Here is a 118,188-nt window from a genome sequence, read left to right on the forward strand (position 1 = left end):
ACACAGAATTCAAAGATGGGTCTAATGATGTTGCTCATTATTTATTATCACCAATAATTATGATTATTTTTGCGATGACAAGTAGAAAAAAACATGTTTGCGTACAGTTTGGTCACCCTACTCAATGCGACGTCTTGTCGCTTTCCATACAGCGCACATAGGGGTAAATTCACAATCTACGCGGCCAAAATTATTTTTGTATTTTCAGGTGTAATAAAACATGTTACGAAGTCAAAACAACTGTTTTTGTTACAAAAAATATATTTTTAGGGTTCCGTAGCCAAATGGCAAAAAACGGAACCCTTATAGATTCGTCATGTCCGTCTGTCTGTCCGATTCTGTCACAGCCGCTTTTTTCCGAAACTATAAGAACTATACTGTTCAAACTTAGTAAGTGGATGTATTCTATGAACCGCATTAAGATGTTACTGTAAACTGAATAGTTTGCGCGAGAGACACTTCTAAAGTGAAAAAATGTGTCCCCCCCCCCCTGTAACTTCTAAAATAACAGAATGAAAAATCTAAAAAAAAAAAATGATATACATTACCATGCAAACTTCCACCGAAAATTGGTTTCAACGAGATCTAGTGAGTAGTTTTTTTTTTAATACATCATAAAATTAAAAAAAAATTTTTTTTATCAAACCCATACGTGTGGGGTATCTATAGATAGGTCTTCAAAAATGATATTTATGTTTCTAATATCATTTTTTTCTAAACTGAATAGTTTGCGCGAGAGACACTTCCAAAGTGGTAAAATGTGTGTCCGAAGTGGTAAAATGTTGAACGAGATTTAGTTAGGAGATTTTTTTTTAATACGTCTTAAATGGTACGGAACCCTTCATGCGCGAGTCTGACTCGCACTTGGCCGCTTTTTAAGTAGTTCTTTATAATAATTGAGCACTTCTATACAAATTTTACATTGATACAAAATGGGAATTAGCTATTTGTATAGGTACATATATAAAACAAAACAATAAGGTTTATCATTATTTATTATTTTAAATAAACATTTTATATGGTCAATTAAACACTCGCAATGTTTTCTTCTTCACTTCCTGAAGACCACTCTGGGTTTGGATCAGCAGACAACAGCATTCCTAATGTCTCTGGCAGGAAAGTACTGTGCCCCCTTTTTTTAATTTTTCGCCTACAGCTCATCAAAGGGTCCGAACTCAAGAGAAGCCGGTTGAAGATGTCTCTGTTACAGCTTTCTCTTGAGAACTCCCTTGCGAAGTCTAAACGATAAGACCGGAAGTGCTTGTTGCGCGCTTCTGCGGCTTCTTCTGTCAGCTGCCCAATTGGTAATAACGCATTTTTTATAATTACTGCGCCATGCACAAGAATTTTATGCATCGAGGGGGACATGGGATGCCGCCCGTATAAACTAACATATAATTCAGCAGTTGCTTTTGCGTTATGATCGTATTTTTCTGGGTCGATTTTGTGGCCACTTGAGATAGTCTCTAAAATGACTTTTAATCGGTATATAAGCTCGTAACTTATTCCTGTGATATCTGATGCCACTTTAGGGTCCTCAAAAAATCTTCGACTTGTGTTGCCATCATTTGTGTTGCCGAAATTCGCCTTTGGCATATCTACTAGCAAACCAGTTTCAGTTTTGCAGCCAAGTGTGATTGTTTTTTATAAATCTGTCTTCTTTATACTGTGCTTTACACCATCTATTTTTCATTTCTGACTTAAAATAGGCAAAATTTCTTTTAAATATCTCAATTTGGTCATTGGTGTAGCCTTCACCAGACAAAAGTCGATCTTTCAAGGAACACAGTTTTTCATCCAAAGTAGGTAAATTTTCATTTTTCAAGAGATCAAACATATGTGTCCTAGTCACGATTCTAATTCCTGACGTGTTTGGTGAACCTAAAACAAATAAACATTTCATTTAAACTCAATAGAAGAAAAAGTGGATTTTCATGCAATATGACTAAATTATTTTCAAAGTATGAAAATTATGCATTGGCGGAAATATGCGGAACCAAATCTTTGGTTTTCTAACAAGACAAACAATAAACTACATATTTAAAAAAAAAACATAGCCTGAGCTACCCCTAAAGTATAACTATTTCACTAACGAAGTTTTTTTTCTTGCGAAAAACTACGTACAAAAACGGCCCTGCTAGATGCTGGCCTTAAAATGACCTTAAAAAAAAAAAAAAGTATTTTCTATATAATCCATAAATTACAAACCTGTTGATTCAGAATCCATGATTTTTTTCACTATTGATCAGTCAACACAATAAAATCACACCTTCAAAGTTTTACTGTTTGGAGAGCGCCGAGAACAAGTAATGTACGCGAAGTAACACGATCAAATTCCGACTGATAAGAAACTGACCAGAACGCGCAAACGGGGGTGGGGGGGGTTTGTTATCTACCCGTCAAAGGGTCATCTACATCAGGTAGCCCTAATCACAATGGTATTTGTTGTTTTGATAAATGGACTTTTGGCCTCGTAGATCGTGAAGTTACCCCTATGTGCATCGACACGATCCAAGTGCCAATATGTTATACACGACTTTATGGCCCATATATTAGGGTAGTGTATACATATTTTTGGTACTTTGTCCGTATCGATATTTTCAGACGTGACCGTACTTTGAAAGCATAATCATAGAGAATTAAGTAAGGTTAATGTGCTCACTCCATACCAAAGATAATTAGAATAGAGGTGGATTGTCAAAGAAAACTTAGTAGCCACAGTAAATTTACTGCCATCTTTCGACACACGATTAAAACTTTTAGAACGCCATTTGACTTTGATCCTTATCCTTTCACCGATTTGTGTTTGATTTGATAAATATCAAAAAGTGGCGCCATAATAGATCAGAGGCCAAAGTTATGGCGGCATCGTTTCGAGCGATGGCACCACAACCTTTAAGTTATGCCCGTTAAGATGGCGCCACTTTTTGATATTTAACACATATCAGTGAAAGGATAAGGATCAAAGTCAAATGGCGCTCTAAAAGTTATAATCAAGTGTCGAAAGATGGCAGTAAATTTACCGTGTTACAAAATTTTCTTTGACAACTATTACAGTACACGCGTGCGGAATGAGCAATTTCTATTCAAATGTCAAAACATTAAACTGTAAAACGTTGTACGATACACGTGCAAATAGGTAATTCGCAACTCGTGTCGATTTGAAACGCTCCCTACGGTCGCGTTTCAATTTATCACCGCTCGTTGCGAATTTCCTATTTTTTTTTTTTTTTATGGAGGATAGGCAGGCGTTTGACCACGATCACACCTGATGGTAAGTGATGATGCGGTCTACGGTGGAGCACGCTTACCTATGAGATATTTTCTGCACTTCGTAAATAACTATTGTCATTTAGTAAGAAAACTGATGTATGGAGTGAGCACACTAACCACTCACATGCTTCTGGTTACTGTAGTTACCAGCTGTCACCCTTATTTTATTATAATTTATAATAATACAAGTCACTGAAAAATATCAAGCCCTTTTCCACGGCTATAACATAATAGATGCATGTTCAATGAGAGTCACTAAATACGGTAATCATTGGTCCTTAAAATGGTCATTTATCTTAGTCGATTTGGAGCTCTTTTGACCCTTTGTGTGTCGACCATACACATATATTAAAGACGGGCCTTCCGGGCACTAAGAGTGGTGTCACTCATGAATTCGAGTCAATCGCGCAGTCTAACGCAACTAGTTGCGACTAATCGCGCGCGTGATGTTAACTCGTCAACCAATCGCGTTGTGGCGTTAAACTGCACGATTGGCTCGAATTCGTGTGCGTGACACCGGCTGTACTGGCCCCATTCTTATTGCCGGTGAGGCCCGTCCGACCGAGATACGACCTGAATTTCTAAAATTACTAACACCGTTGCAGGTTAGGGTTGTGCCTTGTTTGATTTTTATATACCAGTGGATGCCACGTGTATGTTTTATATAAATCTCATATGAGAAAAGGGCTTAAACAATTCGTCTTAAATGGAAATTCCCATTCTTTTAACGTCATACCTTCAACAATTTTCATTATTTAGACCTGTAGCTTTACACAATTTCATATTTCGTTTACCTTTCTTAAAACTAATTGATTAAAATATTTTCGTCAATTCTAATTGTAGAGCGGTAACAGAATAAAATATTAAACATTAACCAACTTTTTTTAGCTACTAAGTAAATAAAGTGTAAAACAAACAGTAAATAAATTAACTATAGCAGGATACACATATCTCCGAGCCTTCAGATCTGAAACAAAAACAAAATGTGTTTAGATGAAAGGGAATGGTTGCTTCTCCATACAAACATAATCCCCATTTTCCTCTATGTATATGGGCATTTTTCATTACATTCTCAAAAAAGTATCAAATACTATAAAACTAAATACAATAAAAAAAACCTAAATCTAAAAATAAATAATTCTAATCTACTAAAATATTTTTTACATACTGTATTTTAACCATAGCTATCTATCTCTACGTTCGACTTTTTTCGACTTTTTGATTATTGTAAAAATTAGGATTAAAGGGTCAGCAACGCGCATGTAATATCTCTGGTGTTGCAGGCATCCATAGGCAGCGGTGACTGCTTACCATCAGGCGGGCCGTATTCTTGTTTGCCACCGACGTGGTATAAAAAAATAAATAAAAATAGGAGCGATAAAAATATTTCATAGAAATGTTTAAATGCTCCTAACTTTTACAATACTTAGTTGGGTCATAAGTTCTGTCACAAAGGTTTTGAATGATAAAATGTAACACAAAGCTTGTAATAAAAAAAAGTTTGCCATGAATTGAAAGCTTGTTTTATACTGAATATAACGTAACACCCACCACGTATGATTAGTTTAAAATTTAGAGCGCGTCTTAATTTACTACTTGTTTACTTTGGGATTGACGTTAGACGCAAATACGCAGCATTGTGAAAAATTATACTTTACCAAAGGGGGTAAAAATCAGTGTCACATTAATAAAATAGGTACAATCGTTTATTTGTATGAACCTACTTTATTAGAACGTTATTTTATCACCTGCAATTAGTTTTCCGACAAGTCTGTACTTCAGCTAATACCCTTCAAACTTAGGCTATTTTTCAGTGTTACGCAAAGTTTTGACTGCCATTCTACGAGTAGGTTTGGTAAAACACGTACAGTTGCAGGTTGGCAAAACCAATACACATGAATTATATATTTTAAGAAAGATAAAAGACCCAGTTTTAATTCTATGTAAGATTCGACCATGTAAACAAGAAATAGTAGATTGTTAACCAAGGGTGGAAAGTGAACCATAAGTATCACCCGAGATATTTTCGGGTGATATTCAACAGTTCGAGGGCGAGATGGTTACTTTTACCCGAGTTAAACACTCTACTTTTCATTTCGACTATGAGGAAACTCAAACACAAAAAATGTAGGTTTATTATATATATATATTTCTTTAGAACAAATTATTAACAGATACATACTTACACGATAGGTAAACGACATAACAACAATGAAATTAAATTAGTTAAAGTTTACAGAGAAATTTGAACAATTCGAAAAAGACAAGTTAATAGGACATTATATATGAGCGTCGTTTAAGAATCTCTCAACCTCTTCAACAGTGAAAATCTTTAATTTCGTGCTTTTAAAGTTTACCGATCGTCTTTTTAAAAATGCTAACAAGTTCGTAAAATTATTCACATCAACTTGATGCTTGTTATGAATAGTTGATTTAAGCATTGTATACGTGCTCCTAAGTGTAGATGGTTTTAATGTCTTCGATATTTCTGCGAAATATTCTTTACTTTCTTAGCGCTTCTCCAGTTTATAAAGTGATCGTATGCCTTCATGTATCTCTCCTTAGAACATTCCGGTAACAAACTATCGATCGCCGTTTTCGCCCCTCCTTTAATCGATTCGGGAGTTGAATTAATTTCTTCGTCGCTGCAATCGCACGATAAATCCATTTTTATTCAGAACTGAACAATTTTCTTGTTTTATCCGTTATTCCCGCCTTTTCTATGATTTTGTTGCCAATTAAAAAGTTTCAGTGTAATGGGCTCTATAGACAACAAACAAAACACACGCAGCAAATCGCAAACGATTTTTGATACAACCTATAAATGGGTACGAATTCAGTCTATAAAACCCATTATTCAATCATTTCATTCATTCAATTGCTAGATTGTCTATGGTTTCAGACATTTTAATACCTATTTTTAAGAGACAGAAAGAGATAGCAATAGGTGTCTGTACCACCATGAATGAGTGGAATAGTAGACTGATTTGAATCGCTTTTTTTAAGAGACAGAAAGGGATAGCAATAGGTGTATGTACCGCCTTAAATTAATGGAGGTACAGACACTGGGTCTATTTTATATAGCATAAGCTTGCTCAGCATAACTTTAAAAAAAATTACTTTCCACCCTATTTATTATTATATTTTCCACCCGGCTATCTGCTCATGAAAATCACACTTTCCGAACAGGAGAGATGAAAAATAAATAACTAGTGATCAAAATCACCTCCAACAGGTCGCGTATTTTTTGCATGTTTTTTTATAACATTTTTCTGAAAATACATATGACAAGATTGACAAGTGATCGCAATTAAAAATAACATACAATTAATAAGATACTTATAAAATAATAAGACAACTAAAACTAAACCTAACTAAAAAATTAAAAAATCCCTAAAAACTAAGCCTAGGCCCCTCGGCAAGGTGCCCACTACGCAGACAGCGTTCCCGCGCTGTATTGCGATAGCAATCCTCTGCGCGAGAAAGCTGCCGGCGCGTGATTCCCCTGTTGCCTCCCTCAACCACTTCCCAAGCTCCTTAAGGAGCCCACGCGCTCCCCTACCCCACGGCCCGAGTATCTCGACGCCAAATGCTACGAACTCGTAGTCGGCGCCGAGACAGCTGTATTTGTAGGCCTTAAACCGCTCTCCGGCGTCCGCCGCTGCTCCGGCATTTTTGCTGGTCGCTTGAATGTAGGATGCTGCCAACGTATCTGCGCAGGTAGCATCCCACACCAGCGCGCGGCTTATTCTCCAGGGGATCAACGACATCCCGTCCGGGCGCTTGCCATCATCCCGCAAGATCTGGATCTCCAGAGCTGCGAGGACATTGGCACTGACGAGAGCCCTTCTAAGGATGTCGTTGAGGGAGGCGTGGCGAGACAGACGGCCGGCGCCCGAGAGGCAGGAAAGGCCGTGGTGGCCAAGCCGGTCCACTTGGGCCCCACATGAAGCACACGCGTGGTCTGCGCATATCCCGATTCCAAGGCGGAGACCGACGGCTATACGGATAAGCAACATTAAGATAAGGAAACAAAGTGTATCTCCGCTCAGTGCAATGATATCGTTTTTTTGTCATTTATAAATTGCTGATAATAACCTGAACCTGAGTATAGTTATTATGAACAATTGAACAATTGTTATGCTTTTAAGATAATTCATTTTTGTATAAAATCTACTACGGAATGGAGTATCGAGACAATCCTTACAGGTTTAACGATACTTAGTAAATAAGCTTAGTTTTTTTTGTAATTACCTGAATAAAAAAAAAGAATACGTAGGGTAACTCGATCAATTAAAGTACCCGTTTTTTCTGAATATTAGATTGAACAGAATTGTGCAAAACTGAAAATTAAAAAAAAAATAATTAAAAAAAAAACGGAAAATTAAGTTTAATTATAATTACAGCATTAAATAAGCTTTCAACCCATATATATGAATATTAAGGGATCTTAACCTATAGCTTTTTTATCAGTCAAAACCTTTTTGACAGAACTTATGACCCAAGTAAGTAATACAAAATTCGTAAAATCCAATGTAAAGGCATAGCTAAGAAGATATGTGTCTCTTGTTACACGAAATAAAAGATTTTTATTTTATTTATTTTATTTATAGCTTTGGTTGATATAGATACAAATATTTTCAATAGTGTTAACATCCAGAGAGGAAAATAAAATGAGGACTGCGGTTGTATGAAAAAGTGTGTATGGTGGTGTATTTTTTTAGATGATACAAGATTGTGGTCATTGGTATGATCAACTTTTACTAAATCCAGGGGCACAAACCCACTTTCCGAGTGGGGTTGTGCCCCTGGATTGATCAAAATCGTATGTGTTAGTGTTATGGAAAAACTATAGAATAAAATCAAAATTTAATAATCAAAATATAAAAGTTACTTTAGATTCTTACCCCCCTTATTCATAAACATCTACTAAAGTTAACAAGCCGCTAATAATCATGTGTCTCTTTCCGACATATTGGTATGATGGAAAGGGACAAACGATAATTAGCAGCTTGTTAACTTTAGTAGACGTTTATGAATAAGGGGGTTAAGTAATAAATATTAAATAGGGGAGATTAGGTCGACCATTCTTATTTTTTTTTACATAGGGGAGGGACGGGGTGAAAAACTGGCAAAAATTGTCTTACGTAATAAATGAATAGCGCCTAAACAGAATTTAATTTAATTTATTTATTTAAGAAACAAACAGTCTTTTATAGTTATATATAGCACAGGAACTTTTCTTAAAACTAGACTTACAGTTTCCTTAATGAAAATATTTTAACATCATGCTTATTAAATTAAGTAGTTTCTACATAGTAAAACAGAGCTATTTGTGCGCGCAAAAACAAAAAACAAACAAAAGAAAAGAAAAATTATGAGAATAAAAACATAAGAGCATTATAACAACCTTATAGTATTGTTTACAACCTGAAATCTCAAGGATTTATTATCTATTAATAAAGAAATTATAAAAAGCAGTAACATCTAATACTGAGATTATTTCTTTAAAGCGCCAATCTAAACATTTGGGTTATTAATTATTACACTGCATAGATAGTGTTTTAAATCTATTAAGTTTCTCACAGAAAATATCAAGGCTTAGAAATTTTTCGTTGTACAACCTGCACGCCCTTCTAACAAAACTATTTCTTGCGTAAGCAGTCCGACTACGGGGGATGTAAAAGAGGGGTTTTTTCCTGCAAGCACGTTCACAACATCGAGGGACTCTGAAGGAAAGTGAATGTAGTAAAAACGGAGCATCAATAATATTATTAATAATCTTATAAAGGGTTAAGATATCGGTACGTTCGCGGCGATAACTAAGGGATGTTATATTATGTACTCTCATTGCGGTGGCGTAATCTGAGTATTTATTTCTAATTCTGTATTCTATTGTCTTAGCAAACTTTTTTTGAACTCTTTCTATCCTATCACTATGTATTTTATACAGTGGGCTCCACACAGCACTTGCAAATTCCAAACGACTACGAACATAACTGTTAAATAATACCTTATAAGTTAAAAGTCTCTTAAATGGTTTACCTACGCGTAGTATAAATCCTAACTTCTTAAATGCTTTACCTAACATGTCATCAATGTGAGGTATAAAAGTGAGTTTAGAGTCCATTATGACACCGAGATCTCGAATCTGGTGAACACGACCTAATTTTTTATCGCAAAGTTATAAAGTTATAGTTAGAATAACTTGAGTATGTGATATATTTTCAAAGAGACATTGCCACACTTTGTCATTACAGATTATCTTATCTTTTATTAATACTAGGCTTACCCTGAGATGCCTGGGAAACAGAAGTATGGTCGCATTGGTTTAAGGTCTGTTAAGTCTACTTGGCGCCGTTCTGTAGAGCAAGAGTTGGGTGTATTGGGGATGGGGTGAGAGGAGGTTACCCAAGCTGCCCAGGACCGGAGTTAGTGGAAGAAAATGGTTCGAGCCCTACACCCCAGCAGGGGTAACAGGGTGAAAAGAAGAAGAGGCTTACCCTGTAAGACAGCAGTGGTTGCAGTAGCGGTGTTGACAGCGCTCGCAGGGATGCTGGCAGGCTCCGCAGAGTGCTTTCTCGCAATACGAGCATTGGTCCTCTGACACAGTCCCGCATGGACACTTCTGGGTGACAGGCTCTGTCTAGATAAAAAGAAAATATAAACAATATAACCACATTCAAACATGGGATTCATGGAGTAAACAACTACTCGAGTGGCAACCATGGGGAGAGGAACATCCTCAAAGTAGACCCCAGATGCGTAGGGACAGCAATATCAAAAAGACTGCAGGGAAGAAGTAGCACCATATCACACAGAACTGTGACAAGTGGCATAAAATGAAGGAGACCTACACCTGAAGCGTAGATACATTCTAAAGAGAGAGAGATGCAAAAAGCTGCGGCCGTGGACTGCTAAGTTCAGACTGGATAAATGTATGTAACTTAGCGATACCCCACTGCGACTTTAAATCTCAAAAATTGTGACTAAAGGTAAAGCTTACATTGCATGGCGTAGTGTAGTACCTGTACTCATGCACCACCACAAATCTATAAAGATATTTTTTTACTTTATTGGGGTAGTTCTATTTTTATTCGTTGTTTTAATAGCTATTTCAACTTTTAAATTTTACTAAAAACCATTTTATCCCAATTTATTTACCATAAAGTATATGGTACATATAGCACCTATATGTATAGGATGTTGTTGCTATTATACCCACCACAGCACCACTCTGTTGCAGATGACCATCTTTCCCAAGGAACAACTGCTTAAAACCATCCTTTCTGATTTCATTCACTGTTGTTATCTCACTAACACTCTTTGTAGGCATCTTTGCGCCTCGGAACAACAGTTCAAGGGTTTTCTCTGGAAAAAGAGAATATGAATGATACAAAACTACCCACACACAACATAGCGGTAACGCTAAAACCGTTATAAAGATTAATACAACAATAGGACTTGCTAATGGCAATATACTTAACAACTTTCTCTAAGTAAGTCCATCGAAATACCGATATCACTTCGATACGACCGACTATTTTATATAGGTAATTTTCGTAACCTACCATACACTTTCTGAAGTCGGTCTTCGTTGTTGTTGAATTGTTTCATTCCGACGTGGACTTTACTTTGCTGCACGAAGTCTTCAGTAAAGGGGTTAGACCGCTTCGTCATTTTACAACTACACGATTTGCTTATTCGCGAAAAAATATTTATAAGATTCCTTAGGCCGACATGGAAAGCAATAACCAAAGAACATAATAATCACTAGGCAATAACAAGAGTGCATGCCGTGCATGGAGATATAAAAGTAGAGGACGCTTTAAACTTTTTTTGTCATACTAAATTGAACCTTATTACTGACCAAGAAAGGTGTTCGTACCAGACTAAAGAAAACAGTCCACATGAGATAGCAAAAGTGGGGCGCAGTGTCTTACTCCACATGTTGTCAATGTTAAAAAGATAATAGTGTATACTTATATTTATAGTTATAATAAAATAAAACATTGATAATTAAAGGAAAATAGAAGTTTATAATAATTTACTAATTTTTGGGCTTTTTTACCAGAACCTTTAGTGTGAATTTACTACCATTGGAAATTTGACTGGGAACGACACATCACTAGTTCCTTTTCGTTCTCTTTCCGCACAGATGGCCTACCGTAAACACCGAACTCCGCAAATTGCCGGCATCTTTCTCTTTTTCATTCCTATATAGTTAGAGTTAAGAGTAACAGAGAAAGATGCTCGCATTTTGCGAACTCCGGCGATAACGTCGACTCTAACAAGCTCCATAATACTATCGTAAAAAAAGTCCATATTCTAGTGACAAGCACCCTAGTTAAAAACTATAATAAACGGGCGTGGCGGACCGCGGCCTGTCCAGGCGGACAATAAGATCTCCAGCAATAATTTTGACTAATGTATTACTAAGTTCACAATTTGAAAACTAAATACAAAATTATAACAAATCGGCTCTGAATGGCGTGCGCAGGCTTTAGAGGTGACTCGCCGGCTGTTTCAATATCTTCGTCAATCGGCCGCGCTCGTCTAGCTGCGTCCCGCACTCCACATCTCTCACAGCCCTCAGTAACTCGAGTAAGCATATCTGTCTCTTTCTCTCTCTCTCTCTCTCTCACTCACTCACTCGTATCTGTGTTCTTGACAGACGTTACGGCGGACCACCTTTCTCGCTATCGATAATGTTGGGGGTCCGGTAGGCCTATCAGTAACAGCTTTTAGAACAACGAAATGAAGTATGGTTTTTTGATGCTTTTTACAGAAGACAAAAAAACTATATCCATCCCTTTTCAGGGGCCATAATACTAGCACAGCGAAAATACAGTATGATTCTTTCTGACTATGCACGAATAAGAAAAGATCCTGGCCAAACTATATATTCCATGTTATCCTAATATCCCACATACATATGTATTTTGGTCAATGTACACTATCCGGTTTATTTTCCAGGCTCGTATCCATGGACAAATACCATAGATCATCAATACATATGTTCAATTGGTTATCGACGCCGGTCACTTCGTTCACTCATTAGTGAACGAATGAAGAGAAACGAAAATTGGCGGGAATAGGAAAATCAGACACATTGTTTTCGCGTACGTCACGTCTGAGAAACTAAGTTTGTAATTTGCAATTAACTATAATTTGATATAAAAATGTTCTATTTGGAGAATTCATTGAAAAAAGGGGGCAAATTTCATTTAATTTGGGTGGCGGATTGCTGGCCTGCTCGATTTGCTTCTATATCCCACCGCAAAATTTGGTCTCAAGATACAAGAAAACTTTGGTAAGTTGGTTTTCGATTTGGATCCTTTTAAAATTACCAAAGTAAAGATTAATTAATGATTGTATTTTTTATTGTTTTTATATGAATAACATGTAAATGTAAAGATTCTTCATTAAAATATTTTATTTCAGCGATGAGTTATTACAAGTTATACAGAATGAGTCTGGGCGCCCCTCACACCGATTTTCGCTGCGTCTCAGCTCTCAACTCACGCGGGGTCTAGTCCGGCTGTATCAGAAGAAAGTGAACAGCATGCTAGGTAAGAAAAAGTACTAAAATTAAAAATGAGTCCAAATTATAGTTGTTTCCAAAGGTACCAGGACGGGAGCTTACTTCCACAACCTCCCTGCATTGCATAAAAATAGGTAGGCATACAAAAATTATCAATCCTTTTAGTTTATGGTACTTATTATCCTAACTAGCATGTCAATACTCCACCAAAGTTCAAAGTTTTTTCTCACATTGTCCCGGCATTTTTGCCACGACTCATGGAAGCCAGGGGTCCGTTTGACAACTGATCCCCATCCTATGACATCCAATTCTACAAAAGAAACTGCTATCTGACCTTCCAACCCAGAGGGTAAACCCGGGACCTCCGGATGCAAGTTGCACACTCTTACAGCTAGGCCACCGGGGTTAATACTCCACCAAAGTTGTTTTTTTATTTATTTATTTAGGGCATTGGCAACACGGCCATCAGCTCAAACATAAATACATCAGTACTAACATATCCTTAACTACTTAAAAATACACAAACAACTTAAAAACTATTAAAGACAAAACAAAAACAGTCAGTCACAGAAGAGGTCGAAAATATTTTTAGAAAGTTAAGTATTAACAAAATCAAAGTAACCTTAATAATTCAAGATGTCTTAATAGTTTCTTTAAGGATGCTGGAAATTCCTTGGCTTTTAATATATTGCTAGAAGTACACAAACAACAACCTGTAAACTAAAATTGGTAAGTAACTGAATCTTGGCCAGCCATTTCCCTTTGATGTTTCTAGAACTGATTAAACAAACTTTCCACCACTTTAGCATGTTATCTTTAAGAGGTTTGAATATATCCGAACATGGAAATTTACAAATAAAATTCAGAATTCACTGTATGTTTAGCAAGAAAGTCAAGTACACCTGAATGACCAGGAACCCAACAAAACTGTACATTGATCCTACATTTAAATAGTTCATCAAATAGCTATCACAACTCATTCATTAAATAATTGACATTTGCTATAATTTGATGAAAGAGCTTGAAGAGCACTCATAGAATCAAATAAAATAAAAAATGTATGAGAATCAATACTTAATATACGGGTTATTCCCACTAGTTACCACCATATTGTTACCAGTGGTAACTACTGGGAATTTTTTTCCCACCTTTTACCAGTATTTACTAACAAAATGTTAAGAGTTCAATACTAACAAACACAGTAGAAATAGTATAGTATAAATATAGAGTGCTTTAATAAATAATTATGTCTCAATAATTATCAGTCTTAATTGTAAATTGAATTGATTGTGACGTTATCTATGAAACCTTGATCTTTTGTCGAGGGCGGTTACGCCGTACTGCGTAGCGCAGCGTTGTATTTATATAGGGGCATCGTTGATAATGGCGTAAGCGCCATCGACAATAGATCCCTTTGAATAAATAACGTCACAATTATATGAACAAAAAAACAAATCAGTCAAAGACCGACTATTTTGATGACTTTTAAGGCAGTTTATTAAAACAGTAATTGACTTATAATTAAACTAATTAACTTATAATTAATTCGACTTTTAATTAATTATTGATTAAAGCACTATATTTATACTGCTTTATTAGTATTGAACTCTAACAAAACTTTGGTTACTTTCCCACCTTTTACTAGTGGTAACTACTAGGGGAAAAAAAACAGTAGTTACCAGTGGTAACAACTTGGTGGTAACTAGTGGGAACCCTGTAACCCGGTAGGTAACTTAAAAGATTTGGAAGGTTCCAACCAGGTTTCATTTAATATAATGAAAGAATTATTATATATTGATAAAAAAATTATATCAATGATGTTGCAAGAAATTAAGTGTTTTAATTGGTCTGTTTTAATGATGATGCTATGTGAATTCGAATGAAATATATTAATGTTATCAACGTTGGTATCATTATCAATTATTGAGTAGATAGGTTATTAATTAGAGTTTCTTATATTAGTTGTTTAGACTTAATTAATTCAATTACTGTTTTGGTAAAAACATTTAATACCTCATCAGAATTAATTAAGTCTGTAAACAGAGCTCTGATTGAGGCCCCCGGAGGGGCTTTTTGGGATCTAGCTGTGATCTGGTATGGGCACCTGGAGTAACCGGAGTCTTGGCTGATACTGCTGCATATGTAATCTTTCCATGTATCCTATCCTTGACCTGTTGATGGTTAGACCAGACATTACTTACGGCCATGTGAGGGCTGCTGCAGTTCACACATTTTGGTCCTTACAGTCCTTTACCGGACCAAAAATTGTACACACCTGGGGGCTTCAACACGAACCATGTCTATGACTGAACTTTTAACATACCTACATAACATAGCTGCATATTGTGACCGAGGACCTGAAAGACATTGATTTAAACCAACAAGATTTTCGTTCATAGTTTTAAAACGAATACGGGACTTAATCGCTTAAACTTACGTTCAAAAAAATGAGGGACAGGGAATTTCGTCTTCGTGGAATCCAGTGATTAGCAAATGTAAGAGTGAAAAACCTTTCCAACACATACCATCGGATGTCGTGAGTAGGCAAAGTGACAACCCTAGCGTACAAGTGAATATAATCAAGATCAAGTGCGGGTAGTTCGCAAAACCCGCGCAGCAAGATGTTGATACAATTGCCAGTCTGCCTGTGACCACGAGCGTAACGTCACGTTCGAAACGTCAGGCCATATAATAAACGTAAGTTTACGCGATTAAGTCCCGTATTCGTTTTAAAACTATGACCTGAAAGACGATCTTGATATCGAGTGGGAGCGCAGGGCATTATCGGTCCAAGGCGGGATGCTGGCGCACAGGTTCGCACGCTGTGGTGCCCAAGCGAAGCTGACTTTATTCAAATCTCACTGCCAAAGTTTTTACATGTGTGGCCTGTGGGCCAGTTTCAGGCTGAAGACTTGTAATACCCTGCGTATCCAATATAATAACATTTTCAGGATGCTGTTTGGGCTCCCTCAATTGTGCAGCGCCTCGTGTGAAAACGGTGACGGTACGGAATCGCAGTGACGTGCTTCACGCGAATCTTTTTTGTTTACAAAACAGTTGCGTCTTTTACGTCACCGGTGTGGTGTCTGCCATAAGATCTCCGTGTAATATTTTTTGCGATTTTTTACGCAGATCAATTTAAATTATTTTAAGCAGCGGTGTGGGGAGCATGCGTCAAAAACGGTACGCATACGACGCTTCACTGCGATTCCGTATCGTGACCGTTTTTTAAGCTGCGGTCTGGTCGCACCTTTACTCGGTTAGTTAAGAATACTCAATGGATAAGGAATAAAAAAAGGGCTATAGTAAAGACTACAAAAATAATTTAAAAGATTCCGCCTGATGCCGAGGAAGTTCCCGCCCTTTTCACGTTTAATTGCCCAAAGTTGTTGTACAGTCAGCATTAATAGTAGCAGATGAAACAACGCGCCAAAAGTATCTGATATTCCGGATTACTTTTCCAAATATAGATAAATCTCTAAAATTTACATTGAAAAAATTTTCTTTTACCGTCTTAATTGTTCTAAATATATACTTAACTACCATATTTTGTTAGGCTGTTTCAGAATGGAAGATACTTTTGAAACGTTGTTTGATCCGCTACTTTTGATGCTGACTGTACATACGATAAGTAGTTTTAAATACCAAATATGTATACCAATATAATCTATGTCACTTTTATTTCTTTTTCAGCTGAGACATGCTCGCTTAATGCCAGAGTTATGAAAGACTGTAACAAAAAGTAAGTATTTTTTTCATGTTGAGAAAGTTCTGCTAACCGGACGGCATGCAGTAGTCAAGTGATTTAAAGCATCTAGTGAAGCAACTTGAATACAGTTACCAAGTTATTTTAGACGTTAATCAACAGCTTCTGATCCAATACTGAAACCATTTCCTCTTCAAAACTGCTGTTCTTCATATATTATGACACATTGTTTAATGGATTAGAGAGTTCACTACTATATTTTCGATTTTTAAATTCAGTTTGTTTCTAAATCTTTATGTATAATATGTAGTAGATCATGTACATGTATAAGATTGATGTATGTATGTGATAAAAATATTATTAAAAAAAAAACATCGTAACATTAATAACAAACAGCATAATAACATCGGCATGTGTTAACCAGATACCGCATCCAAGATGCAGCACAAAAGACGCGGAGAAATACGGTGCCGATGTTGGAGGCTGTCCCGGAGGAAGAGGAAAGAGTCGAAGAAATGTTGCAGGTAAAAAAATAACGTTTATTCACTTACCATGTTCGGTGGCAGACGAGGCTCCTATATAAATGTAAGCTATTTTAGATTTAAGCTAGTTATAGTTGATACCTATGACCTATGAATTCAATCCTTTGATACCTATGGAAGTGTCCTACGTGGGTGATCTCCGAATGCCGTCGCGCCGCGCCGCGTCGCATTCGCGAGTCATCGCTCACGTAAGCCGCTACGTAACTGTTTTAAGTCTAGTGTATCCATTATGTATATTTTTACTTAAACTTATATTATTATCTACTTAACCTTTTACCGTATGAACAGACGTATATGGCAGTTATTTTAACAATTTCGTGCTTCGAATTTGTCAGGTAAACGAGATGGCGCTGTACAGTTCCAAACATTTTGCGGTAACTGATTGTCAAAAGTTGACGTTTGAAGATTCAGTGATTGCAAAACATATGGCGCAGTACAGCGCCATCCGTTTTTTCTTAGACTCTATCCAGGGCTCGGAACTGGTTTTCTTATAACCCCCAAATAGCCCATGTTTTTAATTATTTTCTGTTTACATTGGACTACATCATGTATTTAGGTGGCAACTTCGTACCATTCCCACAATAGAGAGAATAATATTCCGTTATAAAAATAAACATATTTATTGACAATAACAATATACATAATGGATATATACAAATGATTACTATAACTAGCTTATATCTAAAATAGGCCCTTGAGGCATTGTACCAAGGATGCTCGCGGCATTTCCTCGTTGTATCGCAATACTGATACGTTGTGCGAGGAAGCCGCCAGCTCCTCGGTCACCAGTTACGTCAACCAGACGTTTCGCGATTTCTCCAAAAAACTTCCGTTATTAGAATATCCCATTAAAAATGAAATAATAAACCAAGGAACAGAATAAAATAATACTGTTATTTTTCGTATGAAGAAAAAACCGGTTCTGAGCCTTGATTTTATCCACTATTCGTAAGGACATGTTTGGAGTACAATAAATAGACAGGTAGAGTTAGACCAAGTTAAATTGGCAGCCAAGGGCGTAGACAGGGGAGCAGCTACCTCCCCCCCTGGAGTTCAAATTTTACATACAATGTATGCCCCTTTTCCTCTCCCGTAGGCCTTTGGAGATATCAACTTGTCCCCTTCTAGTTCATTGGCTGGCTATGCCCTTGTTGGCAGCGAGATAGCCCATACTGTGCAAAGTTATTAAAACGTCATAATTTTATAGAAAATTGACGTTTAAAATAACACTTGGACACTCTGGGCTAAAATTGCTTGCCAACTTAGCTTGGTCTAACTTTTCTTATTTTCTTCATATGGTACAGTCCTATGCCAAATATTGGATTTTTGTATAAAATTTTCTGTTTATAAATTTTATTATTTTCAGCAAAGTGCTAATGTGGTGGCCAACATTGACTCCATCACACTGAGAGAAGTCGACATTCCCGATTTTCGACCTCCAGCGAATGTAAGTACATCTGATGCAGACCTACTATATAGCCTATATATCTGGTGTATTGTAATCCATTTGTCGAGGTGAACCATTATCTTCCCAGTGCGGTTTCGGCGAGGAGGACCCCAACCAGACGTGGGAGTTCCTCGACCTCATGCTGGAGCAGATGTTGGGCGCGTCAGGCCCGCACAGCGCGCTCGATGCCAGCGACCCCACCGCCTCCACCAACGAGCCCACCGCCTCCACCAGCAACCACTCGAGGCTCCAGCTGGACATCGCACTGGAGAGTATGTCCGACCAGGAGACCATTTTATTCAAAAAAGGTATGTCATTTCAAAATTTGATCCAAAAAACGGCTTAAGTCTAAATAGTCTACGAACCCGGAACTCGGACCCGGGTATGTCCTTAAACTACGTCCAAAAGAGAGGTATGGGCAATGTGAATGTCATCTCGCCTTGTGTGGTAGGGCACAGCACAGCAGATGTCATTCCAGATCTAGAGCAGAGCCCAACTGGGGAAGTACCTCCACCTTACAGAAAACCGCAGCCAAATAACACTTGACCCTACTCATAGTGTTGTGTTCCTGCCGGTGAGTAAGGTTGCCAGAGCTCAACGAGGGGGGTGGGGTTAGGGTCGGCAACGCGCATGTAACGCCTCTGGAGTTGCAGGTGTACATAGGCTACGGAGACTGCTTACCATCCGGCAGGCCGTATGCTTGTTTGCGACCGACGTAGTATAAAAAAAAAAGTCTACAGAAAGTCCAGTGGTGTGTGGTATACACCGTGACGACCGGTCGCCATATTCTTATACTGCCTTTTATTAGTCCAGCTGACAGGGAAAGTCCATCCCCACAGAAAAAAAATAGTTATTTCTGTGTTATACCCAACTAGATGAAAAGGTTATTTTCGTTTGCTACATAGGCCACACTGAATGTTTTGCACTACTGGCCACTAATACGGACTTTTTTTCAAAGCGATCGTTATTTGTTTTTAAAGGATTCTCAAAATAAACCACTTGCATTAAACACTAACCCCCTTATTCATAAACGTGTAGTAAAGTAACGATGCCGCTAATCATCGTTTGTCCTTTTCCATCATACCAATACGTCGGAAAGGGACAAACGATTATTAGCAGCTTCGGGTCAGCATTGTACCGTTAATAAAAAAACAGGAAATGCTGAGTGGCACACTACCATTTGTCTTCAGTCATTGAGTAAGTCGGCGAGAGACGACCAAGAAGCCTGCTGCATCATGATAAGATGTGTCCCCGTCCCCCTATAAAAAGACCAAAGCATTTTTGAATACCGGAAACGTGAAGAATGTTACTCATCCGGCATATAGTCCAGACCTTGTACCCTGTGACTTATAAATAAATATTATAGGACTTTATTACACAAATTGACTAAGTCCCACAGTAAGCTCAATGAGGCTTGTGTTGAGGGTACTTAGACAACGATATATATAATATATAAATATTTATAAATACTTAAATACATAGAAAACTCAGGTACAAATATCCATGCTCATCACACAAATACATGCCCTTACCATGATTTTAACCCGGGACCATCAGCTTCGTAGGCAAGGTCACTACCCACTAGGCCAAACCGGTCGTCGTTATATTTCCCAAAATTAAGGATTTGACATTTAAGACCCCCGAAGAGGCAGTTACTGCGTTTATTCACCATGTCGAAAACATGCAGTCAAGTGATTGGGCCTTATGCTTCCAAAAATGGTTCGAACTCATGGATATGTGCATAAAATGTAAGAGAAAATTTTAAGAGCAGTAAATGTATTATTATTGTTATAAATGGTTTTATTTTAAAGTTGCGCAAAACTTTTAGTGTGGCCCTCGTACCAGCTAGTTGTTACGACTGGCAGGGGTCACAGCTGAGCAAATCTTTTTTTTATACTACGTCGGTAGCAAACAAGCATACGGCCTGATGGTAAGCAGTCTCCGTAGCCTATGTACGCCCGCAACTCCAGAGGAGTTACATGCGCGTTGCCGACCCTAAACCCGCCCCCCCTCGTTGAGCTCTAATCTAACCCCGGCAGTAACCAGTTGTTTAATGTAATGAGATATATAGGTAATGTTATTTCACTGGCTCTTTTTCTGTTCACAGCCACAGTGCAGGATCTATTGCCCGAGGAACTTGAAAAAGGTATGCTATTTAAGTTGGAGCTAATGTACCTATTTGCGAATCATTTCCTTCCCCTACACCTTACCAGTTCCCAGCACACCCTAAAATTCAATGATATCGTCTGAGGGAAAAGTTCTTAAATTGTTATTTTTTGCCGCTGGAGTACCTAAATTTTTTTATATTTTGAGCGATTCAACCATATCACTTCAGTGTACACATTTACTAAAATAACTAAAATCCTTTAAATTGTTATCAAGGCTGGGAACCGGTTTATTCTGGGTTTACTCCGAACTTTCATAAGAACACGAACGCTATTAAAACTTTATTGTAACCTTAATAAACCGGTTTATTCGTCGAGCGACGAGACGGCCGGCCGGCCTGGTGGTGTGCCGCGTAAATAAAGACACCGACATGGGAAGAAACCGGTTTTAATTGTTCTAAACCGGTTAATCTGACAAGACCAACCTGTTTAAAAATAACGGTATTACGAACGAAATCGAAATTAAAAGATAACCCCAGGTACATACCCGGTTTCAGAGCCTTGATTGTTATTTAGTAGGGTACTTCTATTACGCAACCAACTGTGCGAAAATCTTGCACGAAAGTTATTTGGAAAATTGTACTTCTTACGTATAATATCCCTTCCATTATTTATGAAATTTTTATTTTCCTTGTTTTTAATGTTTCCTGCCCACACAGACATCCATATTCCTGAAATCCCGCCTCCGGACCTGCCCGTTCCTATTGGAAAAAAGTTAGTTTCGTTTATTTCTTTATACTTATAGCGAAATGAACACACAGTAGGTACTTAGATATTGTGACTACGAGGAGTACAAGGAAAACTTGAGTTTAAGCAGATATTACAAAACACGTGTACATTTTTTTTCACAAACAAGCCATTAACTAGCAAGTTGCTTGAGCATCACTTTCTATAGGAGTTAGAAGATTTAGTAACTTTTTAGTACTTTGGAGGACAATTTCTCCCAACAGGTTGAGTTTGGGCAGCTAAAAAAAAATACGTGTCCGTTATTTTGGACTACTCTATAACATATATAAATATAAATCAAATCGGAACCGGACAGTTGGGTACCTTTCCTTGTAAGTAAGTCGCTTGAGATTTTGCTGGCCAGCGTACCTTAACCAGTAAACAACTTCTTCGTTCATTTTTGTCGCTTCTGGTACGTAAGTAATACAGAAAAATTTGAGTACTTACAGTAGTGTCTAGTACATGTCTAGTGAGTGCGTATTACTACTTGTTTTATTAACCGACTTCAAGATTTCAAAAGGAGGAGGTTCTCAATTGGGTTGTAATTTTTTTTCAATGTTTGTTACTTCATAACTCCGTCGTTTCTGAACCGATTTTAAAAATTAATTTTACAGTACATATGGTGCTACTTCACCACACTAGTGCGAAAATTAGCATATTACGTTACTATGTCGAACATTTAAAGGGCCATATGTACTGTAAAACGTTGTACGATACATGTGCGAATGGGTAATTTGCAACTCGTGTCGATTTAAAACACTCCCTTCGGTCGTGTTTGAATTTCCTATTTTTCGCACTTGTATCGTAATGTACTATTTCACTACATATGGTGCTACTTTTCGGCACTAGTGCGTAAATTAGCACATTATGTAACTATGTCGAATAGCACATTATGTAACTTCGGTCGTGTTTTAATTTATCGCCACTTGTTACGAATTTCCTATTTTTCGCAATTGTATCGTAACTATTTTGATTGAATTTATATACGTACAGATTGGTCCCGTTTTTGTCAAAACTCAGTTCTGATGATGGGATCCATGAGGAAGTGAGGGAACTCTTCAAATGTGAAAGGCATACATATAGTGATTTTTGTATTTTGATCGACAAGTCAAGCATTTACATTTGAAAAAGTGACATTTGATGAAGTGGAACTGCTGATGCTGATCAGAATGATGGAAATACGGTACAACAATGTAACAACAGCAGTGTAACTTTGTACTGTATTTCCGTCTCATCTCATCACATACATCGTAACAGTATTTTACAGTACATATGGTGCAACTTTACCGCACTAGTGTGCAAATAAGCATATTACGTGACTGTGTCAAACATTTAAAGGGCCATATGTACTGTAAAACGTTGTACGATACATGTGCGAATAGGTAATTCGCAACTCGTGTCGATTTCGTGCGGGATAGTTCCCGCTTGGCGATTTGTCGTCTTCGTTATGTTTTTTAGGCAAATTAGGTTTTTATGACAATTTTTTTAATTTCATTGAAAAAATCCAAAATCAACTATAATTTTTCTTTCACCGGTCTCTTCCATCGAAGTCGTTTTTTTTTCTTAAAAAATATTATAATGTTCAGGTGTAACATTTGTTGTTGATATAAATCCTGTTATACCACTAGGCCCTCGACGCCGGAGCCGGCACCGCCAGCGGAGCTCTGCGCGGCCGCGCCGCTAGAGCCGGAGATCGTCACATTAGAGGTATTTATTTTTTATACCCCTCTACCGTTATCTGTCATTTAAACATTCATGGACACTAATATAAGAACATACATAATAGGTATGAAGAAAAGTCTATATTGTCTATTCCTCATAACATCACTTGTGCTTTAAAATCGCTAAAACTACTGCCATTAATGGATACCAAGTTCCCAACCTAACAAAATCAAAATTAATAGTTTCAAACTAAGTGTATTGCTGTCAACTTACAAAATATTCATTAGGTTGTATAGTAGAAACAATTGCTTCATAAGCCAGATCCGCGCATGTGATACCCTTAGTACTTATAGCAAAATCCACAGAATACGAAGAACGCTTAGCGTTGCTTGTTGGTCTTCATAGGCTACTGTGGTCAAAATCGAGAAAAAACTGTCGAAAATTGAATTTATCAAGAAACAGGTACCAGGGCCCCATGAGTTACGCTAAGGTGTCGCTGACCAGCCGGTCGGGCGCGTAAGAAGGGATGCTCGCGTATCTTAGCTGTATACTCTTAGTTTGTTTGCCTATATGCTTCTCCTAATTTAAAGTATTATTTTTGTTGTCTCGTAGAAAATAGTACATTTCGATGCTAGTGCGGAAAGTTACTAAGTTAAGTTACTCCACGAGTACCGAGATAGAAAAAACGCCTCTGCTTTGACAGGCATTTCGGCAGCTATTCCGTTCCGTTCAGATAACTATAAAGAACGGTTTTTCAATATTCAATATTAAAAAATAAACGTGTTATAATGATGAAGAGGTAAGTAATAAAATAATACAATAATAGGTATGCTTATAATATTTATTATTTTTAAATTAATAGTAGGTTTTTAAGTTTATTACGACTTTTAAAGGAAACTAACATTAACACTCACTACAACCTGGTTACAGCCTGCCTGCACTCGGTATTTAGGTTTTGTTTTTAAATGTACCTAGGCCTTGGAAGAAGGGGAGCTTCAATGTAAGCGCCGCAGGAAGAACACGTTGATCATAGACAAGGAAACTCGGCTCTCCAGTGACTTCCTTCGCGCGAGAATCGGGAACACCCATCTCGATTTACGCTGTGAGGTGAGTGATTCATATAAATTAAATAAACAAATATAATTACAATGTTTTGTACTATATACGTCACACAGCTGAGCAGAGACTTCATCTCATCCATGTTCATATGCTAGGTATCCTATTACTAATGATGCCATGATAATGCTCCATTAACAATAGTTAAGATGGCAGACCCTCTATTGTTTCATACACCTATAGATATTCTAGATGCGTGCGCCCGTGAGGGATAGAACATGCACAATGTGACAAAATTAATTAAAAAACACATTTTAAAATTACTGACAACAGATCAAAAACAACCTACGTAATTTGGTCGGGTTATTTGTTCCCCACCATAAACCATACAAAAATGTACGGTAGGGAATTAAAAAAAATTGACTGTGACAAGGACAAACAGTAATAGCGTTTTCTCTGCTACTCCTACTGAAAGATACATAAGACTATCCCGTTCGGTCATTTCCGACCGTACCGTATAAATTATAAAACAGACGTAATCCTAACGTTAAGTGGGCGCTGTGATTAGTTTTGGTTGCCGTTAGGAATTTTCCGAAGACGTCGCTGACCTGCGCGTCCCGGCCGAGCTGCTGCTGACCCGCCCCGCACACGCCGGCGCTCGCTTCCCGTGCGTCGCGGCGCGCCCGGTCCGCTTCCTCTTCTCGCGGAACCTGGGCCGGGCCGCTGCCGCGCACGTCGACCAGGGAACAATGGAGGTAAGAACCGTTCGGAATATTTGTGGTTCCCTATGTACTCGTTACAAATGTTACATTTTACAAAAATTTCCTTGAATGTAATCTTTGATTAAAATTTTGGTTTATTTTAGGTTAATAGGTACCTTTTGTGGGAAAATATAGCTGTTTTGCGACATGTCTCCTTATGACTAGAGGCCTCTTGTTTTCATGTAAAATTTGTACAGTCGGTCCCCTAACTAGGCGGCCGACCGCGCTGCCTGGCCAAAGCCCGGCGGCCGGCGTGACGCCGTGCACCCCCGCGCCAACCTCCTTTATCTTATTTCCAAAGAGATTATGAGTTATCAGTGAGGGAGTTAAGGAAATAATGTAGAAATTAACATGATTTAAATTTTTGTAAATACACAAAAGTCGTCAATAATAGATGTCGAAAGTCGCAATTAGCGTCTATTAGTCTATGCTCTATCTCTTGCACTTCTTGCTATTTTTGTCGCTCCGGTGATTACACTTTTCGAGAACGTTCTGCAGTTAATTTTTTCTTAAAGGCTGCGGTGGTAGCTGCTATTCGAATAGTCTCGGACAAGCGATTGTAGACGCATGGTCCCAAAATATGGGTCAATTTCGCTGATTTGGCCGACTCGCCAAAACTCACCGTGTGATCCGACTACCAGCCTATTTTATGTTTGTTAGGTACTGCGAAGTCTGTACTTGTCGTTAATACCTTTACATTTGAACCTGGCAATATTTTCTCGCGTGAACACCGCTATCTGTTGTATAAACAGACATGGGAGGGGAAGGACCATTATATCCCGAAAGAGGTCAGGTGCGTGGGTATCCGCTGCTTTACCGGCCATGGCGAGGACAGCTCTTTTTTGCTTGGCGAACACGCGTTTCCAGTCTGCTGCGAGGCCCCACAGTTCCACGCCGTAAGTGAGAAGCGAGTGTACTGTGGCAAAGAAGCACTCTCGCACCGCGGGTCTTCCGGCGGTGTGCGTAAGCCTCCGCAACGCGTGCCACGGCGACCGAGCAGTAATCTATTGCCGTGGCCCTTTTTTAGGGTTCCGTAGTCAACTAGGAACCCTTATAGTTTCGCCATGTCCGTCTGTCTGTCTGTCTGTCTGTCCGAGGCTTTGCTCCGTGGTCGTTAGTGCTAGAAAGTTGAAATTTGGCATGCATATATAAATCAATAAAGGCGACAAAGTCGTACAATAAAATCTAAAAATTTAATAATTTTTAGGGTACCTCCCCTACACGTAAAGTGGGGGTGAAATTTTTTTTTCGCTTCAACCCTAGAGTGTGAGGTATCGTTGGAAAGGTCTTTCAAAACTAATACCGGTTTTTAAGAAACATTTTTTGATAAAGTTAATATATTTGGAGATAATCGCTCCGAAAAAAAAAGTGTCCCCCCCCCCTCTAACTTTTGAACCATAGGTCCAAAAAATATGAAAAAAATCGTGGAAGTAGAGCTTAAGAAAGACATTAAATGAAAACTATAGCGGACATGATCAGTTTAGCTGTTTTTGAGTTATCGCAAAAAGTTTTCCCTTCATAGTAAAAAGGCTTACTTTAATTAGGTACTGATTATGCAAATTTGCCTATTTGTTCAACTTGGGTGAAAGGTACCGTTTCATCCCTCGGTTAACAATTTACTATACATTAAGCTCCAGTTTAGCTTATTGTGACGGAAGAGTAACTACGGAACCCTACACTGAGCGTGGCCCGACATGCTCTTGGCCGGTTTTTATGTTCATTACTCATGCCCGTTGAATAAAGGAAGTTTCATATTCTTTGGGCCGTAATGTTACCTTTGACCCGCTAAGCAGGTCCTCTTGTTCGTAAGCGCTTTTCGTTAATAGCAGATAAACCATGTAATCCTCAGCGAGTAGCTGGCGCTGGGAGTGAAGGCATAAAGTGCCGTTTTAGTCAATTATATCATTGTGAACCTTGTCACTATAACAAAAAAATAAAAGATGTAATAAAACGAATAAACAAGTAAATTGTGGATGACTTCATAACCATATTATTGGTAACTGCAACAAGGTATCAACTGATGTGAATAATGATGGCTTCTTTTCTTTTTCTTCACAGGCAAAAAGAATGAGATGCGTTCCAGTGGACCCACAAATCGGTAAGCGGTTCATAGCTACTTTGAAATGGTACATACTTACGACCTATCTGGCCTAGTGGGTACCCAGAATATTGTTCAATATAATAGCAGTGTATGAGTATGGACCCGGGTATGTCCTTAAACTACGTCCACAACAGAGGTATGGGCATTGTGAATGTCATCTCGCTCTGTGTGGTAGGGCACAGCACAGCGGATGTCATTCCAGATCTAGAGCAGAGCCCAACTGGGGAAGTACCTCCACCTTACAGAAAATCGCAGCCAAATAACACTAGACCCTACTCATAGTGTTGTGTTCCTGCCGGTGAGTAAGGTTGCCCGAGCTCAACGAGGGTGGGAGGGGGTTAGGGTCGGCAACGCGCATGTAACTCCTCTGGAGTTGCAGGCGTACATAGGCTACGGATACTGCTTACCATCAGGCAGGCCGCATGCTTGTTTGCCACCGACGTAGTATTAAAAAAAAATGAGTGTATTAATATGTAGTAGAAAAACTTGAGTAATTAATTTCCAAAAATAAGTTATTAGAGCAAGATCCCAGAGCTGCCAGACCTTACTTATTTTCTCATGAATAAAATGTATGGGATAATATAGTGTTAGTATGTACTTTTCATGTCTGCATACTTGCTATATTGGCCCGACGGCCATTTGTCCGGTACAAGGTACTAAAGTTAAGTAAAAATATTACTAACTTTTCTTAAATTCTCATTTTTATGTATGTTTTAGAAAATATTGTTAAAAATTTATACTCAATATTGCCAGACCATTTCCGCCGCAGGTAAGCATCTGGTAATAGTTATCGCAACAATATTTTTGTGAACACAGAATACTTCACTGAAAAGAATTAAACGTCCTTTAAATTGATACCAATATTAATTTACACTAAGGCTCTCAGCACACGGAGCGTAAGCGTAGGCGTCGCCATAGAGAAATAAGAAATACATAGAGTGCTCACTCTATACATCAGTTTTGGTACCAAAACGCTTATTATTTTCGTAGTCGACATCTAGCATCGAGTAGCGGAACTCTCAGTACTGCTACTCGACAATAGATATCGCGGCAAACAAAAAGTCTGATGCTCAACGATTTACCGCTAATATTATTATAACCAGAGTAACCGGAACTCAACTTTTCAACTCCTACGCTTACTCTGGTTATAATCTTCTTCTTTCTTCTTTTCATCCTGTTACCCCCTGCTGGGGTGTAGGGCTCGAACTATTTTCTTCCACTGACTCCGGTCCTGGGCAGCTTGGGTAACCTCCTCCCACCCCATCCCCAATACACCCAACTCTTGGTTATAATATTAGCTGAAAATGGTTGAGCATCAGACTTTTTTGTTTGCCGCGATATCTATTGTCGAGTAGCAGTACTGAGAGTTCCGCTACTTGACGCTAGATGTAGACTACGAAAAGAATAGTATTTTTGGTAACAAAACCGTTGTATGGAGTGAGCACTCTTGTCTCTTGGACGTCTTAATTCTCTTTGGCGTCGCGTAAGCGTATCGTAAAAACGTTACAAGTACGAGCAGCGTACAGTTTGCCAAGCCAAGATGACAATCTCTAGCTACGAAAACGAAAAGCCTTGTGTCTCTCTATCACTCTTCCACTTTAGCTGCGTTTCAATCGCTATGGAGTGTAAGCGAAGTGCATGTTGGCTACGCGGCCTGGGCACCAAACGTCGCGTAAGCGTAATCGTGTTATAAGTGAAATCCTATTAGTTAAAATCATTGCGTCACTGGCGTCATGTCTTCGGCGGATGTATCGACGAGCTTACTTTCTCGTCAGATGAAGATTTTTTATTGTTTGATTATGTCTTAAAATTTGTTTTTTACGCCTATATTACGCTACGCCTGTCGTAATGACGAGAGAAATCTCATACGCTACGACGACGCTTCGTGTGCGGACTTATTTGAACTTGTTCTTGCTCGTAACGCTCTCGTCCTACGCGCGTATTACGATACGCTTACGCGTCTCTTACGCTTACGCGCCGTGTGCTGAGGGCCTAAGATCTATCTGACTTAAGTGCGATTTGTGAACTAGGCGTGATGTAACGGCATCACTTTTCAGCATGACAGGTTTCTTTCGGGTTTCTTGAAACCTAGGAACACCACTACAAGGATCAGACCTCAAACTGTGGTCTAATAACTATGCATACGACATAGTTCTAGACATTCAGGTCTAAAAATAAATGCCTTGTCATAGGTAAAATACTTAAGTAAGTCACCTGTTGTATGTAGTTGTGGCGTGTTCGAATAGACAATACATGTTTAAAAGACACACACAAACAAAACAAATGTCTATTCGAACACGTCACAACTACATACAACAGGTGACTTAATTAAGTTTTTTACCTATACAGCCCTGAGTCCAAGATTTTGAATTACGAACGAGAATTATAAAATTTTCGAAGTTAAGACACCTTAGACTGAGTCGCATTCCTCTTACAGTCGGAAAAGAGAACATCCCGCCACGTGAAGAAAAACAGCTGATTGTACCAAACATTCAGATGCAACGCCCATCCGATCCGGAAAAAGTCCTTATTTCAATGCTACAAAAGGCGACACTGGCCGGCATGCCTCCGGCCGCATCCGCGGCGCAGGAGGAGCCGCCACGCAAGAGACGCCGGCTGGACCGCGACGGCTCGGAAGCCGCGCCGCCCAATCTGGACCGTGCTAGCTTGGAGGTCGCGCCGCCCAATCTGGACCTTGCTAGCTTCGAGGCCGCGCCGCCCAATCTGGACCGTGCTAGCTCGGCGGCCGCGCCGCCCACTCAGGACCGTGCTAGCTCAGAGGCCCTGCCGCCCAATCTGGATCGTGCTAGCTCGGAAGCCGCGCCGCCCACTCTGGACCGTGCTAGCTTGGAGGCCGCGCCGCCCACTCTGGACCGTGCTAGCTCGGAGGCCGCGCCGCCCACTCTGGACCGTGCTAGCTCGGCGGCCGCGCCGCCCAATCTGGACCGTGCTAGCTCGAAGGCCGCGCCGCCCACTCTGGACCGTGCTAGCTTAGACGACGCGCCGCCCACTCTGGACCGTGCTAGCTCGGAGGCCGCACCGCCCACTCTGGACCGTGCTAGCTCGGAGGCCGCGCCGCCCACTCTGGACCGTGCTAGCTTGGAGGCCGCGCCGTCCACTCTGGACCGTGCTAGCTCGGAGGCCGCGCTGCCCACTCTGGACCGTGCTAGCTTGGAGGCCGCGCCGCCCACTCTGGACCGTGCTAGCTCGGAAGCCGCTCCGCCCACTCTGGACCGTGCTAGCTCGGAAGCCGCGCCGCCCACTCTGGACCGTGCTAGCTCGGAGGCCGCGCCGCCCACTCTGGACCGTGCTAGCTTGGAGGCCGCGCCGTCCACTCTGGACCGTGCTAGCTCGGAGGCCGCGCTGCCCACTCTGGACCGTGCTAGCTTGGAGGCCGCGCCGCCCACTCTGGACCGTGCTAGCTCGGAGGCCGCGTCGCCCACTCTGGACTGTGCTAGCTCGGAGGCCGCGCCGCCCACTCTGGACCGTGCTAGCTTGGAGGCCGCGCCGCCCACTCTGGACCGTGCTAGCTTGGAGGCCGCGCCGCCCACTCTGGACCGTGCTAGCTCGGGAGCCGCTCCGCCCTCTCTGGACCGTGCTAGCTCGGAGGCCGCGCCGCCCACTCTGGACCGTACCGGCTCGAAGGCCGCGCCGCCCAGTCTGGGCCGCGCCGACGAGCCGCTCGTCCGTCCCGACCAGGCCATCGACTCGAACAAGATTCGGTAAGTACCTAAAGTAACAACATTGACTCGCCTGTTCAATGACACTGTGCGAGCAGTACAGCAATATAATTATGCGATGGAGATAGGAACAGACGAGTCAATTTACGAAATTCTTTGTGCTTAACGTCCTTACTTGTCCCTACATCATTATGATAGGACACGCCTGCTGCATGTTCAGCAGAACAGGTGGAAGAAAATAGCCGCGTAAGCTAAAGACGCCGGTTCGATTCCGGACTCGGCCACTACTTTTTATGACCTCTATTTCAGTCAGAATAAGTATGTTTTACAGATTAAATGGTACAACTTTAATGATTTTCCGCAGTGACCAATGGGGCCCGGAGGGCACATTGATGATGATTATGAAGTTAGTAAAGGCAAAGATAAAGCCTCTCAATGTGAACGCGCTAATGACATTGGGGCCTCAAGTGCCGGGCAAAAAACGAATGACCGCAGCTCGGTGCTTCGCCTCTTTACTGGGTAAGTACATTTTTGAAGCATACCTAATACACTTTTTTTATACAACCTAAGGTTAAAACGCAATAAACAATTCCCCTATATGTTTTCTAGTTTTTAGGGTTCCTCTGTTCCGTACCTCAAAAGGAAAAACGGACCCTTATAGGGTCACTTGTGTCGTGCGTCTGTCTGTCACAGCTAGGGCTTGCCATCCGGATATCCGGATAACTGTTTTACCGGATATTTTTTGACGTCCAATTTAATATCCGGATAATTATTAAGTTGTTGTCCGGAAAAAACGATTATTCGAATACCATTTATGACAAAAATCTCATTACATAAAAAAAAACTATTTCAAAAAGGCTGAAAACTGTAATAAAAACGCTATAATAAAAGTTGTTGCGGCACTCAATATAATTTTAACACAATGATTAATACTAGCATAACTAACCTAACCTGTGGGTTACCAACTGTATGTTTGCACATGATCATAATGGCATTTTACAACGGTATATTTTACGTGCGTCGCATCGTCACGGCTATATAATCGAAAGTTATACTTATATGCCATTCTAAAATCTACATATAAAAAAATCTAAACTAAATAAAACAATTTCATAAAAAACAAATTGCCGAAGGTTGGTTGTCGCTGTTCAAACATCGGCGAAAAGGTAGAACGCCTGAAACAACTAAACACTTGCTGTTACGTAGCTTTTTACACGTAACATTTGATCATTACACTTTCTATAGTTCTAGACTAGTTCATGTGAGTTTTATTAAATAAAAAGTAAATATTCGAATTATTAGTTTTATCCGGATAGTAAAATAACAAGTATTCGAATTATCCGGATACAAAAATGAGCGGATAATTGCAAGCCCTAGTCACAGCCTATTTGCTCTGAAACCACTGGACCAATAAAATTAAAATTTGGAACACATACAATGGCGTTACACAAATGCATACGTAGTATAAAGGGATGCGGTCTAACTAAACACTCAAGGTAGATTTCTGATAAATTATATTTTTTCTTCAGTCACTAATAACACAAATATCGACTACCAATAATGACTGCCAGTTTCGGAATGAATCTCCTGCAGGGCCTTCCTTCAGCAGGGCGATAGTTCCGAATTCTAATACATAATCGTTGCCAGTTATCTACCAAGAGTCTGTGAAGGTATCCAACCTTCACAGTAGTTAGCATGGGTGGCACCCGGTGCGGAAATTGCGGGTGTCACCCCAAAATTCAATCAAAATTGTAAAATATATAAAAAAATATAGTAATTTATGTTTAATATTCCATAGCTCAGAATTTACTCCATCATTTTCATTTTAGATTGCACGAACTGTCAATTTAGTCCTTACACCCTGGCGGGTGTTGTCCCTGCGTGCGTTCTATTCTATGACACGGGCAAGGGCAGCATCCGCTCAGTGTAACCCTTACATTTCGTAAGTGTCAAAAGAGCATCTACGTGTTGGCTTCGGCCCCACGCACGCCTCCCAAATGTCATATACAAATAATTTATGATAAAACTATTTTATTTGTCATTATTTTATTTTACTCAATGATGTATAAAAAGTTAATAATAAATAAATATAGTAAAATATTAAAAATCCACCTGCAATACAGAAAAACCTACGAGGCCCCAACATATTATTGTTACATTCAAGGTGCCCACGATGACACGACGGACAATAAAAATGAGGCCAGTACAGTCTAACGCCGCAACGCGATGGATTATTCCCACTAGTTACCACCAAGTTTTTTTCCTACCTTTTACCAGTGGTAACTACTGGGGAAAAAAATCACACAGTTACCACTAAAATTTGGTTAGCGTTCAATACTAATAATAAAAAACCGGCCAAGAGCATGTCGGGCCACGCTCAGTGTAGGGTTCCGTAGTTACTCTTCCGTCACAATAAGCTAAACTGGAGCTTAAAGTATAGTAAATTGTTAACCAAGGGATGAAACGGTACCTTTCACCCGAGTTAAACAAATAGGCAAATTTGCATAATCAGTACCCATTTAAAGTAAGTCTTTTTACTATGAAGGGAAAACTTTATGCGATAACTCAAAAACAGCTAAACTGATCATGTCCAATATAGTTTTCATTTAATATCTTTCTTAAGCTCTACTTCCACGATTTTTTTCATATTTTTTGGACCTATGGTTCAAAAGTTAGAGGGTGGGGGACACATTTTTTTTCTTTCGGAGCGATTATCTCCGAATATATTCACTTTATCAAAAAATGTTTCTTGAAAACCCCTATTAGTTTTGAAAGACCTTTCCAACGATATCCCACACTCTAGGGTTTAAGCGAAAAAAAAATTTCACCCCCACTTTACGTGTAGGGGAGGTACTCTAAAAAAAATTATTATTTTTTATTTTATTGTACGACTTTATTGGCTTTATCGATTTATATATCCATGCCGAATTTCAGCTTTCTAGCACTAACGACCACGGAGCAAAGCCTCGGACAGACAGACAGACAGACAGACGGACATGGCGAAACTATAAGGGTTCCTAGTTGACTACGGAACCCTAAAAAAGCGGCCAAGTGCGAGTCGGACTCGCCCATGAAGGGTTCCGTACAATTTATGACGTATTAAAAAAACTACTTACTAGATCTCGTTCAAACCAATTTTCGATGGAAGTTTGCATGGTAATGTACATCATATTATTTTTTTTAGTTTTATCATTCTCTTATTTTAGAAGTGAAAGTGTCTCTGTGAAAATGCTTTTTTTTAACTTTCAGTTCTAGTTAGTATGGGGAACCCCCAAAATTTATTGTTTCTTTTTCTATTTTTGTGTAAAAATCTTAATGCGGTTCATAGAATACATATACTTACCAAGTCTGAACAGTATAGCTCTTATAGTTTCGGAAAAAAGTGGCTGTGACATAAACGGACAGACAGAAGGACATGACGAATCAATAAGGGTTCCGTTTTTTGCCATTTGGCAACGGAACCCTAAAAACAGTCTAAATATAGAGTGCTTTAATCAATAATTAATTAAGTCGAATGAATTATAAGTTAATTAGTTATTAGTTGAATTATAACTTATTACTGATTCAGTAAACTGCTTTCAAAATGATTAAAAATAGTCGATCTTTGACTGATTTGTTTGTTCGTTCGTATAATTGTGACGTTATTTATTGAAACGGACCTTATTGTCGATGGTGCTTACGCCATTATCAGCGATGCTCCTATATAAATACAACGCTGCGCTACGCAGTGCGGCGTAAGCGCCCTCGACAAAAAGATTCAGGTTTCATAGATAACGTCACAATTAATTCAATTTACAATTAATAAAATAAATTTGAATCAAACGTTAATTTCTCTTTAACTTTTAATTTTATGCAATTGCATCGGTTTTAAAATTTTTGATCACCTTTAAAGCAGTTAATTGAAACACTAAACGACTTATAACTATTTATTAAAGCACTCTTTATTTATACTTTACTATTTCTATTGTTTTTATTAGTATTGAACTCTAACAAAATGTTGGTGGTAACTATACTGGGAAAAAAATTCCCACTTTTTACAATAGTTATTAAATCCCAGTAGTTACCACCAAACCGAGTTGGTGGTAACTAGTGGGATTTTATATTCCCAGTAGTAAAAGGTGGGGAAAAAATTCCCAGTAGTTACCACTGGTAACAACTTGGTGGTAATTACTGGGAATAACCCAACGCGATTGGTTGATGAGTTCGCATCACGCGCGCGATTGGTCGCAACTCGCAACTAGTTCCGTTAGACTGCACGATTGGCTCGAATTCATGAGTGACACAACTGAACTAGCACCATTTTTAGTGCCCGTCCTTAGACATAGGTCAATGATTTTTTACCTTTACCCAACCTTTGTTTACCTAAATTGAATTCAAAGTTACCGCTAATGAGATTATATATTTGGTTTCAGAGCTAAAGCAACAGGGCTTCGTGCAGTTAGTAAAGGATCCTAACACATCAAAGCTCCAAGACATAATTCTACGGTAATAAATATTAACGTAGAATTATGCCCTAAATTTAAGAGGAATTCCTAGTTGTGCTTTTTCCATACAAACGCTCTCGACTGTTTCCTCCCTGGATTTTTAACCTAGAGCAATGGTTTTTTTCAAATAAGATCAATATCATCAATATCTGTGCCGCTATGTTTTGCTTATTTGGATTATTTTATTTTGAAGAAACTTACAGCGCCCCGAAAATCGCATAAACGGCTCAATTGAATTGGCTGTAAAAAAAGGCACAGTATACAAATATGACAACAAATATCCAAAATATCAAAACATAGCGGCATAGATTATTTATTCCTCTTGCAATTTTTAAAATTTCATAATGATTGGTTGCGTTTTGGAGGAGGAAACAGTCGAAAGAAATCTACTTAACAGATTTGGTGTATACAAAATTGAATCTCAATTCAATTGTAAACGGTAGGATGTTATACGTAAATGTGTAGTGCTCCATAAACATGTGGTTGAGATTACATGATTTGAAAAGATTCAACAATCTACAACTTATTGTTGAATTTTTCCAAAATATTTAAATTATAGTCGCCGCATTTAAGTAATTTCTTACTAGAAGGTGATATTTTGAGTAGGACAGATTCCACTATGCTTTCAAATATTTCAAAATTACTTAAAGGCGGCCTATACAAACAGACAACAATAAATTGCTCCAATTCTACTGCACTTAGTTCTATAGTCCGTTCAACAGACATGGATACAATGGTTCAACCTGTAAATCTTTTCCTCTAATACATTGAATGTGTTGATGCACCATGATTTGATGTACTTTATATGTTTGCAGTATTTTTCATTAGATTTACTAGAAGCTAAACACAAGCTAACTCACAAATTTGTAAGTGTCAATAGGGAGCGTGCATGAACTATAGGAGGCAGCACAGGAGCCGTCAGATTTTTGGCGCGAGGCGTAAATGTGATGTTTTTTGTTCCGATGTAGCCCACAAGATGGCAGAACCTACTATGCACAAGTAAACACTTGACGTGTAAATGTGCCTGTTTATGGTTCCGATTCAGACCACAAGATGGCAGACCCTCCAACGCGCACGGTCCCTAACACTATATGTAAAAAGATGTATTTAACTTACACCTAGTGTTATTTTCTGCCTCTGATATTTGCTCACAATAGAGGAATGTGAACATAATAATTTCATTCACTATAAGTGTCTCTAATTGTTCAAAGAATATTTTTAAATTATTTTTATTCACATTACCCCTATTCTCCATAAGAATAAGCAGTGTTGTCTTTGAATTAATAGTACTATCATTTAAAATTCGTTTTGAGAGATTTTCAAGGCTACTATGAGGCAGACAATTGTTGATTGTATTAAGTCCCTTTGAGTAATAGTTTAAAAATGTGCTCATATTGCTTCCAATTTCATCACAGTACATAATAACATCAGGTTCAGGTGTGCTTTGTTGTGTGGTGTGGAAGGAGCTATTATCATTTTGTTGTGATGGAGTCAAACTGTCACACAGGTTCTAACCAACTGAGAGTCGGGCCGAACCAGATTCTTCGAATAATATCGGGCCCGAAGCGCAGAATAAATAATAGTACTACCCAAAGAATAAAGATAAATATAGTTTATTTTTCAAGTAGGCATATTACAATGCGCTTATGAACATATTGTATATAAAGCTACGCCGTGTGTACGTGTGGGTTTATAGCATGTTTTTAGGAACCGTAAAACTACCCAACTATAGTCCAATACTGCAACTATGGTCCACAAGTTCAAAAGGAAATTAAGTATCTATACCAATGTTCCTTGTGGTTTACTCCTAGTTTTACCTTCCATTTATAAACATACTTTGCCTTAGAACTACAAAAATATAGTAAAATACACACCTGAACGAGAAAAATTGAGTTTATTTGTGGACCATAGTTGGGAGCTTTGGACTATAGTTGGGTGGTTTTACGGAATGTGGACTTGTCGATTTTAATCATGTTATATATCGAAGTAGCGAAACGGAATAGCCATTAATTGAAGCTTCGATATCGTCACTAAAAATGCTATATGAATACTTTATGATATACGTAATAAAATAACGGAGGCTACGGTAACAGCTGGCTTATACCGCTTGAGTTTAAAATTGATTAGCGAGTCAAGTTTAGGGTCTGTGGCCGAGACACGAGACCAGCCGCGAGCCGAAACACAATCAATCAATCAATTTTTCGTGTTATGGCTCCATCAAGGTGTTGATGATTCTGCCAATGTCGAGGTTGGATTAAGACACGGCAAAGAGCATATAATCACTACGTAGCCACTACTAGCCAAAGAGCATATAATCACTACGTTTGTAACAAAAACGAAATTAAAAAGAAGGATAAACATGACGTCCTTTGCACTGATTGGCTGATTGTTTGACACATAGACAGATAAGAAAAGGAATACAGTAATCAAAAAAACCCGATTGTTTAATTTTAATAAATATAAGTAGTAATAGAATAGACACATTACAACAAAATATTATTTAAATTTAAGTGTATTTAATGAAATAAATTTTTTTTTATCTTTCACTATTTAACTCTTTCCAGTTTGGTAAATTATTTTACCAAAACATTCTTTGAACCTCCCTCCCTATTTCAGTTTACATTTGTCAAAGGCTTTAATATAGGAAAAACAAAATATCTATAACATTTCCATAGCAGCAGATTTCATCTACTTTAAAATTCCTTCCACGTCTTCGTATGGGTTTGGCAATCATGTCATGTCGTAACGTACATGGCTACACTGCCAACGGGGCACCTTCGCTCCGATCGATGGCTCTCTGTCAACAATGTACTTTCCTCTGAAATATTTATGAAATAACCCAACAAATGTACTAATTACTTCTAAAACGCAAGAAATAAGCCTTGAATACGTATTTATGTCGCATCGTTTCAAAGTTTACAGTGAAAGGTGACAAGTGAAAGTGCGGTGCATGTCAGAGAGTGACTGGTATTGTTGTAGCTAGCATATGCGTGCGGATTCCTCGCGAATGTTACGTAATTAAAGGGCCATGTCGTGGGCCAAGAAGCCGGGAGGACCGCCCGGGGACCAGGCGGCCTTCAACCCTCAGGTAAGTCCTGTATCCCTAGGTATACGTGTTCGTAGTTTCCACTGCAAACAGTTTTGTTATGGCCGCGTTTAATACGTTTTTTCACATGTTATAATCTATATTTACGTGTTTATGCTTCTTTTGGGTATATTACGTGCTTATAATAATTTTATACTCGTTTATAGCGAGTTTTTCGCATATCACTAACCCATATTTTTTGTGATACTAACCTGTTGTATCATTTGATGACGACGCAATATTGCTAAGCAGTATGGGTTAGAGTAGCTTTTACATCATTAATTCGTGCTGTATTTGTATACCCCATACCTCTGAACTATTTTTTACATATATTTTATTATCTTGTTCTTCATTCATTCATTTTCTGTCATTGCTTCTGAATTGTACATATATATTGTAATTTAGGCTGTGCTCTTTTTTATCAGCTCCATTACTGTAAACATAGGGAAACATGTATTAAGTTGGCCACCTACAAGGGTGTCATCAGCCAATGGATTATGGGAGGGCAAGTTGATATGACCAGAAGACCCAGTGGAGGGGAGGAGGGGCATACATTGTGTGTAATACATGATGTGAGGGAGTAACAACACTATTGGACACCTAAGTAACATAATTTTTGCTGCAGTATGTAAAACAAAATGGTTTACTTCAGGGCATTGTACTCTAACCACAGTATGTACGAGGAATGTGACCAACTTTAGGACTGGTTACCCTAATCCTAAAGTCAATCTAAAGCAATGAAATATTTGTGTTTTTAATTGTAGTTTTAGGCAAATGCTCCTAAATTTTTTGTATAAGTTAGTTTAGTGTCAAAGAACATAACCACTAGAGATGCGGAAAACGCTTCACTGACTTGAAAAGATTGATTCATATCTTGAGGTGATATATATCACTCCTTTCGCTCAGTGGATCTGTAGACTATATTATTCACAAGTGAGTAGATGAGAGAGATGTCAATCAATAATACAGACAGCCATAAGTGCCACCAAGATGGCAAATCACGCAATACGATCCTGCCATGTTCTCCCGAACTGCTCTGAGACATATTCACATTGTCTCAATCGCTGATCATGCTTGGTTGGCTCATACGAACCATGAGTGGGAAAGAGCGAACACACAACACTGAGATAGATGAGTTACTGAGCTAGTTCAATCATCAGTGAGTTGAATCAAAAGATATAGTTCATCTAAAGCACTCAAGTCTGCACATGTCTAATAACCACCTCTCAATTTCTTTAAGTATGCTAGGCAATTTAATTTTAGTTTGACACTATTAAATTTTTAAGAAGAAATACAGACCAAACATTGGATTCCTGGCATGTTCAGATCATAAAAAGCAGGTTTTCTAGTCAAATGCCTCTAAATATTATTTGCAGAGCGAATCTATTCATTCTTTCTGCTATGCTTTCTGCTTTAAAAAGAAATTAAAAATTAAAACCACTTACTTTGTTGTGTCATCATCACAGTGAACTCACAACGGTCTTAAATGTCATCACCCAGTAGGTAATTTTATTGCCGCAGCGAAGGTGTTAATTGACCCTTAGTGGACCTTATTTTATAATAACCGTATTTACAATAAGCTTATGATTGAATTATCCCATCAAAAACATGTTCATGTAAAATGTTGCCAAGACGAAATCATAAGGCTTGCACTGTCAAAAAGTTATCAGATCCATCTCATTTTTGGTTTACCTTCTCTCCTCCTTCCATCTCTAGGATACCATTCCGCTACCTCTCTATCCCACTTATTTTTACCTTCTCTTGCAATATGTCCAGCCCATTTCCATTTTAACGTTTTTATAGTCACTGATATATTCCCACCCCTCCTTCCTAAGATAATTACGAGCTTGGAGTTTGATAACTAAACGAGATGGCGCTGTACAGCTCCATACATTATGCGATGCGGTAACTTTGGCTGTCAAATTTTGATGTTTAATAATTCAGTGAACAAAATACATATGGTCAGTACAGCGCCATCTGTTTTGGTTGTCAAACTAGCGGGCAAATTTTATCCTTGACCTTACCTGTCTATCACAATCTTCTCTTTGGTACGTATTTATCTTTTAATATAATGAAAAAAAAAAACCATTGAAATTCAGTATTTTTGTACATAAGTGATATGCATCTTGTATTATAGTGTATGTAAAAGTTGTTTGTTATAAAAACTGATTTTTCACTGAAACTTATGTTATTTGTTACAGCAATTCAATAACCAACAAAACATGTATCCAGGCTATGCAGGGGTGCCACCACAACAGTGGCCTCAACAACAACAACCAATACCACAACAACAGCAACAATACAAACAATACCCCTTCCAACCGGAGTTCCCCAATGCCAACCAGATGTATCAGCAACCATACAACCAAAACTACCCGGGCTACCAACCCCAACCCGGCTACCAATACTATCCAAACCAACCCAATCAGCCTTCGCAGGGCCACACAGACGCCTGGGAAGACAACTGGGACTGGGGCTGGGACGAATCAGCCAAACAGGCCCAACTTGCTGCCCAAAACCAACCCCAAGCGTTCAACAACGCAAATGTCATAGAAGAAAGCTTTGCTTCAACCGACACTTGGAACTGGACCATGGAAGACAAAAAAGAGGAGAAGCCTGCTGAGACTCAAGAACTTAAATCTGAACCACCGAAAGAGGATGTCAAGCTAAGTGATAAGGAGGCAGTTAAGGAAAGACTGCCAAACTTAGCACTTGGGAAAAGATTGAACTCTGACTTAACACCTCAGTGGTCTATCGAGTCCCAAATGTCTCAGGAATCCAGCGATCCACTCCACTCCGAAAGCACGTATCGGAGCGAAAATCAATCTAGGAATTCTACGAAAAGTAGCCCAGGGCATAACGATACAACTAATTTTAATTTCCAAGGCCAAGAAGAGTTAATGCCCCCGATCGATTGGCCTACGCCGACTGTTGAAGAGATCGAGAGAAGGGACCGAAAACCTGACGAGCTCGCTTCTTCGCTGCAAGAAATGAGCATCGCTAACGATGAGACACAGGAGCGACATGAGGCGCCTTCGCCGTCAAGGTCCCCTGCCGGTATACCTCCTCCCGTCTCAAACTTGCCACTACCTCCTACTAACTTCCCGGCTTCAAGCCAGAACCCCTTTAAGAACACAGGCTCATTCTCTCATAAAAGCACTCCTAGTAAATCCACCACGCCTAATCAACCTTTCCCAGGGATGACGGCCTTGAATTCGCCGGCAGCAGTCAACAAAGTCCAGCACAGAGCTCCAGTAGGATTTGGAGCGAACCTGGAAACGACTCCGGACAATTCAGAACGCCCAGACCAGCCTCAGGTAGCTTTCAGACCACTGCAAGTAAATCCACAGGTACCAGATAATTTGGAAGTCGCGCCACAGAACGATAGGAACGAGTATTTGCAGACGGCGCATCTGTCTACGGGTGATTATGAGAATACTGACTTCAGTAGGGGCTTGCCGCCTCCACCAGGATTAAGAAGGATGGTTGTAGGCCAACAGGAGTCTAATTCCGACGAGCCCCCACCAGGTTTAGCTCGCATGGTGCCGGGACAACAAACTGAAGCAGATAACTCCTACAACCAGCCGGATAACTACATGGATAGACACATAGATGGGCAGCCTACAGACGAGAACCCTCGCCCTTACCGCCAAGCCGATGGCCAACAGACCCCTGACTATTCCCAGCCACAAAGATCAGGACGACCTATCATAGGCAGGATGGTTCCCGGCGAACCAAGCAACGACGAATACCCTCAATATCAAGCCGGTTACAACGAGCACAGAGTCGTAACGGGCGTGGACCATGATTACCCAAACGCCGGACCTTCTGATATACGAGAGCAGAACGTGGACGGTTCAGACTATACGGAACCGCCTAGGAATCCTTTCAACGTCCGGGGAAGCTCTAACGATGTATCCTCCGATTATAATGGACCTCCTGAAGAGCAACAACGGGAAGTCATGATGGAAGGCGAGAATCTCCAGGACCTAAGCGTCGCTACATCTTCTGATTTAAATTATACCAGAGAACACTTCGATGGCGCTGATACCAACGCAACAGATCCAGGAATGGATAGAAAGACGGACTTGTCCGAGAATGACCATCCTGTGTCAAGCTCGCGACGTCAATCTCTCAACAGGACGTCAGGAGAGGATTCAGAGAGGGATAGAATCAAATCAAGCCCAAGGAGGGACAGAAAACACAAGCCCTCGAGAGATAAGGATAGAGATGATGGGAGATACTCAAGAGACAGGAAGTATGACAGAGATGCAAGGTCCGGGAGGAGAGAGCGAGATGATAAGGATAGGAGGGAGAGGAGAGATGGGAGAGAAAGGGAGGCGAGTCCTGACGGTAGGAAACATCGCCGCGGAACGAGGAGTCGTCGGTATGAGACGGAAGATACCGATTACTATAGCGACAGGGAAAGAGAACGCAGGTAAGAAAAATAGATTAATTTACTCTACAGTATGCTTGTTTTGTATCATTGTATCATTTTTATAAAGTTTGGACTTTCAAATTTTGCAGACCGTCATCGACCACTTCTTTACACTCAATTGAGTTGAAATTTGGCACACTTAAGTAAAACCAATAACTATGCAATATTATCGTAACATATCGTGCTGATCTGATGATGGAGACTGGAAGTGACCTTGATACAACGCACGTCGTTGAGACTTACGTGAATGAAGAGAAGATGGATGTTTGAAGAAAAATACAGTACGCGATAAAAGCTGAGATTTTTAATCCTTTGACCACCAACGCGTTAAATGACGCGCGCGGTTACATCCCAATATCAACCTTCGTGCATTGCGATAAGGTTCACGATGACGTGCCGTAGGGTTAACAAAAATCTTACTTATTTAATTAAGATTATGTCATATAAATTTAATAAAATGTTTATAGACGTTACCGCGAAGGCTCGCACTCGTCCAAGCCACCCCGCCCGGACGACTACCGTCGTTACGACGACCGACATCGCTACAACACGATCGAGCGCGACCGTCGCTACGACGACGACGAGCGACGACGCTACGGACGATACAGGGACATTGATCCCAATCGCAAATACGGCAGCTTGAGACGGGACGAGGATAGAAGAGGTGAGTTACTGACAGACTACACAGCGTTTCAAAGAGGTCACCACACAAGGTGCAATTTTTCTTGTAAAATGCTATTAGGACAGCCAGAGGCGGGTCCACACAGAGCGAGCATACGCGCTTTTCCTCGCCCGAGCGCGACCTTGGCCGAGCCGCTCGGTGTCGGTTTTTCGTCATGCTCAAAGACGCCTCAGACGTTTGCCGCGCGCCAGTGTAAAGACAATGATCATATAATAAAATTCTAATCGAAATATATGATTATCGTCAAGAGGGCGCTGTTATTCTCATGTATGTGGTGACAGTTCATTTTAGTATGAAACATTTAGTTCTAATGAAATTCCGTAATATGGCGCGTGATCATATATTACTGGTCAAGCTTTACACGTGTTTGATTATGGTGCGCGTGGTTATGCGTGGGTACAACTTTGGAAAAAAAAAATAACAAGCGTTTCAAATTGTTGTGTCCTTCTTTTCTTCCTCACTTTCTTTCGAATTGCTTCAAATAGCAAAATAAAAGAAACGCAAGCCACTGCAGTTATTTCGTGCGGCGCCATTTTGAACAGCTGACTGAGTGACGCCATCTTGCCGAGTCTAGTAGTAGTCTAGTATGTATGTTTGCGTGGGTCAAATCTTTGAAGCTGAATTTGACCTACTTCCCGGTTTCCGATTGACCTGAAATTTTGAATACATATGATTGACATTTACCAGACTTGTCATGTTAATTATTTACTTGTACATCATATAATCCGTTATAGCGGTCTACAGGTTTTTCATCATCGTTCAGAGACAATGTCCATGTGTACATATTATTATATTATTTTTCACATAACCTTAAAGGCCTGTGCACACTGGATCCGTGTGCGTAGACGTGCACTTGCGCGTTGTAATATACTGATCCTTATGAGAGATGGCACAATACTTGCGTGACGTGTGCGTGCATGCCTGAATGGCTCTAACATTTCTACGCACACGAAGTCGGTACAGAGCACACAGCCTTTAAACGCAAAATTGTATAAAGATGACAGATATAAATAAAGATGTGAGATAGACTACCCGTCTTTTTCTATGTTAATTAAAGAGGGACGGGTAGTCTATCTCGCCGCGAGATCTGTCGCTGTCGCGCCAATCATGTGCTAGTCCGGCTGTACGGTCAAGGACTTTAACTTCAGTGCCATTTCGTACCCTGCTACAGAAAACGAAATTATGTATACGGAAAATATTCTCTGACTGTACGTCCAAGAATAACTTAGGCGTATAAATGCTGATGTTTTGTTATTGTGCCTCTGAAATCATTCATACCTTTATTATTTTTAAATTAAAATTAAAACGTATATATAATACATACAAAGCAGAACAAGTTTTGGTTTTAGACAGAAACTAATAGACCATGACTAGTGGTTCTGTGTGCTATAGTCCTCGCGAGCTTAACCTGAAACTGAAGAAATATATGCTCCGCCATTTTGAAATATTCCCAAAAACTGAATCGACAAAACAATTATATTTAATCATAGAACCTGCTCACAAAACTTCATGAGAATCGGTTGAGAATTCATACGAAAGCATTTTTACCCAAGCTGTAAGGAAGGCCTTCGCTAACGCTCGGACTACTATGATAAATTTAAAATCAATCTGTATCACAAAAGTGATCCCTAAAAAGAACTTATATCATTTAAAATGGTTATCTCACGCCTGACACGTCCATATCTCTCAGATTGCGTGTAAACACGATAAGAATATCGGCCGATTATCTTAAATCAATACATATCCAATTTATGTACGCTAGTTAAGTCATAGAATTTATTTCCGTACCATTTGGTACCTTGTCACAGTGGCAATCAATATGTAAGTCGATAGTGACCTCATACTAGAGTCTATGTTGAAAGAGTCGTGGAATGTATGGGGCCCAATAAATTCCACGACTCTTCTCTTTCCGAACAGACTATAGGCATGATGAGAGTAATTGAAAATAAGTTAAATTTTAATCATAGAATTCGAAAAATGCTTATATTTTTTTATTAAGTAAGTGATTATTATTTATTTTATTAAAATTAAACTAAAAAATACGGACGCCCGCCATGATATGTTAAACACCAATCAGAGCGCATGACGTCACACTTGTGTAAACAAATACCCATAGCGGCCATTACCCAAATAAAGTGATTCTTTGCGCTTTTATTTTACGTCGTTCGGTTACGATACAAGTTGGTTTATATCAAATAAATATTAATCATAAGTCGCTTCTAATGGAAGCTCACAAACTCGCTCATCTGACCCAGCCTCAATTTCCAGCCTCGCTCGCTCCGCAAGATCCGCTGGCAGTGGAAGGCAAATGCTGGAACTCTTTTTTAGTGGAAGTGCACAGCTAATTTCCTCCGGTCCGCTCAGTTCGCTAGCTCCGTTTCCGCTCATTACCCTTTTTTAGTGGAAAGCCCGTATTGTCTGTAGAAAAATCTGTACCTACATAATAAATGTTTCTAAACATTATACAGGGTGACCTTAGCCATTGGACAAACCCTGAAATCCCACGTAGGGTTACTTCTCAGGAATGCTCTGACGTTCATATTTTTTTAATTAGGACAAAAGATAAAAAAATAAAATTTTCGAACAAAAGTTATTTGCAATTATCGACAACAAAAAGAAACAGACTGTGTTAATCTTTGGCAGTGTCTTTGACAATTTGTTCGAAATATTTGATAATGATGACATTTTTCAAAAGTCAGAAGCTTATTAGTGTCATAAATAAAAAAGATAATCAAAAAGGTCGAAGAAGGTTCCATACGATTCTTTGAGGATATTACCTTAGGTTTTAGGTTAGCTACTAACACATACAGGCTGCTCCAAAGTAAAATATGGTAATATGTTAATTTCTTCGAAACCGCCACACCGGTTGTTATGATACTTTGTACACTGGTTCTAAATACCCTAATGCATATGTACATTTCGGCTTTGTACAATGGCTAGGGATACACTGTATGTAGAACAGTTTTTCATAACGTGTCATCATGCCTATTGTCAGTGTGACAAGGTACAAAATAGTACTGAAATTAAAATCCTTGACCGCTCTAAAGCAACACTCTCGTGCCAAATGATTGTCTCTATGAGAGTTCCTTCAAGTCTCTATTGGTTGAGCTTAATTTGGAAAATAATTGAAGAAATATGTTTTCACCGTATTTTTACGATTCAAATGTTATATTTCTAACTTGACAAAAATATGTCTTGAAAATCTAATTTGCTTAACCAACACAGCGAAGAGGACAAATCGCCAAACGTGTACTATGCGTCGTTGAAGAGTTCCATTCTGATCATCATCAGTAGTTCCACTTCATCAAATGTCACTTTTTTAAATGTAAATGCTTGATTTGTTACAGAAAATACAAAAATCATTATATTTATGCCTTTCACATTTGAAGGGTTCCCTCGATTCCTCATGAATCCCATCATCAGAACTAAGTTTTGACAAAAACGGGACCAATCTGTATATATATAAATTCAAACAAAAAAACAATTTTCATAATCGGTTCAGAAATGACTCAAATGACGGAGTTATGGAGTAACAAACATTAAAAAAAAAACATACAACCAAATTGATAACCTTCCTCTTTTGAAATCTTGAAGTCGGTTAAAAATGAAATGCATGTCTTATATTGATTTATTTTCAGCTGTATATCGTTAGCCTACATACCTGTAGCAATATAATTTTAGTATAAAATAGTTAGTGGTATGGTCGAGGGATCTGTACCCCTAGTGTAAATTTATTCGATGGCGTAACGTGACGTGCCCGTTTGCGTTAAGTCACATTTTTTATGGGATTTAGAAACAGCGCGCCAAATGGGACGTTTTGGAAACTCGAAATCCCATACAAAATGAGACATAACGCAAACTCGTACGTCACGTTTCGCTATCGAATACATTTACACTAGGGGTACTGATGAGCAATATTTTAAACGGAAGTATTTTTTCAGAATAATTGAGATAAGGAAAAAGGTAAAAATAAAAACCCGCACGACGGCCACAATCTTCCGTCTTAAGTGTCGTGTGGCGCTCCATATCTTTTGTTTCCTTCTAATTTATATTTTGATGATGAAGACGATGATTTCTGAATCATCAATAAAATATTTTTAAATATACACATTATTAATTCTTTATTTAGTCAGAGGTACTACTATTAATAAAAAAAACCGGACTAGTGCGAGTCGGACTCGCCCACCGAGGGTTACGTACTTTTTAGTATTTGTTATACCGGCAACAGAAATATCATCTGTGAAAATTTCAACTGTCTAGCTATCACGGTTCATGAGATACAGCCTGGTGACAGACGGACGGACGGACGGAAAGCGGAGTCTTAGTAATAGGGTCCCGTTTTACCCTTTGGGTACGCAACCCTAACTAGCTTAAATCTAAAATAGGACCTTGAAGTATTGTACCAAGGATCCTGGCGGCATTTCCTCGTTGTATCACAATACTGATACGTTGTGCGAGGAAGCCGCCAGCTCTTCGGTCGCCAGTTACGTCAAGGAGACTTCAGTTTCTGCAAAAACTTGTACGCGCTGGGACTCAATGAACCTAAAGTTTCATCTAATATATTAATATATTTAGTATATTTATTTATTTTGCAGTCGTGACATTTTCGGGTGACGTCAAAGACCCCGATTTAAAAGGTATTTGTGAAGATGCATGCGTGTGATCGCATTAACACGTCAAATCTCTATACATTTCAGAACATTACGTCCTAAATGTTCAGCACATGACGAATTTTATTCTATAAATATGGCTATTTCCTATAGAAAAATCAATCTGTTTGTCATAGACGTCATATAACATTAAGTACGATTCCTACCGAACAGGCGGATTCGGGCCGCGTCGGTGCGCATTTCAAATTTGTACGACCGCAAGCCGGTCGGCTGCTCGCGGACGCGGACGGCTCCGGACGAATTCCATCGCCATACATAATATAATAACAATGCGCTTCGATGCGGCCTGACTCCGCCCGTTCGGTGAGAAACGTAGGCGCCATCAGATATATCGGAGCGGACGAGGTGCTCAATAATATGTGAACACACACTTGTGCCTTGACAATAGAGGCGTGTTCAGATATTTGTGAGCACCTTGGCCGCTCCAATATATCTGATGTCGACTGTACTTTATTGCCGAGGAGGGGAATGGGGGCATTGGCTTTAGTATTAATTTTAAATGGATGGCCTTGATTGTGACGTCACAGCATTCTCATAATAACTTCATACATACTTTTTGACGTATCATAAATAGAATCCGATTAGACTGGGCGGTATTACTGTAGACTTAATGCAATCGGGATATGGACCGTGATTACATTTTGTATTGTTTTCGTGCTCCCGATATTACCCGTGAACAAGATGCATGTAACTGCGTCGAAATATCGGGAGCTCGAAAACAATATAAAAGGTAATCGCGGTCCATATCCCGGTCGATTTAAGTCTAGTGAAACTAAACGGGAATCATTCAAAACTGGTATATTACCCTATTGTCCATATCAGTTTAATTTAATACTTACAGCTGTATCTTGAGAAACAAAAGTTATATCTGATTCTGCCGTCGTCGTATACATGTATATGTATACACTACCCTTATACATTCACTATCGTATGGTGACAAGCAAAACTCGCTAATTAACACCACAAGTTCACAGCCATAGTGAACCATATTTGTGGTGAAATAAGGGTGTTTTTTTATTTTTGGATTTTGTTATTTCGGGGTTGGACCCATTGTAACAGTTGCCCAGTGTGACCTATATATGCAACCCGTATATTATTGCAGGTGACCCTGTATATTATCACGCGAGCGTGATATTTGTATGATACACGCTATTTTAATGCCTTTCAATATGTTGCAGTATTAAAACTAGTATTAATATTAGAATTAGGTTTTTTTGGAATTATGTCAATCATTTCCTTGCACATCGAGTTGTACAGTCAGCATGAAAAGTAGCGGATCAAACAAGGTTTCAAAAGTATCTACCATTCTGAAACAGCTTAACAAAATGTGATGTTTCTATATGTAGAACAATGAAGACGATAAAAAATATACTTTTGAATGTAAATTTTAGAGATTTATCTATATTTGGAAAAGTTATCCAGAATATCAGATGCTTTTGGCGCGTTGTTTTATCCGCTACTATTGATGCTGACTGTACATATCATAAGCAAATGCATAATTAACAAAGATCATGTGTATACAATTATTAATATCGACAACATTAAAAATCTTTCGTGGGTGCTCTCACTACAAGCTCCTAATTTACATTCAACATTGATTTGTATGAAAGCGGCGATTGAGAAATTCATTTAACCTTATGAACGCTTTATGTCATAAACACACATATCCAGACAGAAGTTTTTGTGGCAAAATAAAGTAATTGACAAAATCATATATCGACATGTCTATTATCGATGTTACCTTAACGTTATAGATATTTTTAACATTGTATGTAGCTACCGCGAAATACACAACACGTTCGATATCTTCTTTGATACACCCATTAGTAGTTTTCTGATATTTTGACACTGTATTCTACAATTTAAGTTTTTATTTTTAAATACTTAATATATGTAATAAAGAAATTATAGTCGGATTTGTAATTGATTTGCATTCTTGAAATTTCCCGGTAAATAAATAAATTACAGCAAGTAGGATTTACATCTTGTAATTATTAATCTATGGCCGACTTATCGATGTTTCATTTTCTTAAGGACTTGTTTTTGCCACAAAAACTTCTATGTCTGCACATATCATTCAAACGCCAAGCTCCCGGGCGCAAGCGAGCTAATTTAAACCTTACTGGGAAGGTTACTTTGACAGCGTCCGCCATAACACCTATAGCTGTCCTTGGCGCTGTGGGCACGACTAGTAACGACAAATAGGTGTTTTTGGCGATCAAAAGGTTAAAAAGTGAGAAATATTTTACTTCCACCAAAAGGAGATGATGCGGGTTTTACTTTTTTTTGAATTGGTATCAAATTTATGAGTGTGAATCGGCCTCCCTGCTTAGTTAATAGTGACCCTGCCTACGAAGCGAGAGGTCCCAGGTTCGAGTCCTGGTAAGGGCATTTAGTTATCTGTGTATATCTATTATATATATCGTGGTCTAGTACCCACAACACAAGCCTTATTGAGCTTACTGTGGGACTAAGTCGATTTATTTATTTATAACTTTAAACCAAATGTTACATATGTTACCCCAGTAAAAAAAGGGTCCGAAATTTTTCTACCATACTCTGTAAAGTTTTGTTCAGGTTCTAATATCTCTATCTCTTTCAGGCGACCCGTACTCGTCTCCCTCGCGCGCCGAGTCCCGCGACGCTGGTCCTACCGACGACGAGTTGAACGATACGCTCGCGTCGACTGATTCCCGCCGTCGGTCTGACAGGGACAGACATAGGCGTCGGCACCGTACTGATGCGTACTACGATGGTAAGGATACAGCTGCACCATGCGCCATAAATATGTAAACAGCGTTGTTTTATGAACTGAGAAGTGCTGGTGGCCTAGCGGTAAGAGCGTGCGTCTTGCAATCCAGAGCTCGCGGGTTCAAACCCGGCTCGTACGGTCACGTCTGAAAATATCGAGACGGACAACGTGCCAAAAATATGTATACACTACCCTAATATATGGGCCATAAGGTTGTGTATACATATTTTTGGCACTTCGATCGTATCGATGTTTTCAGACGTGACTAGGTACGAATGAGTTTTTAGGAACGTATGAAATATCATTTGATATTTACCAGTCGCTTGAGTCGCTTTTCGGTGAAGGAAAACATCATGAGGAAACCGGACTAATCCCAACCAGGTCTAAGTTTACCCTCTGGGTTGGAAGGTTGCTGTCAGTTGCTGTCGTAAAAACTAGTGCCTACGACAAATCTTGGGATTAGTTGTCAAGTGGACCCCAGGCTCCCACGAGCCGTGGCCAAATGCCGGGACAACGCGAGGAAGAGGTTGTTTTATGAACTGGAATAGATGTCATATACTAAAAAAGTGTTAAGAGTGACTGAGTCCACGGTGGTAAAGGCCGGAATCGAACGCGGCTAACATCCTGACCACTAGACCACCCGGCTATGGCGGTATAGTAATTCTCTAGCAAAGACAATTTGAAATAGAGGTGTATTGTCAAAGAAAACTTTGTAGCCACAGTTTTACTGTCATCTTTCGACACATTTAAACTTTAAGCCATTTGACTTTGATTCTAAATGACGATGCACCATACCTTTGGCCTTTGATTTATTAGATGGCGCCACTTTGTGATATTTTACAATTTGAACATATATTCAGTGAAAAAATAAGGATCAAAGACAACGGAGACCTTTCCTAAAGCTTCGGTCAATGACGATATGGCAATTAACGTTGTTTTCTATTATTATTATTACATTAGGCAATCCCAAAAAGATTTAAAATGTCCTAAGTATTCAAATAATCCAATTTATTATATATTTTTTGATAAATTTGAGAATTTGAGTTATTTACTTTTAAAATGTTCTATTTTTATTACTATGAGTAGTATAAAAATTCTTCGTATGAACATCACAGTTATGACCCCGACATAGCCTTGATATAGGCCAAGGCTATGTCGGGGCTATGTCTTACATTACAATCCCCGTCGTCAAAATTACCTTCTCTTTTAGCCATCGGTACACATACGGGCCTAAACGAAATGCTCAATTTCACACCTATAACAGTGAGAATATGGTGTCATCAATAATTTTAATTCTCTTTTCAGGCTACAACAGCGTATACTCAGACCCGTACGCACTACAACGCCAACAATACCAGTACTACGAGCACTTACGCCTCACTAACCCCACCCGCTACATGGAGATATACAAGCAAATCATGGCCGGGCAACCGCCGCCACCCCCACCACCTGAATATCTCGCCGCGGCCAGCAAAATTACTGCCATGCAAGGTTAGTGTAACTGTAAGGTGTATACTCGCTAGTAACCCCACTCGCTACATGGAGATATACAAGCAAATCATGGCCGGGCAACCGCCGCCACCCCGACCATCTGAATATCTCGCTGCGGCCAGCAAAATTACTGCCATGCAAGGTTAGTGTAACTGTAAGGTGTATACTCGCTAGTAACCCCACTCGCTACATGGAGATATACAAGCAAATCATGGCCGGGCAACCGCCGCCACCCCCACCACCTGAATATCTCGCCGCGGCCAGCAAAATTACTGCCATGCAAGGTTAGTGTAACTGTAAGGTGTATACTCGCTAGTAACCCCACTCGCTACATGGAGATATACAAGCAAATCATGGCCGGGCAACCGCCGCCACCCCGACCATCTGAATATCTCGCTGCGGCCAGCAAAATTACTGACATGCAAGGTTAGTGTAACTGTAAGGTGTACACTCGCTAGTAACCCCTCTAGCTACTTGGAAACCCCACTCGCTACATGGAGATATACAAGCAAATCAAGGTTAGTGTAACTGTAAGATACATACTCGCCAATAACCCCACTTGCTACTTGGAAATCCCGCCCGCTACATGGAGATGTACAGTAAGCTGCAGAGGCAAGTTACCCCTCCTGCTCAGAAGTTTGTTTGCCGGGGAGGGGCCGGGGGTTCTTTGCAACTTACTGTACAACCAAATCATGGGCAGCCACTGCCACTTCCACCACCTGAATATCTCGCCGTGGCCAGCAAAATTACTGCCATGCAAGGTTAGTGTAACTGTGAGATACATACTCGCTAAAAATCCCACTAACTACTTGGAAACCCCGCCCGCTACATGGAGATGTACAGTAAACTGCCGAGACGGGGTAACCTGCATAGCAGTTTGTTTGCAGGGGGGTCTTTGCAGCTTTCTGTAAAATTGCTGCCATGCAAGGTAAGATCACAGGCCACCTCAACTACTAGACAGATCACAACACAAGACAATCGTGGTCACCACAAATAAACATTCCCCTACAAGTTCTGTATGGGAGCGCATCCGCTTATATCAGTCGCGCCTACAATTACGACAAGTGCTCGAGTAAATTAAAAATATCTACAATAGTTTAGCTTTGGGGGTGTACCTGGGCTATTATAGTATAAATCGTAACATTTTACAAATAAAATTGCACCTATGTGTGGTGACCGCGAGCTCTTTGTCAACGCTTCATAATGTGGTGTCTGTGTAGTCTGTGACTGTAACCTACTGTTTTCAGGCTACGGTCCTCTCGGCTACGACAACAGAGGCGCAGAGGGCGGCAGCGTACACTCCGGCCGCTCGAGCGCCAACGGGCTGAAGGGAACTGACACGTAAGTTGTATACGCTTAGAGTGGTGTTTGGCTTGACACTTCACGCGCTTCGGGGACATTGTTAAGCGCTTAGTATTTTTGAGCGTTTTTAACGCGTGGGGTATAGTTGTCGGCGGCCGATAATGAAATTTCTAGGCATATTGTGAGTTGTGAAAATCATTGCCTCGATCCCTGAGGCGACGGAGACTCGCTACGCGGGGCTCCTATTTCTGGACGGTTTGCCCTTCGCGCATCTGAAGAAACCTAAGGATCCTATCCTACCTATCTCTTGGTTTGATGCGACTACCGTCAAAACATTACACAGGAACTTTACGATCGGCCGCCGACATAGTCATTAGTTTTTAAACAGAGCTCGCCCGGAGAATCCATCCAGTATTGTTTTTTTTCTTGTTAGCCTTTTCGACGCTGTGTCAAACAAAAGCTGTCACTCGGCCGCCACGTCACCAAAGTGTCAAAACTGAAATTGAACTTTATGTATATGCACGTAGGTCTATGTTGCTCTGTGGTCTGTGACGGACTAATCCGTCATTGACGTTGGTCCTGCGATCCGGATATATCCGTCGTTGGCTTCAAAAAGGTTAAAAGGATAAAACAATGTCAAAGTCAAAGTCAAAATATTCTTTATTCAAATAGGCCTAGCAACAAGCACTTTTAAATCGTCAAATTTTACAAATATCATCTTAATCTAAATATCAGAGCAATTTATTGATGCAGTTTTTATTGTTCTAAAAAAAACATTGAACTATTATAGATATGGTAAACTTAATAATAAGAATTTCACAAAAAGATCGTCAAACATCAAAATTGTATAAAAATACTAGTCTAGAACCTTTCTAGAATAAAATCTAAATGTCAAAAAATACGGTATATATATACATTGAATTATCAATTTCATCATTAATAACATAACAATAAATAATTCATTCTTTACAATCACACTTAATCCCACGGTGTTTCATCATTCATGTAGTCTTGTGTGCTATAATAGGCTTTAGAGATAAGCTTACGTTTTACATAATTTTTAAATTTACTAACAGACAATTCAGTTATAATATTAGGAAGTTTATTGTATAATCTTACACAATTACCCATGAATGATTTCTTAATTTTATAGAGCCTAGTGAAGGGCACTGCGAGCTTATGCTTATTTCTAGTATTAATATTATGTATTTCACAGTTTTTCTTAAAACTAGCAATGTTTTTATGTACATACAGAATATTCTCATAAATATATTGACAGTGCACTGTCATTATGTTAATGTCCTTAAACTTATCTCTAAGTGTGTCTCTATGGTACATTTTATATATTGCACGAATAGCCCTCTTCTGCAGAACAAAATGTGTGTGTTATTGTAAAAGTCTCACTCGCATAATTGCTTCTCCTGCTGACTATCGTTTCACTTTTAAATACAGTAGGCGCTCGGTAAAGAAATACTAAGACGTGTAGAGAAATTGAAAATGCTTCATCCATATATGACAAGTAAACTAAATAGTTATGAAATAACTATAGTTTATTTCTAACGGGAAATGTAGGGTGACATTTGATTTTTTTTTATTCCATGCCATTGAAGTTTCAGACCAATCCTTTTTTAATGAAAATAACTTGAATCAAAAAGAACAAAAAAAAAACATATCTTCGTAGCTTAAAATATCTCAATATAATAGACACAAATCACCAAAATGCATATTATTATTGTATAAAAATAAAAAGATAAATTTTAATATCGTCGAGTTTCATTATGTAAAACGGAACTCAATTGCAATAGAGTTTGACTCTACTTATCGACCGATTCGATTCCGCTCGTGTTTCAGTGGCGTCCAATTGTGAAAGTATGTTAACTTAAAAATATAAATCATCACCAATGAAAGTAGTGTACTGTTTTTTCCACTGTTCTAGAAATTTTAGTATTCCTTAATTCCTGTCTACGTTAACCTTTTTGACGCCAATGACGGATATATCCGCACCGTAGGTCCAGCGCCGAAGACGGATTAATCCGTCACAGACCACAGAGCAACAAAGACCTACGTGCATATCCATAAAGTTCAATTTCAGTTTTGACACTTCGGTGTCGTGGCGTCCGAGAGTTTGACACGGCGTCCGTTAATACAGTACAGATTTTGTCGTTTTGTGATTTTGAATTTTGATTGTGTTTGCAATAATCTCATCGACAGGTGACAACCAAAACTATACTTCGTTTTCGATTACGCCAAACTGACGTATTGAAAAACACTTTTGAAAAATAAGTCAAAATATGCAACAATATTATTTGAAATAAAATTTTGGGTATACTCGTAATTTTACACAGATCGATTTAGCCCCAAACTAAGCAAAGTTTGTACTATTGGTACTAGTCGACGATATAAATACGTATATAGATAAATACATACTTATACACGGTGCCCGCGAGGAAACGGAAAGATTTTGACAGTATACTCGTATTCCGGATCGTATTTAGAAACAAAAATGTCATATAAACTTTTTTTTTATTCGCTTAGTTTCAGAGTTGACACCAATTTAAAAAAAAAAGTTTTTTTTATTGTATTTCAGTGCAAAACTCCTTTTTGATGGTGATGTCGCCATTATAGGACCTAGTCTAGACGGCCTTATTGACAGAAATCAAAATGACTAGGCACCCTTTGAGTAAACTTGTTTTTACGAAAAAAAATGTACCAATTCATATTAATCCATAAATTTTCCAAGGACATGTACTTATTATGTTTAAAAACATACAAAAAGTAAAATAAAACACTTTCTTTTTGCGGAATTGACTTAAATTTGTATAAGATTTTTTCCTTCGTATGACCTCAGGAATATGTGGTTACATTTTTTCCGTTTCCTTGCACCAATTATGCACCTTGTATACATTGAAAACACCCATGACTCAGGAACAAATATCTGTGTTCATCACACAAATAAATGGCCTTACCGAGATTCGAACCCGGGACCATCGGCTTCATAGACAGTCACTACCCACTAGGCCACACCCCGGCCGTCGTTATATATATAGTATATATATATATATATATATATATATGTATGTCCATTTACGTTCTTTTGGTTTCATAAGTAATAGTGACTACTTTTCAAAAGTGTATAAAAAGACACGTCATAATCGTGTAGTCTTTTTTTATGCTAAAAAAATGCAAATAAATAAATGAACGAAAATCAACCTTGTTTTATCACTAGCACGGTTCAATATGACTCTGAACTTGTGTTAGTAATTACTGAGTATTGATTGTCACCTGACGACATGCCTTAAGCATTAGGATATCTATCGCAATGTTCCGATGAAATACAATCCTTATCACCACCATTTACAGTTGCTTTTAACATAATAGTTTATGCTTTGAGATAGGTATCCCATTTTTCACGCGATATCTCCCGCCGCGCCATCGCTCACTCGATAAGGGTTGCTTGCACATAAACACTTGCAGAGTGATTTTTGAAAGTGATACAAAGTTCAATGTGGGGAAGACCGGTATATAAAATATTTGGTTGGGACCGTCGTCGTCGTCAGGGCAAGAGCTCTCGTGTTTGTATACGTTCTTCGCTCAGACGCTGTCAGAAATAGGAAATGCAAATCGGTTAACCGTAATAAACGGTTATAATCGAAAATCGAATAACCGGTTATGGTTATGTTAGATTATATATTTATGGCTTAAATTCTATGGATAGATCTTGTAATTACTACAAATTCGTGTCTTTATTTTTGGTGTAAATATATTTTTTTAGCATTTGTTTACTTTACTAACGATATTATATCAATTTAATTCCCTTATTTATGAAATTTTGATTCAATATTGTACCACGATGTCCAAGGTCATATATTCACTTTTGCTATATTTTGTGTGTTTTATTAAGAAACGAATACTTATACTCCTATTATCCGACACTATTTCTGTAACCGATTATCGGTTATTTTTGGTCATTACCGATTATATTGTTATGCGTAAGATATGACCGGTTATTGCATTCCCAGCAAGAGCTTCGCTCCTTCCGCTCTACCGACCTTCTGTAAGTGAAGTATGTGTACAAACGCAAGAGTTAGAAGCGACAAAAGAGCTTATAAACGGTCTTATCTGACAGACGGTTTTCTCCGCATTGACCTTAGCAATTTTGGCTCAGTCGATAGCGAATTATATGAATTAAACAGTTTTCGCGATAAAATGTGGCAGTTTCTGATCTGGTATATTTTTTAATTATAATTTTGAAGCAGCACTTGTACATAATAATCAATAGAATTATTCATTTATGTATTATGTGACTGCTACCTAACGAAAGGCATTAAAACATGAGCGTGGGCTTATGAAACTAACATAGTGAGTTTCATAATAGGATCTCACGAGTGTTTTAATGTCTAAATGTATACAATTACTTGCACTATTTTATCTACACACATTATAAGCTCTCAGGAGGTTAATCCAATTGCTTTGTTTTTCTGAGATGTTCGAAATTTGAATGAAATTATACAATCGATTTAGTTGTTACAATGAAGCAATAATAACATTTTCACAGATAAGAAATTAGCCGTAACAAAACAGTTATTTATGCTGGTCTTAGTTTGCTTTTTTGAACGCATCAAAGTTTATGATATGTGTAGATAAAATAATATAAAATAAAAATCAAATATATGTTTACAATGCATGGTATGCATTCCAAGGTATTTTATTCGCCATCAGCTGAGACAAACGCTTTTTATCACATGAAAAATTACATCCTGCATTGTAATAAACACGCATTTGTGATAGCATAAGGGCATCAAAGCTTTTTCACACAAAATAATTCGGTTTTAAACTGTACCTCCAACGAATAGAGTATAGTTTTACTCTAACCAATTTACTTAGCGTTTAATTTAAAATAATTAACTTATTTACTATTCAAATGTTTATTTTTACTCGTAAAATTTTCATCACGTTTATTGTTTTTAGATTAAACATAAATAGATAAATAGCAAGGGTAGGTTACTTTACTATAAAAACTTAGTCGTGAAAGTTTAGAAAATAAGTAAATTGCCAACGAACGGCGAATTATTTTACAACAGGTTTTGCATGATTGTGTAGATAACTAAGAAAAATAATAATAGCCCTTACCTATATAAAGAAAAAAAAACGCTAACTTAAAAGATAATAATAAATTAAAAATAGATCTTGTACATTTGTCTGTAAAACCAAAAAATCAAAGTGCCATCTATCTTTTTTGGACTCGCCCAAAATGGACTAACCTAGTACAATATTAGGTGCAATCGATTCTCGACCTACTCAAAAGAGTAAGATGCGGCGGGACTGTAGACATATTTCCGTAGGTACTATGGAAGATATGACGCTTCGCTACGAGACGCGCCTTCGCTTCGCACTGATCTCTCGGACAGGTAAGTAATGGAAATTGAACCGTAATGCTTAGAGTATAGAGTTATATTTCGTTTAAATAGTGGTTCCTTTAAAGTTTAGGAATAAATGAAATGGGTAGCCGTTTAAGTAGTGTTATATTCTTACGATAGATGTCGCTAGGCGCCTCCCTAAGGCGCATACAAGTGATACGGTGAAAATATTCGCTGTCATCGAGTGAAGTCTCAGTAGCGCAGTTGGCAGAGTGATAAGATGAGATGATGAGTGATTTTATCCATTTTTCATTTATTTCTAAACTGTTATTTCGTTTAAAACAGAATTAATTAAGTGTACCTTTTTTTTTCAATTATGTTAGTACGAAGCCTTCAGTTTAGCAATGTTGTTTACTTTTATGAAAAAATAATCTTAGAAAAAAAATGATTATTTGCGTATACGATATTAGCAGGTATGGTCAATATGGTGAAAACCGGCCATTTGTGGTTTAGAAGACCGTGATAGGGCAAGAGCTCTGATATTTGTGTACTCACTTTGCTCAAACACAGTCAGAAAGAGAGAGCTCCGTTCTTTCCGCTATACCGACCTTCTGCAAGTGGAGTATGTGTACAAACGCAAGAGTTAAAAGCGACGAAAGAGCTTGTAGACGGTCTTACATCATAAACGGTCTTCTCTACATTGACCTTATATTTGTCCCCCAATGCACTAGCATTATCATCCTGCACCGCTTATCTTGCTTGTCAGTACATCTCTATTTTGTTTTGCACTCATTCACTTAAAACATTCATGGGTTTAGTATAAGGCGGTTGTCGCACTGACGGCGACTGGTAACAGCCTAAGAATTTTTTTACTATTGAGTTGTAGTCAAGTTAACTACGTAAATAGGACTATAAGTAAATAGTTATTAACCCTTGGAGTGGTAGGCGGCTTCCTACCGTTTACGTCATTAAAATTTTTGAAATAAAATGAAAATTCCAACAACTCAAAAACGACGTATGTCACTTGAAGAGTTAATTTAAAGAAATCCGTTTTCATTTTACTGCGTAAAATGTAAGAAAATTTCGTGCTTCGAATTTCACGGGTAAACGAGATGGCGCTGTACAGCTCCATTTTGCGGTAACTCTGGTTGTCAAAAGTTGACTTTTGACATTTAAGTGACCGTAAAACATGGCGCAGTGTGTCATAATAAGGAGCACGTATTTTTCTTAGACTTTCCCTCCCAATTACAATCAATTGTCAAAGCTACTATTATGATGTAACACTTAAATGAAGTTGTGGTATAGTTTTCATATATGTACATATAAAAACTATTGGCACACAGACAAAGAGAATTGATTGTAATAGAGATAGACTAAGAAAAAAACGTGCCCCTTAGTTTGACATCCAAAGCAGATGGCGCTGTACTGCGCCATATGTTTTGCTGTCACTGAATTGTCAAACGTCAACATTTGACAGTCAGTTACCGCAAAATGAATGGAGCTGTACAGCGCCATCTCGTTTACCTGTCAAATTCGAAGCACAAAATTGTCTTAGATTCTACGCATATGAATTAATGTATGTTTGAACATAATTACCCAGCAAAGTAGGCACATTTTACGATAGTAAAACTGTCCACCGTGTTTTAGAGAGTTGAACACCGACGCTTCCCTCAACCTGCATCTGGAGGACTCCACGGTACGCTCCGAAAGGATGACACCGTTCAAATTCTCTACGGCTCATGTAAAGGTAAGATATCACACTACCTCAAGATGCTACATACAGTGAAATCCGTTTATTATGACTGCTTATATTGTCTAACCGTTTTTTTAAATAAATAAATAATAAATATTTAAATATTATAGGACATTATTACACAAATTGACAAGTCCTACAGTAAGCTCAATAAGGCTTGTGTTGAGGGTACTTAGACAACGATATATATAATATATAAATATTTATAAATACTTAAATACATAGAAAACACCCATGACTCAGGAACAAATATCCATGCTCATCACACGAATATATGCCCTTACCAGGATTTGAACCCGGGACCATCAGCTTCGTAGGCAGGGTCACTACCCACTAGGCCAAACTGGTCGTTTACTATGACGCTAAGTTTGGTTTTTATACACCGTGTGTTTATTGAATTCCGTTAACTCTGGGGTATGGATAAGTATGTTTAAGGAAACTAAACGCCATATTAATTTAAAAAAAAATGTTTTTATTTTATTTTTATAAAAAGTAATTAAATGTTCCATATAGCGTTTTTGTAACACGGCATTACATTTAATTCAACCAAACATTTGACGACCGGTCTGGCCTAGTGGGTAGTGACCCTGCCTACGACGCCGATGGTCCCGGGTTTAAATCCTGGTAAGGGCATTTATTCGTGTGATGAGCATGGATATTTGTTCCTGAGTCATGGGTGTTATATATTATATATATCGTTGTCTAAGTACCCTCAACACAAGCCTTATTGAGCTTACTGTGGGACTTAGTCAATTTGTGTAATAATGTCCATTAATATTTATTTATTTAAACAATTGAGAACTGTGACATATCAATGTCATTTCGAACAAAAATCGTCCGAGATAGTATTTACGTTTAGTAGCAAATGTACACACTCGTACTAAACACTAATCAATATGTAAACAGGCCCTAAGGCAAGTGTATTCGCTCGTGGGAGCCTTATAACATAAAAATAATTTATTGATTATCTCCGTAATGAAGTTAATTAGAATACCAGTGTCTTTGAGAAAGTTACTTAATGTAAGCTCAAGAATGCACCCTTGAAATTAACGGAAATCAAATAAAACACGTTGTATAATAAATTGCAACAAAGTCGGATAAGATGACTTCGCTTATAGTAACAAATCGCTCCCTATGACCTATAAATCCTAGTTTTATGAAATTACGATCGGTTATAGGAGTTTTTAGATTTTTATACCTTCCTCTAGTAACTTCATCGATTCGAAACTTAATGTCTTGGCTTTCGCTCTATAGAAAGAAATCACGACTATAGGTCTAAAACGCATTTATAACTTTAAAGTATATTTAAAACTGGGTATATCGGTAATTTATTTTGTTTTAAATATTGTTTAATAAAATGTGTTCAAAACGCGCAAGTTTTAAATGTTATGTGGATTTCAGGGGCTTATAAATCCCGGTCTTTTGATAGGCTTGCGTGGGGATATAGATCCATCACATAGAGGCCCCTTGGAGAGCTTCGTGTAAAATGCCTGCTGGAACCCGTTCACAGGCACAACAATAGACACCCATGAACCGGTCGCAGCAGGCATTGGGACTATTGTAGAAAAAGTGAACAGTATAACGGTCTATGGACTGAAGGACAATGAGACTGGGTTATTGCATAGACGTCCGGACACCTGCCATAACAATGTTTTACTAGTTATCGAGGCAAGCGGTGACTCGCCGCCCACTAGGTGGGCCCCTGAAACTGCCGTCGTGAAGACGACCAGGAGCAACACCGGTGTGAGCGGCTCAGGGGTGTCGCGTCTTATGCATAACATAATAACTAAAAATAACAATTCAATAATAATGATATCTGTGATTCTGGACACGCACGGCCGTCCGCTCAGTATCTAGCAAGCGGCGTTCAGAGAAGGACCTGAACCCACTGCACAAGCTTAATTTTCTTACAACAGTGTCTCACTACTCAATTTCTCTACAGGGCAACATCTCATCCCGCCACATAGTTGTCGTCCGTCCGTCTTACCCCGTGGACGGTCTGCCCGCGACCGTCCAGATCGTCTCGCTGTCTGCGTCGCTAGCCTCGGACCCCAGTGTGAGAGAGCTGGTTCAATACCCCGGGCCGCTTGTCAAAGGTAAGTTGTTCTTCGGCCCTTCCCCGTGGACTGTCTGCCCGCGTCCGTCCAGATAGTCTTGATGTCCACGTCGTTAGCTTCAGACCCCAGTGTGAGGGAGCTGGTCCAATACCCCGGCCCATTTGTCAAGGTAATTTGCAGGCCACGACCTTTTAGTGCCGATGACGTCAAACCACACATAGTAGGTTGGTTACAAATAGTATTTTCGTAAACAATTACCACATATCAGTCACCGATATCGCAACTTGAAATGAGCTGTACTAAAAAGAATTCGAAATAGAGGTGGGATGTCAAAGAAAGTTTGTAGCCACAGTAAATTTACTGCCATCTTTCGACACATGGTTATGGCGCCATCGCTCGAAACGATGCCGCTATACATTTGGCCTATCTGTTTGATATTGAATAAATTTAACACATATCAGTGAAAGAATAAGGATCAAAGTCAATTGGCGTTCTAAAGTTTTAATCATGTGTCGAAAGATGGCAGTAAATTGACTGTGGCTAGCCAGGGCCCGTACTTTTAATGCCGTTGACGCAAAAATGACGTAATTTAACATACAGGGAGTTACTACCAATTTAGATAACTTACTTATTGATGGGTATCTTAATATTTTTTTTATATATATTTATTTATTTATTTATTACAGATAAATCACAATTACAGAATATTTGATCAAAAAGTATCGTTAAACCACAATGGTTTGTCTCGATACTCCATTCCGCAGTATTTAATAATTAGAAATACAATGCAATACACATATACATCCAATTTGTAAATGACATTATAATTGCAAATATCACAAACTGAGCGCGTCTGTTATCATACCGGCCGGCCGAGCAAAACGAGAACCGGTCCCCGCTTACTCGATACAGGCTGCTCGAATTGCACTAAATGAAATAACATAAATATGCATTAGTTAAAATAATTTAATTGTTTAAGCATTTCCTTTTTAAGAATATATGCTATATTGTTTGGTGTTATCTTATCTTTCCACTCTTTAGGAAACTTATTTATTAACTCTGGTATGATGTATTCTGATGTTCTTCTGCCATAAAAATTGTTGAATTGGGGCTTTTGTAGCATTTGATTTGTTACTTGCCGCGTATTTATTGGATGTGATATTAAATGCTGGATTTCATTTCTAAAGTATTGCTCTTTTAGCATATGATGTTTAATAAATACTTGTTACGTGAATAAATTCTGTTAAGCTGTTAAAAACCAAAAATATCTATTATTTCATAAATTAATAATCTATTATTTATTTGTGTGACAATAAAATGAAAGTCAGTTAGACGTTTCTATACTGATTGTCAAGTATATGTATCAGTTACCTAAAGAGGTTGACAAATGATTAATTATTACGAAAATACCAATTGGAATCATACTCTATGTAGCGTGACGTCATTTTTCTGTCAACGGCATGAAATATACGGGCTCTAGTGGCTACATACTTTTCTTTGACAATCCACCTCTAATTCAGTTTCTTTTTGGCGTAAAGCCGTCATAACGTCTTTAACTAAAATTGACATTCAGAATCATAACACATTTGACATCAGTGACACATCTACTTTTATTATGGTTACAAAGACAATGTACCTATAAACTATTAATTCGTTCTATTTTAAAACGAAACAAAGATAATTCTATTTTCTAAGGCCATTGATTCAAATTAGACTGCCGATTTTTCTTGTATGTTAAGCCGCTAGAGGTGTAATATGGCAATTAGCCACTTTCAGTGTTTAACAGTAACAATGGTTTACTGTAACATCAACGCATATTGCTTCTGTCACCGCAACCTAACGTGTATATATAGGCGGGTTTTTACGGAATATACGTTCTTATACTATCACACATAAGGTGTTTCACTATCTACTCCCTGTCCGTGCTTGAGACAATATATTTCAATTTCAATTTTTTATTCATAAAATATTCATTTTACACGTCAAATTTATAACAAACAACATACGTAGTTAAATAGGTACATATTTATATTATTAAGTCAATAAGTATAACAGGCTCACTCTTTGTTAGAGTTAATATATTTTGTCTTCCATTACTATAATTATTTATTTATTATTTATACTTTTATTGCCTACAGGAGTCACTCATAAGAAAAGCGTGATAGAATACTGTGCGAGCCGCGTTCGAAACGCCGGAGGCCGCGACGACGTCATCGGTTACGTGTTGCTCTGGCAGCTGTTAGCTTTGTTGCTCAAGCAAAATGGGGTAAGGACACTGTTGTAATAAATAAACCCAGTGGGACAATCTTATAAGTAAAGGCCCATAGTAAACTCAATAAGGCATGTGTTGTGGGTACAGTCACGTCTGAAAACATCGACACGATCGAAGTGCCGAAAATAAGTATACACGACTTTGTGGCCGATATATTAGGGTAGTGAATACATATTTTTGGCACTTTGTCCGTATCGATATTTACAGACGTGACCGTACCATACGACGATGTATATAATAGACAGATATGGAATTGGAACTGCTGTGGCGCAGCGACCCGAGGTGGATCTTGGCCTCCGACACCAAAGACCACCATGCATCTCTGTCCAAAACCGTTTCTGTCTATACTCTGTATCTTTAGATATTCACATAAAAGTAAAAAAAAAAACAATTTGTACAGTTTCGGTTGGTTATAACATTTATTGGTTAATCAACCAAATCCAAAACCGCCTGGATCTGTCACTGAACGACCTGACTTTAAACCTACATTATTTGATCATGTAATGTTTTCATCTACCCTCAACTGGCTTAAGGAGCCATTTGAAGGTATATTTTGTTTACTTTTATTTTAATACCTCAATATACAGAGTACAGTCGACGGCGCCAATTACGCTAAGGTCTTTTTGCTCTTCGTCTCTCCACAGACAGATATACTCATAGATAATTACTTAAATAAATAAATAGAAAACATCGATAACTCTGGAACATGTGATAAACACACAAATGCCCTTACCAGGATTCGAATTCAGGAGCTCCTTGCTTCGTAGGCCTGACTGATCGACTAAAACCGATATATAAAAACCAGAAATTTACAATTTTGTAATAGCCCCCTCTTAAGGTGCCGTGAGTTCAGGTCGCATCTCGCTAAGCACTGTGCGGACAGCCGTGCGTGCCCGCGATAGCATATATAATTGTTATCAAATTGTATTTTTTTTTTGTAATATTATCGAAAATGTAATTGATGATATCGATCAGAAATAAGACTACGCATGTTTGGAAGCAATTTTCATATCTTAAGCTTTTGTGCAGAAAATGTTACACATTTTGAATGGTGCGCTTAGACCTATGTTCGTGTTTTTTTCTAGCGAAAGTTGTTTGATCAGGTTTCGAATCAGAATATGATCTGAAAATGCGCTAGGATTTTTCAAAAACTGATGGCTCAACCATCACATCAAAACTTGCAAAGAATTTTTAATTTGTCAACATTAAAATACAGTATTCTATTCTATTCTGTAATGGGAGACCTATTTATAGGTCTTTGGGCGGCTAGAAGTATAATCGGAGAGGCGAGCAGGGAGGGAGGGGGCCAAAGAGGCCATTTATTTTATAAGTACAGGCTTAAGTCATAGTTTTAGTTGTCACAGTGTTGTCTGAAATAAATGATTTTTATTTTTATTTTATTTATTTATTTATTATAAGCCAAAGGGAATATATTAGCCCACATGATTTTGGACTTTGGACAAAGTCATAGTGTTGAATTTTGCTTAATTCCTGACACCCTTATAAGTTGTAAAGATGATTTTATTTCGCAGGTGGTGGTCGGTATCGACATCGCCGAGCTTCTGATGAAGAACAAACGTGATTATGAATTTAATTCTAACCCAAAAACTACGCAACAAGGTTCGTACAGATATATCATTTTACTTTAGGGTCATTCTACATTTTACTGCAGGTTTTTGTGATTTCAAAGAAACTTTTAAATACACTAGCTACCAAAACATGATAAGCACAGAATAGGCCTCAATACTTGACCCTTGACTTTTTTTATTGTTAGAATTTATGGCCTGGAATATGCAAACATACAACTATGTTACCGTCCTTGTCCTTTTACTTATAATGACAACTTTGTTACTTATAAAAAAAATAGATAAAATATGTTTTACCTTAGGTATCGTTAGTGCGGCATTAAAATGTGTTTTTATGTTGATGTACAATTAAAAAAATACGTAATTTCGAATATAAAAATCAATATATATTTCAAATATAATAATAATAATTCAGCCTATATACGTCCACTGCTGGGCACAGGCCTCCCCTCATGCGCGAGAGGGCTCGGGCTATAGTCCCCACGCTAGCCCAATGCGGATTGGGGACTTGACATACACCTTTGAATTTCTTCGCAGATGTATGCAGGTTTCCTCACGATGTTTTCCTTCACCGAAAAGCTAGTGGTAAATATCAAATGATATTTCGTACATAAGTTCCGAAAAACTCATTGGTACGAGCCAGGATTTGAACCCACGACCTCCGGATTGAAAGTCGGACGTCATATCCACTCGGCCACCACCGCTTCCTATATTTCAAATATAGGACCATTTAAATACCTGAGAGGCCAGAGCTTGGCCTGAAAAACATAAAAACTCCAAAAATGCGCGCATTCCCAGAGATACCTAGTTAAATCGATTTTCCGCCCCCGAAAAACCCCCATATAGCAAATTTAATCTAAATCGTTAGAGCCGTTTCCGGGATATATACATCGGATGAGGATAGCATCTCTTCGTTGACATGTCTTGTATTATATTGTATTGTAAATGTTTTATTTTCACCAGCCGACGGTCGAGGATCCAGCGTGTCAGAGGAAGACGTCACTGCAACACCCGCGACAGAGCAAACCCGTAAGTAAATACACATTAACACTATTATTGAGTTATTGATTGTAATCCTTTATATATTTTCATCACACTTGCTTGTAAAACGTGTTATTACACGTAGGTGACACGGCCAAGATTTATCAGTGCTTCACCCGAAAGAGTGGAGCGTATTACTGAGCCAGAGCCCTTTTGTTTTGCTGCAACGCACACAGCAAACCTACCCACGTTTTATGAATGCTTTTTGTTCTTTTAACTTTAGATTGAAAAGCATACTATTGTATACAATACTTTTTCTACGAGTCAACAAAAATAATACTTTAAACTAATAAAGTCTTATAGGTAAACAAATCAAAAGTATACAGCTATTTAAGATACGCGAGCAGCCGCGATACCTTCATACTCGTACGCGCCCCGGCCGCCGGGACCCGGCGGGGTGGTCAACGACACCTTCTCGTAACTCATGAGGCCCTGGTACTTGATCTGCGCTAAATTAAATTTTTAGACAGTTTTTTTCTCAATTTTGGCCACCGTAGCCTATGGAGAACTAACAAGCAACGGTAAGCGGTTTTCGTAGTCTATGGATGTTGCTATATTAAGGGTGTCACATGTGCGTTTATGATTTATGAAGCAATTGTTTCTGCTTTACGAACTAAAAATAAATAAATGATTTGAGCTATTGTTTTGTTTCGTCCTCTTGACCGCGGCTGTGATTGGTCATTTCATTATAGTTGACTAAACCGTTTCGAAATGAATATTATAGCTGAGTTGGGAGCCCATACATGAAAAGTACCCCATTACAGTTTGGTATAGGATATCTTAATTCAACCATAACAGTCGACGAGTAGAAAAAATGGTTTATGTATCTATCTGTGTTTAAATTAAGTGTCCTTTATTACAGCAGCCGAAGAGCCTAGTATCGCGCGGCCGAGCGGCATCGATGAAAAGGCCGCTTTGGACCAGCTGAGAGAATATCTGACTTACGGAAACAGGCAGGAAGCTATCGGTAAGTAGTTTTATAGTACAAATACTAATAAATATGCAAACTTCAATGGCCACATAAATATGTATAAGGCAAGTTCAAAAACTTGTATACATTCAAAGTTACTGTCGAATCATAATAAATGCAGTCCTGTGTTGTAATCATGCAGTTAGATGTTATTTGTATTTTTATTTTATATTGTCTACTTATAAAATAAAAATACACCAGATTGAACATTTTAAAGGCTTTATTATGACGACAAATAAAACAAATATTTTTTTTCCTCCAAAGTATTTTCCATTTAATTTTTTTGAAACACTCAATTTCTAACCGTGGTACCCAAATTCGTCAGCTATATAAGACACGGATATACCATCCTCGAATAAGGCAACAGTCCTATACATTTTCACCTTCAAAATTATTCAAAACTGACAAACAAAATGACGCAAAACTATGCGTAGAAGGCGCCACTACCACATTCTGAGGGATCACCACGAAACACGAAAATCGAAGTTTCGTCATCCCTCTTGCATATTCGAGCGATAAAGAGGCCAGATAACAAAACTTCGATTTTCGCGTTTCATAGTAGGCTTCTAAACAAACCGCTTTGATGCATCAATGTCATAGTAAAACCTTCACAAAAAACTGTTTAAGGCATAGTATGTATAATATGATGTGACAGTGCTGCTCTCTGGCGGCAGAACATTGCAGTAATACTCCCTATTGGGGGCCTTTCAACCCTTGGCATAGAGAAATAAGAAGTAATAGAGTGCTCACTCCATACATCAGTTTTGGTACCAAAACGCTTATTATTTTCGCAGTCGACATCTAGCATCCAGTAGCGGAACTCTCAGTACTGCTACTCGACAATAGATATCGCGGCAAACAAAAAGTCTAATGCTCAACTATTTTCCGCTAATATTATAACCAGAGTAAACGTAGGAGTTGAAGATATCGTTCCGGTTCCAGATGTCGACTGCGAAAATAATAAGCATTTTGGTACCAAAACTAATATATGGAGTGAGCATTTAATTACTTCTTATTTTTCTTTGACTGACCTCGTGGGTAGTGACCCTGCCTATGAAGCCGATGGTCCCGGGTTCAAATCATGGTAAGGGCATTTATTCGTGTGATGAGCATGGATATTTGTTCCTGTATTTAAGTATTTATAAATATTTATATATTATATATATCGTTGTCTAGATACCCTCATCACAAGCCTTTATCAGCTTACTGTGGAACTTAGTCAATTTGTGTAATAATGTCCTATAATATTTATTTATGTATGCCCTTGGTTAAGAAAGTACAATTGCCCCTCCAGAATGGGCGATGTCCCACAACCTGTGGGGCCATGCCTTCCAGCTGTGCGCGCACGCGGACCGGCGCTCGCGCGCCGCCGTCGCCGCTCGCTTCGTGGCCGGCGTGCCGCGCAATGATCCGCTGCACACGCTTTACCATACGCTTGCTGGTCGCCAACCTCCCGAGTCAGAGGTAAGGCCTTATTTAGACGGTGCGAGTTGCATTACATTGCGGTATTTGATCGGTGGACCGTAACGTTGTAGCCTGAATAGTCCGCAATGTAACTAAAATCGCAAATTCGCTCCCTATTAACATAAGACAAGCCCCGAGCAAATCAATTTCAAGAGATTGCTCAGAAAAGTTCACCTTATCTACACACGCTTTACCATACGCTTGCTGGTCGCCAACCACCCGTGTCAGGGGTAAGGGCTTATTTAGACGGTGCGAGTTGCATTACATTGCGGTATTTGAATGGTCGGCCGAATTAGTTGTAACCCCAATAGTCCGCAATGTAACTAAAATCGTATGTGAGTTCGCTTGCCGTCTAAATCAGCTGTAAGTCGTGCTGTCCAGGCGAGTCGTCTCAGTTCCCTATCAATATAAGTTTTTTTTTTTTTTTTACTGTAAAACAAGCCCAGCAAAATCAGATTTCAAGAGATTGCTGCGGATGTAGTGCATAATTATTTTTCATCCATTATGCTCAGAAATGTTCTCCTTATCTACACACGCTTTACTATACGCTTGCTGGTCGCCAACCTCCTGAGTCAGAGGTAAGTCTTGCTGTCCAGGCGAGTCGTCTCTGGGATTCACTCCTTCCTCCTTCTGGAATTCCTATTGACGTAAGACAAGCCCCAAGCAAATCAATTTCAAGAGATTGCTACAGAGTGCATAATTATTTTTCCGAAACCTGAAATGTTCACCTTATCTACACACGCTTTACCATACGCTTGCTGGTCGCCAACCTCTCGAGTCAGAGGTAAGTCTTGCTGTCCAGGCGACTCGTCTCTGGGATTCACTCTTTCCTCCTTCTGGAATTTCTATTGACATAAGACAAGCCCCGAGCAAATCAGCTTTCAAACAAAATAATAATTACTCGAATCTGACCACGGTATCGGAGTAATCGGTTATTTATTTATCGTATGGCTTCGTTACATGTCACTGGATATAAAACGGTAGAGAGTATAAATTATAGTAAGTAACAACTTAAAATTTAAAATTTCGCCCTACTCAGGTAAGCCACCGCTTCTTCTGCCAGGATATTGAAGTCGTTGACTTGGCCCATGTATTTTGTGAGGGGACATTCCATTACTATGTGATCGATGGTCTGGTCTGGATGCCCACACTCGCAGGCAGGAGAGGCGCTCCAGCCCCATTTATGCCAGTGGTGTGCGCAGTTACCAATTCCGGTTCTAAGGCGGTTAAGGGCTGACCATACACGACGGGGTTCTTTGAAGCCGGAGGGAGGTGTTTGAGGTGTGAGAGGGATAAGAGGGTTTGTTTGGTCCTTGTGGTGCTCCCATTCCGCTTGCCACGCCTCCATCAAACTCCAAGTGGTTTGTTGATTGGGCATCTGTAGAGCAGGAGGGTTTCTGAACTTTAACCTTTTGTTAGTCATCTCATTGAGGTCTCGGTGGATAGGAAGGTTAGAGCACCTAAGCGTTTTAATGGCTTCTCTGTGAAGGCTATTGTTCCTACGCAGGTGTGCAGGAGCTATGTTGCTCAGAGTGGGTAGCCAGTGGGATGGCGTAGGCTTTAAGCATCCGGAAATTAGTCGGAGTGTCTGGTTTAGTTGCGTGTCGACGGCTGAGGTATGTGCACTGTTCATCCAAACCGGGGCGCAGTACTCAGCCGTTGAGTAAACCAGAGCCAGAGCTGTAGTTCGAAGGCAAGATGCAGTAGCTCCCCAAGTGGTGCCCGTGAGTTTTTGGATAATGTTGTTCCTGGTCTTGAGTTTGCTTGCAGCTTTCTCTAGGTGAACTTTGTATGTTAGGCTTCTGTCAAGCGTAACTCCCAAGTATTTGGGGTTCGGGTTGTGCTTCAGGTTTTCACCTTTGAACCTGATGCTGAGAGTTTTGCCAGCTAGCCTATTGTTTAGGTGGAAACAACACACTTCCGTTTTAGTTGGATTAGGGCACAGGCGCCATCGGCTGAAGTAGTCATCCAGTGCAGCCAGGTCCTTCTCGAGGATTGGTTTTGACGCATCTATATTTCGGTGTTGTGTGATAAGAGCCAGATCGTCGGCGTATCCAAACTTCCGGGAGGCGGTATTGGGTAAGTCGTGCACATAGAGATTGAATAGTAGGGGCGCTAGAACGGAGCCCTGTGGAAGGCCGTTATTTAAAACTCTTACAGTTGCTGTCGTTTTTCTTGTACCCCCAACTTGTGTGGTGGCTGTTGAAGTCTCCGACGTAAAGGGCAGGGTGGGCGAGTTTAGGGAGAGCCGGGTCTGGCCATTTACTGTTTGGTGGTTTATATAAGTTGCAGATATGCATGTCGTTAATTTTTATGATTGTCATGGCGATGTTGTCTGTACTTATGTCATTTGTTATTATGGAGCAAGTGGGTGCGAGCATTTGTCGGATATAAATAGCCGTGCCGTATTGACCATGGTATGTGGCTGCAATCATGTCATAGCCCTGGATTGTTCCTCTGCATGACAACTCAGTGGCGTCTTTGGCATGGTTTTCCTGAATAAGGGCAACGTCGATATCCTGGTCGAACAGGATTTTTTGCATGCACTCTGTTTTTGATAAACTTATCCCTTCTATATTCAAGGAACAGACTCGGACAGAAGGTCCTATATCCATTGTCGATTGGTTCTGTGGCATATCGGTTTTAGCAGCTTTAATTGGCATCTTCTCGGAGGGTAGAAGTTGGAAAGCATATGAAAGAATCCAGTGAGCGCTGCGAGGTCCAGATGGGACAGTGCAGCTGCCAAGTTTGTTACTCTTTTAGCACCACCCGGGGATCACGTGTAGGGCTATCTAAGGTATTTCCTACGGACGCAGAGTAACATCGACCCCCATAATCGGTGAACATACTATATTAAAAAAATAATTATCATTAAGAAACCATCATCATCGGATTTATGGTTTTTGAGAGAAAATGCTCGATTTTCTTAAGAGAACAACCTAATCACCATACACGAGCCTTTAAAAAATGAGGAGGTCCCTCAATTCCCCATAGATCAAATTAAAATGGGACCAACTTGGAGATAACTCCTTTCGAACAAAAAAAGAATTACTCAGGTATGTCAGGATCGTAGCAAGTGGAAATCCGTGGTCTCTGCCTACCCCTCCGGCAAATAGGCGTGATTATATGTATGTATGTAAAGAATTACTTAAATCGGACCACGGGTGTCGGAGTAATCGATGAACGTACATAAAATAGCCACAACCGAATACAGATACTCCTCCTATGAAATTGAAGTCGGTTAAAGAAAACAACCAATACTGGATTGTGTCATAAGGGTTCTGAACCAAGTGAAGGATTCCATAGTCCGTTTTTTCTAGCATTAGACAGAAGGTAAGCTATTTTTACGTGTATTTTGATTGAAAAACAATTTTGATAAATAATTCGCGGCAGATATGACACAACTATAAATCATATACAATCATTTACATTATTTCGCTTTCATAAGTAATATAGGTAGTTACCGATTTTAAAAAAATGATTTTCAATAAAAAGACATGTCAGGATTGTTTACCTATTTTCCAGTGCTAAAAAACGAACTATAAAGTAAAATCCTGAACGTAGTGAGGGAGTTCTACAACAGAAAAGTGTCATACTGAACACTCTTAGCCGGCGAGAAAAGTGCCACTTTGATCCCTATTAGCAAGGAAGAAATAGTTATTTGTGTCCCAAGGGAGTAAAAGTAGAAAATCACGTGCCGCGTGTAAAATTGTTACCCGAGCCGAAGGCGAGGGTGGCAAACACGCGGGATGGAATGTCCTACGTTTCCTCCCGTGGTGCGCATACTATTTTTCTGCTCGACGGAGGCGAAAGCGGCATCTTCGTTTAGCGCAGCGGGAGCAAAGTTGACGCTTTCCACCCGGAGGGCAGAAAAATCCCTTTTCCGATTAGGTGATGTGAAAATGTTTCTCATTTCAGTGGGGTGACTGGCGTGCACACGCCGCCATCATACTGTCTAACACCTCGGCAAAACCGGAGAACGAAACGAGGACGCTTACGCAACTTGGTGAGTATCAGATTTTTTACAATAATTTTCCAGGCAGAATATCACAACGTGTAACTGTGAAAATATCGAAGTGGTCACAGAACACATGTATCTCGGGTTAATAATCGACCACAGATTCAACTGGGGGCCGCATATTAACTATGTGTGCGATAAGTTAAGAGCCATTCTAAGCAAAATGTCAATCCTAAGGTATAAATTACCGTACAAAACCCTACGTATGCTGTACCTAGCCCTCGCTGACTCTGTGATCGGTTACGCTTTGAGTACTTATGGTAAAACCTATAAAACATATATAGAAAAAATATATAACTTACAAATAAGATTATTGAAGACACTTGTACCTAAGCATATCAAAAAGAAATACGAAACAGAATATGCACAACTTTTCAAATACTGTAATGTACTTCCGGTTCAAAATAAGTGTAAACTAGCCATACTAACTGAAGAATATCACTATGTTACTAAACTAAAAGTAAAAAAAAGATGTACAAAACTAAGAAGTCTACAGAGACAAAACAAATATTGTAAACCCAAATATAATAACATATATGGCACTAGGCTGTATACATATATATTAACTAAAATATTAAACGATTTGCCAGAAGATGTTCGTGTAAAGTACTTAAATGGTAAACATGTAAAAAAAGTAATTAAAATGCACTTATTGACATCAAACGGCACAAGCTACTTATACTAAGAATCCTACAATGTTTTCTTTTTTTTTTAAATTTAGACATAAGACATTAATATATATATTGTTCTCTGAACTCCCCATCGGCACACAAACCTCCTCAAGGTTTTGCCTACGATGGGTCTTGTATTAAATTCTAGACTAAATTGTTTGTTTATTCAATAAATTAAAAAAAAAAAAAAAAAAAAGGCCGCACCAATGCACAAGGTTTTCCCAAAAAATCAAAATATATTCCAATTATTCCAGCTTTGATTCATTTGTAGACAATTCACATTTCCAGAAAGTGCAATCTAATTTGAACCTTAAATCGGAATTCTAAAGTTGAAATTCTATTGGTCGATAAATCGTAGTATGCCTCGAAAAGGGTTCAGACGTAAGTGGACGACCTTTTCCCCGTACAAACGTAAGCTATGCATATTTTTATCCTTAGATATTGAGTTTTATAGAATATATTTAACAGAATTTATTGTATTTTAACCATAGCTGTTCCTTCGTTCATTTATCCATCTGGTTCTATCTCTATTACGCACGCGCGTAATTATATTGCTGTCCCGCACAAGACGCCGACAGTCAATGACGCTGTGCGAGCGGGACAGCAATAGGTATAATTATGCGCGTGCAATAGAGATAAGAACACAAGATTGAAACTTAGCTATAACTTTGTAAGGTTGGCGGCATGAGGTTAACCTTTTAGAATGCTACGCCTATCGTGTGCGCGTAATTGTGAACCTTGGCGGAACGCACGAAGGTTCATATTGGGCTGTAACCGCGCGCTTGAGTTGACGTCTTTGCCGGTCAAAGTATGGAAGGTAGAGGTAAGGGATACAATCTCCATATAATAGTTCCAAATCTCTCCAGCGTAGCGCTAGAGTAGCTAAGAACCTAGGCGTTATAGACGGAGTGAAGTGCGCTATCTATGATTAGAATTTTTCTTTTCAAATATTTTAGGTACGAACACTTTTTGGTACATGGAAAAAGCGCTGGTGGCCTAGCAGTAAGAGCGTGTGGCTTGCAATCCGGAAGTCGCGGGTTCAAACCCCGGCTCGTACCAATGGAGCACCAGGTGAAGGAAAACATCGTGAGGAAACCGACTAATCTCTCCGGGCTGGAAGGTCAGATGGCAGTCGATTTTGTAAAAACTAGTGCCTACGCCCAATCTTTGCAACTGTGCACTCACTACACTGCACTGCAATTCCTACCTTTTGTAATGAAACACTTGACAAATTAATACTTGTTTATTCCGAAACCAAATTTACCCTTATAAGGTAAGGCTGTAGAAAAATCTTAATAGCGTGAAGTAGCCGATAGAACAGCGACATCTATTGTGAAATTGGGCAACTAGAAAAACTAAACATACTACATTTAACACAAAGGGTTAACAAAGTTTTCTCTTTTCTCAGGTGACTCGCTCTCCTCTCGCGGTCTACTCTACTCCGCCCAGTTCTGCTACATCTCCGCCCGCGTCCCGTTCTCCCGCCACCCCCTCGCCCCGTTCGCCCCGCCCCCCTCCGTGCCGACCTCTCCCCCTCGCCTCGCGCTCCTCCTCGCCGATTCGAGGGCCGACTCGCTGAACCAACTCGCCACCAACGAGGCGATATTCGCTACGGAGATTTACGAGTACGCGCTGTCGTTGAGTCAGGATTATTGTATCGGTGAATTGCAGGTTAGTGACATTATAAACAGGGCCCGTTTCATGCCGTTGACAGAAAAAGCGGCCAAGTGCGAGTCTCGCCTATGAAGGGTTCCGTACCATTTATGACGTATTAAAAAAAGTACTTACTAGATCTCGTTCAAACCAATTTTCGGTGGAAGTTTGCATGGTAATGTACATCATATTTTTTTTTTGTTTTATCATTCTTTTATTTTAGAAGCTACTGGAGGGGGACCCATTTTACCACTTTTGTCTTTCTTGACTAAGTGTCTTTCGCGCAAACTATTCAGTTTAGAAAAAAACCTCAATATCATTTTTGAAGACCTATCCATAGATACCCCACACGTATGGGTTTGATGAAAAAAAAAGTATGGGGAACCCCCAAACTTTATTGTTTTTTTTTTTCTATTTTTGTGTGAAAATCTTAATGCGGTTTACAGAATACATCTACTTACCAAGTTTCAACAGTATAGTTATTATAGGGACCGTGCGCGTTGGAGGGTCTGCCACCATTATCAACGATGCTCCCATATTATAAACAACGCCGCGCTACGCAGTGCGGCGTAAGCGCCATCGACAATAAGGTCCCTTTTCATAGATAATGTCACAAATAACTATAGGACATATTTACATAGATTGACTAAGCCCCACGGTAAGCTCAACGTTTGTGTTGTGGGTACTCAGACAAAGATATATATAATATACAAATACTTAAATACAATAAAAACATCCATGACTCAGGAACAAATATCTGTGCTCACCGGACAAAAAAACGCCCTTACCGGGATTCGTCAAAATATCATAGCTATAGATAAAATTAGCAAAAGTCTTTATTGTATATAATTGTGTACATAAAAGAGTTGATTGTAATATAGAGGTAATGTCTAAGAAAATTGCGCTCCTTCGTTTGACATCCAAAACAGATGGCGCTGTATTGCGCCATGTGTTTTGCGGTCATTGAATTGCCAAACGTCAACTTTATGTACTGGAAGAGATCCCTTAAAGGGATAAGTTCGCCTTTGTACTAATGATGAGTGTTTTATTTCCTGTTTTGTTTTCATTTTTGTAAAATAAAGAGTTTTACAACTACTACTACTACAAAGTATCTTAGGTAAATATTACCAATTTCATAAGTTTATCATTCCTATTTTTTCCATATTTATGTCTCCTCAAGAAAGCTTAAACTTAATCATATTCTTATAAATATGTACAATAATTATTTCTGCGAACGTCTTCGAGCATTGCGATTTTTTACCCTTATTTTCTACTCCAAACTCAATCGTGATTTTTTTACGAAACAAAAATTCTAGGAATATTGTTTTAATTTCTACTTTTTTAGCTTTCTACTTCGCTTTGTATTTTTCATGTCTTCTTATTTTTGTGTGTATATATGGTAATGGTATGGAAGGAACAAAACTAAGAAATGTTCCAGTAATCGATGGTTGTATATTATCAATGATCAAATTCGCAATGCATAATGATAACGTTTTGTACCTGATTTAAATTAAGCAATAGCTCACGCAAAAACCGGCAAGCGTAGACGTGCCTCAGCCGAGGAGGCGCACTCGGGCGAGGAAAAACGCACGCGTCGCCTCGGCCGAGGCACGTCTACACTGGCCGGTTTGTGCGTGAGGAAATTGCCTCGCGCGTATGCTCGCTATGTGGACCGCTCATATAACACTGGCGATGCAATGCGAACGTATTATTACATTATATGCTTTTTTAGTTTCTTTTTAACTAACATCTACGCATGGCTTGAGCCTTAGAATATTATAATTTGACTTAGAGCCTTATAATTGGACGCTGACTGTACTTATACATTGTTTCCTTTTGAGTTGCGAATTTTTCTTTTGAGCACGCCAATCGTCACTTAGTGAAAGAAAATTTTAAAGATAAAGATAAAAGAGAGGTGACATTCACAAACATGTACGAACATGTACAGGCAACTGGACGAAATGGAATTTGCATATTGCTAGCTATGAAGCCAGCGCTGCTCTTCAGTAGGGCCCATTCGGTGACGCCACGACAGATAACACATTATTATAACATTACAAAGAAAACATATAAGAAAAAGAAGAATTACTTACTACTACAGAAATTACACAACACATGACCACAACAAACACAAAAAAAAATATTTAAATATAAGAAAATTGGTTTACAATGAACGCAACCATATCGTCTCTCAACGTTTGCCTATGGCAAGCTTGTTGCAGCTAGCGCCAGCGGCATCTTGTGTAACTAAAACTGAACAGCAAGCAAAGCATTGGTTTTTTTTTATTTGTTCAGGATTTCCTTTACATTGGACATTTCACACCGTTAGTGGCGTGATTACAGTCGCGTCTGAAAATGTACGGAAAATGTGCCAAAAATATGTATACACTACCTTAATATATGGGCAATAAAGTCGCGTATACATATTTTTGGCACTTTTATCGTATCGATATTTTCAGACGTGACTGTACCCAACTCCCATTTTTTACGAGCTTTACAAATAACAATGGTCTTTTTAAGGAGTGGCCATACTATTGCCAAAGAGAATTGATTGTAATAGAGGGGTTAAATGTAAGAATATAATTTTTAAGGAAAAAAACTGACTTCAATGAGGGAGACCGGTGAATGATTATTGTTGATTTTGGATTTTATACAATGAAATTTAAAAAATTGTCTTGAAATCCTAATTTTCTTAACAAACATAACGAAGACGACAAATCGCCAAGCGGGAACTATGCGTCGTTGAAGAGTTCCATTCTGATCAGCATCAGCAGTTCCACTTCATCAAATGTCACTTTTTTAAATGTAAATGCTTGACTTGTTGATGGAAATACAAAAATCACTATATGTATGCCTTTCACATTTGGAGAGTTCCCTCAATTCCTCGTGGATCCCATCATCAGAACTGAGTTTTGATAAAAACGGGACCAATCTGTATCTGTATAAATTCAATCAAAAATATAATATTCAAAATCGGTTCAGAAATGACGGAGTTATGAAGTAACTAACTAAAAAAAAACATACAACCGAATTGAGAACATCCTCCTTTTGAAATCTTGAAGTCGGTTAAAAACGTGCCCCTTAGTTTGACATCCAAAACAGATGGCGCTATACTGCGCCATATGCTTTGCGGTCACTGAATTGTCAAACGTCAACTTTTGACAATCTAGAGTTACCGCAAAATGTATGGAGCTGTACAGCGCCATCTCGTTCACCTGTCAAATTCGAAACACGAAATTGTCTTAGATTGTATGCATCTTACTCAATCAATGTATCTTTGCAATTGCTGAAAACACTTTGAAAAACGAGCAATTCTAACGCGTAGGACACATCAATGCGTATACGCTGCATCCAATTCCGGTGTGGTCAGTCCCTTATTGTTACTATGTTTACTACTAAAGTAGCGATTTGCAGGGATCCACCGTTACTTTTTTTGTATTCACTCATTGCTTGGCGTTTTGTTAATATGCAACTATTTGTACCACAATGGTGGTAAACAAGGGTATGGCTCGGCTTGTGGTTAAATATGCTCCCACCGAACTTTACTTGTTGCATTGGCAAGTGTTGCCTGGCGAGTATTTTTATTTTAGTTTACGATGGTTTTTTTTTTTAAAGGAAAGCGCTGGTGTTTAGTTGTAATTTTATGAAATGTATAAGGTATTATTAGTAATATGGGCCTTGTCATCTGAATCAAATGTTATATAAATAAATACAGAGCCATTGGCATGCGCTATGTACAGTAAGCATCAATAGTAGCGGATGAAACAACGCGCCTAAAGTATCTGATATTCCAGATAACTTTTCCAAATATACACAAATCTCTAAAATTCAAGTTCAAAATGAATTCAATACAGAATGGTAGATATTTTTGACGCGTTGTTTGTACAGCTACTTTTGATGCTGACCGTACACTCAAACCTTTTCTCGTACACACTTTGCTGTTTGCGATAGCTCTTAATTAAAAACTTATTTCATAGCAAAAACCCTATAAAATTCTAGACACCGCATTAACGTTGCAGTCATACAAATTCCTTACTTAAAATTAAAAAATAAACATTTCAGGCGTACAAATTCCTTCTGGCGTGCCGTCTAGTGGACGCCGGGGAGTACGAACGCGCATTGGCGTATACGGAGGCGCTAGCACGGGCCGTGACGCGTTCGCCGCGGGACTATCCGCAGCAACTGGTGGCTCAGCTGTACCAGTTGGCGGACAGGTTGGTTTTCACAAGCTTTTTTTAATACTATGTCGGTGGCATACAAGCATACGGCTCGCCTGATGGTAAGCAGTCTCCGTAGCCTATGTACGCCTGCAACTCCAGAGGAGTTGCAACCTAACACTCCGCACCCTCGTTGAGCTTTGGCAACCTTACTCACCAGCAGGAACACAACACTATGAGTAGGGTCTAGTGTTACTTGGCTGCGGTTTTCTGTAAGCTGATACTTCCTCAGTTGAGCTCTGTTCTAGATCTGGAATTACATCTGCTGTGCTGTGCCCTACCACACAAAGCGAGATGACATTCACAATGACCATACCTCTCTTTTGGACGTAGTTAAAGGACGTACCCGGGTCTTAAACTTTTTTGGACTTTTTTGTTTAACTCTGATCGTCATAGACGTCAACTAACGCACGCGGCTTCAGCTTAATATCAACCTTAGAGCATTTAGATAAGGTTCATGATTACGTGCCGCGCACGATAGACGTGGCGTTCAAAGGGTTGACTTACAATATTTATTCAGCAAGCAAGATCTGAACCAGTTCCCGATGAAAGGTTCCACTAAAATCAAGCATAACTTTGATGATGAAGATCAAACCCATAGCACTCCAATAAAGATGTATATCAATACTAAGTCAATATTTTCAGGCTCAAATACCACGATCCGGCACTACACGAAGACCCATCCCTAGTAGAAGAGGGTGAACAGAGTGAACCTTCCCCACGACATCAGCAATGGCTTGAAGACGTCGCCGGGGTAGCACAAGTATTAGAGGTAACTCTGGTTACGTTCATATTATATTACCGTATGGCATACGTATCTGGGTAAACTTTAGCCCCCTTATTCATAAACGTGTACTAAAGTTACGATGTCGCTGATCACCGTTTGTCCCTTTCCATCATACCAATACGTCGGAAAGGGACAAACGATGATCAGCGGCATCGTAACTTTAGTACACGTTTATGAATAAGGGGGTAGAGGTTTTACATAAAAGAGTCCGTCTAAAAGAACACTGCATCTATTTCAATGTGACAGTGCTGGTGTTAGAGGTTAGCTTATTGTAACGCTAAACGTGTTCGAATTCGTATAAGTGCGAGAGGTAAATTTGTTCATTTTCATAGTACATTGCCGTAAGGCATATTCTTCTGGGGCAAAGCTGATGTACACAGCAAACATGTTTTGTATAGACGTGGCCATCTTGATCTCCCTCTAGCTGTAGGGTAAATCTTTACCCTACAGCTAGAGGGAAGTATGCTTATATTCATAGCATTATGTGTTATGGCATCGGCGACGGAATATTTTAGATCCATAATTTAGAATGAATAGAACTTTTTTTTTATTACGAAATGGTTGACCACAATCTCACCTGATGGAAAGTGCCGATGCAGTCTAGGATGGAACATGCTTACCTAAAATATGTCTATTTACTCTCTGGGAATAGATTTGCAGGAAGTGAATTCCACTCCTTAGCCGTTCGCATGATGAAGCTGAATGCGTAGCGTTTAGTGTGAATCAGCGGTAGAGTAACGACGTAAGGGTGAAACGCAAGTCCGCGTCTAGTCCCACGGTGGCAGAACGGAGATGGGGGGATAAGATTATGTAATCCCATCGCACACTCCCCGAAATTATCCTGTAGAATACCGATAAACAGGCTACCTTTCTACGGTGTTCTAGACTCTGCAGTCTAGCTTCTATCAATCTCGCCGTGTGGTGCCGGCGGTTTAGAATAGCACCACCCCATCTCGTCCCGTGGGTGTCGTAAAAGCCGACTAAGGGAACACCGACGGATGGGCAGCAGCGTCCGTCGAGTACTCCTATTAACTTCTACTGCGGTCCTTCCAACCTCAATCAATTTCGCCTTAACAATTCTAAAATACTACATACACTATCTCAAACCTACTTTTCGCAGACTTCAAATTAATCATCTTCAATTTTTTTTACCAGTACAACAACCAACAATAAATTTCGTATCAATACAGATCAACGCAAACAAATCTCAACCCGGACCCATGGCCGTCCGTACTCAATGCGGGGACCATGGGTCCATCAAAGCTCAATCATAAAAACAACGCCGGGCCTCTAAACTGAGCATCACCATTGCTTCTTGTCTGATGGTGATGCCGGACCCGGCATCGCATAAACCATAACAGCCTATTAAACTTAACAAAAAAAAACGCTTCTATCAATCTCGCATCCCCCAATAAACTTCCTAGCGCGTTTGTCTATAGAATCTATAGTAGAACTATAGTATATGTCGGTTAATTCCAAAAATAACCCATATTTCCAGCATATTGCAGTCTGTCTTTGTAAATACCCGACATTCTGAACTTTTCGGAATCACCTGAACACATAGCCTACTTATACACCGTGTTTTTTTTTTTGATTTCCGTTAATTTCAAGGGTGCATTCCTGAGCTTAAATTAAGTAACTTTCTCAAAGACACCGGTATTCTAATTAATTCCATTTCAGAGATAATAATATTTTTTTCTTATAAGGCCCTTACGAGCGTTTACACTTGGCTTAGGGTCTCTTTACATATTGATTAGTGTTTAGTATGAGTTAATACATTTGCTACAATGTTCGAAATGACATTGATATGTCACAGTTTGCAATTGTTTGGTTAAGTTCAACGTAATGCCCGTGTTACAACAATATATGCAACATTTTTTTATTTTATAGAACATTATTACACAAATTGACTAAGTCCCACACTAAGCTCAATAAGGTTTGTGTTGAGGGTACTTAGACAACGATATATATAATATATAAATATTTATAAATACTTAAATACATAGAAAACACCCATGACTCAGGAACAAATATCCATGCTCATCACACAAATACATGCCCTTACCAGGATTTGAACCCGGGACCATCAGCTTCGTAGGCAGGGTCACTACCCACTAGGCCAAACCGGTCGTCAAAATTACTTTTTGCAAAAATAAAAATAATCAAGAAATAAGTTTTTTTTTTTCAATGAACTATGCCATTTAGCTTCCTTAAACGTACTTGCCGATACCCCGAAGTTAACGGAATTCAATAAAAACACAGTGTATAGCCTACTTAAAGCCTATTAACATCACAGGCGGAGGCGGAAGTGTCCAAACAGGCGACGCCCGTGCACCAGCCCCCGCCGGTCGAGATGTACGCGCCGACACAGTACTCGTGGGAGCAGACACAACAGGCGCAACCACCGGAACCGTATAACACGGTAAGTGCTAAAGAAGAGACGCTTTCCATATAGGGACCGTGCGCGTTGGAGGGTCTGCCATCTTGTCACCTGAATCGGAACCATAAACATGCACATTTACACGTCACGTGTTTTCTTGTGCATAGTAAGTGCTGCCATCTTGTGGGCTACATCGGAACAATAAACATCAAATTTACGCCTCGCGCCAAAAATCTGACGGCACCTGTGCTGCCTCCTACAGTTCATGCACCCTATAGATTTTCGTACATTGACCCGCCCGTTGACATCTATATTGCACTTCTTTTTTAATTTATTCATAATAAAGTACATTTCATAAAACTCGCCAAACTATGACGTTTGATGGCGAGGCACGCTCATTTTTTTGCTTAACCTATTTGGGTTCGACACTTTTTTTTATAATATGATTATCTTGTTCGCTTTTTTCCTGTAGACGTTGTAAAGTTAAGGGAATCTATAGCTAATTTTTATGCTGCACCCTGACAGTCGGGATGCATTTTTTCAGCAACGCAATTGAGATTTTAATCGGGATATATATATATCATATATATATATATATATATAAATAAATATCAAAGTGAATTGATTGAAATAGAGAGCTGAAGTCTAAGAAAAAAACGTGCCCCTTAGATTGATTTCTAGAACTCACACGCTTTATTTCGGACAATCTAGACAAAGGCAAAAGATGCTTGTCATTATACATGGACTTAGCCAAGGCTTTTGATTCTGTACATATATCATTGCTCTTGGACAAAATGGAATTGATTGGTATACGTGGCTTAGCTTTAAGCATATTCAAAGACTATCTTAGCGAGCGTCAACAATGTGTTACTTTAGGTGATGTGGTTAGTGCCGATCTACCCGTTACTTATGGAGTACCTCAAGGAAGTATCTTGGGTCCTACTTTATTTCTCATCTTTATAAATGATCTCTGCAAGCTAGACTTACAAAAAACAAAAATATTAACATATGCAGACGACACTGTACTTTTATTTGCTGAAAAATCCTGGAAAGATGCTTTTGCTACAGCTCAGGAGAGTTTCGATAAGGTGAAATTGTGGCTAGATCAAAATTGTCTTACCCTTAATGTCGATAAGACCAAATTCATAACCCATTCCATAAGAAGTTCTACCCAACCACCAGAAGTATTACAACTAGTGGCTCATCAATGTCAAACGCCTGGTACAATGCCTTGTCCTTGTCAAGCTCTTACGAAAACTACTACCATAAGATACCTGGGAGTTGTTATTGACTCTAACTTAAATTTTAGAGCTCACATATCGCAACTCAGTGGTCGGGTTCGAAAACTAATTTATGTTTTTAAAAAATTAAGACATGTTGCGGACAGTTCTTTGACTAAACGTGTTTACCAGGCCCTCTGTCAGTCACTTCTCACATATTGCATATCATCTTGGGGAGGCGCGTCTAAGTCTAGTCTTATAAATCTAGAAAGGGCTCAGCGAGCAGTGTTAAAAGTCATGCACTTCTTACCATTCTTGACCCCCACTGTAAATGTATACTCTACGGCAAAAGTCCTGACGGTTAGACAACTCTTTATATTACATTCAGTCCTAAAATATCATTCGACTCTGACTTATAACAATCAACACCTTTCAAGTACCCGGAGACCATATGTAGTCGGAATAAGGACCACAAAGTTTTATACTTCTTTCAGTAGAAAATTCTTTACATTCAATGGTTCATATGTGTACAATAAAGTCAATAAGGAATTAAACGTTTATCATATGACTAAAAGGCAATGCAAGCATACTGTAACAGACTGGCTTTTAACAAAAAATTACGAAGAGACAGAGAATATTCTCAACATAATAACATGACACAACTCGGACACACACACGCACACACACACACACAATCAAAGCTGTAAGCTTTGTCAGCATGCTAACTTAATTAATAGCTTGATTTAAACTTTATCTTATTCTTGAAATATCTATTGTTGTTCCTTTTTCTAAATTGTATACTGTTTTACTTTGTTATAACATAACCTCATTATCTTTGATCATGAATCTCTTACCTTGTTATTGTAATTAATAATTATATTTAAGGGGAGGGGCACTGTTTATCCTAAATCACAGGTTCGCCTACTTAGGAAACAGACCTTCTGGTTTACTTTTAAGAATCCTTTTGTACAAGTTTTTGCTTATGAAATTAGTTTTTTAAGAATTCTTTTGTACAAGTTTGTTTATGAATTAAATTTGTTTGTTTATTTGTTTATTTCCAAAACAGATGGCGCTGTACTGCGCCATTTATTTAGCTGTCACTGAATTGTCAAACGTCAACTTTAACACTCGCACTTGCCAGGATCATAAGCGGGACAGCAATATAATTACACGCGAGCGATAGAGCTAGGAACGGCAGCAGAACATACATACATACATAGAAAACACCCATGACTCGGGAACAAATATCCGCGTTCATCACACAAATAAATGCCCTTACCGGGATTAGAACCCGGGATCATCGGCTTCATAGGCAGGGTTACTAGCCACTAGGCCAGACCGCTCGTCACTTTACGTACAATTTTAAAGCAATAGGGCATATTACGCGGGTTGCGCTGGTGGCCTAGCGGCAAGAGCGTGCGACTTGCAATCCGGAGGTCGCGGGTTCAAACCCGGTTCGTAACAATGAGTTTTTCGGAACTTATGTACGAAATATCGTTTGATATTTACCAGTCGCTTTTCGATGAAGGAAAACATCGTGAGGAAACCGGACTAATCCCAACAGGGCTTAGTTTACCCTCTGGGTTGGAAGGTCAGATGGCAGTCGCTTTCGTAAAAACTAGTGCTTATGCCAAATCTTGGGATTAGTTGTCAACAGGGCCCCAGGCTTCCATGAGCGTGGCAAAATGCCGGGACAACGCGAGGAAGAAGAAGAAGAAAAAGGGCATATTACGCGAAACTCTGCGTAGCCACTACCATAATAACAATCTGAGGGTCTACCGCGAAACAAGAAAATCGAAATTGCGTTATCGAACCTCTCACTCTTGCATATTTGAAGGATAAAGTGGCAGATAACTAAATTTCGATTTTCGCGTTTCCGGGTAGGCCCTTTGTAAACAAACCGCCTTGATGCATGAATGTTATGTTTTATTATCTGTGAAAACTTGTCAAAATACAGTTTAAGGCACAGTATGTATAAGTTACTCTGTAATTTAAGATACGTGCTAGTGCTGCTTTCTGGCGGTAGAACATTGCAGTAATACTCCCTATTCACCCATTGGGTACATTTGAAAAGTAACATATTTTTTTTTTTGTTTAAACAGCAACCATTGCAATCGGCGTACCCGGAGCCCTACCAGCCCGAGCCCTATCAGCCCGAGGAGCCCTACTACCCGCGCCAGCAGTCCGCGGAGTACGCGGACCCAGAGTACTGGCCGCAGGAGCAGTATCAGTACGAGGTAAGTTACGAGGCACGGCCACTTGGTCAGTAGATAAATACGGCAAATTTAAAATAGTTGTGTTTTACGGTCACGTCTGAAAATATCGATACGGACAAAGTGCCAAAAATATGTATACACTACCCTAATATAAAGTCGTGTATACATATTTTTGGCACTTCGGTGTCGAAGTTTTCAGACGTGATTGTACAAGCGGGCAAAATTGTTGTTTAACCTTGTGCTAATATTGATACTTGAGCAAGCGAAAGATTCCAAGATTGAACCACGAGCGTGATTCGAGAAGCAGAATTTTGAGCTTAGCGAGAGTTTCAAGGCACAAGGGCTAAACAAACATTGCCTCCAAGTGAAACACAACATTTTTCACCACACCAACGCGAGGAAAATACTAACTATGAAATGTCAAAAAAATCTAACAATATCAAATCGAAATGAACGTAATAAAAAAAATATCATTACCAGCTAGCACCAGGAAACAAATCAAAACTTGCATTACTTTGCCCCACATGTGGATAAAACGCAACTTTCTCATTATTTTTGAACAATCAAGAGGGACATTACCAGTCGGTGTGGCGAAAATAATTTGTGTTCAGATTTTTATTACACAATAAATTATATTCTAAGACGAAATGTATTCCAAATTTTGACATGGTTAAAGCGTGACAAGCAACGACCATTAGAATGATAACGTACATTCAAAATAATAATTATATAATGTGTATATAAAAGAGAAAATCTAGACTTCATAACTTTTAAGAGTTTTATTGTTTGTGGAGTGCAATATATTTGCTTGTATTACAAATTAATGAATGCATGAAGGGGTATTACAAAGAGGGAAATTAATGAATGTATTGGGAAAGGGTATTAGAGAGGGGTAAAAGATAATACATTGTGTAATAAGGGCGGTAAACGAATTTACGAACAAGCCCGAAGCCCAAGGCTAGGGCTTAATTAACACGAGTTCGTAATTCTTGTAGCGCCCGTCGCACACACAATGTTTTTCATCACACTTGTGAGTAAAAAACTAAATTTTATGAGAAGCCATTCTTAAATACGGTGACATTACAAACATTCGTCCGCCATATTGTCATTTTTGACAGGTAGGCATCGAAGGCACAGATCCATCCGGCATTCAGCCACGATTGAAAATTGTGTAAAAAATATTTTAAACGACTATGAGATTAATAAAATTAAATATTTTTAAACGTAAACAAAAATATTAAATTATAAACGTCAATATTTTAAAAGTAAAACTCATATCTACTTGGTTCGTATGAAGGGGAGTATTACTGCAATGTTCTGCCGCCAGAGTGCAGCACTAGCCCCTATCGTAAACCATAGAGTAACATACATACTGTACCTTAAACTGTTTTCTGACAAGTTTTCACAGATACTAAAATATGACATTGATGCATCAAGGCGGTTTGTTGGAAACCCGAAATTGAGTTATCTGCCTCTTTATCGCTCGAATATGCAAGAGTGATAGAGAGGTTAGATAATGAAATTTCTATCGTCTTGTTTCGCGGTAGACCCTCAAATTGTGATGGATTGTGGTAGTGGCGTCCCTTACGCAGAGTTTCGCGTGATATTCCCTATTAGTGACATAAAAAAATAACTATTACCGCCAGTGGGCATAATATAGCTCATTCCGTCTCAGTATGCTGGTGTACAATGACACCGTCTACGAGCAAGTGTGATGAAAATGAACTAATTGAGGCTTTTAAAGTTTTATGAATAAAGGGCGTCTTTTCTTCCCTATTTTAATGTACATATAATACCTACGGTGTAGTAAAATCTCAATTCAGAAATAATACTTCATTGTTATGTTTTGTGCGTTTGGTGATGGTATGCTATTTCCAGCCAAACACATACTTATGGACACGGACTTTAATTGTTGAGCCACTTAGACAAAGACAATTCGAAACTGATTGTCAAATCGTTTCGAGCGATGGCGCCATAACCTTTGGGTTGTGCTCTATTAGATGGCGCCACTTTTTGATATTTAACAAATTTAACACATATCAGTGAAATAATAAGGATCAAAGTCAAATGGCGTTCTAAAAGCTTTAATCGTGTGCCGAAAGATGGCAGTAAGTTTACTGTGGGTACAAAGTATTCTTTGACAATCCACCTCTATTAACCTTTTGAACGCCACGCCTATCGTACGCGGCGCGGAATCGTGAACCTTGTCGGTACGCATGAAGGTTGATATTGGGCTGTAGCCGCGCGCGTCATATGACGTCTTTGGCGGTCAAAAGCTTAAAAATAGGGTTCAAGCTAATTTGCTTGTCAATATTCAAGGTATGAAATGTCCAATGTAAAGTGAACCCTAAACGGCTCAACAATTTATGTCCGTGACCGTACTTAAAAGTCCGTCTAAGCTAATTCCGCACCGACTGGTATATAACAAAGTGAGCGAGTGCCAATACAAACGTAATATTTCCATAGAAATTTGACATAAATGATGACGTCGTCACACTTTGTCATTGCTAATGCCGTGCAGAGTTATTTAAATATAGAGTTAGTTAAATATAGATCGTGTCATTCACGAAGGCGCGTGCCTTTACTCCCATGTTAGTAAAGGTTACATTTGACAAGTCTGAGCCTCATCGTGGATGACACGAACTATTACGACATACTAATTTTGTAAATATTAATTCATTTCATATTGTTTCGTGCCGTCAGGAGGGAAAGGTACAAAACCACTTTGTTTTTGTGTGAATGCTTTAACACTAAATAAATACCTTAACTTAGCTCACAAGTACATTACATTATATTTTTAAGCTTGCGTTACACACACAACACAATATTAGCACTTGCGTACACACATATAGAAAGAGTCCATTAAGAGATTAGAAAAAAAAAATTAAGCTGTCTATTCTTATTTTTTAAATATATTTCCACTGAGTTACAGAATAGATTCCTAGGCCACTATAGAACCATGCCATAATGACTTCTACGACAGTGCTTATTGAGTGATGCGTGTCAAGTATCTAGTAGTTAAAGCGACAAGGTTCTATAGTGGCCTAGGATTCAAATTGGTTGACTGTACGCAACTCGTGTCGATTTAAAACACGAAAGATTTCATCGCCACTATTTTTCGTAAAAATATAAATGAAAATCTTTTGAAATTACGCGTTAATACACAATCGTCAGATATATCGGAGCGCCCAAGGTGCTCACAAATATCCGACCACGCCTCTATTGTCAAGGCGCTAGAGAGCGTGTTCAGATATTTTTGGGCACCTCTGCCGCTCCGATATATCTGATGGCGTTTGTAAGAGTAAACGGCAGACAATTCCGTGCAATGATAAACACACTATAGACAGTGTCATTATATATATCTAAGAAATAGCAAGTGCGATGTCGCGAAAGTGGGAGTTGAAGGATAGATCGTGTCATTCACGAAGACGCGTGTCTTGACTCGTAATGTCATGTTATTAAAGGTTAGATTTGACAAATATGCGCGTCATCGTGGATGACACGAACTATACAAGGGTAACGGATTTTCACAAAGGATGAGACGCTTTCCGGGTAGATTTTTGGGCATTGACTCGCCGGCTGCTATCTCTATTGTACAGTCACGTCTGAAAATATCGGTACAAAAAATGTGCCAAAAATATGTATACACTATCTTAATGGGCAATAAAGTCGTGTATACATATTTTTGGCACTTTTTTCAGTATCGATATTTTCAGACGTGACCGTACCCTGTGAATCCAATCCAACTTCCATGGAGTCAGACCATGCTAAGTTGGCATCGATTTTATTCGCCCAGCCTGTGTTAAGTAAACGTCAGAATAACATAGAAGTTTGACTTTTAAAATAGCACTTGTACTGGGCTGTCAAAACCGCTGCCAACTTATCTTGGTTTGACTCTTAGACACAGTTCGGTCACGTATGAAAATATCGATACGGATAGTGCCAAAAATATGTATATACTACCCTAATATATGAGCCATAAAGTCGTGTATACATATTTTTGTCACTTCGATCGTGTCGATGTTTTCAGACGTGGCTGTACAAAGAGCAACACTCTTAACTGTCCATCAGTGGACCTTATGCCTTTTGTAATAAGGTCCACTGATAGACAGTTAACAGTGTGGGCGATGGTACTGCAGATACAGTGTATGAATTCACAGGGTTATATGGCTGTCCCGCTCACGATGCAGGTTGTGTCAATGTTTAATGTCACTGTGGGAGTTGGACAGCAATATTATTACGCGCGTACAATAGAGATAGCAGCAGGTGGCTCAGTGTACGAAAATCCGTCTGTAAAACATCCCTTTACCAACCACATACGAAACACAAACAAATATTTTTGAGATCACCGCACCTAGATGCAGCTTTGCTTGTGAAATGGAATACAATATTTTATGCTACAACAGGGCTCATTTATACAACTAAACTTTTGCTGATATTTTGAAGAGGCAAGGTACAGTCAAGGAATTTAATTTCAGTACCATTTCGTACCTTGTCGCAGTGACAATCGTATGAAGTCCTTAGCGAGTTTGACAAGTACAAAATGGTTTAAAAATAAATCATTTGACTGTATAATCGTGCAATGTGCATGGATGCTACTGAAATAAGCGGTGGCACTCCCACTACTACTGTACTAAATTATTACGCGCGCCTTTATGTGGTTAGTGTTGGTGAAAACTCGAGTAATTTGAGTCTTCTGCTTGAAGACTACAAAATGTTTCTAACTCTGGTCATTAGTCGAAACTCGAGTTCTTATTGAGACACCTATAAAATTGTAGACGCAGTCTTTATCTGAAGCCTCGAGTTCTTTTTAAGTTGCGCTTAAAAGAATAAAAAATCGGGATTTAAAAGACTGAAGTTTCCAAGCGCAAAGTCTCGAGACGCAAAAGAAAACGAGTCGATATTTTCAAATTTAGACTCAAGGAAATCGAGTTACTATAGGTATCGCCAGAAGAGTTGAAGTGAATGATTACACACACACAGCCACTAATGTAATTGCAAAAAGTGTACTAATCGCAAAACAGTATTGAATGAATTAATGAGTGAATGTGATGTGACTTCATCATCATTATCAGGCCTTGTACATCTTTACAGATGATTTAGCGACGGCGCCGCTCATGTGACTTTAAGCGCAAGATATTAAGCTAAAAAAAAACTTGAAGATACATTTTAGTCCATCTCTCAGTTGGCGGTTAAACTTGCTGGCGGTACGAAAAAACAACATTAATTTCAAAATTTCGCTGCCATTACATGATTGTTGTTGTGTGCGTGACTTCAACTCTCGTGGTCATACACCAACACTGTGTGATGACAGCGGGTTATCTTATATGCTCCATCTAGTTGCGGTGATCTGCGTTACCAACACCACTCAATCATTCAGATTAGTTTCATACATCGATATCTATCTTTACTCATCATTACACGGACATTTTCAGATAAAAATGTACCATACACTTTTTTCGAAAATCTAAAAATTTTTGGGTTACTTTTACTCAGAATCGCGAGAAAAAAGTGTCCGAGAAAATTTGTGACATTTTGTATGAACCCTCACAAAACTGACACCCAAAATTTATATGAAAAACTGGCACACTTCTTTGTTTTAATCAATAGCCCTCGTGATTCTGTGAATCGAAATTACCCAAGAGTTTAGATTTTCGAAAAAAAAAAACACTTTTTTCTGAAAGCCATCTATCACTTTGACTCTACTTAAGTTTTATGAATTGGTGAAGAGGCCATATTTAAATGCAATATTAACATGAAGAATTATTGTTATTTAACTTATCAGACATTTGTGTATTAGTTAAGGTCGGGATGTCTGTCAATAGACTGCGCAACATTGTCCTCGCAACATTTTTGTCTTAAATTCAACTATAGGCCAATCAATAACAAGGTATAGAGGGAAATGCTTGGAACACAATTTGATCCCATGCCTTTGCTTGGACTAGTTAGGAGGTGAACATATCAAAAGTCCATACACAACATATAAAAAGGGGGGAGGGGGGGGGGGGGGGGGGGGGGGGTTGTAAGTCCCATTTTTCGGTTTTTCCATTATATCTCGGAAACCATGCGTCTTAGCGCCATGACCACTGTTACAAAATGAAAGTTGATATTTGCTACAAGTTTAATTCAGTCAAGTTTTTCAATACCTTGAATAGTTTCAAGATATCCTCCCTTGAATGTTTGGCTCTCAATTTTATCTCGATATCTACATTAGTGTCTACATGTACATATCTATCTGTTTGGTACCGTTTTCTTATAAATCGAAAGTTACATAAAGCTACGAAGTCATTATTTACTGCGTAACAATTGCGTAAATTTGTATCAGTTCATTGTTTTGATTGTATAATAAAATACGTAAAATATGGTGTATTTATTAAATTTTAAACCATTATTTCTATCACTAATTATTACGAATGACTCGTAGGGTGTTTTTGAACGATGCGGTTTGACTTATTTCGGGGGTCTATTATAAACCGTCAATATACCGTTGAATTACGTATGCACTTTTTGTCTCTTTCTTTTTGCTAATGACGTGAAAGGGACAAAGACAATAGAATCCAAATATTTCGAACTTGAAATGCCCCGCACGTTGAAATGACATTCGAATCTAAAGGTCACTTGAATGTTATTTTGTCTCACTGTTTTTAAGCAGCAAATTACCCTTGTTCGAGCTGCTGACGTGAAAAATATTTTGTAAATGTTATGCAAACATTTCTTTCAGTGGCATTTTGTTGCGCGGCATATTGACATAAATCCTAAGTCCCTGTTCTCGTAAGGGCTAATGTACTTACCGATGAATTTAAATATAGAAAGTTGCATTCCTTAGTCGTTTTATTAGGCAAAAGAAACTCAATATTTGTGTTGGACCACGCAAAGTAGCTTACCAAGATTTAATTGAAACTGAATTTACATCGAGTGTGTAAGATGCGTAAAATTTAAGGCGATATCGTGCTTCAAATTTGGCAGGTAAACGAGATGGCGCTGTACGGCTCCATATATTTTGCGTTAACTCTGATTGTCAGTAGTTGATGTTTGACAATTCAGTGACCACAAAACATATGACGTAGTACAGCGCCATCTGTTTTGGATATCACAATAAAGAGCACGTTTTTTTTTTAAACTTTACCTCTCTATTACAATCAATCTTTTCTTGAATTAAAGTTCATATATGGAGTAGCTGTAACGTAAAATATTTGGAGAAATTTGCAATAAAAACGCGGTAAAATTTCTTCAATATTTTTTGTAAATTAAGCCCAACCAAAAGAGATTTAAATTAACTGTCATAGGGACCATAATTCGAAGCGTGAGGTATAAAGGCGAATCGCTGCAAACTTATCGTGGTCGCAGATAGATTTTCATTTCAAAAAACGTACATTGTCCTTACGAGTTACGAATAATGTCCTTATAAAATTGTTTGTGTCCGTCGCCGCCGCAGCCTCCGCGCGTAAGTACCCGCCGCGCCCCCACCGCCCGCGTCCCGCCCCGCACACTACACACCCTCCCCTCGTTCGACGAGTCGCTAGAAATGATCGAATACCATCGCTCGCCCGGCCTACGCAAACGCATACACCCTAAGAACAATACCGTCAATGTAGGCTTCGAAACGAGAACGTCGCCAGGTAGGATGAGGACTATATCGCGGGGAAGCAGTGAGTCTAGCGATAGCAAAAAGAAACCTCTATCCGACTTAGACATACAGATAGCGCATAGCCCGCAACTAGGCGTTTCGGCCAACGAACCGACTAAATCGCAAATGTTCGAAGCTAACAGACGAGGACGTTACGGCAAAGTTATAAGCAACACTGTAGACACTTGGGCGAGACAAACAATCCACGTCCGCGACGGCACGTACAAACCTCTTATATTCGGCGGTACTTATCCTATCGAAGTACCTGCTTCACCGCCGGAAGAAAAAGAAAAACCGGTAAAGAAAGTACCTGTCGCTGAAGTAAAGGCTACTATAGACCAAGCGACGCATAGACGAGAATTAAAAAAGACTATCGAACGCAGTTTAGATAGATTCGAAGCGATACTCGCCAAAAGGGATCCCACCAATAAAAGACAGGCGTTTTCGAAACGCATTGTCAACACTTTCGATATAGACGAGCCGGTGAATGTTGGTGAGACCAAAGATGTCCTGAAAGACAAGGATGCGAGATACTACGTGTCGGGGCCGAAGACGTTTAACATTGATGAGCCTGTGGCGTTTATTTAAGGTGCAGTGAGTTCACGTCCGAGCGCAGCTCAATAAGCACTGACCACGGATCAAAAATAGAGTCAGACCAACACAAGTCTGCAACGATTTGGATAGCAAACGCAGTGGAAGTGTTATTTATACGTCATAATGTCTTTGACGTTTAAAATAACTCTTGCACTTGCATTTTTAGACGCAAATTATATGTCAATAGTCTTTTGTGCAAAAATAGTTACAAATTTTAAGTAGTGCGTTATTATTTAATAAACTGCTGGCCGAAACCACTGCACCTTAAGTACCTTCGGGCTGTAAAAGCTGCATCTGATAATGATGATTTTATTACCGCCTGTACCCGTTAGTTTTCACGCTTACAAATTTGGAATAATATGAATCAAAAATGAATAATAATTATTTAATTATAGTAAGGACGTTAAGCACGAACAATTTCGTACATTGACACGTTATTTCCATAATTATATTGCTGTCCCGCCGATGTTGCCGCGGTCAAGGCCACCGTGTGAGTAGGAAAGCAATATAATTATGTGCGTGCGATAGAGACAGGTAATGGCGTGTCAATGTACGAAATTCTTCGTGCTTAACTTCTTTAAGTTAGTGTGCATAGTGGTTAAATTACAATAGTTTTACAATAATATAAATTAATGTGCAGCAATGAGAATCTCCGCTTTATATGGTAGTATATAAATAAAATGAAATTAGTTCTATATTTTTTTGTCCGTGAATCAATATTTTGCATAAATGTTTTTTTATATACGAGACAATGTTGAATTTGTATTTAATAAATAATAAATATTATAGGACATTATTACACAAATTATAATTATTATTATTATGTATTTATTTTTAGATTTAGATTTTAAGTTTTATATGTATTATGTTGTTGTGTAATAAAATATATATAATATAAACGAATATGAATATGTTGAATTTCAAGTTTATTAGTCATAAACAAAGAGAATTTGAAATAGAGGTGGATTGCTAAAGAAAACTTTGTAGGCACAGTAAATTTACTGCCAACTTTCGACACATGATTAAAACTTTTAGAACGCCATTTGACTTTGATCCTTATTCTTTCAGTGATATGTGTTAAATTTGTTAAATGTCATAAAGTGGCGCCATCTTACCGGGCATAACCCAAAGGTTATGGCGCCATCACTCGAAACGGTGCCGCCATACCTTAAGCCTGCTATCTATTGTATGGCGTCACTTTTTGATATTTAACAAATTTAACACATATCAGAGAAAGATTAAGGATCAAAGTTAAAAGGCGTTCTAAAAGTTAAATCATGTGTCGAAAGATGACAGTAATACTTTGGCTACAAAGTTTTCTTTGACAATCCTCTATTTAAAATTTTCTTTGGTTATAAAATAAGTAAGGAACTAAGGTCCTCAGATAACGAGTGTTATGGTCAGTCGAGTTCATAAATATGTATACATTTCTTCACCTTAATCCATTGTGATAGGGTGAAAAATGGATACATATTTATGAACTCGACTGTACGATCACGGACTTTAATTGTTGATACGTCTAAGGTTCAACCCGATTTGGTTGTAATACTAACGGTATGAAATGTCCAATGAAAAGAAAACCCCTAAACGGCTCGACAATTTAAGTCCGCCACTGTACACCATTGTTTACATGGTTATTTTTTTGGAAACGTTTTTACCATGCGGTTCGTTATATAATATTAATATATAAGCTTTTTATGGAAAATGTACTATGGTCAATGTGTAGAGTAAATGTGATGTTGTTTAAAAGTATTCAAATGTTAGTAGGTATTGTAGTTATTAAAATAAGGACGCTAACCACGAAGAATTACGTACATTGACACGCCTGTTCCTGTCTATTGCACGCGCTTAATTATATTGATGTCAGTGATACTGTGCAAGCGGGACAGCAGTGTATTTTTGTGTTTCGGTTATATAATTTATGAATCTCATCTGCACCAACATATGTCTCTGTTTGACCCAATGGTTGACTGGTAGAGAATGCCTTTTGGCATTAACTCCGCCATTTTTATTTTTATTTGTTTGTGAAATAAAGTTTAAATAAATAAATATTTACGCGAGTGCGGCAGAGATATCAACAGGCAGGTCAATATACAAAATTCTTCGTGATTAGCGTCCATACTTTACACATTTTATTGAAAGATATAGGTATAACAATTTGTGACATAATAAATACAGTCACAACTAGTAACTAGTAACTCAATAGTACAATAGGTTTATAGAAACAGAGAGAGTCTGACCAAGGTAACTCTACATTGCTTTTGCAATGACAAAGTGCGGAAATGTCACGATTACTGTCATATTTCTACATAATGACATTTATAATGACAATTCCTCACTTTGATCAGTCCAAGTCAGTGCAAAGTTAGCTTAGACGGACTTTAGGTATAGTCGCCATCAGATATATCGGAGCGGCCGAGGTTGTCTCAAATATCTGATTGCGGCTCTATTGTCGAGACGTTAGAGTGCGTGTTCAGATATTTTTGAGCACCTCGGGCGATCCCATATATCTGATGGCGACTGTACCAGCAATTGTATAATGTGAATTATGTGACGTAATATATAAATAATCGATCGATAAATCGATATTATTTAATTTAATTTAATAAATATAATAATTATTCATTATACATATTCTGTTATTTATATAATTTAATAATTCGTCCTAATTAGTACATTACTATACAAGTGAGAAAAATAGGAAATTCGCAACGAGTGGGCATAAATTAAAACACGACCGAAGGGAGTGTTCTAAATCGACACGAGTTGCGATTTGCCTATTCACACATGTATCGTACAACGTTATACAGTACATATGGCCCTTTAAATTTTCAACATAGTTACATAATGTGCTAATTATCGCACTAGTGCGGTAAAGTAACGCCATACGTACTGTAAAGTACTAAACACATAATAAATGTGATACTGTTGTAATGTTTTGAATTGTATTTTTTTTTAATCGCATTGTTATGTCAATAGTTGAGTTGTAGCAAAAAAATGAAGTATTAAATGTTTACGATATATACAATTATTATAATTTTCTTAATCCACGAGTCAGCTTTTAAACTTAAAAATTGGTGTATTGCAAGCGTGGCCTGCGCTATAAATAATTGAACACAAAAACAGGGCTAAACACGCACACACACACACACACATCACATGTGCACACATCATCCCCACTACGCTTTCTTCCCTCGCTTGAATAAATGTTGTACTGTGTATGTCCAATAACTAGTAGATGTGTATGTATAAAAGTCTGTCAAAAGTGTACTCTTCTATTAAGATAAAGTGGCATGTATTATTGCTACAAAATATTTATTTTTTCTGCAACTATTTTTGAGCCTAAGATCAATGTGGGGAAACCGTCTATAAGGGAAATTCGTCTACAAGCTCTTTCGTCGTTGTTAACTCTCGCGTTTGTACACATACTCCACTCGGTTCGGTAGAGCAGGAGTGAAGCCTTTCCTTTCTGAGTGTGTCTGAGCAACGTACGTATACAAATACGAGAGTTTGTGCCAAATGACGATCTTCTCCTTCCCCACATTGAGCTTACGATGTTTGGCCTATGGCTAAGTAAAAATCAGCCGATATTTCTCGTCGTCTCTCATCGGACAAAATGTAACTACACGGAACTTATCTGAATGACGATGGTGATATTTAAAACAGAGACGTTCATGCGAATGCTTGGACCGCCTTGAATGCAAGTAATGTTTTTTTCAAATAGCTTATTATTTTGCATGTAAACTCTGAAACATTATGTTAGTAGCAAAAAAATATACAATAAGCTTTAGAAAACTGTTATCCATGCACGTGCATGCAAGTTATTCTTACTATTGCTTAATAACTGGTATAAAATGTATTAATCATCAATTTATAGCAAATGACTGATGAAAGTATGTCATGAATACAAGAGGCTCGCTCATTACTTCTTGTATTTTTAGAGTAAATAGTTGCAATTGCCCTGGGTGACCTTACAACTGATTAATAAGAGTTAATAAGCTTAACTTTTAAACCTTTCGACCGCCTAAGACGTCAACTGATGCGCGCGACTCCAGCCCAATATCAAACTTCGTGCTTTCCGACAAGGTTCAAAGGGTCAAAATTTCTAATACGAAATTTGCTATAAACAAATGATCATTATAAGCGACAATGAATTAATTGCTCTACATGTGTAAAGTCAGCTAATGTATATGACGATTAATATACATTATGCGATTGTCAAAAGTCGACGTTTCGCAACTAAGTTACTACAAAATCACCTTCGATTACAGCTGTGTAACTCGATAGCACATGTGGGCTTTACACATGTTTACAATTATTTACTTTCTGCTATCAATATTGCCAGTCAGTGTCAAAACATGAAACGTAAGGTCAATGTGCAAAAGTCGACGTTTCGCAACTAAGTTACTACAAAATCACCTTCTATTACAGCTGTGTAACTCGATAGCACATTAGGGCATTACACATGTTTACAATTATTTAATTTCTGCTATTAATATTGCCAGTCACTGTCAAAACATGAAACGTAAGGTCAATGTGGGGAAGACCGTCGTTCTTACGTCGCTTTTCACTTTTGCGTTTGTACACATACTTCACCAGGCTAGGGTCGGTTAAGACTCAAGTCCTTTGAGACTCGATTCGGTTTTTCAGGCTATATAGTCATTAAGTCGAAAGTTGTGTCCTTATCGAGACCTAAGTCTTTTGTTAAGACTCAGACCCTTTAAGGAGACCTCTTTAATTATGCACATAAGTTTTAAAAAGGCACAATCCATATTAAATTTATGGGTTATGCACAAATCGTTAAAAAATTACAAATTTCCGTTATGTTACTTTCTAGTTTTTTTGAAGAGTTCTTTATTCGAAGATTCCAGTCGTGTTAAGTTGCACTTAAATGACTCGGATGATTGTTAAGCGCAGTCATGTAATAATTAGACTTAAAAACCTTGAGTTCTTACCAACTCTAGGTAGAGCAGGAGTGAAGCTCTCCCTTTCTCGTAGTGTCTGAGCGACGTACGTATACGAGAGTTCTTGCCCCATGACGATCTTCCCAACCAAAATAAATCCGGTCTTCGCCACAGTCAATTCAAAAGAAAATTAATTGCATGAGAAAAAGCTTGTTAAATCCACGACTTCATGCTTTGTCTTTGCTGAAACCTGAAGAGGTAAAATTATCTGAGATCCTTATTAGATATGTATTAATGTCAATGTGGGTAAGGGCGTCCGCTACCTTTGCACGGAGCGGGTTAACGTAAAATAGTATGAGCGTTGCTAACTGGCGCGGACGCGTGCGACGGATTTTACCTACAGTGGCACCCGCGAAGTACACCCTACAAGAGACGCGGACGCCCTAAGTCTGGCATATAAAATGTTTGCTGGGAAGACCGTAATACTTTTAAAAAAATTGTTTACTATGCCTATTGTTTATCTGTTTTCCCGACCGTTCGAAAGAGTACTTGTATTGACATACTCGTTAAATACCAAAATCTTATCATATTCGTCAAATCAGTCTCATGGGAACTTGAATATACATCATGTTGGCGACTTTTTTATATAATTTGAAATGAAGCCATTATACAAGGTGCCCGTGAGCATTACGAGAGATTTTAACGGTACATTCCTGATGGCAACAGAAGCAAAAAATGTTATATAACTTTTTGTGAAATTAGACAAAAAAAAAATTTTGTTTTTTTCCCCTTTTTTTGAACACTTCTGTACATAAAACGTAATTTTTATTGATAGACACATAACCTAAAATTAACTAAAAAGTTTTTTTTATTTATTTGGAGGTAGCCTCTCGAATACTTTTTTAATTTTTCGATGTCAATCAATAGGTATGTCCAGACTAGACCTCAAAGTGGCAATACCGCAGTCAAAAATGTGTTTTGTACCGACTTATGGCGAAAGAATGATTTCGAAAAACATTTAATTATCTCTGAAACTAGGCCTAATCCAGAAAATTTTATATGAGATTTTAGTTTCTAAATATTACCAGGAATGCTTTGTTAAAATGTCTCGCAATGCTCACGGGCATCTTGTATTAAAATATCTAAGGTTTGAGTTATTTGCCCAAACTATTTAACAAGATATTCCAGAACAGTTACACCGAGGATTACATACTTGAATATTATATTATACACTGTGTTTTTGTTAAATTCCGTTAACTTCGGGAGAGGGCCAAGTACATTTCAAGGAAACTAAATGTCATAGTTAATTTTCGTAAATTTGTTTAACTTTTGTTTTTATGTTTCATAAAAAAAATTAAATGTGGCATGTAGCGTTGTGGCATTAATTTTAAGTCAACCAAACAATTGAAAACTATGATACATATATCAATGTCATTTCGAATATCGATCGTCCGAGATAATATTTGCATTTGAACTCGGCTTGCAGCAAATGTATGAAGTCGTACTAAACACTAATGTCACTAATCAATATGTAAACAGGCCCCAATGCAAGTGTAAGGGACTTATCATATAAGCATAAATTATCTTCAAAATTGAGTTAATTAGAATACCGGTGAGAAATTAACTTAAGCTCAGAAATGCACGTACGTTCACGTATTTTAAGTCGGAAACCGCTCGACATGTTTCACTCCGTGCCGACATGTTTAATATGTCTCTGTCTCACGGAAGTTTTGTTATCAGGATTGCACCCTTGAAATTAACGAAGTTTAAAAAAAACACGGTGTATAACATATGTATCGATTTATAACGGGTACAGTCGCCATCAGATATATCGGAGCGGCGGAGGTACTCACAAATATATGAACACGCCTCTGTTGTCAAGGGTTTAGAGTGTTCAGATCTTTTTGAGCGCCACGGCCGCTCCGATATATCTGATGGCGACTGTACAAGCTGTATATTCTACAGATCATTAGCCAATCATCTCATTCGTTAGCATGCTACATTCAATGCTGCCCAAACCGTATAATGCATATAATCTTTCCCTGAATATTATATAACAAGCTGGAAACCTCTAGCGACCTACCACACAAGAAAAATTAACAGTCTTTGAATCAATTATATTATAAAATATAATAGAATATGTCGGCGGAAATGGTCTGGCAATGTTGATTATAAATTTGTAATAATATTTTTTTAAACATACATTTAAAGCGGCCATGAGAATTTAAGAAAAGTTAGTATTATTTTTTACCAACCTTGTACCGGACAAATGGCCGTCGGGCGAACATAGCAAGTATGCAGACATGAAAAGTACATACTAACACTCTATTATCCCATACATTTTATTCATGAGAAAACAAGTAAGGTCTGGCGGCTCTGGGATCTTGCTCTATGAATTAACTCCCTCGTTTGAAAGTTTTTCTTACCTCCCTCGTCGCACCCATTGTTTTAAATTCGAATAGAAAAAAACAAAAGCAACTCTGTTCCATTTAATAACGATTTAAATTTCATTGGAAGTAATTTGTACTAATATTAGGACCGTGGGACGCTAGAGGATAAATTGTTATCAGTAATGATATTTATTAAGGTGTAATATCAACTTAGACATGCCGTTTCTGGGTGATTTTATTATTTCTGACCATACTATTGAATATGTACCTTATTGACCAAGCGTTAGCGGAGGTCTGGGCAAAAATGCTTTCTTATGTCCTGTTGTTTTCCTCTACGGGTTGCAATGCTCAACCGATTCTTGTGAAATTTTGTGAGCAGGTTCGATGATTAAATATATTTCGATTCAGATTTTTTATTTTATATATTTAGACGACCGGTCTGGCCTAGTGGGTAGTGACCCTGCCTATGAAGCCAATGGTCCTGGGTTCAAATCCCTGTAAGGGCATTTATTTGTCTGATGAGCACAGATATTTGTTCCTGAGTCATGGATGTTTTCTATGTATTAAGTATTTGTATATTATATATATATCGTTGTCCCGAGTACCCACAACACAAGCCTTCTTGAGATACTGTGGGGCTTAGTTTATTTGTTAAAGAAGGCCCAAACTGTAGTATTTTACTAACTATAAAAGCATCATCGTCAAAGTTATGCGTCTAATTTACACTTGTCATAAATGTCATAATTAAACCATTTCGATAATATTTGATCATCGAACTTTCCATTGAGAAACGGCATTACATTGACGCTTAACAACGACATATTTGAAAACGTTCGTAAAATAAAATATTCCGGGAAAGACTAAAATCATTCACCTCGCACTGTACACAAACAAAACACGTACTCTATCGACGGTCAGACGTTTGCGTTGCGTATTCTGTGCGTGTGTGGCACAGGCGCCGGCGGACGCGAGCGCGGCAGCGGGGCCGGGAGCGGACGAAGCGGACGAGCCGCGGCCTCAGATCACGATGCCCGGGGCGGTCGCGAGCCGGCCGGCGTTGTACGCTGACTACGAGGACGATAGACCACCTAGTGCTGATGTGAGTGAAGAAACCTGTATGTCAAACTAACATTGTGACTACCAAATTATATCTAATCGAGAATATATATATAATTTTTTTTCTCGATGAAAAAAAAAGGATAATATTAACTTGAACTAGTCACTAGACTTTGAAATTGTGCCTCCTCTTCATATTGGTCAGTTTCTATAATTAATAAAAAAATACTTTAATGTGTCTGGGTTAGCGTCGTTCATAGCTATTCCAAATTTCAATTCGATAGCTTAAGTTGTTCTCGAGATATTTAGCGTTGTGACAGACAGACGGACGGACGGACAGAGTCGCACCATTAGGGTTCATTTTGTAACCTTTTGGTACGGAATCCTAAAAACATTGATTACCGTTTTTGTAAAAATGATCTATAATTTAAAAAGTGGGCTTTACTTTATTAGGCACTGGTTTTACAAGGGTCAAGTACCTTATTTTTAGTCCCTCATGCGACATATTTCGGAGAGCCTAGGTCTTCAATTTCAAGCACTAACCCCCTTATTCATAAACGTGTACTAAAGTTACGATGCCGCTAATCATCGTTTGTCCCTTTCCATCATACCAATACGTCGGAAAGGGGCAAACGATGTTCAGCGGCATCGTAACTTTAGTACACGCTTATGTATAAGTGGGTAAAAGTGCACGAGTACCCGTCACGATAGCCGCATCGCTAAGTACCTTAAAATTAACTTAATATTAGTGCTACCCACAACTATTTTAACCTTATCTTGGTAAGATCGATCGACGCTCAGTCAACGATTCAATACAAATCCTCTTTATTGCGCAACCCCAGAATAAATGTACATACATGAAAATAGAGGTAAACAACAGGCAACAGGAATCCGATTGTATGCTACAAATGTTTTAATTATACAGACGGACCGCGACACGGACACTCCAATGCCAACCAAGAAGCTGACTTCAGACACCAAGAAACAGGAGCCGCAGAAGAAATCGGGCTGGCTCGGCGGCATCTTCACCAAGCTCACGCTGCGCCCGCCCAATCAGATGATACTGCCTGACGACAAGAACCCCTCTGTGAGTAGGACTACTGGGAATAAGACTATCAGGGAAAGGCGTAGGGAGATGCCGACGCTTCTCTAGTTAGCATGGAATAAAAACAGATGTCATGTAATAAGAAAAAGTGACGAAGCCCTCCAGTGGAGGAGACCGGTTCGTACTGGTGGCTTTTGCTATCGTGGCGTACGTCATGAACCCCTAGGACACTATCACGGTGGAACGCTATATATCAACGCCAAGCTCCCGGGCGCAAGCGAGCTAATGTAAACCTTATTCGAAGTGAAGGTTACTTTGACAGCGTCCGCCATGACACCTATAGTTGTCCTTGGCGCTGTGGGCACGACTAGTAGCGATGTCTTTAGGTGTTCTTGGCGTTCAAAAGGTTAAAAAACACAAATATAAATATCTGATAAAATAATTTGATTTGTTCCCAAAGTAGCATAGAATATTTCATAAATATTAGAATTTTCTCTAGTCCGAATATAAAATACTTCATTCAGAATTTGATCACCCAATCAAATGATAATGCCTGACAAAAACACTAATAATTGATTGTAATAGGAAGGTAAAGTCTAAGTAATAAACGTGCCCCTTAGTTTGACATCCAAAACAGATGGCGCTGTACTGCGCCATATGTTTCGCGGTCACTCAACTGTCAAACGTCAACTTTTTACAATCAGTTACCGCAAAATTTATGGAACTGTACAGCGCCATCTCGTTTACCTGTCAAAATCGAAGCTCCAAGTGGTCTTAGATTAAACACATTTTAATCAATGTATCTTTGATAGTACTGGCAATAAAATTAGGAGACAATAGCGTACTTCTCTGGCCCTTTAAACCGCACAAAATAGCCAAGGTACTGATTACTGGTTTAATGAGTTAGATAGCAGAAGGTGTCGCAGAAAACAAGCCGGGACTGGAACCTCAGGTGACATGAGCTTTCTCTGCCAAATGTAGGAGGTCGTGCCGCTCACGCATCGGCCTCCACAGCCACCAAACCCGTTGTCTAAACAGCAATGCTTAAATCGTCTGCAATAGACGCAAAGGCCTGTGATGAGTGATTTCAAGCCTCCTTGTCGCTCGATTATCCTAATTATCCTGGTTAGAAAAAAATGCAAAAGGAGGCTCAAAAGTTGTGTTGTTTCTAACCTACATTGCGAATTATAGGCTAGTTAGCCTATAATATGTCAGAAATTAGATGCCAACACTTCTATAGTACGAATAGATTTCATTTAGAATTCTGGTTAACACCCAGAAACCCAACTGAGCGGCAATAAGATAAGGCAAAGGCGTAGTGTACGGACATGTCAACGCTTCTGTAGTTACTTTTAGTTTGGATTTTGATCATCCAATTAAATTCTCTAAAAGCAAGAATCCAACTCTATATAGTTAACTCGTCAGCTTAGAATATTTAAGAAATTAGAATTGGAACAACCACTGGTGGCCTAGCGGTAAGAGCGTGCGACTTGCAATCCGGAGGTTTGACTTGAGTTTTTCGGAACTTATGTACGAAATATCATTTGATATTTACCAGTCGCTTTTCGGTGAAGGAAAACATCGTGAGGAAACCGGACGAATCCCAATAAGGCCTAGTTTACCCTTTGGGTTGAAAGGTCAGATGGCAGTCGCTTTCTTAAAAAGTGCCTAGGCCAATTCACGGGATTAGGAGCCAAGCGGACCCCAGGCTCCCATGAGCCGTGACAAAAAGCCGCGATAACGCGAGAAAGAAGAGGTCACAAACAGATGACACTATTTTACGCCCTTGGGGGCTGAATTTCAAAGAATATTAAAGCTCTAGGGCATTTTAAGAATATGTTTCAAATTTCAAGGTTTCCGCTTAGTGACAGAAGTTACTTTCGTAACTGAACTGGAATTATCCCTCCGTCCATTTACCAACATATCGTAAACTATGATTTTTCCATTTATACATATTTAATAAGTTAATAGCTTACAGCCTGTTTATTAAAAGTTCACATGACTCAATTGATGGATTTTTGGAGACTTCCTAGTTCAACATAATCTATTTGTATCCTAGTGCCAGAGCTCAACGAGGGTGGGAGGGGGTTAGGGTCGGCAACGCGCATGTAACTCCTCTGGAGTTGCAGGCGTACATAGGCTGCGGATACTGCTTACCATCAGGCGGGCCGTATGCTTGTTTGCCACCGACGTAGTATAAAAAAAAAAGTCTGCTCAAATCCATTGATAGTTCTGAACTCACAAAAGGTCCACTCGGATCCATAATGGATCCCACCAAATAGATTTTAGTGGACGGAGGGGGAATTATTCCCTATTCTCCACCGGCACACTATACAAAAATAATAATAATGGGCATTCATATTGTTATCAATAGTATTACACAATATAATTTATTCTATTCCAATTAAACATGATTTAAATTTCGTTGAAGATAATTAGTACTAGTGTTAGGAGTTAGGACCGTGGGACGTTGAGGTTACATGTTTGAAATAAATAAATAAATTATAATGTTCAGAACGAGGCGATCTTCTTTTAAATAAAACAAGGACTGTTTAGATTTACTTTTTCAAACAAATGATAGTTTTCTAAGCTATTGTGTTTATATTCGCTCTTTTCCTATAAAGGCACATACTCATTTGCCTAAATTCAAATCAAAGGCGGCGCTAAGCGTGGGTGACGTGGGTCGCGGTCAGTGGGGTCTTACGTCTGAAATACGTATAACTTGGACGTAACGTAACTTTACGTTTTACTTTACTTCTTCTTTAATTCGTTACTTCTCGCGCCACCAGAGGGCCTCGCTGAATGTAACTTGCCCTCACCAAAAGTTGGTCTTGCCCCGCCACTAATCTAAATTAGTAGAAATTTGATCTCCAAAAGATGAGTTCTAGTGTAACAGACTTATCCATTTTAAGTATATGTTATCCCTTTCTGTATTATTTATATGTATGTTTATGTAATTATTATACCTATTTATGTTATATTTCTACTCCATGTTCGTTTCATAGTATTCAATAAATATGTTATTTTTTATGGCTTTTTAATATTCTCCTGCTTTCTATCCTGCTACTTTATCTATTAATATTTTTGTTTAATATATATTGCACAAACGAAAACCAATTGAAATAAAAGGTAAACTTAATACCAAGAGGCTTTCTCTACCTGACAACCTTGTTATGCAGTATAGATTATAATCAGACATAGGAATCCGTGGAGCAAAATTGTTTGACAAGTAGGGAGTTCCTGTATCGATAAACTTAACTATCGATGCTAGTTCTATATACTAGTGATCACTCAAGGGTTTGCTTGTAAAAATATGTTTTTATTTAGAGTAAAAAAATAATTAAATAATAACTCAATGTACTCTTCTTCGTTTTTAAGACAAGACAATTTTATAATTTTAGACGCTTAATACCCGAAAATATGGAACAAATTCTGGTCGTTTACTTTAACAATAGTAAATGGGACATTCACGAAAAAAAAATATAAAATTGTCTTGGGATGAGAGTAAATTGGACATTCACGAAAAAAAAAATATAAAATTGTCTTGGGATGAGAGTAAATTGGACATTCACGAAAAAAAAAATATAAAATTGTCTTGGGATGAGAGTAAATTGGACATTCACGAAAAAAAAAATATAAAATTGTCTTGGGATGAGAGTAAATTGGACATTCACGAAAAAAAAATATAAAATTGTCTTGGGATGAGTAAAATTATAAAATTGTCTTGTCTTAAAAACCGGCCAAGTGCCATTCGGACTCGCGCACGAAGGGTTCCGTACCATTATTTATAAAAACCGCAAAAAAAAATATGTTTGTTGTTCATATATTAAGGTTGGGAGCCCAACTTATATATTAATTTAACTAGACGCAAAAAGAGGAGTGTTATATGTTTGACGCCAATATCTGTCTGTCTGTAGCATCGTAGGCTGATTTCGATGCGTTTTTTTTTACTTGAAAGCGGGTTTTCCTGCGGTAGTTCTTAGCTATGTATAGAAATCGATCCAGCAGTTTGAAGATTATCAGCTCTTTTCCAAAATTATTTACATTTTTAGCATAATATGGATTTTGTTGGCATAAAGCGACCCCCACCGCTTTTTAGATTTTTTAAATTTAATCTTTGACTTTTTTAATTTTTTTTTTTTACTATTTTACTAATATATGCGGTCCGTGATAAGATAAAACAACACAATCTAATTTGTTTGGGGTTTTTAGAATTGTCTCGATAAGTAGTTACCTGTGGAAAGAAAAGTACAGACAAGAAAGCACAGAGAGAGTACAGTCAAAGTATTAAATATCGACACGGACAAAGTGCCAAAAATATGTATACACGACCTTAATGCCTATACATTAAAGTAGTGTGAACATATTTTTGGCACTTTGTTCATGTCGATATTTAATACCTTGACTGTACAGTCAGTGATAAAAAATTAACCAAAAATGAAATATTTGTTTGTTAATAATGAATGCTCAAGGGCGTCGGCTACCTGGCGCGGTTGCACGGAGCGGGTTAGTATAAAATAGTATGAGCGTTGGTCACTGGCGCGGATGCGTCTGACGGATTTTTACCTACAATGTCACCCGCATGCGTTCGCCCCCGAAGTGCACGCACGCCTAATCGATACCCTAAAGCGTCAATGAAAAAATAAAACAGACCCCGAAACCTGGCCCCGCTCAAACGGTATCACCAGGCTAAGGGTCGTGGGGTTGGGTGACGATCGGTAGCGCAGAGCTGGCCCACACACCAGCAGCACACACCATCCCCCAAATGACGGCCAATAGACCTCCCCACCGGTCGGTGGGGAGCGACCCGCGACAGCCGCCGCGGCCGGAAGGCGGAAACGGCCACTCATACCCCCCGCCAGGGAGGTATCGAGATCGACGTCCAGTCCAGAAAATAAAACAACTGCACCATAAGGCACGTTCTAGCAGCTGTTTGTTTTCCACGGGTCATACGATATCGGATCGGAAAATGTGAGATCGCTCTAAGGATACACTGTTATAGTCATGTTAGTGTTTGCGTTGTGTTGTAACATTGGCGTTGAAAGGGTTGTTTCTAGGTTTTGCTCCGGGTACTAGTTTTCTATAACAAATCAGTTCTTAAACCGGGATTTCTCGGTTTTCGCCTCGCCATACAAATGCAGCGCGGAATCAAGATTCTTTTTTAGGGTTCTGTACCCAAAGGGTAAAACCGGACCCTATTACTAAGACTCCGCTGTCCGTCTGTCACCAGGCTGTATCTCATGAACCGTGATAGTTAGACAGTTGAAATTTTCACAGATGATGTATTTCTGTTGCCGCTATAACAGCAAATAGTTACTAAAAAGTACGGAACCCTCGATGGGCAAGTCCTACTCGCACTTGTCCGGTTTTTTTTTTAATATGATCGATAGACCTATTAGTTCCCGAAATCAGGTTACACTGCAGATATTTTATTCTGCTACAAAGTAAGTTTCATTTTCTTAATTTATATCAAAATACCTATAACATAACCCTGTATGAACCTGTTTCTGTACAATCATATAAACATTCCCCTAATTGTTTAGATCGTGTGGGACGCCGTAAACAAGCGCTGGCAGAACTTGGACGCCGACGGCGACGAATCGACGTCGGCGCCGCCGCCGCCGCCCAAAACCTCTGACATTCCGGCCATGCAGTAAGTACTGACATATAAGCATTCCCTCCATTGTTCAGACCGTGTGGGCCGCCATAAACAAGTGCTGATAGAACCTGGACGCCGATGGCGACCCATCGGGCCGCCCAAGACCGCTGACAGTCCGGCCATGCAGTAAGTACTGACATATAAGCATTCCCTCCATTGTTCAGACCGTGTGGGCCGCCATAAACAAGTGCTGATAGAACCTGGACGCCGATGGCGACCCATCGGGCCGCCCAAGACCGCTGACAGTCCGGCCATGCAGTAAGTACTGACATATAAGCATTCCCTCCATTGTTCAGACCGTGTGGGCCGCCATAAACAAGTGCTGATAGAACCTGGACGCCGATGGCGACCCATCGGGCCGCCCAAGACCGCTGACAGTCCGGCCATGCAGTAAGTACTGACATATAAGCATTCCCTCCATTGTTCAGACCGTGTGGGCCGCCATAAACAAGTGCTGATAGAACCTGGACGCCGATGGCGACCCATCGGGCCGCCCAAGACCGCTGACAGTCCGGCCATGCAGTAAGTACTGACATATAAGCATTCCCTCCATTGTTCAAATCGTGTGGGAGGCGGTAAATAAGCGCTAACGGAACCTGAACGCCGACGGCGACGAATCTGGTCGCCCAAGACCGCCGACATTCCGGCCATGCAGTAAGTACTGACATCAGATCGTATGAGACGCGGTAAATACGTGCTGGCGGAACCTGGACGTAGACGGCGATGAATCGGCGACCGCGCCGCCGCCGCCGCCCAAAACCACAGCAAAAATGCAGTTATTATTATCATATTAACGGGCTCCTAGACTAGTTGGTAGTGACCCTGAATACGAAGCTGTAGGTCCCGGGTTAAAATCCTATTCAAGGCATTTATTTGTGTGTTTATCACGATTATTTGTTCCTGAGTTATGTATGTTATAATATATCTATTTAATAAATAATTTCAATTGTTCCCTAGTTATAAATAATATATTATTTATCTTTCAGTACGTCGACACAGCTTCAAGCCCCGCCCGCGGCTGGTCTGCCGCCCGCTGCGCCCGTTTCCAATATCTTTAAAATGCAGAAGGGCAGGCGTAAGTATTTATATTTCTTTCTTTTTATACCACGTCGGTGGCAAACACGCATGCGGCTTGATGGTAAGCAGTCACCGTAGCCTATGGACGTCTGCAACTACAGGGGACATGCGCGTTGCCGACCCTTTATAAACCTGTACACTTCTTTTTCGAACGACCCCATATTGTAGCCCTTAGGGAATACCTCGTCAGGGAGCTCATTTCACAGCCAGAGCAGAAAAGAAATTCCTGTTAAACCGCACAGTGCGTGACCATTTAGGTTATAGAGTGTGAAGATGGACACCCTGCCGACGGCGAGCGATGCGGTGATAGAAAATGGCCGTTGGCATCATGTCAAACAATAATCATATATCATAAGATCGTACTGTCATTTCCCAACCTCTGCAATACACCATTATTGCCCCCAGACATAAAGAAGTCGTACGTGGACGTGTTCAACCCGAGCGGCGCGCCGACGAGACCCCTCCCGCCCGCGTCCGAGGTGCTCGGGCCCGGGCCCGTGCTCGGGGCTCCGCCGCAGTACATGCTTCCACAACAGGTAATTGTGGATTAAGGGCGGTAAACAAGAATTTACGAACGAGTGTGTATTGAAGCCCGAAGCTGAAGACGAGGGCTTAATTAACACAAGTTCGTAATTCTTGTACCGTCCGTGGGACACAATGTTTTTCGTCATACTTGTTAGGAAAATAAATAAAACTTCCGCCCCTTACGAAATTACGAATACGGTTGAAATTTAGGATTTACGGACCGCTAACAAATCCGATGAAAACATACATTACAGTCCTAGGTCGAAATTTACGATTCCTTCGCATCGCCTTCGTGTAATAACACGTTTTACGAGCAAGTGTGACGAAAACGTATCTCGTTTATTACGGTTACGAAAAAGACAATAGTACAGTCGACATCAGATATATCGGAGCAGTCGAGGTTCATAACTGATCACGCACTCTAACTCTTTGACAATAGAGGCGTGTTCAGATATTTGTGACCGCCTTAGCCGCTCCGATATATCTGATGACGACTGTACACAGTGCATTAGTATAAAACTAAAAAGATATTCTTTACTAATTTCTACTAATTATACCCATCGCATCGAATGATGGTCCCTATGACGGTCCCTTCAAGTATCTTTTGGTTAGAGTTAATTTTGAAAAATAATTGTTGACATATGATTTTGCCGTATTATTACAAGCTTTTATTTAACTTGCCCTGTTAGTATGTATGGGACAAATCTTGCAAGTTAAAGGACTATGCGTCAAAATGGCCCCAATACCAACAGAGTTGAGAGTAAGGTCATTAGATAGGTATTTCTATGTACTTCATTTCGTTCTATGGGCACCAAGCGAAATTCCATTGCAGAACTGAGATATTGGTATTTTAGTCAAAATGTCGTCACCCTTATTACCTAGGCAATATAGTCCACCGCCGGGCCAGCGCGGCAAATCATTCAGTGTGCTCGCCCGGCGGTGCGCGAACATCTACCCTGCAGTAATTAATTTACTTACTTGGACTCTATTGCCTAGGTAATAAGGGTGACGACATTTTGGCTAAAATGCCAATATCTCAGTTCTGCAATGGAATTCCGCTTGGTGCCCATAGAACAAAATGAAGTGCATAGAAATACCTATCTAATGACCTTACTCTCATTTCTGTTGGCGTTGGGTCCAGGCTCCATACAAAGTTGCCCATGGTCCTTTGACCCACTTCCCGGTTTCCGATGAAGCTGAAAATTTGCATACATATGTAAGTCGGGTGACCATGCAATATTATGGTACCATCGAGTTGATCTGATAGTGGAGACAGGAGGTAGCCATAGGAACTCTGTGATAAAACAACGCAACCTAAATGTGTTTGGGGTTTTTAAAATTGTCTCGATTAGTATTAGTTGCCTGTGGAAAAAAAGTACAGTTAGCAATAAAAGCTTGTACCAAAAATGATTTTTTTGCCAAAAACTTATTATTAATTAAGTGTTAAGTACATATCTAAATAAATGAATGTGCTACACTTCCAAATAATGTCTACAAACATTTTTCGCGACAGCGACTTCTTATAAAAATGTAGCCATAGAGACCATCATTCAACGCGAGAGGTATTCAAGTATATCTACAAATCTACAATAGTGAATAGAGAATATTACTGCACAAACACACGTGTGATCTTTTTAAGAAACTCGCTTCGTTCGTTTCTTAAACCCACACTTGTGTATTTTAATGCCTTTTATTATGTAGCAGTCACATAAACTACTATTATTCATATCGTCCAAGTCTCAAAATACCTAAATGTCAAAAAGTATGTTTCATCAAACACCGAATAATCTGACGGAATATACTAAGTTTAATTATTTCTTAAGTGCATTTTTATAACCTTTGTCGTAGTTACAATATTTTTTTACATTCTGCCGGAGCTAAAGACGGATAATATTGGATAAAATAGCACTCATGAATGTAGGTAAGTTGACATGTAGGTATTATGACACCACGTCATTTTGACGTTTGCATTTTGGGAATGTAGTGATTTGAGAAAAAAAGTTAGGCATTCTGAGATTCAGGCAGTTTGAAACTATTCCCTTTTGAAATCTAGGCATTTTGGTAAACGGGTAAAATGAAATTTAAGATTAAATGAAACCAAAGCTTCGATTTTCGTTATTCGCGGTAGGCCCTAAGTATGTGCTAGAGGCGCCCCTTACACAGAGATTTGCGTAATATCCCCTATTAATCGAAGTTTAATTTATTATTGTTCATAAACTGAAGTAATGCACGGTTAAACTAATTCTACGGATTTCACTTGCGTGTTTTTCCGAAACATGTCACGCGAGTTTAAATTCGATTAATGCACGATTGTGCATACATACTCGTAACCGTACTTTGATATAACAATTGTTTTAACTTTTACCCAACACGCTACCAGGAAACGGACAACGTCAATGGATACTAACAGGTATATACATACACACCAATGAAGAATAACTATAGAAGTTTGACCTGGGGCCCATTTCCCGAACGGGTGTAAAAAAACAATACTAGAGGTCAAAACAAAATTTTCGACCCGCAGTCCCTAAAAATATCCCTTAGGAAAGCCATTTTTTTACATGGGTAAGTTTTCTTTTGGAAACTTATCGTGTGTGGTATCATACAAAAGGGCTTTCTGGGTAGATTCTAAAAATATACCACATCATTACATTACAACCATTCTTTTTTTCAAATTAAAACCAAAATAATTTTCAAAACATACCAAGTTAAGGCTCCTCCAGATACAATATACAAATGATACGGGATATCCTTATATTAAGTTGTTAAGTTGATTTTAATTTAATTTAATGGTTGCTTTAACGCTGAGCGGAAGAATACTTACGAACCTTTTTGATACCTACCTACATTTAAATAAACATCTTTCATTCAATTTTCAGCCAAATGGCAAAAAACGAAACCCTTATGGATTCTGTGAACCGCATTAAGATTTTCACACAAAAAAAAAACAATAAATTTTAGGGGTTCCCCATACTTAGAACTGAAACTCAAACATTTTTTTTCATCAAACCCATACGGGTATTTATGGACAGCTCGTCAAAAATGATATTGAGGTTTCTAATTAGTGTATGGCAAAATGTGCCCCCCCCCCCCTTTAACTTCCAAAAGTCTGACGATCCAGAGTCCGCACTTGGCCGCTTTTTAAGTAACTATCTACCACAAATACTAAACAAACAATACCAATTGATGAAAAGGCGCAGTAAAATGGTTAAAGAGATATTCCAAGTTGTATATTACGTATTATTGTATGATTAATATGTACCGCATCTGCAGTACAGCTCCATAAGTTTCTTAAAATAGGTACTGGAGTAGAACTGTGTCACTTTGCAATATTGAAAAAAAAAACTAAATGGAATTATTTTTTAAATTGCTTTTTTGGGGTTAAATATCCCGTATCATTTGTATTGTACAAAAAATAAATCAGCCATATCGTAACTGGAGGAGGCCAAACTCGGTAGACATATTTCGAAATTTATTTTTGTTTTAATTTAAAAAATGACTCGGTCACGAGATGGCGGACCCGCCAACACGCACGGTCTCTATATTTATGGAGAAGGGATAACTGTCAGCAATACGTGTCAGATAACTGACAGTAGTGTCAGTAGTGTGGACCATTTATGAAAGAGTTTCTTTTATTCATTCTTTATTTGCTTAATATTATGTATTTTTATATTCTTCCAGACCTTTGACCCGTCTCAATCGCAGCCCGAGGACACCTACAATAGTGGCTATTGAAGCCCGCCGATCTCCACTAGGCCACATCTCGCCGTACACGTCTCATAGCCGACCAATGTCGAACACCGACGGATTTTCACGTCTTATAGCCGACCAATGAACGCCGACGTGTTTTCTCGTCATGACGGATATACACGTCTCCTCGCCAAACAGTGAACGCCGATGGTTTTTCGCGTCATGACGTATATACACGACTCATTGCCGACTAATGAGCGACGACGGGTTTTCACGTCATGACGGATTTACATGTTTCATAGGCGACCAATGAACGCCGAAGGATTTTCACGTCATGGCGGATACACACGTCTCATAGCTGACCGATATGATGATGAACGCCAAAACAAGCATGAGAGAGACGTAAATAAATATGTTACGACAATATATGCCAAGAATTTTTCTTGATACAAGGACATTTAAGGTGTAATAGAAGTACTAAAAGTGATGATCTAAAGACCACACTCGGTGCAATTTAGAAAAATTAGTTATAATATTATGCGATTTATTTTTGTATATGTTCCTTTAAAAAAAGCTTTAACACCTTAACTGCCAGGGCGATACAAGCATAGCCGATAACGCGGTTTTTCCCGTTTGTAGCGAAAAGTGCCTACAAACTGAGAACCCGGCTAGCGGGTCGCTGGCAATGAATTGTGTTAAATTTTTTGCGAAATTGCGGAGTATGAGTATTCTTACATATGTGTTGACGGATACTTACGTCAAGTTGACATTTTTTCCTATGACCATGACCTGATCTCGACATAATACTTGGTCAAAATCGGAACACACAGTTTAAGGTACCCGCACCGAAGGCTCATAGTTATTATTATTTTTCATGTTTAATATGAACCAGAGTTTTGTCTGTGGTACTAGCGAACAAGGAAGCAAAATTAGAACCATTTCACACCTTTAAAAGTATGAAATTTTGAAAGTAGGCATGCCCAAGAACCATTTGGTGCAGGTACATTTATTTTTGGGTGACCTATTCATGTCCCTACTGATGTAGAATGTATGCAGTTGAGTTTAATAGAAAAGACAAATAATGTAAAAAAACCTACCTTAACCTTCATTTCTTCGTAATCTCGCACTTTTTGTGAACAACCGTGATTTTATCAACAGTTTATATACTTAAACCTTTTGCTAATATCAATTATTAGTTAAAATATATGTTAACTATTAATATTTCAATGAAAACTTAGGTTATACGTAAAATGCTAAAAAAGCTGTCATATTTGTTTACTTTATTGGTTTTTTCTATTCAACTCCACTTTACGTTCAGCATGTGCAAGCGTTAAGGACTTAAATTATAGAGGGCGTGCATAAACTATAGACGGCACCACAGAAACCGCCTATTCATTGGCGCGAAGCATTATGTCATGCTTCCTTTGTAGATTTAAGCCGCTATATGGCAGACCCTACTATGCGAAATAGAACCAGCGTTTAGTTTAGGGGGCAGCACCTGCTTAGAAGCGTGAATTGTTTTCGCTTTCGAATCAGGTCACGAGATGGCAGACTCTCCAACACGCACGGTCTCTATGAAATTTACCCAGAATGGGGTTGACAACTATCAAAGGTTCTTATGCATTGCGCCAGCATACGTGTTAGGTACCTGTCTCTAGTTTTGTTCTACGTGTTTTGGCTTAAAGGACTAGCATTTAGGTTATAAAAAATGACACTATTCGTAGAATTGACTGGCACCATCTGTAGATTACTTCGGCCGGCCAAACCCATTAAAATGTCAATCATGTGTTGAACGTATTTTAGGTTGGCTTTGAAAATTAACTCAATGTAGCCACATTGGACTAATACGCTTATAAAGAAAGGACGCTAAGCACGATGAATTTTGTACATTGACCATCTTGTCTTTCTCTTTATCGCACGCGCGTAATTATATTGCTGTGCCGTCGTTGATGCCACCGGTCAATGCGTGCGACCGGGATAGCAATATCATTTTGCGCGTGCGATACAGACGGATCAGTGTACGTGATTCTTCGTCCCTACTTTAGGATCTGGATGTTTCGATGCTAAGTGCTCTTTTATATACACCAATACATGTACATTTATTAAGGCAGCATATATAATAATTAGAGTTTGAGCCTTCGACTGCAATATTATATAAAGTATGTTAATAATTTTGCAATAGAAAAAAAATGTCCAGTTGTTGACTGCGCATTTTGAGACGAATGGAGCAAAAATATGATCATATTTGTCAAAAAGTTCATTATTAATACAAGCTTTTATCACTTCCTTTCCTTTACTTTCTACTTTCCTGACAAAAGACAACTAATACTCATCGAGGCGAGATGTATTATCAAAGTTCCTGTGTCCATCATCACAAGGTACCATAATATTG

At 38.9% G+C, this 118,188-nt stretch overlaps 3 protein-coding genes across 10 annotated transcripts; 2 read left to right on the forward strand and 1 right to left on the reverse strand.

Moving 5' to 3' along the window:
• Positions 1-3,424: 3,424 nt before the first annotated feature.
• Positions 3,425-11,215, reverse strand: LOC133525521 (apoptosis regulatory protein Siva-like). Of its 2 annotated transcripts, none has more exons than XM_061861790.1 (4): positions 10,845-11,215; positions 10,499-10,644; positions 9,777-9,915; positions 3,425-4,240 (listed from the first exon to the last, which is right to left on the reverse strand). In XM_061861790.1, the coding sequence occupies exons 1-4, from the start codon at positions 10,951-10,953 to the stop codon at positions 4,158-4,160; spliced, it is 477 nt and encodes a 158-aa protein (XP_061717774.1). In that variant the 5' UTR covers positions 10,954-11,215; the 3' UTR covers positions 3,425-4,157. The 2 variants fall into 2 exon arrangements, with proteins under 2 accessions (XP_061717774.1, XP_061717784.1); XM_061861800.1 differs by having other exon boundaries at positions 9,777-9,919; positions 10,845-11,159.
• Positions 11,216-37,735: 26,520 nt separating this feature from the next.
• LOC133525546 (zinc finger CCCH domain-containing protein 13-like) lies at positions 37,736-52,309 on the forward strand. Of its 2 annotated transcripts, XM_061861839.1 has the most exons (6): positions 37,736-38,235; positions 40,434-42,670; positions 43,138-43,334; positions 47,948-47,989; positions 50,625-50,777; positions 52,080-52,309. In XM_061861839.1, the coding sequence occupies exons 1-6, from the start codon at positions 38,176-38,178 to the stop codon at positions 52,268-52,270; spliced, it is 2,880 nt and encodes a 959-aa protein (XP_061717823.1). In that variant the 5' UTR covers positions 37,736-38,175; the 3' UTR covers positions 52,271-52,309. The 2 variants fall into 2 exon arrangements, with proteins under 2 accessions (XP_061717823.1, XP_061717832.1); XM_061861848.1 differs by lacking the exon at positions 47,948-47,989 and having other exon boundaries at positions 37,739-38,235.
• A 122-nt stretch (positions 52,310-52,431) lies between these two features.
• LOC133525558 (protein transport protein Sec16A-like) lies at positions 52,432-116,222 on the forward strand. Of its 6 annotated transcripts, XM_061861888.1 has the most exons (23): positions 52,579-53,026; positions 53,513-53,606; positions 58,910-58,975; positions 60,572-60,671; positions 62,620-62,773; positions 64,873-65,000; positions 66,539-66,626; positions 67,556-67,621; positions 68,496-68,600; positions 69,898-70,067; positions 73,986-74,073; positions 76,165-76,427; positions 80,472-80,623; positions 81,272-81,398; positions 83,710-83,835; positions 87,116-87,250; positions 103,700-103,843; positions 104,726-104,887; positions 110,389-110,498; positions 111,491-111,579; positions 111,987-112,117; positions 114,487-114,516; positions 115,788-116,222. In XM_061861888.1, exons 1-22 carry the CDS (start codon positions 52,852-52,854, stop codon positions 114,511-114,513), a joined length of 2,700 nt encoding a protein of 899 aa, XP_061717872.1. In that variant the 5' UTR covers positions 52,579-52,851; the 3' UTR covers positions 114,514-114,516; positions 115,788-116,222. The 6 variants fall into 6 exon arrangements, with proteins under 6 accessions (XP_061717855.1, XP_061717876.1, XP_061717844.1 ...); XM_061861881.1 differs by lacking the exon at positions 114,487-114,516 and having other exon boundaries at positions 52,580-53,026; XM_061861871.1 differs by lacking the exons at positions 52,579-53,026; positions 103,700-103,843; positions 104,726-104,887; ... (3 more) ...; positions 114,487-114,516; positions 115,788-116,222 and adding exons at positions 52,432-52,549; positions 94,665-96,160.
• Positions 116,223-118,188: the final 1,966 nt, after the last annotated feature.

This window comes from Cydia pomonella, chromosome 1, assembly GCF_033807575.1.
Source record: "Cydia pomonella isolate Wapato2018A chromosome 1, ilCydPomo1, whole genome shotgun sequence".
In the NCBI taxonomy this organism is placed as follows: Eukaryota; Metazoa; Arthropoda; class Insecta; order Lepidoptera; family Tortricidae; genus Cydia; species Cydia pomonella.

Bases quoted from the DNA above. Each gene is read 5' to 3' on its own strand.
- LOC133525546 (XM_061861839.1), top strand. From the start codon at position 38,176: ATGTCGTGGGCCAAGAAGCCGGGAGGACCGCCCGGGGACCAGGCGGCC. The intron at 38,236-40,433 runs GTAAGTCCTGTA...TATTTGTTACAG, and splicing joins AGGCGGCCTTCAACCCTCAG to CAATTCAATAACCAACAAAA. The intron at 43,335-47,947 runs GTGAGTTACTGA...TTTATTTTGCAG, and splicing joins ACGGGACGAGGATAGAAGAG to TCGTGACATTTTCGGGTGAC.
- LOC133525521 (XM_061861790.1), bottom strand. From the start codon at position 10,953: ATGACGAAGCGGTCTAACCCCTTTACTGAAGACTTCGTGCAGCAAAGT. The intron at 9,916-10,498 runs GTGGGTATAATA...TTATCTAGACAG, and splicing joins TGCAACAGAGTGGTGCTGTG to AGCCTGTCACCCAGAAGTGT. The intron at 4,241-9,776 runs GTAAGCCTCTTC...TTTTTGTTTCAG, and splicing joins AACCACTGCTGTCTTACAGG to ATCTGAAGGCTCGGAGATAT.
- LOC133525558 (XM_061861860.1), top strand. From the start codon at position 52,852: ATGGAGATGTACAGTAAGCTGCAGAGGCAAGTTACCCCTCCTGCTCAG. The intron at 53,027-53,512 runs GTTAGTGTAACT...TACTGTTTTCAG, and splicing joins CAAAATTACTGCCATGCAAG to GCTACGGTCCTCTCGGCTAC. The intron at 74,074-76,164 runs GTGAGTATCAGA...CTCTTTTCTCAG, and splicing joins GAGGACGCTTACGCAACTTG to GTGACTCGCTCTCCTCTCGC.